Below are 117,238 nucleotides of genomic sequence, written 5' to 3' on the forward strand. Positions count from 1 at the left end.
CACTGAATCTAATAGTAAAATTGATGGTAGTTAACATTTTTTTGTACAGTGATGTGTATGGTCATTTGATTAATACCATGCATTTTTTTTTCAATCACCAATAATTCCTGTCGGGCCATCATCGAATCTCTACAAAAAGAATAAAAATAATTTTTTGTACTTTTAACACGTCAAATTATTTCAGTTGCAACACAATTCTATAAAAAAAAATGAAATGATTTCAGTTTAGTTATAATATAAAATCATAAAAATCCATTCTAAATAAAGAATTTGATTTCGAAATAAATCCATTCTTATTTCATTGTATTCCAAACACATCCTAAAAAAATATTATACTTTAAATATGCTGTCTGAATGGACAAAAGGTACTTATAAAAGGGGAGTAGTGTAGCTTAGTTTTTTCATGCAAAAGCAGGAGATAGAGTCTCTCTGATCTGTGAACCTATCTGTGACTGTGAGAGGGTGAGTGAGTGAGCGAGCAAGAACAAGCAATTCAAGAGCTGACTGAGTTCGTTTCTGATCACCAACTTGCCTTCACTACCACACACAGCTCAACGATCAAACTAAACAGAGGCAGCATCATTTAAGGTATGTTATCAAATCTTTCTCTTTGTATAGCAATGCCAATTTCTTACTCTTCCTTTTTTAAACATAATTATGCGGATCATAAAATTATTCCTCTTAAAAATTTAAGCTGATAGAAAGAGATACATAATAGTTTTATCTGTAACACATTCTTTTATACACATGTTATGTACATGAATGATTATATCTCTAATAACATGTTTGTTACATTTTCGTGGAAAAGATTGAAAAATTAATTTGTTTTGCCTTTGTTGTTCATCTTTAATTAGATCCAATCCTTGCTTGCTCAAACTGATATTTAGAATTTAGAAATTACTCTGTTTCATAAACTTTTCGTGATATTCTATTTCCTTTCAAAACTTCCTTAGTTGGGCTAAATTAATTAACACCAGAAATAAACATAAAAATCACACTCCGGAAATCACAACAACTATTTCACAAATAAAAGGTTTTGTCTTCCGATCATTTTGCAACTGTTTTTTGTATAAGATCATTTAAAGTTTTTCACTACGTCAGTTCGCACTTAATGACAATATTATTGATAACTTTTATAACATACTTTTTAAATTTTTCTATGAATAATTGCTAGATGATAGATTCTAATTATTAAAAGCGTAAGAAGTTTGGTAGGAACGAATATGCAATTCGCTCGTATACAAAGAGTAATGTTTTACCATCTTTTCCACTGATGGTACGTGCGTTCAATAACTTATACAATTATTAGTGGAAAGTATAGACTTAAAATATGAAAAGAGACTAGATTATTCAACTTCCGAAGATTTTTTCTTCTTTATTAGTCGGGTATACAAAAAGATATTTAGAAGACAGTTGAAATCAATTCAAATTAATTTAAATTTGTTTTATTTTATATTTATTAATTACTATTAAAATAAATACATAATATATATATATTAAATTATAAATATTAAATTGAATAAGATAATTTTAATTAGCGCCTTCTTAACATTACTAGAGTATAATTACCAAACTTAGTAGAAACTGATAGGTATAGCAATATATAGATGGCGAAACCTTTTATTTACTTTTACATCAATATATTGTAATAAACTTATGGTCTCATTAACCAAAAAGAAAGTACGTGCATTTTGAAAGAGAAAATAAAAAGTAAAGATAAACATTATCTATTAAAAAAGCGACACCGCACGAACCTTTTTTTTACAGTATTTTTAAATTTAAAAATTAAAAACTAATTTATCATAAATCTAAATTTTATTTAAAAATTTATTATTGACTAACAAATTTTTTTTTATATAAACAAAATTTAAATTTTTAATATTTATTTAAATAAATAAATGAATTAACTATTACACTAACTCAAAATTATTAACATAGTATGAATTTGGAAGGATAATTTACTAATTTAGTAGTGTCTAGATTCTTTGTGAGTTCAATTTACCAAGAAATGTTCCACTATCATTAAAAGCATGCAAGCATGAAAAAAAGAAATGATTTTAATTGCTCATAGTGGCGACCTAGTGGCCAACAAATGCTGTATTAATATTAGTACTCAGAACTACAATTTGTCGTTCTTTCATTTCAGTGCGTACAAACAAACTATGGACATCGGTAACTTGGTATATATTGTAATCTTATCCTTGGATTTCTTAGTAATTATCTATCAAAATGCTATTATTCATAATTACTTTTTATATTTATATACTGTATTGTGCAGTCAAAATTTTGTCTTATTTCAACTTTAGTATTATTAAAAGTTAAAACCTTCATCCATTATCACCCTTGTCAAGAAAATGAGAATCCACGTACGCACACTGTATATTATAGAGTTAAGGTTTTTTTCTTTTTTTTTTAGGAAAAAAAAAAAGCAAAAACAAAAGACAAAAGAACAAGAAACAAAAACCATTATAATTTAAAATGATTGTTAAATTAAAGAGGGGAAGCTTTTAATAAAAATCTAAATTAAAACAATGCTTATTATGGTGCTCATCCACTATATATATAATTAATGCTGAACGATGACATGTGGTTTACATAATGTTTATATATTTCTGAACGTTTAACACAAAAGGTTTTCATGAATAATGTAAAAAAAAAAATCCACATATTTGGATTTGCACTACATACATTTGTGGCTTCTTATCTTAATTTTTTTTTCTTTTTTTTTTCAATTCCACAATGTTTACATTCTTTATAATAAATACCATTTTGACGTTAATATTTTTTTGAGTAAAATGTATTTTTTTTCTCTTAAAATGTATTAAAAGTTTTAGAAATTATCTTAAATTTTATTTTATTTCAATTTTATCCCAAAAATTTTCAGTTTACATCAAATATACCCATAACGGTTAATTTTTAAAAAAATTTAAAACCAATTTAGCAATAATTTTATAGAAATAATCTTTAACAGAAGCAAATCAGACATATAGTTGTCATGCATTATTAATGGATTAGTTCTAAAATTTTAAAAAATTTAAATATCAGAGATACATTTGATATAAATAAAAAATTTTAGGAACAAAATTAAAATAAAATAAAACTTAAAAGTATTTTTAAAATTTTTATCAAATTTAAAAAAAAGACATATACGATACTTTATCTTATTTTATAATAGCTAAACATACGTTCTCTTTATTTTATAACTTAAAAATAATTTAAGTACATAATTAATTAATAATAATTATATTTTAATATCGATATGAAGAGTATTTGGTGTATGAATAATTTTTTTTCTTCTTTTAATATGACAAGGACTAAATCTATGTAGTTTTTTTAGCAAATTTATAAATATGCTAATATTTTAAAAATTTATAAATAAATTTATTAATATAATTTTTTAAATTTTATTTATGGTTTAATTAATATGAATACCTATGTGATTTTTTAGCCAGTTCATAAATATGTTTATATTTTAAAAATCTGTAATTAAATGTTTATAGTTTATTAAAATTTTTAATTATATATTTACTGATACAAAAAAAATTCAGAAGAACAAACTATTTTTAGTTATATACTTGTATAGACTAAATTTAAAAAAGAGTAAACTATTATTTCTATCTACGAAAGTTTTAAACGCTAACAAATTTATTCATGAATAAAAAATTATAATTGTACTCATGAAACATGAGTTTCGTATAACAAAATTATCCAAACAAAAAAAATTATCTAAAAATTCTAAATTACCCTTCTCTCCACCACTACTACCATCATCTCTCCTCCTCCCCCCCTCGCTCTCTCTCTCGCTCTAAATGTTTTCAGAGACCCTCAGAAGCTTTAGATTTACGATCATTACGGCGAAGAGGCTCTCAAGTTTGGTCAGTTTTCCTGCCTCCGCCGCTGTTGTCATCGTCACCACCCCCCTCCTCCGCTACCTTCCTCCCCCAAGCTGAATCCTTCATCATCACAACTTTTGTGGATAGGGCCTTCAAAGATAGTTCCTCCTCCAACTACGACATCAAATCCATCGTAGGAAAGACAATATACACTGCTATCCTTGCCACTGTCGATTCCCTATCAAGCACTTGAAATCCTTGTCCTCCAGAATGCCTCATCTTCTTCGACTTAGCCACTCGTCCTGGTTGATTCGTAGGAGAATAGGATCTGACTCATCCACACATTCATAGCATGTGCGGAGGCAGTACCACCAAAATAACCTGCCTCTTGTGGAGGCGCTCGTAAAACAGATCGGATTCTTGGTGGTGTCTTAAGTTGGAGCCATGCGCAAAGTAGCCACCTACTTTACCAAAATCCTCACTCACCGAATCTACAGTTTATACTCGAATCTTGACGTCTTGATGTTGGAGCTGAGGTCGACTGAGACCGAGGTTGTGGCGGTTCTCCAACTTGAGGATGAGGTAGAGGATGGACTCATTGGAGATTATTCAAAGAAGATGAGATAATGCGATGATGGTGGTGGTAAAGAGAAAGAAGCGGTGATGTGGTAGTGGTACTTTAGAACCGTCTGTGAGTAGTGAGTGGTGGTTGAGATTGGCGGTACCGACAAAGATGAGGGTAATGAATTAGTGGTTGATGAAAAAGGGGATAGATTGATATTGAAGATTTAGAGACAGAGATAAGGGATGATGGTAATAGTGGTAGAGAGAAGAGTAATTTAAATTTTTTAGATGATTTTTCAGTGTTTGGATAATTTTGTTATACAAAATTTATGTTTTATGGGTACAATTATAATTATTTTTTTATGGATAGATTTATCAGCATTTAAAACTTTCTTGAGTAGAAATGATAGTTTACTCTTTAAAAAATGTAAATAATTAAGTTTTTATTAATTAAAATTTAAATTATATTTTAATATATCAGTGTGTTTTTAAAATTAAAAAAAAAAACTCAAATTGTTTTATTTTTAAATAAAAAAAAGCCTAAATAATTGTTCTTACTAAAAAAATTGGAAACAGTTACTTTATATTTATGTTATACTAGAAGTATACAATAAATTAATTAATAAATTATTGAAATCTAAAAATAATACTTAATTTAATATAAAAATAAAATAAAAAAACAATTATTATCATGAAAATAATAAAATAAATTTTATATAATTATTAATGAGTGATCCAACAATTAAACTAAGGATCGACAGTATTCTAACTGGCTTAATCACGAGCTTGATTCTTCTAACCATGTTAGAAGCATAAATTGATTACTTTATATTTTCTTGTTGACCTTCGATTCTAAAACTTTTTAGAATAGGAGAGAGAAAAAATATACAGGAATAACGCTTTTTTTTTTAAATGATATATTTTTACAAAGACGTGTAAAACGTCTCTTTGTAAATATGTTATGTGTCACATTATTATTGAATGTATTAATGAATCAGTTATTTTTTAACAAATTAGAATAAAATCAATTTTTTTATAACAATAACAATAAATTTATTTTTTAAAAAATTTAATTATATTTTTAAATTTTTAGAAATTTAACTGTATGCAAAACAAAAAGTTAAAAATATATTTATCTTTTTATCAAAAAATTTAAAAATATTCGATTTAGATTGTATAATTTGATCAGATCAAATCGGGTCTAATAATTATAATACAGACAATTAAATTTATTATTGTTGCTATAATAAACTGATTTTATTTTAATTTATTAAAAAATAAATTATTAATCAACTTAATAAAAATGTCCAATAATAATATCATATATATATATATATATATATATATAAACATCTTAAAAAAAAAAGACATATTTAACGTCTTTAATAAAGTGGTCTCCTTTTTTAAATATGCTAAACCCGTGACTTCCGCCTCCCATCCCAGCAAACTATGAGCCATCACACAGAGAATCTCCTCTCTCACACTCAACAAACTCCTCCCGTCTTATTCATAACACAACGTAACGTAGCTACAAAATCTAAATATGCCAAAGTCATGGTGCCATCATAGGGCGTGCCAATATAAGACACCAATCAAAGGGCTTGATAATGATGATAATAATAATAAATTAATATTCTAAATTAATTCCTAAAAACTTTTTATTTTAGACAAATTAACTTATTTGGAAAAAAAAAATTGATAAATTAGTCTTTGATTTTTGAAATATTAGATAAATTATTTAATAGGAGAAAGAAAGATTAAGAAAATTCTATTGCAATTTTTTGTGGTCTGAACCCCCCGAAAAACATTATAAAATAGTGAACTTTTTTTAAACTCACACAGTTACACTGATATTATTTAATTTTAATATATATATATATATATATATATATATATATATATATATATATATATATTACTTAGAAAAGAAGGAAAAAACTGTTTTTTAAAGAAAACTTATAATGGTATTATTTGATTTTAACGTTTATGGAATAATGTTTTGTAAAGATGATGTATACATGAACAGAAATTGTGGAAAAAAGAAGGAGAATTAAGATTTGAATACTTGTATCATGCTGTGATGATGCACGTAAACACGCCTTTCACCTCAGCTCCTTCTCCTTTTCTATTCTACTTGCATGTATTTTGCTTTTCTTTTCTTTTTCCTTACTTTCTATGAGTGAAGTGTTATGGGCAGTACTCTCTTTCTTTCCATTCACATTTCACATTATTTTCTTTGGTTTTCTTGGGCATAGGAGTGAATAGTGATAATGAGTAAGATAAAATAAAATTCAAGTTTTGTTTAAATTTTATTTTTATGTATAAAATTTTATTTTATTATATTTATAGGTTTAAAATTTTTTATCAGAACTGTTATCTACAAAAATAACTCTTTATCTATTTTAATAATTTGTCTATTCTACCCAATTCGTTAAAAAGACCTAATAAATTTATTTTAAAATATGAACAACATGCATCTAAATTTCTAGTATTTCACAAGTATAATATTAATTAAATATTCTTTTTATATATTTAACAACATTCATGCCTGGTTTGGTGGTTCAAAACTTGAGCAAAAAAGAAACCTCAGTTTGAACCTCTTTCCTTCGCTAAGCGAGTTGAATACATGGTTGTGTGTAAGTAGTGCTGTCAAGCCTATCTTTGTAGATAGGACTATTGTTGATATATAATGTCCTAATTTTCAATTATTCCCTTTCTTGTTAATCAAGTATCCACTTTTTCTTTTATAAATGATTGTGTAGCCAAAAAAGTAATAAAAAAAAAACAAGTAACCTAACCTCCAATCCAAAATATAAAAATCATTTAGGATGTTTTGGGCAAAACCTCTTGAATTGACAAAAAAATAAAGGACTTTTTTCACCAAAATTACTATTTACATTTTTTTGAACGAAAAGAGAACCACTTGTTTTTTCATAAAACAATAGAAAAAAATTATGAGTCAATTCATTTTTTATATTAAAACGAGAGTTTAAAAAAAAACTACAAAGTATGTAGAAATAAGGGTCAATTCACTTATTCGACAAACATCCATTAAATGAATCAAACTTTAAGTTTAGAAGTTTATAAAGTGTTTATATAAGATTGGGTTCGAATATTTAATCTGCTAATTTAAACGGGTTCAAATAATAATTTATGAATAAGTGGATAGAAGAGTGATAAAATTTGAACAAGCCTAAGTTCTAGATGTGAAAAGGAAAGAAGTGTAAAGATAACATATAAATTAAAACTAGTTACAAAATTAGTTAACAGTTAACTTAGGTGTGAATATGTTATAATTAGTTATATGAGGCTGAGACACTAACATAAATTATATCACAAGATTAAGATTCTGTTTTCTTTCTCTTAATTATTACTCTGTTCACAAAATGATAGATGAATATTGATGAGTGTTGATGGTTAGTTGTGTAAATTCATCAATCAACTGACAGACAGTGTTACACGCATATCTTATATACCACGAGTTAGTTATAGGCTCATCACAACTTGCATTGCTGCATGGTATAGAACTAACTGTCTTAACTGAATTCTGGTAAATCAGTTTTAACACCAAAACAGAATTTCTAGCTTGTGTGATAAGTAACAGCTTATTTATCTGCTATGCTTAGCCTATGCTCAACTTAAAACTCCGTTAAAGACATACCTGAAACATCAATCTAACCTTTAAATTTCAAAATAAATAAAAAATTCTACTGGACACACAACAATAGATGAAGCTAAATACTCTTAAATAATAGGTGATAATATATAGGATTGTTTAGATGTGACTTCCATTATATTTTGTGATAAATTTTCTCTTCTCAAAAATTTAATATATATCAAATAAAGACACTTAAATAGTTAAAGATTTCAGCCATGAGCCATCCAACACTTGTTTTGGTGACTCGCTGAATAGCTGGTTAGAAACAAATGATCAATAGAGCAGTGACAGAGGATATGTTCCTTCCTTTTACTTAGGGGTGTCAAAAATCCCCAGCAGGTGGGGATCCCCGCGGGGACCGCCCCAAATGGGGCCCCGATGGTGGGAAATTTTCCCCGTGGGGATGGGGATGGGGAGCAAAATTCCCCCGAGACAAGCGCGGGGACCCGAGCGGGGATCCCCGCCCCATCCCCGATAATTCCCCGAATTGTTAAATTTACTTAAATACTCTTACTTTATTTCTAACATAGGGGGTATTTTAGTAATTTCACCCATTAAAAAACCTTAACCCTATATTCCCTTCTCACCTTTGTTGCTGCGCCCTCTCTAACTCTCTATTCCCATCCAAACCCCAACTCTCTAGACTCCAGTCACTCACTCACTCTCCACTTTGTTCAAACTTCAAAACCCTCACAGCTAGCCACCGGCCACTCTTGCGCCGTCACCCTAGCAGCTTCACCGCGTCGTTCTCTCTCCTCAGGCACGGCGTCCTTCTCCTCTCCACTTCTGCGTCTGCGTGTTTGCTTCCATTCTCGTCACTGTATGTTAACATATTTGTCTCTATTGTTTTAACAGAGAACATGGAGATGTTTGTTGGAAGTTTTATGCCGACAATGAAAGAATATTTGATGTTAAAGACTTTGTTTTATTGCTTTCTTTATAATGGAAGTTGCATTTTAAGATTTTATTTTATGGACTATGATTTGCTATGTTGTATTTCTGGACTTATAATCTTAGATAAGATATGTTTGTGTGTTTGTAATAATATTTTTTAGTTTGTTTTTTTGTTTTTTTGATATTTTTTACTATAATTTCCATATGAATGTTAAACACAGGGAGATGGGGAATGGGGCCCCGCGGGGAACGCGGAGAATACGGGGAACGGGGATGGGGACAATTATCCCCCCATGACGGGGAATGGGGCGGGGACGGGGATTAATTCTGGGGGCGGGGACGGGGAGTAGGGAAGCATCCCCCGCCCCCGCCCCGCCCCATTGACATCCCTACTTTTACTAATGGTTTTGAGCTCGAATTTTAAATACAAATAATGTTAGTGAGTCAATTTTTTTTCAGCTAACATCAGTAAATTATTTAAAATTATTTTATTTATCTTAAATTATAAATTCTAAATTATACATTCTTAACCTTAAATTCTAAATTATAAATTTTAAATCATATAAAAATAAAAATTTTTAAGATAAAAAAATTAACTAATATTGAGTAACTAAAAATTAAATTTTTAATATTTTTTATGTATATTCTCCAATAGAATTTCAAATACTCAAATAAAATTGCCTAAAATATGGTGATGATGATGGTAATAATAATAATATTAGAGATATAACTATTTATGTATTTTTTTTATTAATTTAAATTTTGAAAAAATAATTTTATGATATGATATCAGAATTTTTATAATAGATCTAGGTTTCAATAATCTTTATTATCTTTTAAAAGATAAAAATATATAAAAAAATAAAAAAATATCTATACAAAAAATTTAAACAAACCTAAAACAGGTTTTTATTTGAGCAAATATATTAGAAATATAATTATTTATGTATTTCTTTTATTAACTTAAATTTTTAAGAGAAGTAATTTTATGACAAATAATAATAATAATAATAATAATAATAATAATAATAATAATAATAATCCATCGGGAATGTAGTAAATTCTCTGATGATCTTTAATTAATCGCTAATCTTCATCTGAAGGCAATGAATTCGCAAGATTCAACGTAAGAAATATATATGTATATATGCGAATGAATCTCATTCTGATAAGTAGTCGATTATTCGATGAACACTAGTAAAGGTTCGTTTTCGTTAGTTTGATACATGTATACTAAATATGCACGTTAGTCTAATCTTAGTCATGGTACATCATCACTCATGCATGAATGCTAATAGAACTCTCTGATCTTATCTCGGATCTCCTTTTTTCTTGAACGATCCGAAGTCAGTGGCTTAATTAATGCGAATTATATACTAGGTTATTAAAGGTGAGGAGTTTTAATTTTGTTCATAATATCTTAAATGTATTTTAATTATGTTTTTGAATATCGATGCCGTTGGGCAAGATAATAACGTGATAATACCAAAAGTATAAAAAATTAAGGAAAAGTTCAAAAACCAACAATTTTATTAAATTTTAGTCAATATATAGTCATAAAAAAAAAATTTAGTCAGCATATAACTAATAAAATAAAAATGAATAATTTTATATCATTAAATAAAATCTCATACCATTAAAATCATTATTAATAATTATTTAATAACTACAAATCATAAAAATGGCTGCGTCTAACACTCCTCAAAAATTAATTCAATGCATCAATTCAGTGGTAAGACTAGTTTGGCTTTTCTGTGGTATCATGGGACGCTCAACTATTAGGGGGTTAAATGACTATATGGGACGCTCAACTTCTCTTTCATTGCCTTAATGTTTAAAGGTAGGTTATTCTTAGAATTTAGAAATATTAGAATATAAAATCCAAACAAACGAATTTCTCACCATTTTTATATACTTTGATGTGTAATTTATTTATATAACTTAATTAATACTTATGTCATTGTATAATAGTGTTCCATCAATATTTTGTGTATGTTTATTTCATTCTTTTCTCTTCTTTACGTAGAATATAAGTTAATTCATTAGTTTATTTAGGTCACACTAACGTATCATATTCGTATTTTGCATCTGAGTTTCTTCTTGCTGATTGCTATAATCTTGTTGTGACACGTGTTCACTTTGCAATGCAGATTTTGAGAAAATGAATGTTTAATTTAATAAAAATTGTATTTAATATATTAAAAAAAATAATGTTACATTATTATCAAAATTTATATTTTTTACTAATATTTAGCCAATAAAATACTTTATTCGTAATGTTTACTCAAAATTTTTATAATTCGATTTTTATTGACTATAAAAAAAAAATTTAGCATAAAATTAATAAAAAAATGGTATACAAAAAAAAAGTACTACTACTCCTTACTTTTTATTATTATTTATGATGTACGAAGATTAAATTTCCCCAGTGTAATATTCAAAGTAAGGACTAAGGAGCCAACTTGTTTTCCCCCAAGGTGAAAAAAAAATATCAAAGAACAAATAAGAATCATGGCCAAAATCTATCACATATAAGAACTCCTAACTAATTATTGTTATTATTTCTTCTCGTCATGTTGTGAGATGTTTCTAAGTAGCATCTCTTCTCCACGCTAATGGGGATCACATATATTTTATTATTTTTTGTTATAAGTTCCAGTCTGTTATAAATTAAATTATGATTTTTATAGTATTTATGAGTGTGACATATATATATATATATATATATATATATATATATATATATATATATATATATATATTAAAAGAGAAAGTATAGAAACTAATTTTTATTAATCAATATTAAATAATTAATTTTATAATTTAAAATTTAAATAGAATTTATAATTTAGAATTTAAAAAAGTTAATTAATGTTGAGAAAAAAAGTTGGTTACTAACTATCATTACTCTTTTCTTAAAATTAAATTTTTAGAATGAATTAATTAATCTAAGTCAGTTATAATAATATAGTTTCAGAACTTAATTAGTTGACTAGTTGAACCAACCATGCATATCGAGAAGTTAAGCCTAAAATTTGTCTTTTGATTTGTTGTCAATACATTGTTGAATACAGAAAATAAATGTACACGAAACGTACGTCGGTGATTATAATGTGTGTACTGTGTAATTAGTGAACAGTAACTGAAGGGAACGAAGTTTATTATGTGGTTTCACATATGGAAAATCAAAGAAGCTTCCTCATTTAGATGCCGGATTTCAAGAAAATCAAATAATTAATATTTATTAATTAATACTACGCCATCTTGGTTTGGCAGTAATTGAAATGGGTTTTGTGGGTAATTAGTGAAGCTATCAGGGACACACACTACTGGGGACGGTTCTTGCATCACCAATATTTGTCCCATCTTTTATGTTTGCCTACCCATCTTTTTTGACATTGTGATTGTCGTAAATTGTTCTAATATATATATATATATATATATATATATATATATATATATATATATATTTCTGAAAATTTTAATCTAATAGAAAAAATATATAAATATTTATATTTTTAGTATGTTTTTTCACGCAAAAATCTATCTTGGATTTATATGAATTTTTTTGCATATAATTTTTTTTTAATTTGCCTCGAACTACTTCTTTTCATCTTTTAAAAAATAATTAATAAGAATCGAACTCTAAATCTGTTAGCTATAAAAGCTTTAATATATATCATGTCAAAATATTATTTTTTTCAAAAATTAATTGATATGAGGAGACACATTATGATTATATCTCTAATATATATTTATATATAAAAATATTATTTTTATACTAAAATCAGCTACTAAATTAGTTATCGTGTATTTTTGTATAAATATATGTATAATTTAATTTATTTTTAATGTGTATTTTTATATTTTAATATATATTTTATACTAGTAACTAAATTTAATTGTTAATTTTAGTATACATTTAATATGGTTATTAATATTAATATGAATATAAAAAATATTATTTATACACTGAAATTAACTACTAAAATCAGTCATATATATTATATACAAACACATATTTTCAAAAGTGTTTGATAAGAAAAAAATATTAATAAAAAATGGCAAAATTTACTATTTTTTATTTTATTTAATATACTCTGCAATAAATAAATGTTAAATAAAATTGGTTTAAACTTTTTTAGCATTATCGTATATTTTTAATTTATTAAAAAAATATATTTTATATTAATAACTGATCTTAATATATATCTAATACAGTTTATATATATATATATATATATATATATATATATATATATATATATATATATATATATTCTTGTGAAAATTACATCTGTAGACCCATGTTTTATTTTTCTTGCATAAGAGACAAAGGAATTAAATAAGCTATTGAACCAACTATTATGGGATGTGTTACAAATTATTATAACATGTAGACACATCTATCTGGGGAGATATACATATCTGAGGAAGGCATTATGGTAAACAAATATAAATGAAAATGACATAATATTTTATTATTATTCTCTTTAAATATTTCTCTGTTACTTTTTGACCACTCAAAGTAATCTTCGGTACTTGACACTTCACTCAAATAGTTGCTCTATAAATAGATCCTTCATCACTGTTAAATTAGTAAAAAGCTTCTGTTTCCTGCATGGTATATGTAATATTTTATTATTAAATATCATAACATGCTTATTATTATTGTTCTCTATTTTGTTTGGTATGAAATAAATACTGAATCACCTCTAACACAAAATTTTGGCAGATAGTAGCTAGAGAGAGATCGATTTGAAGCAATCTTCTCTATTGGCAGGAATCGGAAGCATCCACTTTTCTGAATTATATCTCATTAAGATTCTAGGAACAAGAGACACATTATATGGACGATAATAATAGCAATGCCATTGTTACTTCAAACAATAAGTGGAAACTTCCTCTCTCAGTTTTCTTCAAAGATGCAAGGTATGTACTTGTATATCTTATAAGCTTTGATTTTCTTTATTACTTCACTAATTAATACATTATGATGGATCTGAATTATTGCATTGATGGGAGTGTATGTAGGCTTATTTTCAAGATGGATTCTCTTGCAAAGGAGATTCTGGGGATTGCATTTCCCTCTGCACTTGCTGTTGCTGCTGATCCCATTGCTTCTCTCATAGACACAGCATTCATTGGCCACTTAGGTATCTACCCATATATACCTTAAAATATTACAACACCTTTTGATGCAACTTTAGTTTCGATGATATCAATGCCGGTTCATGATTTGAACTTTGAACTTGTTAATGTTGCAAGTGTATGGAGTAGTGTATGAAATTAGTCTTACATCGAAGAAAATAAGAAAAAGTGAAGAATTTATAACATGAAAAACACATTAATTTATTGTCTTAAGATTTTTGAGTTAGTATCTTTTCATTTTGTATTCTCTGCACAACTTGCATTCATACTTTATTCTTTTTTGACAGAAACACAAACACACTTTATTCTCTATATACTATCATTAATCTCCCATAAAATGAATATGTGTAATTATTAAGAAAAGGTATTTCCATTGCTTATTTGTTTTTTGTAGGACCGGTGGAACTTGCTGCAGCAGGAGTTTCTATAGCTTTGTTCAACCAAGCTTCAAGGATCACCATTTTCCCTTTGGTTAGTATCACAACTTCCTTTGTGGCTGAGGAAGACACCATTGAGAAAATCAATAACAACAAAGCAGCAGCCATGGATACCATCAAGGCCAAGTCCAATGAAATCATGCCTGATGATGATGAGGATGACATAGAAAAAGGTGCCCCCAATGAGAATCCCGACGAGGTTCCAAGTGGTGATGCTGACTTGAATTCAGTTCCTAAGAACTTGGAAAATAATGGGGATGGTTGCACTTTAGAAAATGTCACAAATAATAATGGAGATGGTACTTTCTTTACTCCCCCCTTCTTTATATTTCGGAATTTCAAATTTCTATGAACATATATATATAAAAGAAGAAAGAGGTCAGAGAGAGAGAGAGCAGAGGTGTGACATTCATACACATTTCTATCACACCTATTATTGCACTATCCTCCTAACAGACTCAACAGATAAGAGAGAGAGAGAAAGAGTTATAACTGTCTAACTGCCTTAACTACTTCTAGCTGAGTCAGCTTCTTCTAGAATCTTCTCTGCAGCTTTACTGGATTCACCAACCTTATTACTTGCTATACTAAAAATTTTATAAAAATGTTATTTGTATACTATGTATTTGTATTCTTATACTTTACGGATAAAGAACGCATCTTGTCCTTAATGTTTGTGAATTTATTTAAAAATATTTTTAATTTGTTCTACAACCTATATTTTATGTATAAATAGCAGTGATAATCACTAACGTTTTGAATTTCCAGATAACAATACTGCAAATGCAAGGAAGTCTACCTCGGTTAGCGATGGTAGAAGTAAGAAAAGCAAGAGTGTTTCAAAAAGTGGAAGAACGAAAAGACACATTGCTTCAGCATCAACAGCACTACTTTTTGGAACAGTTCTTGGACTCCTTCAAGCTGCAACTCTCGTATTTGCAGCCAAACCTTTATTAGGTGCTATGGGAGTCAAATCTGTAAGTGTCTTCCATATTTTAATTACTCGATACGTGCAATTAGTCAACGCATTTGACTTGTTTTCTTGAAGCTTTTAAAAGATTTTTTTAAATAATAAATTAAATTAAAAATAATTTTTAATAAATACAATCAATAACAAATATATTTAATAAAATAATTTTTAAAATTTAAAAATACTGTAATGGATATTAATAAAAAAATTAAATTTAGAAATAAATTAATTATAATATATGAGATTATATTAGACTTTTAAATTTTGATAGATACAAGTTATTTTTAAAAAGTTTTATCTTAGGTACTTTTAAAAGTACTTTTATCTTTTAAAAACTGCAAGTATAAGCATATGATCTATTTTATCTATTAAATACAAAACAAAAAACTTATACTTTTAAAAATCACAAACACCTCTTCAACAAATTTTATCAAACCAAATCTAAATTTTAAACTACTAAGAAATTTATACTTATATTGATATTTTCAAATTCTATTAATACCACATATTTACTAATGGACAGAAACTCAGACAAAAACATTTAAAATATCTTTAAATAAAAATATTAGATCTTGTCTATTTGAATAAATTATCATATATTAAATTTTTAACATCTAACATAAATTAAAAATATTATCTTTATTAAAAAGTATTACTATATTTTTGAAATTATTGCTTTAACTTTCATACCAATCTTTTAATTTGTTTAAAATTTAAATTTTTAACAAAAATTTTATTAAAAGATTGTTTTATCTTTTTATTAATTGTTTTTCGTTTTTTATTTTATTATCATTTTAATATTTTTTATTTTGTAAATTTAATAATTTTTTAAGAGTTAAATTTTTATTTATAATTCATTTTTTTATTTTTTAAGATCTATATTTTAATCTACTAATTTTTATTGTTAATTGTTCTATTTTTAGTCTAATAATTATTATTTTATTTTTAAATTCCTTGACTAAATTTATTGTAAAATTGAGATTTTGAAAAAAAATTATTTTGTATTGATTTAAGAAATTCAGTGTCATTTAAATTAATATTAGTTAGAATTACTAATTTTTTATCTATTAATTTGGATAATTTAATTATTTTTTATATCTTTATACGATTGGTGGCCTTAATAATTTGGGTTTTGAGAATCTTTTAATTAATAAAAAAAATCTAAGTAATTATATATGAATGTAAAAGCATCTCCAATGGTCGTCGGTTTCAGTTTAATTTTATTTTGGGTCATATAAGATATTAGTTTAGTATTTATATAACTATATGTAATAAATAGTAATTTGAGATTAAATGTGAGATTTATTGTTCTAATATTTAGTTTTAATTCATTTTAAATTTTATATAAAGTGACAAAAGTTAATTGATTTTTAAAAAAATAAAATCTTTTTTCTAATGTGAGACCGATTTCTTTTCATTTATATTTTTCAACATAAAATGAAATTTGGAACCATTTCACATAATGTATACGTCAAATTTAAAACTCTAAAAATATTCCAGTGAAATTATTCAAAATATAAAATATTTCATAATATATAGCGAGTGTCTTTAAATATCATTAAGACTAACACATATTAGACACAAAATTATTTCACTTAGTTGGTGTGTATGTATTCCTAGTATGTATTTAATTAATCTCTTTATTATTTGTAATTTATGCAGGGGTCTCCTATGCTAGGCTATGCAATGAAGTACTTGAGACTGAGAGCCTTAGGTGCTCCAGCAGTGCTTCTATCTTTGGCCATGCAAGGAATCTTCAGAGGTTTCAAAGACACAACAACTCCGTTATATGTCATTCGTAGGTTCAATTGATCCATTATATTGTTTTAAGACAATAATTAATTTATTTTTCAAGATAAAATTGACTCTGCCTAATTAAACATGTTATTATATTTTACTTTTCATTTAATAATGAAATTTAATTTCACTAACATATATAAGCTTTTGTTGTTGAATTTAGTTTCGGGATATGCACTGAATATAGCGATGGATCCAGTACTAATATTTTACTGCAAATTGGGGATCAGAGGTGCAGCCATTTCACATGTCCTTTCCCAGTAAGAAGTCTAGATTTTGTAATTTGAAAAAACTTACTAGTTATTTATTTGTATAACTTTAACTTATGAAAATGATGTTGATCACCCCTTTAGGTACATAATGGCATTTGCTCTCTTGATGATATTAATGAGAAAAGTGCACCTTATGCCTCCAAGCATGAAGGATCTCCAGATTTTTAGGTTTCTCAAAAATGGTATGGGAACAAATCTCACTCTCTTTTCTCGTTTAATCTTCAAACGGTATCATATTTTAGAAAAATATCGAAACTCGTTTGTTGTTATTTTGCTGTGAAGTTAATTATTGAGAATTATTAGATAATTTGATAAATTAGATTAAATTATCATTTAATGATTCTTAATGATTAATTTTACATAAAAACAACTGCATGTGAAGGCCACATGAATAAAGCATATGATTAAATTATTGACTAAAGAGAATTGAGTTCGATTATACAGATTTAGATATTATATTATATAACCATTTTTTTGAAAAATTTAAAATAATAAAAAAATATGTAAATAATTATATCTCTAATGTCATAATAGTAATTGGATATATTTAAGTGAGGTACATATCAAACTAGAAAAATGTTATTTATTAGCTCATGTTGATTGAATTATTATAGGAGGTCTACTATTGGCAAGAGTAATAGCAGTGACATTCTGTGTGACATTGGCTGCATCATTGGCAGCAAGATTAGGGCCAATTCCAATGGCTGCATTCCAAACTTGTCTTCAGGTCTGGTTGACATCTTCCCTTCTAGCTGATGGTTTAGCTGTTGCTGTACAGGTACTGCCAATTATTTACTTATTATAGAAACTTAGAGAAAATTAAAAGGAGTATCTAATAATAAGTTTGGTTGGGGGGTGACAGGCAATTCTAGCATGTGGCTTTGCTGAGAAAAATTTCGAGAAAGTAACTGCTGCTGCAACAAGGACACTTCAAATGAGTTTTATTTTAGGAGTGGCCCTCTCTCTTGTTGTTGGCGTTGGATTGTACTTTGGAGCTGGTGTCTTCTCCAAAAGTCTTCTTGTTATCCATCTCATCAGAGTTGGCATCCCGGTACATACATACATACATATCAATGGATTTGGTAAAGCTTCGTTATATGATTTTGTGGCTAATTTCATTATATTATTACCCCAACAGTTTGTTGCTGCCACACAACCAATCAATTCATTAGCCTTTGTATTTGATGGTGTGAACTATGGTGCTTCCGATTTTGCTTATTCTGCATACTCCTTGGTAAGTTATGAGTTCACATAATGAAATGCCTTTATTTATAGGGTGTTAGATCTCTATCTAAACATAATATTCTGTGTTTTTCAGGTTTTGGTTTCACTAGCAAGTATTGCCACATTGTTCCTCCTCTCTAGGGCCAATGGTTTTGTTGGCATCTGGATTGCATTGGCAATATACATGGGTCTTCGCATGTTTGCCGGTATTTGGAGGTAACAAACTTTTTTCCTTACTAATTAATAAAAGAGTTACGCTAAGAAACCAATTTCTTTCGGCTAATATTAAAGGAGGATGCTCCCATAAAGACGCGTAAAACGTCTTTTCGTAAAGATATTTATGTGTCGTATTATTATTAAACCGCTTATTTTTAAATTTTTTAACAAATTAGAATAAAATCGAGTTTTTTTTATAATAGTAACAATAAACTCAATTGTTATCAGAATTCGGTCGAACCGATCAATTTATATAAACTAATGTGGGAAAAAGGTTTTTTTTTGTTTTTTGTTTTAACAAAAATCAGGGATATCTTTGTCTTTTTATCAAAAAGTTTTAACATGATTCGGTTTAGATTGTGTAAATCGATCGGATCAAATCGGGTCTAATAATTATAATGTGGATAATTGGGTTTATTATTGTTGCTATAATAAATTGATTTTGTTCTAGTTTATTAAAAAAAATAAATTATTAACTGGTTTAATAAAGATGTCCAATAATATCATGATACATATAAATGTTTTTAAAAAAAAAAAGACATTTTTAGTGTTTTTATCAAAATGATCTCCAGTATTAAATAATTATTTCAATTATTTTATTTATCTTAAATTTTAGATCATAAATCCTAAATTTTAAATTATACACAAATTCTATAATTAACTAATATTTACTAATTAAAAGTTTATTCTCTATACTTTCTCATTTCTATTTTAAAAACAATAATCAAACTCATTCCCAGAAAAGCCAAATTTTGCTTTAAAGATTTTATGATCCCATGTTCTCAATTTTGTTTACCAATATGTCAAATGCCTTATATGCAGGATGGGAACCGGAACAGGGCCTTGGCGTTTTCTGAGAGGCAATTACTAATAACTTGTCTAGGTAACATAGGAAATAAATTCCAAGCTGTGTTATTCAGCTCATGTTTTGTATCATTGTATCTTCATCCTTTAGGATTGAGTGTCTACTTCTTTTTTCTATTTTTAGGACATGAATCCTTCTCATTTCTCAATTCTCTTATGATTATAATCTTATATGCTTCTTGTAGTGCCCTGTTTACATGTGTTAGTTCTTTGTTTTCATTTTCATTTTGTCTCTCTTGTATTTTTGCCTTACATACTGAGATGTACCCTAGCTATAGTCTTTGTGATTTTCTGGTATGTAGGAGATTCTTAATCCTATTGCCAGTTATATGTATACTCCTGAGTGCTTATATATATATACATGTGAGAAATAATAATAATAATAATAAATGGCTTTTCAATAATTTTGAACTCAATTTCTTTCTCTATCTCTAATTATTTTATTAGTTTCTTTCTTCTGGTAAAATTTCAAGAGTGGTAAGACTTTAAATATTTTAATATAGCACAAAGTGAGATAAATTAAAGGGTTGGATGGTTAGTGGTTTTCATTTTATCACCTTAGTCAAAGTTGATGGCTTTGTAAAATCAAAGAGTTGGCACAAAAAAAAATTGGCACAAATACAACTATGTAAAACTAGTTCTACAATACAAAATTTGACCTATAAAAGGGGCTTCCTAGTGCATGAGTTAATGCCATCAAATGATATTTTGGATTTTTCACGTTAAATTGGGGATGTTATTTTATTGCTGACACACACAGTATGTATTTTATTGTTCATTATGCAGATACTATTTACTATATAATACTATTTACCTATATGATTAATATTCACCTGTACAAAATTATAATTTCTACAATTTTGTTCACTGTATTTATTGGTGATACTTTACATCAATTTTGGTGTGCTCCTGCTAACGCTTATAGGGTTTAATACATTAGGAGTGTGTCGACTCTAATTATCCGTAACAAGTGGTATCAGAACCACTTGGTTTAATCTATGTAACACTTTTACTATTAGAATGTCATGTTTTTTGCTGCACTACTCTAATAGCAAAAAATATTACGACAACTTCATATATTTAATAATAAAATAGGAGTCTTTGACTTAAAATCATATCGCTGTTTTTCTTTAATAAAAATGGAAATACTTTTTATCTGAAAATAAACAAGTATATACATACATACAAAAGTTCTTACATAAGTATCTTATGAATATAATATACTTACAAAACATATAATTTCTATTCCTCTTACAAAATATAATATTGATGGCAAGGGATAAATAAATAATAATTAAAAACAACAACATCGAATAAGCAAAACGCAATAAAATTCTTCGTGAGCCTCGTCATCCGTCTCCTGAAATGATAAAGCTGTAGGAGGTAAGAACCTAACCACACGGTCTCACCACAGAGTTTCAGAATTGTCATAAGAAGATATTTAAAGAAAAAATCTATTTTCAAACTCAGTGATTATCGATGTCTTATGAATCGTTTAAAAACCGACGGTTTAACCACTCAAAAATTCAAAGCCTTTTTTAAAAAGAAATCAGTTCAGTATCCAGAAATCGAAAACTCACTTTTCTTATAAAAGAATCTTAAAAGTTTTCTAACAGTATGAATGACCAACCTATTCCAAACATAGGTTCATTAAGCCTATGTTGAACCAACTTGATATTTCATACTTTACTAAACCTCAATCAGAAACCAATCATGCAATCAACCAACACTATCATCAATTCAGAACCAAAATTCAATCTCAAAAGTACCACAGCAGAACAAACACAGGTAAAACAGACAAGGTAAACACAAGTATAGATAGCAGTTACAGCAAGTAGCTCAGATAGCAGTTAAAGACAGTTAAGCAGTTAGACACTATCATCCGCACTCTCAAGCTTTACATTTTGTGTCTGCAAAACGCGTTCTAAAGAACTAACATATCACTTGCTATACCTAAAGGTCACACGTGACATTAAAACAAATATCGAGTTTACTCAGAAGGATACAAGACCTCAGAAAAGAAGGATAAGTGACAAAGACAGCACTCACAAGGATTTGAATAACTGTTGAGATCACAAGTAAACAAGGTTATACAAGAAATGAAGAATGTTGGGACGAAAATCAAATCACAAGTTTAAGAAAGGATCTCGAATTAAAGAAATTCAACAGGAAAAATAAGAAGAAAATAGTGCAGCAGTTTGAAACAAGATTAAGCCGGGTCAAAGAAGTATGAGATCGTAGGAGAAGAATAACTAAAGCCAATGATAATGCTCACAAAGTTTTAAAAGTATTATTAGAAACGCCTTCGAATACATTGTTCGAATGCCTGAAATGATCACATCATACTGCAGTCTTCTGCTTACTTTTGTCTCATAAAAACTCTTGTTGTTTATTTTTGAACTTACTTTTATTTTGTCTCGGATGACTATAACCTGTTTAACAACTGCCACTTTTATTTACTTCTTTAGATGTTTGGACTTTGCATTAACCATTTGTTGCAGGTTTGATATTCATTGCATTTCCTCTGTCCTATTTGATGACAAAAAGGGGAGTAGTAGTAGCTTGCTTGTTTTTGATGCACTTGTGTTATTCTATTTTTGCTATTGTTATTTCTGCTACTCTGTTCTATTCAAGTTTGTTTTGGGCTGGATATTTGGCTATTTTGGTACAATTCCTTGGTTCCGTTTCATGAGATGTTAAAATTGTTTGAAAATCTTACTTATTGCTTCATCCATGGACAATATATTGTACATAGTATATTATTGCTCTCTATAAGAATATGCAAATAGGAAAGAATAGAAGAGCACCAATCAAGGGGGAGCAATTCTTGAAAAAGAAAGGGGGAGCAACACAAAAACAAGTAACATCACTCAAAGGAAGTTCTTTAACTTTATTCAAATTCAATTCCTTTGATCGATGTTACAATTATGTTTGTCATCAAGGGAGAGATTGTTGAGTTAAGAAATTAACTAACTTAATTGATGATGACAAACATTTCTTATTGGGTTAAACACCCAATTAGTTTTGATTGTGTTTGATTAGTATTGCAGGCTAAAGAAATAATGATACAGCAGCCCAATAGGATGGAAAATCAAACCAATAACTAGGTGGGCTCTAAAACATAAAGCCCAAAGTAATTGAACAAAGAAATCACTTGGACTGAGTAGAGAGAAACCAACCCAAGCCCGAGTTGCTCACCCAAGCTGATCCCTCCAAGTTAGTACACTCCAAAGCCAACGTTCACTTTTTCTTGGTCAGACTCAGAGAAAGGAGATAAATAGCTTCATTCCTTGCTCATTTCATCAAAGAAGAAAGATAGAGAAAGATTAAGCTAAAAGGCAGAGGTCTAATAACCCAAATCAAACTATTTCAAGCTAAGTCAGAAGCTAAAGGTGATTATTTCCATTTGCATGCAATTTACTTTCTTCACTCCTTCTCCAATTCTTTGCTACGGCAATTTGGGATAAATAGAGAAAGTAATTTCTGATAATCACTTCTGTGAATCAACGGCCAAAATTGTTTCTTGGGGACAAAGCTGTAGCTCAAGGGTTCAGATCTGGGTTTACCATTGAACAACTTTTTCACTGCTTACATGAGGCCTTCGGTCTAGCAAAAAGGCTCAGATTCAAAATTTCTAATTTAGCAATTAATTAAAAATGGTGAAATGGTAAGTTGGTGAAACACACAGCTCGAGGAGTTGACTTGGAAGAGAGCAACTCAACAACATGGAAGGAGATACAAAAGAAAAATCTTCATCTTTCTGAAGACAAAGAAAGAGACCCAGAGTTTTGAGTTTTTGTTTTGAGGAACTAATCTGTGAAGAGTTCAACATGTTGGACAGTGTTTTCTAGAGAAAGAAGCATTCTGCAAATGTGAAGAACTTAATCAGTGTTAGCACAATCCGATTCATCTAATAGCAACAGAGGCTGTTGAAGCATCAATCTCCTTCATGTTTTACATATTGTAATTTCATTTTAATGTATATCTTTCTGTAATTTTTTGAATGGTAAAAGGCTGAAAGAGAGAGAGCTCAAGAAAAAGCCAAAGAGTGACAAAAGGTTGAGTGATACACTTGATTGAAAAACCTAAAGAGATTTCAGATTTCTTTTGGTTGTTTCAAATGTCTTGTCTCTTGTACCTGTGAGGTACCCCTTTCTAAGTTGGGTTAGCACTTAGGGTGGAGAGTTAGGTATTAGTATAACCAAGTCAAGTTAGGATAGAACTTGAGAGGGAAAGGATTGTGTCAATCCTGTGAAATTGATGTATGTAATACTTTAACTATAGTGAAAATTCTACCACTGTTGTGGTGGAGTCTGGATGTAGGTTGCATTGCACAAGGCAACTGAACCAGGATATATGCTGGTGTCATTCTTCTTCTCTTTCTCTGAGTTCTGTTTTCTGATATTTATGAGAAAAAACGAAATTGTCTCATAAAGTTTCCGCTGCACAGTTCAAATAGATTCAAAGTGAAACTCAGTAATTAAAGGCTTATTTCATTAAAGTAAAAGAAGGACATAGATTCAACCCTCCTTTTCTAAGCCTTTTACAACCTTTAAAGGGAGAAGGAGATCCAAGAGGGAGAGCGTCGCCGCTAGTGGAAGGAGGGAGGAGTTTCTGCCTCGCCACTACTGTCCAGCTCGCGCCGCCACTGCGCCACGCTCTGCCGCCAAGCTTGTCTCGCCGTCGTGTCTGTGCCGCCAACTTTCTCGCCCGTCGTTGTCGCGCAAGAAAGAGAGAAGGGGAAGCTGCGCCGCCTAGCCACTGCTGCCGCCGTTGGAGTCACCAGAAAGGGGAGCCCGACGCGAAAGGAGCAGCGTGCGAAGGAGAGGGAGAGAGGTCCGAGGCTAAGCTAGTCCCTATCACCGCTGTTCTGCCCAGCCGCCGTCGCCAGAGCTCCACGTTGCCTCTGCTGCCTGAGAACTTGCTGCCGTCATCGGGAAACTCTACTGGTAAGAGTTTTAAGTTTGGTTTTTGTTTTTTTGGATTTTGGAAAGATTATTGATGCTGCGTGATTGTTGCAGTTGCTGTCACCAGGGTTTTTGCTCGCCGCTGTCACTTGAGATGATTGTCGGAGCTACTGGTGGGTCGATTCGGAGTCGCGGCTGCTTCGTTTTATTATTTTAGTAAGTAATTATATTTCAAAAACCCTTGCGTTAGTATTTTGTTGTGTTTGGTTAATGAATCTGAGGTTTGGTAACGTAGGGCCGAATTCTGGTGGTTACATGTCGCTTTTACATTACTGAGGTTGCGGTTGCCGTTAATTTCAGGTTGAGAGAAAAGGTTCTGTTGGCGCGTTTGGGTTATAGTTTCAACAAATCGAGGTAGGGTTTTTCTAAAAAGCTTATTTTATATTTTGGAATTGTTATAAATGGATATCGATGTGAGAAATATACTTTTTAGTGATTGTATAAGTCTTATGTATTGTCTGGCTATTTTGGATGAATATGATTATATGTTTAATTGGATTATTGTTTGGTTTTGATAAATGGATATTTCTTTAAAGTTTTGGAAACGAGTTTGATCAATTGATAATGATTTGATTTTGAATCGGTTTCCTTGAGATATGAAAATGATATGAATGGTTGGATTTAGTTTGCTTTTGAACTGATTTTGGTTTTGGACCCATTGAAAAGGATTGCGGAATGTTGGCCGATCCCTCTCTCCCTAAGTAAGTTATGTTTCAAAGCATTTACAATTGACTAACACTAAGTAAGTTATGTTTCAAACCATTTACAAGAAGCACATCATTTATACAAGATGAAAAGTTTTTACCAACTTTCCCAACAGCCACTATTTTTCCTTTTGCATCATCTCCAAAAGTGACAAGCCCTCCATCATATTCATCAAGCTTTATGAAGAAGGTTGTCTTTCCGGTCATATGCCTAGAGCATCCGCTGTCCATGTACCACATATTTTCTTTCTTCTTGGAAGCTAGGCATACCTACAAAATAAGCTCAAGTAACCTTAGGTATCCAAATTTTCTTGGATCCTTTCACGTTAAACCATCTCTTATGTCCCAAATCATTATAATCAAAAACAACTTTGTAAACTTTATCACCTATCATTCTTTTACCAAAGAAACATTGAACTGGAAAGTGTCCATTTCGATTGCATAGTCTACAAAATCTTGGAGTTGCTGTTTTGTTAAAGTAAGTTGGGTCTTGATACCTTGTATCATTTGAAGATGAAGCAATGTTTTCAAAATGTGATTTTTCAGATTTATAAAAACCCAACCCAGCTTTATCATAGAGAGGTTTTTGACTAGCCAAAATTTGATTAAGATTTTCAGAACTGTGTGTAAACTTGGCTAAGTCTTCTTTAAGCCTTTTAATCTCTTCAAGCAACTCTTCATTTCTTTTAAAACAGTCCACATATGCAAGAACAGAATGGTCACTTTTACAGTTTCTCACTTGGGCTCTTAACTGCTTATTCTCTTCAACAAGATCACAAGCAGTTTTGGCTTCTCTTAGTTTTTCTTTAAGAAAATTATTTTCAGCCTTAAGAATGAAATTTTGTTGTTCAAGATCTTGATTATCAGTCAGAAAACATCTTATTTTTTCAGAGAGGTGATCTATCATAAGATGAAGGTCTTCAGTGTCAGGGTTTTGAAAGAATACATGATCTACCTCATTTGCCATGAGACAAGGCTGTGACTTAGTCTCAGATTCTTCATCATCATCATCTGAATCATTTTCCAAATCTTTCCATGAAGCCATCAGTCCCTTCTTCTTTTCCTTTTTCGGCTTTTCCTCATTCTTTAACTTGGGACAATCAGATTTAAAATGCCCCATTTCCTTGCAATTGTAACAGATTACTTTGCTAAGGTCTTTCTTCATCCTCTTTGAGCTGCTGCCTTTGCCTTTGAGTTTCATCATTTTCCTGAATTTTTTTGCAAACAACACAAACTCATTTTCAGAAGAATTATCACTGAATTTATCATCCAGAGGGTTAGTCACAGAAGAAAAAGCGATTCCTTTCTTTTTTGAATCTTTTTTCAAATAGGAGTTTTCAAAAGCAAGAAGATTTCATCTCAAATCATCAAGTGTCATGGAATCTAAGCTACTACTCTCAGAAATAATTAAAGCTTTTGTTTCCCACTCTTTTGTAAGACATCTCAACACTCTTCTCACTAGCATAGATTCTGAATGAGTAATTCCAAGAGCATCTAAGCCAACAATGATGGCGTTGAACCGTTCGAATAGTTCATCAATGGACTCTCCTTCCTTCATTGCAAACATTTCATATTCCCTGTTTAACATGTCTGTCCGAGTCTTCTTTACAATGGTGGTTCCTTCATGAGTGATTTGCAACTTGTCCCAGATTTTCTTTGCCGTTGTGCATCGTGATACTCGTCGGTACTCCTCAAAGCTGATAGCACAGTTGAGCAGATTTATTGCCTTGGCATTTAACTCCACCTTCTTCCTATCTTCCTCGGTCCAGCTTGCTTCTGGTTTAAGAGTGATTACTCCTTCAGCACTTGTGGTAGATGGGAATTGAGGACCTTCTAGAAAGATCTTCCATAGTCTGTAATCCGCTGCTTGTACAAATATCTTCATCCTCTCCTTCCAATAGGTATAATTTTTCCCATTGAAAAGGGGAGGTCTGTTGCTTGATTGACCTTCAGCCAGATTGTAAGACACCACATTTGCGCCATTGTTTTCTGCCATGAGGATCTTTTCTCCAAGCTGCAAAGCTTGATCTCTTTGAGACCAAGCTCTGATACCAATTGATGGTTTCAGTGGCTAAGAGAAGGGCGGTTGAATCTTAGCCCCATTTTTGCTTGATAACACTTGCTAACTTGTCAGACTAATTCTGGAAACTTTTACTCTTTTTATCTCTTCACTGCACATGAGACTTTTTGTTTTGTCTCGTCCCTAGCCACGAGACTTTTCTTTTTGTCTCGTCACTTGGCATGAGATAATTCTGGTTTTTGCTCCTGTGTAGTAGAAAACATAAATGGAGTAGAAAGGAGAAGAAGATTGCACCCAGATATATCCTGGTTCGGCTGCTAAGTGCAGTGCAGCCTACATCCAGTCTCCATCACAAACATGATGGAATTTCACTATAATCAATCTGATTACAACTTGTAAAGTGCTAACCCAACTTACAAGGAAATTCCCACAGAATCATGATACACAACATAGATGAACAAAGGACCTCTAAGACATCTATGGCTTTTTCTTTTAATTTTGCACTCTCTGCCTTTTTCCGCTCTATGGCTTTTTCATACAAACCTCACTTGTTTGCCTTTTTTCCATGAGACTCAAGACATGACAAAATTAAACAGAAAAATTACAAAACTGAGAACATTGAAGGAGAAGAGAAAACTGTTAGCTCAGGTAGCTCTGAGAACTCTGTGCCTTGCACTCTCAAATTTTCTCCTTGCTTCAAACAGTGGTTGTCCACCCTTATTATAGAAGAGGAGAGCCTCCACTTATTGAAGCCAAAACCGAACCAACTTCTTCCTCCTTCAACAAACAGAACCGGTTCGGCCACATAAAGAGAGAAGAGATAACCATGCAAAATCTAACATGCAATTACCTCTAGTCCTTCCTTGATCATCACTCTTCATCAATCCGGGATCTCCATCCTTGGCTTCCTCTCCAAGATGGATTTCTGGCCCTTGATGCTTCATGATGATGATGACTTCATCTGCTTCAATCTCTGCCTCAACCATCACTTCGCCACTCTAGCTACTCTCTGTGGTGGTTGAGCAGAATCAAAGACAAGCCATGCTTCAAGAATCTCCCTTGCTGGCCGAATCTTCATCTTCCTTTTCTGAGCATGAAGAGCTCGAGATTACCTCACCAAATCTAACCTCATTTGGTGACAATCTCAGCCACTATATACTTTTCTTTTTCTTGCCATCATTAACTTGATGGTCTTGATGCATGAAACTTCTTCTTTTTCTCTGTTGATGAGCATAGCATCCATAGCTTCCTGGACAAGGATCGAAGAAGAAGAGAAAAAGAGATGAGAGAGAATAAACAACTTTAGAAGAAAAGCAATTCAATGTGATAAACCACTTTGTTGGTAAAAGTTACTTTTACTTCCCTAGCTTAGAGTGGCGTGTAGTCATTATGGCCATCAATCAATTCAGCTGAACTTTTCTCTCTCATATTTCCCATGCATCAATTAATAATATAATAGATTTTGAAATCCATCACATGGTTAAAAGCTTGGATCCGTTGGAAGCATTTTGCTTTCATTTTATCTTGGTTTCGGACCAAGTTTGGAAGCATTCATCAACAATAAGATTTGGGCTTTGTAGCATTAAAATTAAAACTGGCCCAACTAGTTAACATTTGCTTTCCTGATGAATTTTGTTTCGGATCAAGCAAGAAACTTTCATCAAAATTAACCATGGACTTGGTTGTAACATCATTGAGCTTGGCCCATCAATTTAAAAATTCAGCCACTCAATATAAAACATGCAGCAAGGCTGATTATTGGGCTTATACCACAAACTCATTTTTCGGCCCAACATAAAATCTGCACAACAAAATTATTAATTAAGCAAATATGAATTAAGATCAAATTAATAATTTTGTAATTAAACATTTTAATAATGTTTGTTCATCATCAAAATTAAATAAGAGTTTTCCAAACTCATCAAGTTTGCTTTTGAACTGATTTTGGTTTTGGACCCATTGAAAAGGATTGCGGAATGGTTTGGTTGGGACCCGAAAAGGGTGGTAAAAACCAAGTTTTAGGGGAAGTATTGTCAAAATTTCTATAAAAATTTGAGACTTTGTTTGAAATATTATTTAGAAAGGTTTGGATTTGAGAAATTGTATTAGTTGATTTATTAAGAAAATAGTTATGTTTTCGAATTTAATTTATTTAAGAAAATTATGTGTCTTGAAATCGATTTAATTAGAAAGGAATTATTTTACGATTTTAAATCACTAAAAAAAATATTATGTTCTAATATCTATTTTAAATATAAAAAGGGCTTATGTTTTTAGTTGGACTTAAGAATTTTGTTCAGAGGAGCCTTTAGTGATTTTAAAGGAAATTGGACTTTGATTGAATAACTTCGTTTGCGACGTTTTAGAAAAAGTTAAAGAATTGGTTTTAAGAATGAAACTGAGATTGACTTTGGTTTTGATTTGATTTAGGAACTGTATTTGGTTGACTTAATGTAGGAAGCAATGATTTTTACGGATTTGTGATGAATTTAAGAAATTGAAATTTGGTGGGTTCCCCCTTAAAATCTTGAGACTTTGCCGCTTTATAACCCCTAATTTAAAATAGTTACACAACTGATTTTAAGAGTGAATGATTTTTGAGTGTTTTCAAAGAGATTTCTAATTTGGTTTGACTTTGAAGCTGCTGACATTTTCGGAGATTGTTTCTAAAAAGAATGGATTTTGATTTTAAAGAAATTTGATTTGAGAAATTGGAAACTGATTATGAGTATGAGTATGTGGTTGTGAAATGCATTGTTCACCATCATAAGGACTGTGGCAGTCTCCTGCCTACATTTGGATGTGAGGGATGTGGTAGTCTTCCTCTCACGTGACATGCAGTAATTTGGAAAGTCGCTATGAGCCTTTGGCAAGGGCTGCGGCAGTCTCCCACTTGTCGAGGTAGCGGTGCCGGCGTAGGGCCCTAGGCAGTCTCCCACCTACGTTGAGATGTGAGGGCTATGGCAGTCTCCCGCTCACATAACTTTTCTGCTACCAGAGTGAATTCAGGAACTATAACCCAAAAGAGTGTGCCAAGCACTATAACTCGTCAGGCGCAAGATAAGGAAAGAGTGAGTAGGGCACTGTATCCCTGGTCGTGGTAGAAAGGCAACATCCCGGGGATGTGTCTAGTTGGCATTTTGAACCGACAAGTGATATCACGAACCAATAGAATAAACATTCATCATATGCATCTATGTGACATTGTTTGGGTGTGCATATTGTAATTGGTTTGTCTATGTGAATAATTATGTTTAACTGCTAATTGCTATATTTGATGTAACTGCTTTGTTTGTGTTTAAATCTCTCTACTTGTGTTTGTAATTGAAATTGGTTGGATTGCGGTGAATTGGATGTTGTTTGAGTTGTTTGGGCCTGAGGCCGTGATTAATTATGTGATGGGCCGGAGTAGGGGTGCACATGGACCGGGTGAAACCGGGTTTGATGTGACCCAGACCCGACCCGAAATATACACCGGGTCCATTTATTAGACCTGAACTCAACCCTAGACCCGATGAAACCAACGCACTTTTGGGCCATAATTATACCAGGTGAAAACCGAATGAAAACCGAGCCATTAACATTACATTACGTTAATACCTTCTTGTAAGCTAACATGTAAAAATATCCAAATTTTCAAGACTCCAACCATTATTTGACATGGTAAAATTCACTTAGAAAAATATAACAAGAACTAACCCTTTTTCAAAATTAAAGCATAACCACAATTAATACTAATATTGTCTAATAACACGAAATATTTAAATCAATACAAATAACACAATATTATGCATTAGTCTAAAGTCTTATGCATTCTAAACATAAAACATTAACTTATAGTCTTATAATGACTAATAACACAAAATATTAAGGTTTACAATACTTAAATTCCACATAAGAATAACCATTATTCATCACTAATAACATAAAATATTAATTATGTATGATGACCGGGCCACCGGGTCGACTTCGGGTGACCCGAGCTATGGCCCGGACCCGACCCGAAACAATGACCGGGTCTATTTTTGAGACCCTTACCCGGCCCTACACCCAATGAAATCACATCAAATTAGCCTTTAAAGTGTTCGGAGTTGGGCCGGGTCTTCGGGTCGGGCCGGGCCATGTGCGCCCCTAGGCCGGAGGCCGTGATTGGTATGAGTTTTTGGTTTAGTAAAGTGTGAAAAATCAAACTGGTTCAGTATAAACTTAATGAACCTATACTTGGAACAGCGTGATCATTCATACTATCTAGGAAAGCTTTTAATATTTGGTACAAAATATTTTGGATTTTGAAGAATAAACAGATTTCTCTTTTAAAAAGGACTTCGAATTTTTTAATGTAAACCTTTGATTTTTGAAACGATATATAAGGCGAACAACGGTCACTGTACTCTGAAAACAAATTTATTTACGTATCTTATTATAGCAATTCTGTAACCCTATAGTAAGAACTAGTGAGAACAATGTTCTCACTCCCGTACAGGTGTTTTTTTTTTCAGGATATGGATGAAAAAGTCTCGACAAGTTTATTTTCATTTCCATTTTTATGATGTATTGTATTGTTTTAGATATTATAATTTTTCCTCACCTTTATGATGTATTATATTGTTTTATTGTATTCTTTACACACTTATCAAATATTTTCTCTTCGGTTGCATTCAGTAAAATTGAATTCGGGACCTTTGAAGTAGAGAAGGAGAGATATATCATGTGAACTACGGCTCATTGACACTACTTGACCAATTTAAGTTGGTTGAGGTGCCGATCTTGTTATTGGACAAATCCACAACTATGATCTATGAACTTCAAAGTCCAAAAATAAATTGAGTGAAAACCAAGCCTAAAAAATTAGAAGGTGGGGGAAGGAAATCTTCAATGTCACCGACGGATGTAAGTTAGACCGTTATGAAAAAATCTCAATAAAATTTTACCGTCTAGTTTAAAGACCAATTAATCCGACATACTAGCTTAAGAACTTCAATTCTTCTTTTGGAACTCTAATCAATCTATACTCACTAAAAGAATGGTTTATTTTAGTGATTAGTTACTATCTAGAATATGTGAAAACAACAAAGTTTGAAAAGAACTAATCAAGTCCTATATCCTTCAAATCCTAAGGAGCTAGCTTCTACGAGAACCCCATCAGCCCCTTTGACGGTTATATTTCGTTTCCTTCTCTTTCTTCCTATGGCTTTTTTTATGGAAATAACAAAAATAACATTTTTTTATTCAACAATACTACAAAATCAATACAATTTATTATTTTTATCAAAAAATTAATTAACAATATTTAAAAATTATTACTAAAAGTATGGTTTAGAGTACAAATATGAGACTACTGACTACAAATTTTGGTCAATTTTAGACTTCTGGTTAAAATTGCTAATCCTTAAAAAATTTTTATTATTTTTAACAAACATATTAACTTTATTTTGGCTGACTTTATACACCAGTGTAAGTCAGGAGTGGATCATTTTCAGTAAAAAAAAATTGGAATTTAATTTTTTATTATTTTTTTATATTTAATTTATTTTTTGTCTTACTTATAAAATTAATAGTGAAAAATTATATTTTATTTTCTCAAGTGTTAAAAAAATTTAAAAGATCCATTTCTGTGTAAGTCTAATACAATTATTGTAAATTTAATTTATTTTGTAAACTTCTAATGCTCATTATTAGTTGTAGCTACAACTTGCAAATTTAATATCTTAAATTTTGTGATGTGAAGCGGGTAATATATACTTCTTAAAATAACAATTTCACTTTGAATTCGACTTTTCCAGAGCCTTGGTGATCTTTCAATGCCTGAAGTGTCTGCATGCTCCTGTAATATAATATAATATAATAACAAATAAATAAAAATGCTGAATTAATCTATAACAAGTTTTGTTTTGGATTGGATTCTAATAACAAAAAATTATAAATTAATTTCTGATCTTTTAAATTATTACAAAAATTATTTTTTATTTTTTATAATTTAATAAAATTTAATATTCCAAATTTATTAATTTTTTAAAAATAACTAAGAACTAATTATTTGTCATTTTTAAAAGATAAAATATTATGACTAATTTGTCCTTATTATTAAAAATTAATTGTCTATTATGTCAAAATATTAAAAACTAGTTTATCAAATATTATAATATAGACTAATTTTTTCTGCTGATAAAATAATTATTAGATAACAATTTGAAATATTACTCTAATATCTCTATATATATATATACAGGATATATGGCTTCTGAGTTTCCGTAATCACTACAATAATCACATCAGTCTATATCTAAGTCGTTGTTATCTATGCTTTATTTATTTATTTATTTCCTTTTTTGATGGTACATCATGGTGATCTTTCAATGTTGAAGGGGGTCACATAATACTTGTATATATATATAAACCCCCCCCCCCCCCCCCTCTCTCATACCAAGATTGTTTATAATATGAACATGGAGGAGAGTGGCCGTTTGAATTCTTACAGGAGCAAATGGAAAATGCCCGTCTTTGTTTTCTTCAAAGATGCGAGGTATCTAAACTTTACGAAACATGTTTTCATGGCTTTATATTACTGTTGTGATTGCATTGTATGTTATGCAGGACTCACATAATAGAAGTATGTATAACAGTTACAATATAATTGCCATTATGATACTGATTTTGTGGCATATAACGTTGTGTATTATTTTGTCTACCTTCTATAATTAACGATGCAACACATATGTTAATGTTTATTTGACGAAATAATTCTACAACTATCCTACATATATAGATATTAAAAAAAATGTTTGTTTTGGTACGATGATAAATTTATATATACTGATACGTTTAAAATATGAACAAATAACAATAAATTATTAAAAAATTTTATTTTCTACGTTAGCATCATATTTTTTAATATATATATATATATATATATATAACTAATTTTACTAACATATCCTTATAATTTAATAAAAATAAAAATTATTTTTTATTTAATTTTTTAAAAGACTTAATAAATACCATTTTTTATATGTTAGACAAAAATTACTGTTTTAGATTAATTCAATTTTTTAATTTTACCATTTTAAAATTTAAATAATCTAAAAAACAAAAATAAAAACACATTTAACAAAATTATTTGTTTTTCTGTAAACCCTAATCAATCTTTCAAACAAACAAAAAATCTAAAAAATACTAAAAAAATCACTTTGTTCTTTGGTTTGCTGGGTTTCTCACCCAATTTTCATATCGCTTAATTCTCTTTTCTGTGTTAGTATCTCCCTCTCTTCTCTTCAATTTCGCCTCTTCTCCCCGATAAAGAAGATAAAGCTTCCTCCACGGCGCCCTGTCAAGGTCACCGCAGCTTTCGCGCGCGCCTCACCCAACCGAGAAGAACGTCGTCGCGTCAGTGAGCGTCGCCATCTTGTGCGTTTCAGAGAGCGTCGCTGTCTTCCTGGTTCTAGAGAGTGTCACCATATTTCTCGTTGTCTTTCTCGTTCTTCATCACCATCGTCAACTTTTTTCTTTTGGTAACATCCTCTCTGTAATTTCTATGATTTTAATTATTATAACATTGTGATTTTTATAATTAATATAATTTAGTTTGATTTCTGTGATTTTATATTAGTTGTTAATTTTGACAAAATAAAAAACTTAAGCATCAATTTGAGAGATTGTTGCTGGAACTTCTGAAGTTGCTACTTTGTCTGAAATTGAGACCTCATTAAAAAAAATATTAATGGATTGTGTATTGACTCCTATTCTAATTATTTCAATGGTAACTAAATATTTGAATGAGCTTATTTTACTTTTTTGAAAAGAAAAAAAAATGTTTTTAATTAACAGATGTGTTGAAAAAAAATTTTGATTTAAAAAGAAAGAAATTGATTATAGAAGTTTTTTAAATTATCTAATCCTTTTTTCTTTTTTTAATCAAAGTTTCTTTTCATCATATCTATAAATTAAAAAATATGATTTTTTTTAAGAAAGTAAAATAAACTCATCCAAATATTCAGTTACTATTAAAATTACTGAAATAAGAGCTAAGGCTCCGTTTGGTTGATGTATTTGATGAGACATAGACACAGAGACACAGACATTAAAGACATAGACATAAAATATTTGTGTCTATGTATTGTGTTTGGCAAAAATAAGAAACAAGACACATATATTAAAAAAAGACTGAATTACCCTTCATTCAACCACAAGTTTTACCACCATTACAATACACCTATTATCCCAAACAATGCATGCTATTACCATTAAATTTTTATTTCTTTTAATAATTTTTTATTTCTTCTAATACCATCTTAAATTATCATTTAAATATTAAATATATAATTGTTCTTGAAAAAAAATAGAAAATTAAAGTTCAGAATTTATCAAAGATTAATCAAAATTTAAATAAATAAAAAAATTAAATGTACAAAAATTTTTTTCAAAAAAATAGAAAAGTAAATTTAGTTGTAGAATCTAAAAGAGAAAGAGAAAAAAAAGATTTGGGAAGATAAGAGGACAAATTTTAAAAACTCAATAAGGGTAAAAGAGTAAAAAATTAGTGTCTCACAAGTTGTGTCTCAGTGTCTCACCAAATTGGAGGTACACAAATTTAGTGTCTCCGTGTCCATCCGTGTCCTCCCGTGTCCTTCGAAAATCTGTGTCTCACCAAACTAAACAGCAGACATGTGTCACCATGTACCACTATGTCTATGTCTCAGTGTCTATGTCTCAGTAACCAAACGCTACCTAATATACAATCCATTAATACTTCCCTAATGAGGCTGCCCCAATTTCAAGCAAAATAGCAATTCCAAAAACTCCAGTAACAATTCTTCAAATTGATGCTTCAGTTTTTCATTTTGTTAAAATTAACAACTAATATAAAATTATAGAAATCAAATCAAATTACATTAATTACAAAAATTATAACAATGCTATGATAATTAAAATCACAAAAATCACAAAGAAGATATTATCGGAAGGGAGAAGCTGACGACGGTGATGAAAAATAAGAAAGACAGTGACATTCTCTAAAATCAAGAAGACGGCAACGCTCTCTGAAACGCATAAGATGGTGACGCTCTCTGACGCGACGACGTTCTCTTCGGTTGGGTGAGGCATGCACGAATGCTGCAGTGACCTTGGCAGGGCGCCATGGAAAAAGTTTTGTCTTTTTTACCAGGAAAAAGAGGCGAGATTGAAGAGAAGAAAGGGAGATACAAATACAGAGAAGAGAATTCAAAGATATGAAGGTTGGGTGAGAAACCCAACAAACTAAAGAACAAAGTGATTTTTTTTAGTATTTTTTAGATTTGTTTAATTTTTTGGTATAAATGATTAATTAGGGTTTATGGAGAGACAAATAATTTTGTTAAATGTGTTTTTGTTTTTGTTTTTTAGATTATTTAAATTTTGAAATGATAAAATTAAACAATTCGATTAATCTAAAACAGTAATTTTTGTCTAACATATAAAAAAGGATATTTAAGTCTTTTAAAAAATTAAATAAAAAATAATTTTTATTTTTATTAAATTATAAGAGTATTTTAATAAAATTAGTGATATATATATATATATATATATATTTTTTAAAAGTTTGATGCTTAACATGGAAAATAAATTTCACATAGCTTATTGTTATTTATTCATATTTTAAACGTATCAATATATATGAATTTATAATGGTATCGAAACAAACACCTTAAAAAATTTAGTTACCATATAAAAATATATATTTGATGTTTAATAAAAGTATTTGATTATTCTAATGACTAATTATTTTATTAGAAAAATATATAAAAGAATATATATATATATATATATATATATATATATATATATATATATATATAATATATGCAAATACTTTAATAGTTTTAGATTTTCATGAAATATTTTTATAACTTTAATAATAATATTACTCTTAAGTCTTATATATATTATATATTTTGCATATTCTTATTTCTCCGAAACTCTTTTATGCATGTAGACTTGTTTTTAAGAATGATTCGCTGGCGAAGGAGATACTAAAGATTGCAATACCAGCTGCATTAGCTGTTGCTGCCGATCCCGTTGCCTCTCTCATAGACACGGCTTTCATTGGCCACTTAGGTATCTCACTTTCTTTATAATAACACAAATCATATTTAATTTGCACCATTTTCTTTTATTATATACTTTTGACATATGATATAAAAAAAATATTTTATCTTTTTTCATTTTTTATTAATTATTTTTAATACTAAGAATAAAAAGTGTATAAAAACAATATATACAAAGATAGTGAACATAACATTATATTCCTCTTATAATATAATAATTCCCTTAATAGTTTGATCATCGATCTTTATATGGTATAGTCAGCCAATGAATAATTGTTTCTTGACGACACCTTAACCATTTTTAGTTAAAGCCTTAGAGGTATCAGTGAGTTGAGAGAAGCTAGAGAATTAGGAAGATTATGATACAATGAATTGCGAGAGAAAATGAGATTATTATGTTATTGTTTGATTGTGATACTGAGCTAAGCACAACTTGTCTTTTAACACACGTGACAGAATTCTCTAACAAACTTTAACTAACATAACAGAATTCTAATTAACTACTTCCTGCTGAGTCAGCACTACTCTTTTACTAGCTCAACCTACTCAAGATAGTAACTCAAATTAGTTATGGTGAATTATATGGTAAAGATGTAAGTTTACAGATTTTTCTTTTAATAGAAGGAAAGAGAGATTAGTAAAAATAGGACCCACATTTTGAATAATAATAAAATAATAAAAAATAACTATAAAAAGAATTAAATTCTCACTATACCACTCTAATCTGTACAGTAGAGTGCTCCGTTAGTTATTAGTAGTCTTAAGTTTATTATTGTAGAATAGTCGATTTTTATAAGTCAAAATTTGTATTGACAAAAAATTTAGTTAGTAGTTCTTTTCTACTTTTATTTTGTATTTGATTAAAATGTAAAAATTGTTTTATCATATTAAGATAAAATATATTTTTTTTAATATTTGTAATTTTTTAAAAAATATTTTTAATATTTAATTTTATTTCTAATATTTTTTCATTTATTTCATTTTGTTCTTAACGTTTTCGAATTTTGTCAAAATTATTTTTGATATTCCCAATTTTTTTCCATTTTAAATGAAGCTATGCGTCTAAGAGTAATTTTGACATAAATAAAAAAATTAGCAACAAAGTTAAATAAAATTAAACGCTAAGGATATTTTAAAAAAAATCACAAAAAAAATATGTTTTATACCATTACATTATTATGAAATTTGATTGTGTATGAATCATATTCGATTATATGTGTGAAAAAATGATTAGGGGCGGTGGATCAAGGTGCTGCTGGAGTTGCGATTGCATTGTTCAACCTATCTTCAAAGATTACAGTGGTCCCTCTCGTGAGCATTACAACTTCCTTCGTGGCAGAGGAAGATACTATTCAGAAAACCAATCAAAATGAGTCCAAACTCACCTATGAATTAGTCACCAAAAATATGCAAGTGTGTGAACGTACACAAGATGGAACAATGAAGACTCCCATGCCAACACCGGATGGTGCTTTGACTGAAGAGACCAATAATGGAAACGGTGCATTCTGATACCTTTCTCCTTTTTCTTACAACTCAGATTGTGAGAGCTTCTTTTAATAGATTTTTAAAAACAGTCAATAGTAAAAGAAAAAGAGAAACTTACACTAAATTTGTTTTCAATCAATACTATTGTGATGAAATTACTTCTCTAAAAATTTAAATTAATAAAAAAAAATTATATCTCTAACAACTACATACATTATATTAAGGGGAGTTCTCTAGTGACTAAGGTAGTAGTGGCCAAGGATGGCCAAAGATTGACCTACAAATAAGATGTTGACATGTGAAATAGTTGATTATAATAAGAATCATCTTAAAGGTATGTTTTTGTGAATTACATTAATGTAAGAGAGCCATAATTTTCACACATTTTCAAAAAAAATTTTGTGGACCTTTGACAATGTAGACAAAAAAATGAAAACAGCTAAATTATAAGAAAAAAAGAAAAATATAAATACATAAAAAAGAGATAAACAAGAACGCTGTGCAATTAATAAAAATGAGAAATCAATTAAAAAAAATAAAAAATAAGAAACTACGACATAAATTTAAAGTTTATAAAAAATCTTATTATTTTTAGTTATTTTAAATTTTCGTAATTGAATTCCAAACCAACAAATTGAGTAAAACCTCATTTAATTGCATTATATTTTGATTTTTTTTAATTTTTTATTATATATCTATTAATAATTATTGATTCTTTCTTTAAATGAATAATATAAAAAAGAACTAAACTGAAAACTTAAAATCAAAATTTGTCGTATTATGAAATTTTAAGTTTATTTTTTTTCTATTCAAATATTTATATTGATAATTTGGTTTCTATTATATATTAGTTATATCTCTTAATTAATTTTTTATAATTAAAATTTGTAATTGAGTATATTTTATTTTTTTAATTTAATTTTTTGATTGATTATTTTTTAAATAAATGTATACGACAAAAATAATCCAAATACTTGAACAAAAATGTGGCCATTATGTGTGTATATTTGGTTTATTTATTTTTATTAACTGCAGAGCTTTTTTATTTTTTATACTTGGTTTCTCATTTTTATTAATTGCACAACTTTTTTGTTTATCACTTTTTTTTGTGTATTTATATTTTTCTTTTTTTTCTTATAATTTAGCTTTTCCCATTTTTTTTATCTATATTGTCGAAGGCCTACAAAATTTTTTTTGAAAATTTGTGAAAATTATAGTTCGCTTACATTAATGTAATTCACAAAAGTATATCTTTAAAATAATTCTTATTATAATCAACCATTCCACATGTCAACCTCTTATTTGTAGGTCAATCTTTGGCCATCCTTGGTCATTACTATCTTGGTTACCAGAAAACTCCCCTTATATTAAACGCTTACATCATTGAAATATAAATGTATTGTGGAATCTACGTTATGTATAATTACAATGACTAAAAGATTTTAACAAATCTTAAATAATGGGAGTAACAAAAGCGACTATAGCTAAACACAAATCAAAGAGTTTAAATTGTGTATAGTAAAAAAATAGAGTTTTGAGAGAAAAAGTGGTAATTTACAGCAGAAGTAATTGAACAAAAATGTTGTTGATTATCGAAAGAGTAGTAATTTACAATGCTAAGTAGCAACTATATATAAGCTTACTCTAACCAACTCTTCTAGTAAAGATTCGTCAAGAAAAGCATCTTTAACTAACTATAACTAACAAATTAAAATTCTGTTAGAACTAGCCATTACTGATAGTCATTGTCAAGCAATTTTGCTCTCCTTCCTCAATACCCCCTCAAACTAAAGTTGTTGTATAGATTTATATTTAGTAGTATTCTCAAATAGTTCAAAATCGCTCAAGTAAAGTTTAGAATCTGAGGACATAGGTGTTGGTAATGGTTTAGAGTTCTCCTTTCCATATTTCTCTAGCATATTTGGCTTGTGAAATCATCAACTCCCTATGTAGAAGATATGCTTTCTCCAATCCCAGAAAGTAACTAAATCTGCCAAGATCTTTTAGAAAAAAGTTGTTCAACTGTGATATTAAAATTTCAATGACTTTGGAATCATTTTCTGTAACTATAATATCATGTACATACAATAAGAGATAGGTAATATTAGTTTAAGTTTGTCTTACAAATAATGATACATTTGATTTAGTATTTTTAAATCCAAACTTCTATAGTGTTGTTGCCAGTGTCTTGAACCAAGCTCGAGGAACTTGTTTCAAGCCATATATGGCCTTATTTAAGTTTACAAACAAGAGTGTTATTGGAGCACTCATATCCTTGTGCTTGAAGCTTATTATAGACATTCTCTTCAAATTTTTCATTCAAAAAGGCATTGTCGAAGTCGAATTGTCTTAATGGCCAACCTAAGGGTATAGCAATTGTGAGAATCACTTTTACTGTGGTTGATCTGATCACTGTAGAGTATATTTGTTCATAGTGTACTCCCTCTTTTTGATGAAATTCCTTGCCAACTAGCCTTGCTTTATATCTCAGAATCTCACCTTGTTGATTTCTTTTGATGGCAAACACTCATTTACTCCCTATAATTGTTTCATTTACTGGTGCTTTTGTGAGAGTCCATATTCCACATCTGTTCAGTACTTGCATCTTAATATTCATTGTCTTCTTTTAGTGTGAATAGTTGAGTGCTTATTTCACATTTGATGGTATGTTGTTGATAAGGTCAGGAGTTTGAATCACTAATGCTTTTGATTTGATGTGGCTAGATTTGGCTCTTGTAATCATAGAGCGTGTGTTTAGTGGTGTGATGGGGGGAGGCATACCGCCATGCCACTTATAGGTATAGGAGTTTCTGTGTGCTGGTGATGATGAAGAGTTTCTTGTTTTGATTGTGTATTAGAAGGTGTAGTAATGGCACTCATATAAGGTCTTAAAAAAGGAAAGTGTGCACATTGAAACACTTTAAAGAGATTAAAATCTGGTTGTTGATGAAATAAACCTCATATGGAAATTTATTATCAACAATACTTGTTGGAAGTCTATTGATTATTATAAGACATCCTCCCAGAATTTCATAGGGAGAGAGACTGTTGCTAAAAGGGATAGATCCATTTCAGTAATATGTTTGTGTTTTCTTTTACACTACCTTGTTAATAGTGTGTGTAAGAGCAGGATTTTCTATGCTGAATGCCCTCTGAAGCAAGAAACGTAGAAAAAGCCGTAGAAATTCACCTCCATTATTAGTTTGTATAGCTTTAATGCATTGGCCAGATTATTTTTCCATCAACTTCTTATAATTTTGAAAGGCTAATAGTGTTTGAGACCTGTTCTGAAGTAAGAAAATTACAGTAAATTTGGAAAAACTATCAACAAAGCAAGTATAATATATAAAACCATTTCGAGAGTTAATAGGGGGCTGGACCCCAAAGATCAGCAAAAGCACATTGTAAGAGTTGAGTATAAGTAGTTTCAATTTCATCAAAGTGTAATCTATGCATCTTGACTAAGGAACAAATTTCACACATATTCTGTAAAGCAGAAGTTGGATTAGAGATAGGAATAGATGCTTTATTCATCACTGTATGTACAATTTTCATGGCACAACAGCCAAGTCTTTTATGCCATAGCATAGTGTTATTTTTCTCATTACATGTAGTATGAAAATTACTAGAAACAGGTAAACTAGAATCTTTCACATCATCAACAGATGAATTACACTTATTAGAGGCAGAATTATTGTAAACAAAAGACACATTATCAAGAAAGGTTGAATTACAACTCAAAGAAGAATTCACATACACAGACTTAGGGACTCTTAAGATCATCAAAGGAATAAATTCTATTCCTAGTTATGCCTTATGGGAGATAATCCTTGGTAGCCTGGTCACAAATGAAATAATAGTTAGGCCAGAATTCAAAATAAACTCCATTTTTAGCAGCAAACCTTGACATACTTAACAGATTTTGTGTTATTTGGGGAACATGCAGTAAATTCTTTAATATAAAAATGACACTACAATATTTATCATATAGAATAGAGGATCCAGAGTTCTTAATAGCAATACTTATACCATTACATACAAAGACTTGATCTAAATCAGTATTACTTGTCGATGAAGTAAGCGGGTTTGATGGATCTGGTGTTAGGTGATGGCTTGCACCAGAATCTGCAAGCCATGAGGCTTCACTGATGAATGAAGATGAGGAAGTTAGATAGGTAGTTGAATGATGAAAATTGGCTGGAGGTGGTGGAGGTTGAGCATTCATATATGGGGTTTGTATTGCTGAAGAATTATTACCAGAATTTAGGTTGAAAGATTAACAGTTCCACACCACATGGCCTAACCTCCCACAAAGTTGACATTGCATTCTTGAATTATTTTTGTTGTTAAATCAAAATCTTCCACCTCCTCTTATGTTTCTTCGACGTCCTCGTCTATAAGTATTGCTACGGCTGAAATCAAAATTTAGTGAAGAATTCTACATATAATGAGCTATAGGCATACCGGATTCTGACTTCTTGAAGTGCTCTAGCATTTCTTCATAAGAAAGCAAGAAAGCTTCAACCTCTACAATTCTGAAGGGTCCCTTTTTTTCTGTCACAGAAGAGATGTAAACTGCATATTCTTCTTTAAGTTCTTCAATGATGGCTTGAAGATGATCATCCTCAAATACTTCATATCCTACAGAAAATAATGAATCCACAATTTTGCGAATCTTGGACAAAAACTCAGCAGCTGAACTAGTCTTCTTGCAAGATCTTAATTGACTTTTGAGACTTTGTATACTTGCATAGGAAACAACTTGAAAATAGTCATCAATCCCTTCCCAAACTTCATGAAATCTAGAGAGGTGAATGACTTTTGTTTTTTATTCAATTGGTCTTGGAATCAACAAGCCATGTGGTGAGTGCTCGATGTCTTTGGAACTAGTTCTTGAATTCTTCTATTTCTGTAACAGTTTTTCTGGTAGCATCAGATGTGAATTGCTCAAGAATTTTTGAGAGATCTAGATGACTTTTAAGACCAAGATTTTCGATAGTGAGAATTGCAATAATGTATCTTCATGTGGAGCAGTTTTCTGCGATTGGGGAGAATGATTTCTTTATAGAATCTGAGAGGGTAATCTCCATCATGAAGAAGAAGCAGAGATGTTGGCTCTAGATACTATAAAGGAACTAACAAGAAAGACTATAGCTAAACACAAACCAAATAAAGTAGAGAAACAGAATTTTGAGAGAAAGAGTGGTAAGAAAAAGAGTGGTAACTTGCAATAGAAGTAATTGAACAAAAATTTTATTAATTATCAGAAGAATAGTACATTTACAATGCTGAGTAGCAACTACATATAAGCTTACTATAACCAACTCTTCTAGTAAAGACTCATCCAACAAAGCATCTTTAACTAACTGACAAACTAGAATTCTGTTAGAACTAGCAGTTAGTGTTAGTCTTTGCCAAATAATTTTGTTCTCCTTTCTAATATTAAAATATATTATTTATATCTTAATACTATTTTTATTTTAATTTTAAATTAAAAATTGTTGTTGAATAAAAAAATATTACTTTTATTTTAAAAAATTATATAATCACAATAACTATCATAACCATAAACACCATAATTAAATTTTAGTTTTGTATATATGTTCATCAAGCTAGCTAGTATGAGAAGTTTTCATGAGTGATAATTAAATTCCTTTGATCAGAAGAATATAGAAATATATGTGAGAAAAATATGTTGAAAAGGGTTGAAAGAAAGAAGCTACAACTTGGTTCAGCATCAACATCACTGCTGTTTGCCACAATCCTTGGCATCATTCAAGCTGCAGTTCTTATATTTGCAGACAAACCCCTATTAGGTGCAATGGGTCTCAAACATGTGAGTATTAATTATTAATTATTAATTATTAATTACTGTTTAATAATAATTCCTCGTACTTTAATATGTGTAGGGTTCTCCTATGCTAGACCCTGCCGTAAAGTACTTGAGATTGAGATCGTTAGGTGCCCCTGCAATGCTTCTCTCACTAGCCATGCAAGGAATCTTTCGAGGATTCAAGGACACAAAAACTCCTTTATATGTCATTCGTAAGTTCAAATGAAGCTTTGTAATGTTTCATTTTTAAATCAAATAATAAAAATCAATGATCAAATTAATTATTATATATTTATATTTTATTTATCTTTATTTTCATTTCATTTGGTTCAGTTTTCGGATATGCATTGAATATCAGTTTAGACCCACTACTCATTTTTCATTGCAATTTGGGTCTCACCGGTGCAGCCATTTCACATGTCGTCTCCCAGTGAGTTATATATTATTTTCGTTCTATTTAATAATTATTCATAATTTAACTAGAGAAAAAAATAAAAACAAATATTTGAAAACAATTTTACTAGTTTTTTCTTTAATTTTATTGCTTAATATTTATAAAAACTATGTGCTCCCAAAAAATTAATTATCTTAAATATATAGTAGAGGATTATTTCATTTTCTTAGACAGAGAAAAAGTTATGTGAGATCCTTATTTTAAAAATAATCCATATAAAATTAAAGAATTGATATTTATAGTATTTTTAATATATTAAGCATATAAATTAATATACAATTTCAAACAGAGAAATTGAACGATAAAAATGAATAATAGAACACATATATAGTAATATTCTAATAAAGTTCATTAAAAAAATAAAATAAAACTAATCAAGTTTATTATTGTTCGTACAATAACTTGAACTTTTCATAAATGGTGGCTGTTTTAGGTTCTTCATGGCATTGATTCTATGGATGATATTAATCAGAAAAATGGTACTTCTACCACCAGGCTTTAAGAATTTGCAGATCTTCAGGTTTCTGAAAAATGGTAGGGGTGGTGAACATACAATTACTAACCTAGTCCTAATTAATTAAGGGTGTGCTTGAAATTAAATATTTTTGCAATGTTAAATGTATGTTACTTGCAATGATGGATGGAGTAAAAATGTATGTTTAAATGATGATAGGAGGGATGTTATTGGCGAAAGTAATAGCGGCATCGTTCTGTGCGACGTTGGCATCGTCATTGGCAGCAAGATTAGGGGCAATTCCAATGGCGGCATTCCAAACTTGCCTCCAAGTCTGGCTCACTTCTTCCCTTATTGCTGACGGTTTAGCTGTTGCCGTACAGGTCATATAATTAATTATCTTTCTTTTCTTTTAATAAATGAGTATTAATTAATGACTAACTAGATAATTTAATTTCACAGGCAATTCTAGCATGTTCCTTTGCTGAGAAAGACTATGAGAAAGTAATTGCTGCTGCAGCAAGGACACTACAAATGGGGTTTGTTTTGGGAGTTGCTCTCTCTCTTCTTGTCGGCATTGGAATGTACTTTGGAGCTGGACTTTTCTCCAAAACTATCCCTGTTTTGCACATAATCAGAATAGGCCTTCCGGTAATATATATTATCAAAACTATATTTTCTTATGAAAACTATCCCATGTTATTGTGTCTAATTGCAAACAACACTACCAGTTTGTTGCTGCTACACAACCAATCAATTCATTGGCCTTTGTATTTGATGGTGTGAACTATGGTGCTTCTGATTTTGCTTATTCTGCATACTCCTTGGTAATAAGTTCACTTGCCTTTCTTTTTGTTTTACCATTTTCATACTACTTTTGATTCATGATATCTCTCACTATAGACTATAGAAAAATATTTTGGTTTAATATATTTATCATTTAAATATTTGAATAATACATTTATTATGCGTGATTAATATATGTACATCCAAACAATTATTTTGCCATTGTCTTTGTTTAGGTCATGGTGGGATTTGCAACTGTTGCTTCATTACTTATTCTCTCAAAGAGCAAAGGTTTCGTGGGAATTTGGATTGCTCTTACCATCTTCATGAGTCTTCGCATGTTTGCTGGTTTTTGGAGGTAAAATCTTCCCCATGTTAATATCGCAAGTTTGATTATTAGGGGTGTCACATGTATATATGCAACAAGATTTAGGCCACCCTACCTAAAGATAAACTCAGATGGGGTTAGACATTAGTCGTTGTCTCTCAATCGACGAATACATATATATATATATATATATATATATAGATATAACAAAAAATAAAAGACCAAAATAGTGCTTTTCTTTTTGGTGTCCAACCAAAATAGTGCTTGACACATTCTAATAGAAAGATTAGTAATCTTTCATTCAATTAACTCATTTTAGATGTGGGACAAAATAATATAGTAAAATAATAAAAAATATTAATATTTATATTTAGATATTTAAATTTTGGAGTATATTAGTTAAGTCAAGTTTTTAATAAATAAATGTAATTAACACATTTAAAAATATATTAATTTAAAAATATTTTTTTATTTTAATATTTTGATAATATTGTATGAGTAATACATTTATTATTAATATTAGTGCCTAGTCAAGCATCTAATATCTATAAAAATTACATTTTTATTGATTATTTTTTATATGATACAAAAAAGAATAATAACTCAATAACTAAAAAATCTATAAAAAGTATATCTCGAATGAACTGATTTAGAATTTTATTAATTTTTGTTTTAGTGTCTGAATTTTTGCTAAAAATATGTGAGAGGGACAAAAAATTTATAAAAAAATAATAATTCAAATCAAACAACTACAGGTATAAATAAAATAATATCTTTTTTTATTAAAAAAATATTCAAATAATTTTTTGATATTTAATTGTAAAGTTGACATTTTATAATATTATAGTAAAAGCTTTTTCGACGAAAATAATATTAAATGTATAAATAAAATAAAATTAAACAAAACAATAAAAAAAAATAAATAAATGATACATATTATAAAAAATATTAAATACTAATAATCTCATTTATATTTAAAAAGTTAAGCTTGACTTTAGATAATTAAATAATTATATTATTATTATTTATTAATATTGTTTGTTTTAAATTTATATAATACAATAATTTTTATTATTGTATTAATATTTAATAACATAAATGTTTCTTACATATTATTTTTTTGAAGTGTAGAGGCAAATAAATTATTGTATTGGGAATAATTATCTACACATATATACTTATTATCTATTTACAAATCTCATTAACAATCAAGCTCGCTCACATAAATTGAGATTGGCTCACATCTGAACTCGTTAACAATAGATGAACTAATAAAATATTGTAAAAATTATTAATACTCTTCTTGATTGCTCCAAGAAAAATTTGAAATTAAAGTTGAACTTGGAAAAGAATTTCAAATTATTAATACTTATGAGTATTTTGAAGAAAAAAATTTTATGATGCTATTTTCCAGTGTTGGTTTACAAGTGTTAAAATACATATATGCAGGATGGGAACAGGAACAGGACCTTGGCGTTTTCTTAGACTCCACTGATGTTATATGCATTGCAAATTTCATTTGGTGTATGCTCTGTATCACTGTTTCACCTTATAGGATCATTTTGGTTCTTGTTTCAAGATTTGATCACTTATTACTTTACTCAGATAATCTTAATTATGTGTGTATTTAATTTATATTGAATCATTCAAGTTAAAAATCATTTTAGGGTCATTTTATTTGATTAATAAAGAATTATCACAAAAAATATATATAATGGTGGTTTATATTTGTAAAGGGAAGTGCAGAAACAGAGAAAAGAGAGATAGCAGCAGAGCAATGACTTGTATCTCAAGAAAGCGTTAATCAGTTGTATTACGTGATAATTTGTAAATCAATACACTTGTGTTCTTGAAACCTTTAAGGTGTTTGAATGTGCATGCTATCCCTTTCTTAATCCATTTAATAAACACAAACTGGATTACAGAGCTCAAAAATTGTATCTTTTTTCTTGGATAAGGGATATAAGTGTCTCTCTTCCAATGGAAAAGTGTATTTAAGGAGGCATGTTGTTTTTTATGAAAGAAATTTTCCTTATAAATTGTTGTTTGGTGATAAGATGAATACTAACTTTTCTACCTCAACTAAGAATGATATGGTGCATATTTGAATACTTCTCCATCTCAGCTAGCTCATTCTATTCTTATCATAAGAAGAACAACTGACTCATTCATTTTTTTATTAGCCTGAGTATTACATTTTGATTAGCCTACACAGGAAAAAGGTTTAATTATTCTGTTGGTCCCTATAATTTTGCAAAATTTTTAATTAGATCTTTATACTTTTTTTTTCCTTTTAATTGGGTCCTTACACCAATTTTTTTTTAATTGGGTGCCTACACTTTTTTTTCCTTTTATTTAGGTCTTTGCACCAATTTTTTTTTTTTTTAGTTGGATCCCTATAAAATTAAGCCAATTACTGTTAAGAGGAACCTAATTGAAAAAAATATTTGGTGCAGGGACCAATTAAAAGAAAAAAAAGTATAGGAATCTAATTGAAAATTTTGCAAAACTATAGGGACCAATAGAGTAATTAAACCCAGAAAAAACATGTTACAAACCTATTAACTAAAACGGATATATTGCAGGAAAATCCTGTTCCAACACCAATGGTTTCTTCTACAAAACTACATATAAATGATGTTGAACCATTTGATGACCCTAAATTCTATAGGTCCATTGCAGGGGCATTGCAATATATTACAGGATATTGTGTGTATCTTGGATCAAATTTGGGAGCATGGAAAAGTAATAAGAAATAGGCAAAGTATAGGGCACTTGCAACAGCTCACGCAAAGTTGGTATGGATCCAAAATCTTCTCCCTCTACGCACTCCACCAACTATCTATTACGACAACCAACCAGATTGCTTACTTGCAGAAAATCCAGTTCTTCGCAGTAGGTCAGCACATTTCGAGCTGGATTTGCACTTCATAAGGAAGCATGTTAGCATGAAGAAGTTATAGAGAAAAGAGAGATAGCACATAGCAGAACAACAGTGACTTGTATCTGAAGGAAGAAGATAGTCTGTTGTATACCATTCAAGTGGTTAGAATGTAGTTAGTGAGACGTAATCTGTTAGCCAGTGAAGGTAGTAGGTAAATAGGAGAATGTATGTGATAATTTGTAATCAATACACTTGTCTTCTCATTCTTTCTCATCTCTCTTGGTGTTCAAGCTCATTATCTGCTTCTTGTGTTCTTCATTCAAGAACCACATTCATCAAACCTCCAATATCTCTTGATTCATAATCGATACTCACAAACTTCAACAATATTATATAAGCCTTTATATTTTTATTCAGACAACTATATATATATATATATATATATATATATATATATGAAATTTAATTGTGATGCACTGTTAGTATAAAGTAGTTTTATACGTGCATCTAATTATGTAACACTATGTTAGAAAAAATAATTACTTTTTTTATGTTGATAGTATGAATGATCATCCAAAAAAATAGATCTGATTGGACGATTGTGTTACACTGTCGATATATTAAAATTAATATCTATGCGTAAAAACGTAATGTTTTATACTGTCAATGTATCAAAATTAATGTGTTTAGAAACCCATGGTTCTGTTGAGCCAACTTAAAATCTTGCTCTTAACAGCTCAAGTTAGGAATCTTTAAAAATAGAAGAGACCTCATAATAATTTTTAACGATATTTATTCATTGTGATCTTAATATTTACAATATTTAAAACTGAGAATAGTCTTGTTATTTCTCTGAGGACTTCACTGGAGTGATTGAGTTCAAATCTTTTAACAATTTTGTGCACCACAAATGGTATTGAAATGACCTAAAATTTTAGTATGCAGTACAAAACACCTTATATTATAATACAGATTTTTTATGGAAGTATTTAACACGTTTGATATTTGAACTAGAAGAAAGTATTAGCAAAATAGGCAACTTACAGACCTTTTAAGTAATAAGCTAACCTTTAAAATTTAAGTCACAACATGTGATTTCTAGTTGCATGATAATGCTAATTACGATTATATGAAACAACTCAAAAAACAGAAAAAGAAAAATGGGCAAGTTTGAATTTATTTGGAAATAAATAAAAGTAAAATAGGAGTCAATTTGATCTTTTTAAAATATACACATGAACCAATTATAAATGTACACATATTACACACATTTTTACTAGGCTAAGCAACCGTAGTAACTACCAAAACTTTAAACTATACTAGATTTACATTAGAATCAACCACCAAAATATAATATATATTAAAATACAAAATATACATTAAAAATAAATTAAACTATACATATTTATACACAATACCTGATTTTTGTGTGCAAATAACATTTTTGAAATTTAAATTACGGAATTACCCCATGCAAGGCAAAAGATTACTAGAATAGTAGTTACTAAGGATCTATCCCAACAACTTTATATTGGGATGAAATCATGAAAATACGTTTGCCTATCATAATGAGCAACTGAATGTTGGTATTTTACAAGGAACAAACCAACCATGACCTAAAATATGACCCAAAAAAAAAAACCATGACCTGATCTATTAATCTTGAGATACATTTTCTATACATTTTCTATACAATTTGGCTTCTAGTAAGCTTCACATGGATTATTAAGCAAGACACGTGGTGGTGTGATCGTGATAAGTATCATCCACTTGCGTTGCTGGGACATAAACTGCATCTTTGAGGGAGCTGTGCGTTCTGCCATAGAATACATAAACAACTAGCCCTATTGCGAGCCATATTGACACACGTGCCCATGTGTCAGATCTGGAAGAAACAAACAGCGATCATGAATCAAAATAATGGACCATGACTTATTTGTTTGTCCATCTGCTACTTAGTTTTTAGTTCAGATTCAGTAGAAGCACACTTTCGTTATTAAAACAAGGAATGACAGAGCATAGTTGATGTATTGTTAAACATGAGTGCGGCAATTAAAATCCCCACTTAATAAATATTGCCACTTTTCAAATTACTAGCATGCTATAATGAAATTTTCAGCATGCAGAATAATCGAAGAATTTACATTTCTTTTTTAAGCACATAAAAGATTACCCAATAATGTAATACTAATAAAAATAATAACAAGTCAACAGCGATGACAACAGTGAGAGGTTTTTTCTTTTCAATATGCTACTCTCTAAAGTTATGCCACTATTCTAAAACTTTTTACAAAAATGACATTTTTTTCAAACTATTTATTCAGAAGCCATCATTTTGCCACAATGACACTTTGTATCTTATTTTTTTTGTGCTGACTAGGAGAAACCTAAGCGGAACGTGTCTTCCACGTAGAGAACACTAAACAGGAAGCGCATCCAATAGCAAGTGCCTTCCACGGTGGCAAAACAATTGCATCTGAGTAAATAATTTGAAAAATGTGGCCTTTTGGTAAAAAATTTTAGAAATAGTGGCATATCAGAGGAAAAAGCTGACGATTGCCACATAGACACCCCTAGTCGGATTTTTCTGCATTACCAATATGAAAACAATGTAGATTTTCTTGAAAATCTGGATTTCTAGTCATTCAAAAGCCGCTAACGGGAAATCCTATTAGAATTGACGAATACTTACCCAAGATTAACAAGTAGATAAGAATTTATGAGAATGCAAGCTATGGGAAGCAGTGGCACCAGTGGGCAGATGAAACCTGAAAATAGATTAAAAGAAGTGATCTTTTATACCCAAACCTAAAAGGAGATATGGGAGTAGGAGGACAATAAAAATTAACTTCATATAAAAAATATCGGCATAAAGCATGGTGTTATCCATACTAGAGTAACCACAGACAATCTATTCTATTCATAATTTGCAATTTTCTAATGTTATAGTAAATAGCATGAAAACTAGTCACATTCGATAAAGACACATGCTCACAATAACTGCATAACATTATTATCATAAGATTATAATGTTGAGCCATACCTCCAGTGTGTCCAAAGTTGTGTCTTGCAACATCTTGATCTATGCAGGTTAGGAAGACTAAACCAGACAAAAGAAGAGAGCCACCAACCCCACACAATCCAAAGCGAACCGAACTGGTAAAAGCAAACACAGAATGCTGAGAAGTGAGAACATCAAGAAATATGTGAGGACAAGTCCACACAATCCAAATGCATACAAACTTCAATTAGCATCAAAATTTCAGAAAATTAGCTGCTAAGCTATTTTGATTTCTAAACTTGAAATTTGAATTAAAAATCTGCCAGTAAACCAACCTGAGAAGGGTTAAGTCCGAAGCAGCATATGTGAGGACAAGTATACCTAAGCATGTCAATGTTATAACCCACCCAACAACCTTTCGTCTATTACCCTCGTGTAAATCTGCACCCAAAAAGAATAAGGGCAAAAACAACATTGATTACAAATCTTGAGCAGCAAAATTTGCATTATGTATGAGAGAGAGATTGATAATAGAGAAGAAAAGCATAACTCACAGTTGCCAATGGCAAGTTGCTTAGGAATAAGGGGATACTCAATTGATACATCCTCTTTCACAAGTAAAGGTTTTCGGTTCCCAGAAGTACCAACTGCCTCCTTATCTTTCCAACCTGTCTCCAAGCAGCTCCAAATGTATCCACCTGTCCCTGAATCAATTGGTTGTTGGAGAAAAGGGCGCAAAGGAACCTCATCTGGAGGGATATATCTTAGTATCAACACCGATATTGCCACCATGGTGAATGCAAGAAGTGTGCCCACACTAACCTGCAAGAAAACAAGCCAAATATAGTTTAGTACAACCATACAAAGAACTAATATCCCTTTACATACAATAATTAATGGTGGTATTAGACAATTCCACACAAGCAATAAAAACTGCACCAAAAAATTTTTTTTATTAAAGAAAAGAACAAATTGAAGAAAGGTTGTCTGGATTAAAATGGAAGATAATGGCTTCATTGAATGGTTTTCATTCTTCTAGTCAAATTGTGTTCAACATCAAATAATATATGGAACAAAAAAATCAATTCTGTATACCACAACAGCATAAGTTTTCAGATTGAGATGTTTTTTTTAAATCATTTCCTAGCATATGATCCAATAATGGATTATGACTGTTGTGAAAGTAGACATACCATCCCTGCCAATTGAGAGACTTCCATGGAAAATGCCAAAATTGCAGCAATAAGGCCAGTAGCAATTGTGCTTTTAACAGGAACCTGACTGTGCTTATTTATGTCCGAAAAAAATGGTGGTAGCAGCCCATCCCTTGCCATAGCCATCAAGATTCTTGGCTGAGAAGCATTAAACAAAGCATATCTAAATAATTAAATAGTTTTCCTGGAAACAAGACTATGATAAAAGCAGGGTAAAGACTGATACCTACATCTAGCAATCATCATAGAATAAAGCCGAAGCTAGCATGAAAATAAATACACCTAATATATAAATGAATTCAGTAGACTACACTACTGCATAAATTCAAGCATAGAAGACTGATGATATCAGGGTAATGGAATTACCGCCAGACTATAAGAATCCATTATAGGTTAAAGGCACCAAAGGGCATGCAGTAGGCTATTGGCTGGATTAAGAAAGGCCTCCAAATACTAGTTATGAGTTAAGGCGCACTACCTCTTGGTTGGGGCAAGCACCTTTTGACTTTATTTTTATTTTATTAAGTAGAGGTTCTTCGGGTGAGAGTCTTTTATGTTTTACAAGATTAGCTTATCAAAAAACTAGGTTTTTACAGTGGGAAAAAGTGCCACGGCACCCAAGCACCAATCAGTTACCTTCTAAAATAATAAAAAAGGGGAAAACAAAGTGACCAACAACACTCTTCATCCCGAAACAAAGAAAATGGAAGGAAAGCAAATCCATAATGCAACTCTACCACTTGAACAAATTGAGTAAATTCTTATTGAACTGAATATTTGAGATAAATGGTAGAAGTTATTAAGGCTTCCATACATCTAGTCTCAAAAACATATTGTCAATTATAGTCCTAATTTACTTCTCTTCTTAACTTTAGTTGTTTATATGAAGTTGTTAATTTAAACATTAAATTTATGCAAACAAGTTCATAACTCTTTACTAAGGTGTGCACATTTTGGTATCTCTAACCTCAAGGTGTTAAAAGTTGTCCTAGCATCTTAATGGCACTTTTTGCCTATAAATAACTTGCAAGAATCCCAAATTAACACCTACTTCATTCTAATTACAACTATCATTTAATTCTCCCTCTAAAACTCATTTCATTACAAGATAATAATGTATAATTACACAATGTATCAGTAGATGTAGAATTTCGTAACTGTTCAACACAGATTATATTGCATTCAATACTTAAGGACCAATGTAATAAATGACGTGAATGAATAATTTAATATTCACATTCAATGGTTGATATGCATCTTCAACCGCTTAGAAAATGATAAACTTTACCCGGAACATGCATCCAAGGCACGAACCCCTATAACCATGCAATATAGCAAGCGAAATTGCACAATCATTGGGGAAAGAATAAACTAAAGAATTTCAGATTCTAATGCATAAATAGAGAAATAGAGATTCCAGTAGATTTACCTGGGGCAATATCCCACCCATCAATGATGCACATAGAGCTGTAAAAGCCCCGGCATTTATAATATAACTGCAAAAACAATTATGAAAAAAGATAACCACTTCATTTATTAGGCTGCCTAAATTTTATGAGGAATCCAACACACTGTAGGTAACTTAATTATTCACTTACGCTGCCCATTGCATCCCATGGCTAGCAAATGCAGAGGATATTGGGGTATCAGGATCAATAGCATAATAAGGTACTAAACCAACGATAACAATCGAGACCATCATATACAATCCACAACATAGAAACAATGATCCACCAATACCCAGTGGCAGATCACGTTGAGGATTTTTCACCTGTTAATCAAAGCAAGACATCATTAACAAGTAATAATTTCCTCAATTATGTACAAAGTTTAGGATCGTATTCATAGGCAAGGAGAAAAAAAAAGGGGTGCATCACATCATCATCTATACCTCTTCGGCCGTGCTGGCAACTGCATCAAAACCTATATAAGCAAAAAAGACAGTTGCAGAACCAGCAAGCATTCCATCTATCCCGAATGGAAAAGATCTATTAAAGAAAGAGCAAGAGACAAGTATTCAGTAACGAGAACAGAACAAACATACAAATGACAGTGCAGAACAAAGATGTATAGTACCCTGTAGGAACTTCATATCCAGGCCATCCAGATTTGAATCCTAGGTAACCACCAGCAATTATGACAAACATCAAAGCACACATGTTCACTGATGTGACTATACTTTGAACCATTATACTCTGCATTTTTTAACCATTCAAATAAAAAGGATCTCAAAACATATTTGGACGTTTGAATGGATTTAATAAAGCACAATAATAGTCGGATTCGCACAAGGGAAACATGCAACAAGTTGCATGAACCTAAAGTTGGGAAATTTCAAAGAACATATTAGAGAAGATTCAAAAAGAAAAGTACCTCTTTAATCCCAACACACAGGAGTGCAGTAATAACAAATATCATAATTGCTGCACATGGGTCCACAACAATATCGATCCCAGCAATATGCTGACGCGATAAAAAGATGGGTAGATTGTCTTCACCTCCAAAAAGAGCAGCCTAATCAAAGAAATATTATTTTCTATCAATAATTGAGTAGCATAAGATAAATATATAATCTTACTCACATTTGAAACAAATAATCTTTTAATCTCATTACTTATTACATTACATAAGAACATGATATACAAGGAGATCATCCAATGGAATTCTGAATTTCAGAAAAGAAAATGGGACACAGAAAAATAAGATTATTTTAGAGCCAAATACCAACAAAATTGTTTTGTTCCCTGAATTACTAACAATAAAAAAATAATTTCAAATAAAATGAGCAATAAATGATTGAACAAGAAAAAACATATTGAAAAAGAAAGAGTGGAAAGATTGAAGGAGAGGTGAATCAACCCTAAGAAACGCCACCCCCTCCCCCCCAACCCTAACTTTACTCTGAACACAGAACCTAAATAGAAAAGTTTAACGAACATCATACCAAATTGGGTGTTATGCCCCGAGCAACAGCAGCTCCACCAATTGTATATTCTAATATCAAGGCCCAGCCAATCAACCAAGCAACTCTGCAAAGAATACAATATTTTCTATTCAATTATTCATCAAAGCACATCAAGTCTCAATTGAATACAACAACAACAACCAAGCCTTGTCCAATCAGGTGAGTTGGCTACATGAATCGAACAACACCATTGTGCCTTATCATGAATCATGTATTGTCTAGACTCAAGCTATTTATGCTTAAATCTCTTCTTATCAACTCCTTCAGAGTCTTCTTAAATCCCCGTCTACTCCAACTTTCTTTCAATCAAAATAAATAATCAAGTAACAGAAGCACTTCAATCTCTATTTGTAATAAGCTGAGTCAATATCATTTCATAACTAGAAGTTCCATGGAAAGCAAAGCAAGGACTAGATTAAAAAGGTTTTCAAGCTAATAACAAGAGAAATAAATATGTAGAATCAAAAGAAATGTTGTTACCCTTCCCCAACACATATGTATGTGTAGTGATAGGCACTCCCAGCAGAAGGACAACGACTAGCTAGCTCCGCGTAGCAAAAAGCCGAAAGAGCAGCCGCGAATCCAGCTACCAGGAAAGAAATTGCCAGTGACGAACCGGAAAGCTCACGAGCAACTGTTCCAACCAGAACATATACACCAGCACCAATTGTTGCACCAACACCTAAACCCAAAATAAATAAATAAAACAATGTTACAGTATACTTCAATTATAGATCCTAATGTTCAAAACCCGTAGCAACCACTATAACCATCCGTAACAAGTCCAAACCTCCTTTAACTGGCTCCAACAAACCTCCAAATTATTCTGCACGTATACCTATTGTAGTCTATAGTTTGTTACATTGTAATTACCCTAACTTCTAGTTTCATTTTGCCAAGTTTCTGAGTTTTCATTAGAGACACAAATTCAGTTCCAAGGGCTCATTTTTGTTTCTTTCAAAAATTGAAGATCAAACAAGTAGGGAACCTCACTCAAATTGGATGGGGGATGGTGGAACAACTTAAATTAAATTAAATTTTGAAAAAAATGGAAATGTTGAATTACCAATTGCCAAGAGTTGAGGAACAGATAGCTCCTTAGCAAGTTGAGGCTCAGAGGTGTTCTTGCGTGCAGAATCCACCTTCTTCTTCCTATTGAAGAACATCTTTGAACATTGACCTCCATTCCTATTACCACCCTCTTGTGAATCAATCAAATCCCCATCACTTACTCAACTCTATTTTTTTCTTTTCGGGTTTCTTTTCAAGCAGCAGAATTTTCTTTCCTTTTCTTTTTTTGGTAAAAAAGGTTTTGTTATTGTTATTTGTTGGGTGAAGCAGCCAAGCTGGTACACTGAGAACTGAAGAGAGAGATAATGTGGCGTTATAAGGAAAAGGGGAAGAACGATGTAATGAGAGAGAGGGAGAGAGAGAGAGAGAGAGAACGAGAAATTCTCCCTTCCCCCCTTCCTTCTTTAGTGGATGGTGATGGTTATGCACTTACGCGTATGCTCCTCTCTCTCTCTCTCTCTCTCTCTCTCTTCCCATCCTTAAACCCATTTGCCATGTCGTTATATAGGTCCCGGTGGACTCGTGGCCTTTCAGTTTTTTTTTTTTATATATATATATAAAATGATCCCACAGAATTTTTATAAGGATTCAAATTAATCAACAAAGATTTTTAAATTAAACATTTTCGTTCCTTAATAAACTTTTATTCATTATAAGTTTTGGAGAATTATTCCGATCAGACAGATATTTTTTAGTAACAATATTTTTTAGAACCAATTATTTTATAATAAAATTTTAAAAGTTATTTAAAGACCAATAAAATTTATTATTTTATATCAGTATTTTAAGTTATTAGTCTAATTCTTTTAATCTAACAATCTAATAGCATATTTTTAGTCGATACTTTTAAATATTGCTGACTACTGTTAGTAAAAAATAATAAATTTTATTAGTGCTCTAATTTTTTTCTAAAACTATTTAGATACATATTGGTCTAACATGCACTAAAATCTTAAGTGAAGGTGACCGAAAAACTACTCAAGAACAAAAATTTTGCCCTTGAACGGGACATTATACCTCGGCCACTCTCCCCTAAAACTCGACCATGAAGTATCAACCGCACTATACTCAATTAAAACACAAATAATGCAAAAATGGACTTATTCAAAATTAAGGTAAAGTTTAACGAATATACAGAATAGTAAGTAGCAAAATATCAGGAGCGAAATTAGGTCATGTAAATTGGACAACCAAAATTACTACAAAAAAAAGTATCATTATTCAGTTCAATATATAAGGGAAAATAGGTTAATAACAAAGGTCAAAACTAGAAAAGAGAAAAATGCTACTTTTTTTTTAAATTTACTATTCTCTTTATATTATTGTGATGCTGATTTGAACGTCAAAATATTTTTTTTATAGGTGTCTACTTTACCATATTCTGTAAAAACTGACGTATAATTCATAAAGATTATCTAAAAAACGAAATTAGAACTACAAAAGAGTATTATATCTTAGTAAATTCATCAAGAATGAAATATATTTGATATAAAATTTTTTATAAACTAATTTGGATGTTCACCTTTTTTTAAAATAAAATTTAGTTTAGTAAAATCTTTTAGAGTATTTATGTTTTAAAAATTAAAAACACTCCATTTTAAAAATTATTTACTTTTAAATTTATATTTCTTTTAATTTATCTAAATTTTGAAAATTATTTTTTTAAATATAATTATTATTATTTTATTTATTAAAATTTATTTTTAATTTAGTTATCAAATATAAGTGTTACGGTAGGTAACCGGAGATTAGTCCAATGGATGGCGTTCGGCGGCCCAAGTGTATAATAGTGGAGGACTCCAGGTAGGTTCGCAACTCGGGAGGCTCCGTCCGACTTGTGCTCGCGTGTGAATGGGGGGTGGTACCTGCAAAGACACTCCGATGCCTAAGTTAGCAAGAGCGTGAGCAGGTCTAGAGAGTATTGGACTTAGAGATACCTGAGGGGTGTCAGTGTATTTATAATGGTGAGCCAATAACCACCGTTGGTGTAGTGCCGTATCTTTAGGGTGGTAACCGTCCCTATTATCTTGGGGAGGTTAAGATATGGCTTTATGAGGCGGTTAGAGAGATTTTAGGGGCGGTTACCCATTTGAATGAGTGTATATCTGCCAGCTAATCTCACATCCGACCTCTTCAGACCAAGTCGTGGTTGATACCGACTTCTTATGTGAAGGTCGGCACTTAGCTAGGCTCTAATCCCTTAGATTAGGCCTTTTAGTTGGACCTGGGCCTTCGGTATTGGGCCAGGGTATGAACAGTGCCCCTACTTGAGCCCAAATTTTCTTTAAAGTTTGGGTTCAAGTATTCAACTCGGGTGCGTAGTCGATTTGTTTGAGAGAATACGGATCTTGGAAACCGACGTGATTTTCGCGACCTTTGATTTCTGACAGTTACGTCAATTCAAGCGTCGTGTCCGTTGAGGGATCATTTAGGGATTGAGGGCTTTGGTAACGGTGCAGTCTCATTAATGACTGCCTCGCTTTTTACCATTATGCCCCTTAGCCTTTTTTATAAATACTTTCCCTCTCTTTCCATTTTCCGTTTCTGCAATCTTTCAAACTTTCTCCTTATCTTGTTCGTACTGCATCCTTGCGTTCGAAGACTTCTGTTCTTCTCCAACCTCCATTTTCGGATAAAGGTTAGTTTTGCTTTTTCCATGCCATGCTTTATGTTTGCATGTTTTGTTTTGCGAGTAGATAGGTTGACCTGTAGATTCTAGTTTCGAATCTCTCTTCTTTAGTGGCCGTTTTTTTTTTATTTTCTTTTTCTTTTTCCTTTTTGTAGGTTTTCTGCCACTTTCTTCTTTATATAAAAAATGGCTTCTGTAGACATTCTTTCTCAGTGGGTTGATGACACGGTCCTTGGGGAGGAACCGTTGGTTGACGCTGAGTTCATCACCCACCTTCGTACTCATCATAGGCTCTGTACTTCGGACGAGGACGAGCCCAAATATGAACTGATAATCCCGGGTCCTGAAGACCGGGTCTGTTTTGGGAGAGCTAATGAGGCGGCCCCTCATTTTTTCTTCATGTATGAATGTATGATCACCCGTTTGGGTGTTTTTCTTCCTTTCTCTGATTTCGAGATATCCGTTTTGCACCACTGTAAGGTTGCCCCTACTCATCTCCACCCCAATTCATGGGGTTTTTTGAAGATTTACCAGTTTATAAGCCACGCTCTGGACTTCCCGACTTCCTTGAGAATCTTCTTTTATCTTTTCCATATGACTAAGCCCTTTAGTGGGCTAAACAACAAACAACAATGGGTATCCTTCCGAGCCATTCAAGGTCGGAGGATTTTCACCCTTTTTGACGAATCTTTCCACGACTTCAAAAATTTCTTCTTCAAGGTTCAAGCCGTAGAGGGTCACCACCCCTTTTTTCTGGACGAGCATTCCTCCCCTCGCTTTCCCCTTTATTGGCTGCCGGCCACCCCTTGTGAAAAGATTGGTCTAGATGACCTAGACGAGGTGGAGGCGGCTATTGTGGGATTTTTCCGAGAAGCATGGGGGAGGGCCCCATACTTGGATACGAGGAAAATCCTCCAGGGGACGTCGGTCTTTGTTGAATTTTGCATAGGTAGTGCATGCATTTCTTGTTTCCGAGTTGCATTTTGCCGACTTGTATTTTACCGACTTGTAACTTGGTTGTTCCTTTTGTAGATATGGCAAAGAAAAATGCTCAAGAGTCCTACCAGCGGGTGCAGGAAGCCAAGGCAAAGTCCCGGGCCAGGTCCGGGGGTTCCAAGGCAGTCGTCTCTCCTCCTCCTAGAAATGTGGGTACTCCCTCTCAACCTCTTATCATCTCTTCCTCCTCAAGTTTGGCTCGACCACTCCCTTCTGCCCCACTACTTTCCGAGCCAGAGAAGAAGAAGCGCAAGACTTCAGAGTCTGGCCCTTCTTGGGAAGGTGGGGTTAAGGCGGATGCTTTTGCATTCGTCCGAAAGAACATCTATCCTCTCATAAATATGGATGATGTTTCTGTTCGGAAACACCTTGCCACTCTGGCCGAAGAAAGTTTTAGGGCGGCGGGAGTTTGTGGCAAACTTTTGGACATGTTTGAGAAGACTCCTCTCAGCTCCTTGGGGATTTCCTCAAAGGTTGAGGAGCTAGAGGAGAGGCTTCTTTTATTTGAAAAACATCAAAAGGAGTTGAAGGAGGAGAGGGATAAGTTGAGGAAGGAGAGAGAGATGACCTCCGGGAGAAGGAGAGCCAGCTGCGAGCCCAATGTACTATGGAGGTAAATCTAAGGAAGGCAGCCCAGAGTTACCAAAGCCTATTTAAAGATATGGTGGAGGTGAAGAAGGATTTGTTGAACTCTCGGAATGCCTATGCTGACTTGGAGGACTCTATCGCCGATGCCGCCGAGGAGTCTTGGAGAATTTTCCTGGAGCAGGTCAGGGTTATAGCCCCCGACTTGGATCTTTCTCCATTACATCCTGACAAAGTGGTGATTGATGGCGCCATCGTTGATCCTCCTGCTCCCGAGGTCCTTTCCGAGTCAGACCTAAAGACTCGGGGGCAGAGGATTATAGAGTCTCCTCCTTATTCCGCAGATCCACCGAGTTCTTCAACCCTTGCTCCGACTTCCTCTTTGGCTCCTCCTCCCGGTCCTGGTGGTGTTCTTCCTGGTGGTGGTGATTCCTCTACTCCGTCCAAGAAATGACTTTTTTATTTTTGTGGCTATATGGGGGCCCGGCCTGTGGGTCCCCCCTTTTTTAAACTTCTATTTATTTGCTGGTGGTTGTGAACAATTTGCTTCTGGCCTTTCAAGGCCGTAAACAAAATATTCTGTTTGTTGCCCTTTTTTGGATAAGGGTTTTAAACAAAATAAATGCCCTTTTTGGATAAGGGTTTTCTAATCGAAGTAGGTGCCCTTTTTTGGATAAGGGTTTAAGTTACTTTGCGCGTGCACATGCTTTTCTATTTTGAAATATGTTTGATCTTTTCGAAAAAACTTTTTGCTAGCTTGTATTATTTTCTCGAGCCTTTTTCGTGGAAAGGCTTGTATGCAAGCTTTAAATTTTTCAGGTTGTCATATCTCTTTTGTTATCCTTTATACTCGACTTTGCTTTAGTGAGTTTTTATGACTTAGGTTATTTTTGCGATGCGTTTTTCTTCTACTCGGTGTTATACTCCGATCTGTGGATCAAAGTTTTCCAAGTTTCCCTACTCGGGATCACTTTCCGACTTATGAGTCGGGTTGGTTCCCGAGTTTTTTACGATCGACTTATATAACCTCTTTACACCGACTTGTACCTCGTCGTTTTATCCTGACGACCATCTAGGTCGGTTCATGGGATTTTCACGCTTTGTCGAGCTTAAGTCGGCGCGTTTCGTAGAAAGACTTAGAAAAATAAAGGAGGATATTATAAGAGATATTATGAATGAAAAAAGATCTTTATTAATCGGGAAGGTACCTTTTTGCTACTAAGGGTCTTGACAGTATATTTTCCCTTAGCCTCTATTATGATGCCTCGTTAAAAACCCTTCTCCAGAAAAAACCCTTTTGGGAAAAAATCATGAAGTTGGGAAAAGAGTACATCAGGGAGTAAAGTTCGCTTTTAACTATAGTACCTTTTTAAATTACAAGCATGCCACGACCTTGGTAACTCAGTGCCATCCAGGTCGGTTATTTTATAATAACCTTTTCCCAACACTTCCTTGATTTTGTATGGTCCTTTCCAATTTGCGGCGAGCTTTCCATCTCCTGATTTGTTGACTCCAATGTCGTTTCTGATTAGGACCAAGTCATCTAGGGCAAATGTTCTTCGAATGACTTTCTTGTTGTATCTGGTAGTCATCCTTTGCTTTAATGCTGCTTCTCTTATCTGGGCATCTTCTCGGACTTCGGGGAGCAAGTCGAGCTCCTCTTTGTGCCCCTGTATGTTTCCGACCTCATCATGGAGAATTACCCTTGGGCTTTGCTCACTGATTTCTATAGGAATCATGGCTTCTACGCCATAAACTAGTCGGAAGGGTGTTTCCCCTGTGGCGGATTGGGGGGTCGTCCTATAAGCCCACAATACTTGAGGGAGCTCTTCAGCCCAAGCTCCCTTTGCTTCCTGTAATCTCTTCTTCAATCCTGCCAGTATGACTTTGTTAGCTGCCTCGGCTTGCCCATTGGCTTGTGGGTGTTCCACCGAGGTGAATTGATGCTTGATTTTCATACTGGCTACCAGATTTCTAAAGGTGGAATCGGTGAATTGGGTTCCATTGTCTGTGGTGATGGAATAAGGTATTCCATACCTTGTGATAATATTTTTGTAGAGGAACCTGCGACTTCTTTGAGCAGTGATAGTGGCTAGTGGTTCTGCTTCTATCCATTTTGTGAAGTAATCTATTCCCACGATTAAGTATTTGACTTGTCCTGGTGCTTGGGGAAAAGGACCTAACAAATCCATTCCCCATTTTGCGAAAGGCCAGGGGGAAGTTATACTGATGAGCTCTTCTGGGGGAGCCACGTGGAAATTTGCATGCATCTGGCATGGCTGGCATTTTTTCACAAAGTCTGTTGCTTCTTTCTGCAAGGTCGGCCAATAGAATCCTGCTCGAATTACTTTCCTGGCCAGCGACCTTGCTCCGAGATGGTTTCCGCAGATCCCACTATGTACTTCCTCCAACACCTCGGTGGTTCTTGAGGTCGGTACGCACTTCAGCAATGGCGTTGATATCCCTCTTCTGTAAAGGACATTTCTCACCAAAGTATAATGTTGTGCTTCCCTTCGGATCTTTTTAGCCTCTTTCTCCTCTTTGGGGAGGATGTCGAATTTCAGGTATTCGACTAAGGGATTCATCCATCCGAGGTTTAGGCCGACTACCCCAAGTACCTCTTGTTGATCCTCTGTTTTTGAAACCGAGGGTTCTTGGAGGGTTTCTTGGATCAGGCTTCTATTGTTCCCTCCGGGTTTGGTACTTGCTAACTTGGATAGGGCGTCAGCTCTGCTATTCAGATCCCGAGTTATGTGCTTAACCTCGGTTTCCGCAAAGTGCCCAAGGTGCTCCAAAGTTTTTTCCAAGTATTTCTTCATATTGGGATCCTTCGCCTGATATTCACCACTTATTTGGGAAGTCACCACTTGTGAGTCGCTGTAGATCATCACCTTTGTAGCGCCAACTTCTTCTGCTAACTTTAATCCGGCAATCAAGGCTTCATATTCTGCCTGATTGTTTGAAGCCGGAAATTCAAATTTTAAGGAGACCTCTATCTGGGTTCCTTTTCCATCTACCAATATTATACCTGCGCCGCTTCCTGTTTTGTTGGAGGATCCGTCTACATAGAGTTCCCATGTAGCCGGTTTTTCCTCTTGTTCTCCTGCATATTCCGCAATGAAGTCGGCGAGGCATTGGGCTTTGATTGCTGTCCGAGTTTCATATCTCAGATCGAATTCGGAAAGCTCTATCGCCCATTGAACCATTCTCCCTGCAACATCCGTCTTTTGGAGGATTTGCTTCATGGGTTGGTTTGTACGGACTCTTACTGTATGAGCCTGAAAGTAAGGTCGTAGCCTTCGTGAGGCTATCACTAAGGAGTAAGCAAACTTCTCTAGTTTGTGGTACCTTAGCTCAGGACCTTGTAGAACCTTACTGGTAAAGTAGACCGGGTGTTGACCGACCTCATCTTCTCTGACCAGGGCTGATGAGACAGCCCTGTTTGCCACGGATAGGTATAGGACGAGGTCTTTCCCCGGTAGTGGTCGAGTTAATATAGGAGGTTGGCTTAAGATTTTTTTGAACTCTTGGAACGCCTCCTCGCATTCCGGAGTCCATTCAAACTGGCATCCCTTCCTTAATAAGGAGAATAATGGAAGGAATTTTAGTGCCGATCCTGCCAAAAACCTGGAGAGGGCTGCAAGTCGGCCATTAAGCTGTTGAACCTCTCTCAAACAAGTCGGACTTTTCATTTCTAGGATGGCTCTGCATTTGTCGGGATTGGCCTCAATCCCTCTTTGTGTTAGCATAAAGCCTAGAAATTTCCCTGCTTCTACTGCGAAGGCGCACTTTACGGGATTTAGTCTCATCCCATGCAACCTTATAGTGTTGAAGACTTGTGAGAGGTCGGTTAAGAGGTCGACTTCTTGCTTGGTTTTTACCAACATGTCGTCGACGTATACCTCCATTAAGCTCCCTAAATGGGGGGAAAACACTTTGTTCATCAGCCTTTGGTACGTGGCTCCTGCATTCTTCAGTCCGAATGGCATGACCACGTAGCAATAGTTGGCTTTTGGTGTGATGAACGATGTTTTCTCCTGATCGGGTTCATGCATCGGGATTTGGTTATATCCCGAGTAGGCATCCATGAATGATAGGTATTGGTACCCCGAGCTGGAGTCCACCAGGGTATCAATACTCGGTAGAGGATAAGGGTCCTTAGGACATGCCTTATTCAGGTCGGTATAGTCGACGCACATTCTCCATTTACCATTTTGTTTTTTGACTAGCACTACATTGGCTAGCCATGTTGGGTATTTGACCTCCCTAATAAAGCCGGCTTCCAGGAGCGCCTGTACTTGTTCTTCTACTATTGAGGCTCGTTCTGGGCCGAGCTTGCGTCTTCTTTGTTGTACAGGTCGGGACCCTGGGTAAACCGAGAGCCTGTGAGACATGAGCTCGGGATCAATCCCTGGCATGTCGGAAGCCTTCCAGGCGAAGAGGTCGGAATTAGCTCTTAGGAGTTCACCCAACCTTTGTTTCAGGGTTTCCCCTAGGTTGGCTCCTATGTAAGTGTTTTTTCCTTCCTCCTCACCGACTTGTATCTCCTCGGTTTTTCCACCCGGCTGGGGTCGTAGCTCTTCTCTGGTCCTTGTGCCGCCCAGCTCTATGGTGTGGACTTCTTTGCCCTTTCCTCTCAGATTTAGGCTTTCGTTATAGCACTTCCTTGCCAATTTTTGATCTCCTCTCACCGTTGCTATTCCTCCTGGAGTCGGGAATTTCATGCAGAGGTGAGGAGTTGATACCACTGCTCCGAGTCGATTAAGGGTAGTCCTGCCAATTAAGGCATTGTAGGCTGACCCTTCATCGATGACTATAAAATCTATGCTCAAAGTCCTCGATTTTTCCCCTTTTCCGAAAGTTGTGTGAAGGGGCAAAAATCCCAGTGGTCTTATTGGCGTATCCCCTAACCCATATAGGGTGTCGGGGTAAGCTCTCAACTCTTTTTCATCTAACCCTAGCTTGTCGAAGGCGAGCTTGAAAAGGATGTCCGCCGAGCTTCCTTGGTCTACTAGGGTTCTGTGGAGATGGGCGTTGGCTAGGATCATAGTTATCACCACGGGATCATCATGCCCGGGGATTATCCATTGCCCATCTTCTTTTGTGAATGAGATAGTGGGGAGGTCGGGCGTCTCATCCCCGACCTGATAGACTCTTTTGAGATGTCTTTTGTGAGAAGATTTGGTGATTCCACCTCCCGCAAATCCTCCTGAGATCATGTGGATGTGTCTCTCAGGGGTTTGTGGTGGAGGATCTCTCCTGTCCATATCGTCTCGCTTTCTCTTTCCATGGGTGTCCGACCTCTCCATGAGATATCTGTCAAGCCGACCTTCTCTAGCCAGCTTTTCTATCACATTTTTGAGGTCGTAACAGTCGTTGGTGGAGTGACCATATATTTTATGGTACTCGCAATACTCGCTGCGACTTCCCCCTTTTTTATTTTTAATAGGTCTTGGGGGTGGCAGCCTTTCGGTGTTGCAAATCTCTCTGTATACGTCCACTATAGAAGTCTTTAGAGGAGTATAAGAGTGATACTTCCTGGGCCTCTCGAGACCGAGTTCTTCCTTCTTTTTGACTTCCCTTTCTCTCTCCCTAGAGGAGGAAGTGGGTCCAGGTCGTGAACTCAGGTCTCTTAGCTTTGCATTCTCTTCCATGTTGATGTACTTTTCGGCCCTTTCTTGTACATCACTTAGAGAGACGGGGTGTCTTTTAGATATGGACTGTGAGAAGGGACCTTCTCTGAGTCCATTGACTAACCCCATTATTACTGCCTCTGTGGGCAGGTCTTGGATCTCTAAACATGCCTTATTGAACCTTTCCATGTAGGCTCGTAAAGACTCTCCGACCTCCTGCTTTATTCCCAGGAGGCTGGGTGCATGTTTTACCTTATCTTTTTGGATTGAGAACCTCATCAAGAATTTCCTTGAGAGGTCTTCAAAACTAGTGATGGATCTTGGGGGAAGGCTATCGAACCACTTCATCACTGCTTTCGATAAAGTGGTCGGGAAAGCCTTGCATCTCGTAGCGTCGGAGGCATCAGCTAGATACATCCGACTTTTGAAGTTGCTAAGGTGATGCTTTGGATCCGTAGTTCCATCATAGAGGTCCATATCAGGGCTTTTGAAGTTCCTTGGAACTTTTGCCCTCATTATGTCCTCGCTGAAGGGATCTTCTCCGCCCGGGAGTTGATCTTCGCCTTCGTCGCGGGAGTTCTTGAGGGAGGATTCTAGCTGTAAGAGTTTTCTTTCTAACTCTTTTCGCCGCTCCATCTCCTCTTTAAGGTACCTTTCGGTTTCCTTTTGTTTCTCCCGCTCTTGTTCCAATTGCTCTAGGCGGCTATGAACCAATCCTATTAGTTCAGCTACGTGAGCTGGTCCGCCTTTTTCTGATTCACGCCCATCTGAGGAATTTACCTTCGGATTCTTTACTCCGGAGGTACCCTCTCTATGTTGATCATTGTCTTGATGTTGGGCTGTGTCTTCATTGTCATTGCCCATGTCTAGATTTTCTTGCTCAGAATCCGTTTCGACATGGCCTTCTTCATGGGATCTTTCTGCCATCGAGGGATGATCTCGCGGATCCCCGGCAACGGCGCCAATGTTACGGTAGGTAACCGGAGATTAGTCCAATGGATGGCGTTCGGCGGCCCAAGTGTATAATAGTGGAGGACTCCAGGTAGGTTCGCAACTCGGGAGGCTCCGTCCGACTTGTGCTCGCGTGTGAATGGGGGGTGGTACCTGCAAAGACACTCCGATGCCTAAGTTAGCAAGAGCGTGAGCAGGTCTAGAGAGTATTGGACTTAGAGATACCTGAGGGGTGTCAGTGTATTTATAATGGTGAGCCAATAACCACCGTTGGTGTAGTGCCGTATCTTTAGGGTGGTAACCGTCCCTATTATCTTGGGGAGGTTAAGATATGGCTTTATGAGGCGGTTAGAGAGATTTTAGGGGCGGTTACCCATTTGAATGAGTGTATATCTGCCAGCTAATCTCACATCCGACCTCTTCAGACCAAGTCGTGGTTGATACCGACTTCTTATGTGAAGGTCGGCACTTAGCTAGGCTCTAATCCCTTAGATTAGGCCTTTTAGTTGGACCTGGGCCTTCGGTATTGGGCCAGGGTATGAACAATAAGTATTATAATTTTAAAATTATTTTTAGAAAACTAATTTTAATAAACTATTTTAAAAAATTAAAAAATTTTATCAAACCAACCTTCTTTAAGTCATATCTTCACGTTGTCTTCTCTTTTCTAAAGTCTTTCATTTCCTTTGGCTCATAAGTCATAACTCCCATATACACCATATACCCTAAAAATACTTGGTAAGAGATTATTTAAAAAAAAAAAGTGTTTTTACTGAACAATGAGCTTTTAATATTTTCAATCTATTAAATATGGTGGATTCTATGGTGTAGAAAGGAAATTGTTTCTACATGTGTAGAATGATAGGTGTCAATGCATTAGTAGTTTATGTTGATGGCTCTTGGATGGGGAAGAATTAATTAGAGTACACAATTATTGATTTATTGGACCCACAAAAAAAAAAGAGAGTGTGTAACATTATATATGTGTTATAGAGACAACTTATTAGGTTTTTTTTATTTTAATAAATTAAATAAATATTTTATTTATTAAAATAAATAATTTAAAAAATTATTACCGTGTAGACGAGATATATGTATTTATAAATATAAAAATATATTTTATAAAAATAATAAAAATATTAATAATTTAAATTAGACCAAACTCTTAAAAATAGAACATTTCAATTAATATGGAAGGTGGACGATCTTAACCGTACTACTTCCATCCACCGGCGTTTTTTATTAGAATTTACACTAAATCAATTCAAATAATAACAAGGCGGAATTCGAATCTCCAACACTTGCTTAAGCAAACTAGTGAGCTAACCACTAGACCAAGTTCATTAATTAGTTAGTTAAAACTGCCTATTTCTTCTATTATTTTAAAACTGCTTATCTTTCTTATTATTTGAAATATTCTATTTTTAAGAGTTTGATTTAATTTAAATTATTAATAATTTTTATTATTTTCAAAAATTATATTTTTATATTTATAAATACATATATCTCGTTTACAGTAAGGAAATATATGAAAATTGAAAAAATACACATATCTCGATACGGATAAAATTATCTCGTTTACAGTATAAACAAGATAAGAGATGCTGATGTATTTTCCTAATAATTTTTAAAATTATTTATTTCAGAAAATAAAATATTTATTTAATTTATTAAAATAAAAAATTCTCACATATTATTTGATTTATTGTTAATAAATATGTATATCACTAATTAAATTAGAATTAAGTCCATTAGATGAAAAAAATTTTGAAAAAAAAAATATCTTTTTTAATATTAACCAAAATATTTTTCATAGAATTTAAAAAAGAAAAAGATTTGGAGACTAACTTACTTTCACTCTTAAAATTATTACTATTAAAAACGAAAGAATATATAATTTAAGTAATAGGTAATTACTATTCATTTACTGTGGTTAACAAATTTAATTTGTTTTTATAATTATATGTCCTAAATATATTACTAATTATTTTTATATTTTTAATATTTTACATGTTTTAATTTATAAATTGAATTGATAATTTACTATTATTAAAGGTATCCCATTTTTTTAGAAGAAAATATTTAACTTTGAACAAAAGACTAAATTAGAACGATATAAAATGTTTTAGATAAAATAAAATATTTTAAACATTAAGAATAAAATTAGAACTTAGTTCAAATATTATGGACCAAAACAATATTTTTTCAATTGTAAATTGTTATTTATTTTTAAATATTTAATAATAGGATAAAATATACTTTTGTCCTTAATGTCCTTAATGTCCTTAATGTTTTCGATTCATTCAATTACAATTGAAAAAATATTTTATTTTTGTCTAAAATATTTTATATCTTTTTAATTTAGCCTTTTGTTCAAAGTTAAATATTTTCCTCTAAAAAAATGGGATACCTTTAATTATAGTAAATTATCAATTCAATTTATAAATTAAAACATGTAAAATATTAAAAATATAAAAATAACCAGTAATATATTTAGGACATATAATTATAAAAACAAATTAAATTTGTTAACCACGGCAAATGAATAGTAATTACCTATTACTTAAATTATACATTCTTTCGTTTTTAATAGTAATAATTTTAAGAGTGAAAGTAAGTTAGTCTCCAGATCTTTTTCTTTTTTAAATTCCATGAAAAATATTTTGGTTAATATTCAAAAATATTTTTTTTTTCAAATTTTTTTTCATCTAATGGACTTAATTCTAATTTGATTAGTGATACACATATTTATTAACAATAAATCAAATAATATGTGGAAAATTTTTATTTTAATAAATTAAATAAATGTTTTATTTTCTGAAATAAATAATTTTAAAAATTATTAGGAAAATACATCAGCATCTCTTATCTTGTTTATACTGTAAACGAGATAATTTTATCCATATCGAGATATGTGTATTTTTTTAATTTTCATATATCTCCTTACCGTAAACATGATATGTGTATTTGTAAATATAAAAATATAATTTTTGAAAATAATAAAAAATATTAATAATTTAAATTAAATCAAACTCTTAAAAATAGAATATTTCAAATAATAAGAAAGATAAGCAATTTCAAATAATAGAAAAGATGAGCAGTTTGAAAATAATAGAAGAAATAGGCAGTTTTAACTAACTAATTAATGAACTTGGTCTAGTGGTTAGCTCACTAGTTTGCTTAAGCAAGTGTTGGGGATTCGAATTCCGCTTTATTATTATTTGAATTGATTTAGTGTAAATTCTAATAAAAAACGCCGGTGGATGGAAGTAGTACGGTTAAGATCGTCCACCTTCCATATTAATTGAAATGTTCTATTTTTAAGAGTTTGGTCTAATTTAAATTATTAATATTTTTATTATTTTATAAAATATTTTTATATTTATAAATACATATATCTCGTCTATATGATAATAATTTTTTAAATTATTTATTTTAATAAATAAAATATTTATTTAATTTATTAAAATAAAAAAACCTAATAAGTTGTCTCTATGACACAGATATAATGTCACACACACTCTTTTTTTTTTGTGGGTCCAATGAATCAACAATTGTATATTCTAATTAATTCTTTCCCATCCAAGAACCATCAACATAAACTACTAATACATTGACACCTATCATTCTACACATGTAGAAACAATTTCCTTTCTACACCATAGAATCCACCATTAAATATATACAAAATTTAAAAGGAAATGAAAAGAAAATATCTAGCTTGGAACAGTTTGCAGAGGCTGCCCATAAATAATGATTAGTATAGCATATGATTCTTGGCTTGGAACGGTGGCTACGGCACTTGAATAGGATCTTTGAATTTTGTTGCAGGACAATAATATTATATATTATATATACTAACATAATGGTGATTTAACAGTTCTTGATCCGTAGAGGGGTGAAAGGAATCAAAGGATCTACAAAGTGGTGATTTACAAGAAATTAAAAAGGAGACGGTGGGACACTTGTATTCCGAATCTTGTGGTGGAGAGATTTCTAAATTCTTTATTTTCCCTATCCCGTTGGCAGTGAGAAATTGCAAGAACATGCAAAATTCCAAAAAGTGCAATTACGCACGAGATTCCACGGGACCACTTAAAAATACTGATGAAAGCATAAACGTCAATTCCAAATAATGGCACTTCACATAGCAATATAGCATGCAATAATTTAGAATTTTTTTTATTTAAATATAATATTAACGAGAATATGTAATTCGAAGTGTATTAACATATATGTAAACAATAGTGTCCTAAACCAACTTAAACACACATCTCAAATACATTATATCTTAGATATAAAAAAATGAGATAAATCTCAAAATAATTCTTGAAGTTGCATTCGAATCTTAAAATGATTCCTAAAATTAATAATTATTCAAATTTATCTCTAAAATTGTTCTCCAAGACTTATAGTAATTCTTCAAGCATTTTTCATTCATCGAAATTTTGAAACGACATCGTTTTGAAACAAAAAAAATCCCCCCAATTCAAAAAAAAAAAAAAACTTAGCATACACACCTCCCCACCCCCCAATCTGTTCCCTTCTCCATTCCCATTCCCAACCCCTTTCCCTCCCCAACCTTTCCCTTCCCCTTCTCTATCTCCAACCCGTTCCCTTTCTCTTCTTCAACCCTTTTTCTTTCCTTTATGCTTCTCCAATTTAAAGCCCTTTTTTTTTCCTTCCTCTTCTGCTTCCTCAATCAATCTGAGATCATTTTTGTTTCCCTTCTCCTTTCTAATATGATGTCTTCCCCCTTTCCAACCATACTCTCACACTCAATAGAATTCTCTCCTCAACCTTCATTATCGCCGCCTCTCGCCGACCTCTGTTTCGTTGTCGCCGCCGCTCGCCAGCCTCCATCTCCGTTCGGTCTCTCTCTTCTCTCCTCTGGCACGGTTCTCTCTTAGCCAGGCTGATTTTTTTTCTTTAATTTTTTTAGTTATTCAATCATTGTTCTTTAATGTTTTGGGTGACTGTTGTTGCTGATCCTGTTTTAATATAACAACAATGATTAATTTTAGTTATTTTCTGTTCTGTAATTATTCTTTTTTTTATTGTTGCTATTTTTTTGCTCGTTACTGTTTAGGTTGATTGATGATTGCTATTTAAGTTGATTGATCTTTTCTTATTAATATTATTTTTTTTGATATTTTGTATTGTTGGTTTTTATTTTTGTGATCTGTTGAAAAAGAAGAAGAAGAAGAACAGAGTTGAAGAAGAAGAAGAAGGAGATTGTTATTTTTTTAAAATATAAAACGACGACGTTTTCTAGGCCCTTCTTTTTTCTTTTTTCTTTTTTGTTCAAAACGACGTCGTTTCAAGGTTCTGATAAACGGAAAATGCTTCAGGGACTACTATTGTAAAACCTGGTTAATTAATATATAATTAACCCATAAATTTATATTTAATCTAGAAAATTAGAAAATGAGATTTTATGATTTAATATGATAGAAAAAATTAAAACGAGAATTTTCACACTAACTTTAAAAAATTTGACCCAAAATTCGGCCAAATAGATCAAGTCGGTTGAACCGAGTCCAAAATGGGCCCACGGTCTAACCCAACTCAGCCTAAACACATTTAAAACAGCCATCTCTCATCTCTCCTTCAGCAAAACACGCTGAAGCTCAGCTATGAAAGAGAAGAACACTCTTCCAAAAAAAACCAAGCTTGATCTTCAAATCCTTGTAACTTTTTATCCGGAGCTCTGGTCGCCACACCGTTTGCGGTCACGTGATTACGGCGTCGAATTCTACAAATCCCACAAGGTTGTATAAGAGGTAAGTCACGTTTTCTTGCTTGTCTTCCCAGCCCTTGATTTCGAAATTATTGGGTGAAAGTGTTGAGATTTTGAGTTCTTTGATGTTATAGGATCCAATTAGCTTGAAGGAAAAGCTTAGTCTTGCCTTTTTTATCCTTGAGTATGGTAAGATTCTCAACCCTAAGTTAATTACTTGAGTTGTTGTGAATAGATATTGAGTTTGTATGTATGGGTGCATATTATGTGTGTTAGGCAAGGTATATATGAATATTGGAGCTTGATTGAGATTTTGGAAAGTTTGGAAGTAGAGCTATTGCTGAAAGATATATTGGTGAGGTGTTGAGGTCTTAGGAGCTAGAGGAAAAGTGAAATTAGAAGTGTTCCGGGTTGAGCAGAGAATCGGCCAAGGTATGGTTTAGGTTTCACGAATATAATATATAATGTTTTATGAAATCTTAGGCTAGATGACTATAGGATAGGTTGGATGTATGATTCTGCTTAATGTTTAGTAAAACTTATGGAAGATGTTGAATGAGTGTGAGAAAGGAAATGATAACTATTGCTTGTGGTTGATGGTGATTTAGTGACATTATGGATATGAAATTGTTATTGTTGATTCTTTGATATCTCATGATTGCTTTGGATATGGATTGATTAGTTTTGAGTAGTGGAATGATGAATTGAATGTTGTGGAAAGAATGAGAATGTGGAGAAGGTAAATTGGGTTGTGTAATGTTGTGTAAAACCCTGGAGTTATGAATGAGAATCTTATTTTGGTAAAAATTTGAGGTTTGAGGTTTGTGAAAAATTAGTTTTTAGCCGAACTTTGGCGAGCTATAACTTGGCTTCCAGACCCACAAATGATTTTAAATTTGTTTTGTATGAAAACTAGGTCTGTGAAGTTTATGCCATTCAAAGAACGAAAGAAAAATGATTTAAAACGAAAAAGTTATGCGCGTCGGAAGTTGGGATTAAAAGTTGGGAATTCTGCAGTTTTTCAAACTAAGGTAAATTTTTGGAAAAACGTGCGCCCACGCGTATGCGTGGCCCACGCCTATGCGTGGCATGGAAATTTTGCGCACGCATACACCCCATTTGCGGACTGGCGCCACTGCCTCCTCCCCATGCGTACGCGAAAAGCATATGCATACGCGTAGTGGGCCAGGATGCATGTCCACGCGTATGTGTGGCCCACGCGTACTCGTGATATGGGGTGCTTGCGTACGCATGACATGGGGTGCTTGCGTACGCATGACATTGGGTGCTTGCGTACGCGAAACTCCCATGCGCATCTGTGCGCTTCTATTAGGCGCTCATGCATACGCGTATATAGGGGATGTGTACGCGTAATGATCCGTTTGCATGTCCACACGTATGCGTGACTCTCCTGTTTTCAGAAAAGTCATTTTGTGTTTTAAAGCTCAAATTTGAACTTCTAAACCTCTAGTTTCATTCATTTGGCCTTAGATCTTGTTAGTATGCCTAGTAATATGATGAAGTTAGGAAATGGTGGTAACTTGGAGATGAAAAAAGATTTTTAAAAGGTAGTAAGTAGTTAGAAAAGATGGTATTTAATTGATAAAGATGGTAAAAATAGTATATGAGGCAATTGATGTGTGAGCATCTTATCTATCTTTTCCTTGTGAATTTGCACTTGAATTGCTAAGTTAAATCAAAATTTAAGTATCTTTTAGCCACTATGGATACTATTTTGAGTTGCGCACAATTTTATTTATTTCAGGTAGCATCCGGAGGGATTTGACGGAGTTTTGTAGCAGAAAAGGGAGAAAGCGAATGATGCTGTCAATCCTGACCTCCTTGCACTCAAATAGAAATAACTTAAGTTACAGAGATCCAATTGATGTGATTCTAGTGGCATTGGAAAGCTAACTTCCAGGGCTTTCCAACAATATATAATAGTGTATACTTCTTCTCCAGAAACTTCGGCCTCCTCCACGTTGAACTTGACCCCTGCAAAGTTCAGCGTGGAACTTGAAAGCTCCCAGGAACGCGTACTAACCATTCTACGCTGAACTTGAGAATTTCCAAGTTCAGTGTGGATCCAAAGCTCCAAAGGAAGAATTTCACCTCATCCATGCTGAACTTGAGGATTTCCAAGTTCAGCGTGGACCTGAACGAATCCAATGATCCCTCGTACAAGGATGCGCAGAAAGTTTAATGAATTTTGATTTAATTTTATTTTATTTATAATTAGGAAAAGATATTTTTTTTTAGAAAATATATTTTACATTAATTAGGATTAAATATAAAAGGAAAAAGAATCAGCTCTTCGGGCGCTATCTCTTCTCTCCTACCTCATTCTGCACTTTACAGTTTACCTGAATCCTAATTTTCTCTCTGAACCATGAGCAACTAAACCTCCACTGTTAAGGTTAGGAGCTCTGTCTATTGTATGGATTGATACTACTATTTTTCTATTTTAATTCATGTACTAATTTATATTTCAATAATTATTTTCGTTCTTTATCTTATGAATTTGGGTGGAACGGAAGTATGACCCTATTTCTAATTGAGTTCTTGTCTAGCTTGGAAAAGCTCTTTACTTGAACAACAGCTTGAAAACATATTCTCCTAAATTTCTAATTATCTGGACTTAACGGGATACGTGACATATAATCCTCTTATATTTGGGTAATTAGGATTTGTGTGGCATATAAACTAGAATTAATCTCCACTCTCTAATTGGAATTAAGTGACCAAGAAATTGGCGGTTGATGAAAGTTAGAGTAGACTAAGAAGGTCTAAGGAATTAGGGCTTAGTCATATATAGTTTGCCATGAATTGAATCTTGCATGATTAAAATAGTTAGTAAGAAAAGTCAATCCGGAAAATAGATAACTCTGAAGCCTTAACTGTTTTCTCCATATGTTATTCATACCAATTTACTGCTTGCTTTCTACTATTTTGAATTTACTGTTAATGCCTTTGAACACTCAACCACTATTTTCTGTTAGCCTAACTAAGTAAATCACTTAACCATTGTTGCTTAGTCCATCAATCCTCGTGGGATCGACCCTCATTCACTTGAGGTACTACTTGGTACGACCCGGTGCACTTGCCGGTTAGTTTGTAGGCTGTAAATTTTGCACCAGCAATTAAGAAAGTAAAGTGACATCGAAAACAATGTATTAAGCGTAAAGCTTTGTGTGGTAGGGTGCTAAATTATGGTATTAGAGCAGTTCGTTCCTGTAGAGTCTGAGGGACAGAGTGACTATGCTTCTGTGCATTCTCTCTGTGTGTGTTAATGTGCTATTAGGATATTTGACTGATATAACTGGCATAAACGTTCATGAGCATGCATTTGGGACTTTAAAGCACTAGACTTCCGATATTGAGATTGATCAACTTGACATCAATTGTTTGGTGTCTATAGGAACCAGATGGTGCCTCGTGGACGCGGTCGAGGCCGTGGGAGAGGTCGTACTAGTACTCAAGGACCGAAAACCGACACACATAATCCGGTAAACTTTATGGTGGCGTTAGAGAATATAGTTTCTGCTATGCAAGCCATTGCTGAGGTGTTGGGGCAGCAAATGAACAACAATGGTAATGGGAGAAATGGCGAAAACGGGTCGATGATGCTGTCAGCATTCCTGAAGGTTAAACCACCGGTGTTTAAGGGAACCACCAATTCGACTAAAGCTGATACCTGGTTTCAGGCTATGAAGCGAGTACAACAAGTGCCTGGGGAGCAGTGTGTCGAGTTTGCTACCTATCAGCTCATTGGGGAAGCACTACATTGGTGGCAAGCTACACGAAGCCTTCTGCAGCAGGGTGATGACCCTATTTCCTGGGATGCTTTATAGGTGGAATTCTATAAGAAGTACTTTCCAAACTCTGTTAGAACGGCAAAGAAACTTGAGTTACTGTAGCTGAAGCATGGTGCTATGTCCGTGTCTAAGTATACCAACAAGTTCGAGAAACTATGCCGATTTTCTCGCATTTGTCAAGGAGCTCCTAAAGACTTTGAGGAGTGGAAGTGCATTAAGTTTGAAGGAGGGCTCCGGAGTGACATCTTCAGTTCAGTAGGGCCAATGGAGATCAGGACTTTATTAGAGTTGGTGAACAAGAGTCGTGTCACTGAAGAATGTGTGAGGAAGGCTGCTATGGCGGAGAATGACCGTCGAGAGTCCCACCGCATGGAGCACAACCAAGGATTCGCACCAAGGGATCAAGAGCTTAAGAGAAGAGGATACACACGACATTTTCCCCAAGGACAGAAAAACTTTGCGACGAATGAGGATTCTCAAGAAAATAGTAAAGGAAAGTAGACAGCGGCTGCTTCAGATGTTTTGAGCTGTCAGAGATGTGAAGGTTACCATCCAAATAGGCCGTGTCACTATGGTTCGGGTTTGAGTTACAATTCCGGAAAGCCAGGACATTTGGTCAGAGATTACCCACATAGGAGGGACCTGGGTACAGTCGGATCCGATCCTCAGATCTGAGGTAATAAGTAAATTGATAACTCAATTTTTAACCACTTCGAACAATACTGAAGACTGCTATTCATTCGTAACACGTGGTTGAATGAAAAATCATAATCTATTGTAGACGACCCTAAGTTACCTTAATAGGAGATTTGGTTGGCATAAACGATTAGGTAGGTCCTTATTAAAAGTGATCAGAGTGACGCAACGAAAGCGAGAAGCATGGGAGGATGCTAGGACAGCTAAGGTTAGGTAGAAAAGGGAACCACTCGCGCGAACTCTAAGAGCGAACGATATTTTAGAGGGCGAAAATTTCTGTTAGGTGGGTAGAATGTAAAACCTGGTTAATTAATATATAATTAACCCATAAATTTGGATTTAATCTAGAAAATTAGAAAATGAGATTTTATGGTTTAATATGATAGAGAAAATCAAAACGAGAATTTTGACACTAATTTTAAAGAATTTGGCCCAAGATTGGGTCAAACGGGCCAAGTCAGTTGAATCGGGCCCAAAATGGGCCCACGGCCCAACCCAACTCAGCCTAAACACACTTAAAACAGCCATCTCTCCTCTCTCCTTCAGCAAAACACGCTGAAGCTCAACCATGGAAGAGAAGAACACTCTTCCAAAAAGAAAAACCTAGCTTGATCTTTAAATCCTTGTAACTTTTTATCTGGAGCTCCGATCGCCACACTATTTGTGGCCACGTGATCGTAGCGTCGAGCTCTACAAAGCACACAAGGTTGTATAAGAGGTAAGCCACATTTTCTTGCTTGTCTTCCCAGCCCTTTATTTTGAAATTATTGGGTGAAAGTGTTGAGATTTTGAGTTCTTTGATGTTATAGGATCCAATTAGCTTGAAGAAAAAGCTTAGTCTTGCCTTTTTTATCTTTGGGTATGGCAAAATTCTCAACCTTAAGTCAAATACTAGATTTGTTGTGAATAGATATTGAGTTTGTATGTATGGGTGCATATTATGTGTGTTAGAAAAGGTATATATGAATATTGGAGCTTGATTGAGGTTTTGGAAAGTTTGGAAGTGGAGATATTGCTGGAAGATATATTGGTGAGGTGTTGAGGTCTTGAGAGCTTGAGAAAAAGTGAAATTAAAAGTGTTCCGGGTTGAGCGGGGAATCGCCAAGGTATGGTTTCGATTTTTCGTATCTAAAATGTAATGTAATGTGAAAACTTAAGCTAGAGACCCTAAGATAGGAATTGAATTGTTGATGTGGTTGATTGGTTGGTATGGATTGTATTATTATGTATGTGGTTAGTGATGTTGGAAGTTGTAGCTTGATTGTGTGATGTGATTAACTTGATATCATGTTGGGGGCTAAGTGGATGTGGTAATTGATATGAGTAATTGATAATGCTTGTTGTGTATCATTGAATTTGGAAAGATTGGGGATTGTGGATGATGTTCTTGTTGATGGAGCATGTAATTGGTGTGTGATATTGATTTGTATATATAATGGTTGATTAAGTTGTGTATTGTTGGACTTGGATTATTGAGTTGATATTGGTAAAAAATGGAAAGTTAATGTGTTGTTGATCGAATAAGGAAGTTGGAATGTAGTTAAGGCTGAATTGGTAAGGTTTTGGCTGGTTTTAAAAGGATTTGGAAATGTATGTTTGAAAATTGAGGCTTGTTGGTTTTTTGTGAAAATTGTGATTATGGCCCAACTTTGGTAGATCATAATTTAGTCTCTGAATCTCCGATTTATGTCAAACTTATTTATAAATAAAATTGGGTCTGAGATGTTTATGCCGTTCAAAGAACGGAGGAAAAATGTTTTAAAATGAAGAAGTTATGCTCGATCAAAGTTTGGTGCGTAAACTGAAAAATTAGGGCTCAGCAGTTTTTTATGTTGTTGCACTATATGCGTACGCATACATCCCATACGCGGGTAAAATCGCATGCCTACGCGTATGCGTCGCCCACGCATATGCGTGACATGGGAATTTTGCGTACGTGAAATTCTCATGCGCGACCAGTCGATTCTGCCTGGTCCGCATGCGTGCGCAAAAAAGAGCAATGCATACACGTAATGGGCCAACATGTACGCTCACACGTGACTTGGGATTTCTTTGGCGCTCACGTGTCCTATTTTCAGTAAATATGATTTTTTGTGTTTTTAAAACTGAATTTCAAACTTCTAAGCCCCCATTTTTCATCTTTTAAGTCCTAAGTCTTAATATTATGCCTAGTAGTAAAAAGAAATTAGAGAATGTGGTAACTTGTGGATGAAGTAAGGGGAAGATTAACGATGAATGATGATTAATGATGACTGTATGAGTTGCTGAGTATGATGGTAGAATTGCTGTGTGTGTTATGAGCTAGATGGCAGTGATAAACACAAAAATTATGACTGAGCATGTATATGCATATGATTAATGATTAAATGATTGTGATTGATTGAGGAAGTTTGAATATGTGGCGAGTATGTCGGGGTTACCTATATGATTAATGAATGAATGTGGTAAATGAATCATGATGGAAAGTGTTGGATGTTAGTATGTTTGTGTTTTCTCTCTGGTTGTAAGGGTGACAGGGTACCGATACCCTCTAATGGTGACAGGGCACAGATACCCTCTAATAATGACAGGGTATGGATTCCCTCTAATGGTAATCAGGCGCAATAGAGAGACTGTGCCTGGGTTAGCTACTGGAAATGTCGGATTGGCTTGATAACTGACAGATGAGACTCATCAGCTACTAGGACAGGCATACATCATATGCATTTATATGCTTGTTTGGTATGATTTGTTTTGAATGCCTAATTGACTGCATAAATACTTGTGATGAGCGGATAATTTGTACGCTTTTTGGCATTGTTTTTAGTATGTTTTTAGTAGGATTTAGTTAGTTTTTAGTATATTTCTATTAGTTTTTAATTAAAATTTACTTTTCTGGACTTTACTATGAGTTTGTGTATTTTTCTATGATTTCAGGTATTTTCTGGCTGAAATTGAGGGACCTGAGCAAAAATCTGATTCAGAGACTGAAAAGGACTGCAGATGCTGTTGGATTCTGACCTCCCTGCACTCGAAGTGGATTTTCTGGAGCTACAGAAGGCCAATTGGCGCGCTCTCAACGGCTTTGGAAAGTAGACATCTTGGGCTTTCCAGCAATATATGATAGTTCATACTTTGCCCAAGATTTGATGGCCCAAACCGGCGTTCAAAGTCACCTTCAGATTTCCCAGCGTTAAACGCCGGAACTGGCACCAAAGTGGGAGTTAAACGCCCAAACTGGCACAAAAGCCGGCGTTTAACTCCAAGAAGAGTCTCTACACGAAAATGCTTCAATGCTCAGCCCAAGCACACACCAAGTGGGCCCGAAAGTGGATTTTTATGTCATTTACTCATCTTTGTAATTCTTAAGCTACTAGTTCCCTATAAATAGGACCTTTTACTATTGTATTTGATATCGGGGTAGCTATCTTTAGTCTTATGCTATCTTAGATCATGGGGGCTGGCCTCACGGCCATGCCTGAACCTTGTTCTTATGTATTTTCAACGGTGGAGTTTCTACACACCATAGATTAAGGTGTGGAGCTCTACTGTACCTCGAGTATTAATGCAATTACTATTGTTCTTCTATTCAATTCAGCTTGTTCTTATTCCAAGATATTCATTCGCACTCAAGAACTTGATGAATGTGATGATTATGTGACGCTCATCATCATTCTCACTTATGAACGAGTGACTGACAACCACTTCTGTTCTACAAGCAAACAAGGCTCTAATGTTTATCTCTTGGGTTCTTTAACCGGAATCTTCGTGGTATAAGCTAGAATTGATGGCGGCATTCAAGAGAATCCGGAAGGTCTAAACCTTGTCTGTGGTATTCTGAGTAGGATTCAATGATTGAATGACTGTGACGAGCTTCAAACTCGCGATTGTAGGGCGTTAGTGACAGACGCAAAAGAATCACTGGATTCTATTCCGACATGATCGAGAACCGACAGCTGGATAGCCGTGCCGTGACAGGGTGCGTTGAACATTTCCACTGAGAGGACGGGACTGTAGCCATTGACAACGGTGATGCCCAACTTATAGCTTGCCATGGAAAGGAGTAAGAAGGATTGGATGAAGACAGTAGGAAAGCAGAGAGACGGAAGGGACAAAGCATCTTCATACGCTTATCTGAAGTTCTCACCAATGAATTGCATAAGTATCTCTATCTTTATCTTTATGTTTTATTCATATATCATCCATAACCATTTGAGTCTGCCTGACTAAGATTTACAAGATGACCATAGCTTGCTTCATACCAACAATCTCCGTGGGATCGACCCTTACTCGCGTAAGGTTTATTACTTGGACGACCCAGTGCACTTGCTGGTTAGTTGTGCGAAGTTGTGTTTATGCCATGGTATTGAGCACCAAGTCTTTGGGGCCATTACTAGGGATTATTTGAGTTGTGAAAAGTAGTGATCACAATTTCGTGCACCAAGTTTTTGGTGCCGTTGCCGGGGATTGTTTCGAGTATGGACAACTGACGGTTCATCTTGTTGCTTAGATTAGGTATTTATCAGAGTTCTTAAGAATGAATTCTAGTGTTTCAAGGTGATGATCTTATCATCACCAAAGCTGATTGATTCTCATCAATTTAGCTCTTGAATGTAATGTCCTGCTGAAGCTTGGCTATCCATGTCTAATTCCTTTAGACTAAAGCTTTAGACTAACATTGCATGATTCCTAGAATTCTCATTAAGAATTTTGATACCTTTATTTTCTTTTTCCACTTAATTTTCGAAAAATGCAAAAAAAAATTACAAAATCATAAAAACAAAAAATATTTTATGTTTCTTATTGAGTCTAGTGTCTCATTTTAAGTTTGGTGTCTTGCATGCATTATTTATTTGATCTTGATTCTATTTTCAAGTCAATAATACAGGGAACTGAAGATTCAGTACATGCAGCAGAGGAATTATACAGAAAAAGCTAGGCGTTCGAAACGCCCAGTGAAGAAGGAAAACTGGCGTTTAAACGCCAGCCAGGGTGCCTGGCTGGGCGTTTAACGCCCAAAAGGGTAGCATTTTGGGCGTTAAACGCCAGAATGGATACCATTCTGGGCGTTTAACGCCAGGATGGCACAAGAGGGAAGATTCTGTTTTCAAATCAAATTTTTTTTTCAGGTTTTCAAAATTTTTCAAAATCAAATCTTTTTCAAATCATATCTTTTCAATCAAATCTTTTTCAAAATAAATTTCTTTCCTTTTTCAAAGATACTTGCTAACAATTAATGATTTGATTCAACATTTCAAGTATGTTGCCTTTTCTGTTGAGAAAGGTTTAATGTTTGAATCATATCTTTCCTTGTTAGCCAAGTCATTATTTTTTAAAATCAAATCTTTTTAAAATTATTTTTCAAATCATATCTTTTCAATAATATCTTTTTAAAACCATAACTTTTCAATCATATCTTTTTAATCACATCTTTTTCAAAAAAGTTTTCAATCATATCTTCTTTAAAATCTTTTTCAAAATGATTTTAAAATCTTTCTAATTGATTTTCGAAAAACTCTTCCTCTCTTCTCACATCCTTCTATTTATGGAGTACCACTCTTCCTCAATGCACAATTCGAACTCTATCTCACTAAGTTCGAATTCTTCTACCTCTTCCTTCTATTTTTCTGTTCCTCTGACACCTCAAAGAAATCTCTATACTGTGACATAGAGGATTCCATATTTTCTTGTTCTCTTCTCTTTCATATGAGCAGGAGCAAAGACAAAGGCATTCCTATTGAAGCTGACCCTGAACCTGAAAGGACCTTGAAGCGAAAGCTAAGAGAAGCTAAGGCACAACTCTCTGTAGAGGACCTAACAGAAATCTTCAAAGAAGAAGAACCCATGGCAGCCGAAAATAACAACAATGCCAATAATGCAAGGAAGGTTGGTGCGCGAAATTGTGAACAATACTTTTTCACAACTCTCATAATCCCCGGTAGTGGCTCCAAAAACTTGGTAGCTCAATACCATGGCATTACACAACTTCGCACAACTAACCAGCAAGTGCACTGGGTCGTCCAAGTAATACCTTACGTGAGTAAGGGTCGATCCCACGGAGATTGTTAGCATTGAAGCAAGCTATGGTCATCTTGTAAATCTTAGTCAGGCAAACTCAAATGTATATGATGATGAACGAAAATAACATAAAGATAAAGATAGAGATACTTATGTATATCATTGGTGTAAGAGCTTCAGACAAGTGTATGAAGATGCCTTCCCTTCCGTCTCTCTGCTTTTCTACTGTCTTCATCCAATCCTTCTTACTCCTTTCCATGGCAAGCTCGTGTAGGGTTTCACTGTTGTCAGCAGCTACCTCCCATCCTCTCAGTGAAAGCGATTGCATATGTCCTGTCACGGCATAGCGGAATTCAGCTGTCGGTTCTCGGTCAGGCCGGAATAATATCCATTGATACTTTTGCGTCTGTCACTAACGCCCTAGCCTGCTAGGAGTTTGAAGCACGTCACAGTCATTCAGTCATTGAATCCTACTCAGAATACCACAGACAAGGTTTAGACCTTCCGGATTCTCTTGAATGCCGCCATCAGGTCCTGCCTATACCACGAAGATTCCGATTAAAGAATCCAAGAGATATTCACTAAGCCTCATATGCTTGTAGAACAAGAGTGGTTGTCAGTCACCTTGTTCATGAGTGAGAATGGTGATGGGCGTCAATCATCACCTTCATCATGTTGAAGAACAAGTGATATCTTGGATAAAGAACAAGCGGAATTGAATGGAAGAACAATAGTAATTGCATTAATACTCGAGGTACAGCAGAGCTCCACACCTTAATCTATGGTGTGTAGAAACTCCACCGTTGAAAATACATAAGAACAAGGTCTAGGCATGGCCGAATGGCCAGCCTCCCAAAGGTCTAAGATAGCATAAAACGAAGATAGCTACCAAAAGTCTCCCTAAATACAATAGTAAAAGGTCCTACTTATAGAAAACTAGTACACAGATGAGTAAATGACATAAAAATCCACTTCCGGGCCCACTTGGTATGTGCTTGGGCTGAGCAATGAAGCTTTTTCGTGTAGAGACTCTCCTTGGAGTTAAACGCCAGCTTTAGTGCCAGTTTGGGCGTTTAACTCCCAATTAGGTGCCAGTTCCGGCGTTTAACGCTGGAATTTCTTGAGGTGACTTTGAACGCCGGTTTGGGCCATCAAATCTTGGGCAAAGTATGGACTATTATATATTGCTGGAAAGCCCAGGATGTCTACTTTCCAACGCCGTTGAGAGCGCGCCAATTGGGCTTCTGTAGCTCCAGAAAATCCACTTCGAGTGCAGGGAGGTCAGAATCCAACAGCATCTGCAGTCCTTTTGAGTCTCTGGATCAGATTTTTGCTCAGGTCCCTCAATTTCAGCCAGAAAATACCTGAAATCACAGAAAAACACACAAACTCATAGTAAAGTCTAGAAAAGTGTGAATTTTAACTAAAAACTAATAAAATATACTAAAAACTAACTAAATCATACTAAAAATATACTAAAAACAATGCCAAAAAGCATACAAATTATCCGCTCATCACAACACCAAACTTAAATTGTTGCTTGTCCCCAAGCAACTGAAGATCAAATAAGATAAAAAGAAGAGAATATGCAATGAACTCCAATAACATCTATGAAGATCAGTATTAATTAGATGAGCGGGGCTTTTATCTTTTTGCCTCTGAATAGTTTTGGCATCTCACTCTATCCCTTGTAATTCAGAATGATTGGCTTCTTTAGGAACTCAGAATCCAGATAGTGTTAATGATTCTCCTAGTAAAGTATGATGATTCTTGAACATAGCTATTTCTTGAGTCTTGGCCGTGACCCAAAGCACTCTGTCTTCCAGTATTACCACCAGATACATACATGCCACAGACACATAATTGGGTGAACCTTTTCAGATTGTGACTCAGCTTTGCTAAAGTCCCCAATTAGAGGTGTCCAGGGTTCTTAAGCACACTCTTATTTGCCTTGGATCACAACTTTATTTCTTTTTTATTCTTTCTCTTTTTTTTTTCGGTTTTTCTTCTCTCTTTTTTTTTTCGTTTGCTTTTTCTCTTTTTTTTTTCTGCTTTTTCTTGCTTCAAGAATCATTTTTAATGATTTTTCAGATCCTCAGTAACATGTCTCCTTTTTCATCATTCTTTCAAGAGCCAACATTCATGAACCACAAGTTCAAAAGACATATGCACTGTTCAAGCATACATTCAGAGAACAAAAGTGTTGCCACCACATCAAAATAATTAAACTATTATAAAATTCAGAATTCATGCAATTCTTTCCTTTATCAATTAAGCACGTTTTTATTCAAGAAAGGTGATGGATTCATAGGACATTCATAACTTTAAGGCATAGACACTAAGATACTAATGATCACAAGACACAAACATGGACAAACATAAAGCATAAAAATCGAAAAATAGAAGAATAAAGAACAAGGAAATCAAGGAACGGGTCCACCTTAGTGATGGCGGCTCTTTCTTGCTCTTGAAGATCCTATGGAGTGCTTGAGCTCCTCAATGTCTCTTCCTTGTCTTTGTTGCTCATCCCTCATGATTCTTTGGTCTTCTCTAATTTCATGGAGGAGAATGGAGTGTTCTTGATGCTCCACCCTTAGTTGTCCCATGTTGGAACTCAACTCTCCTAGGGAGGTGTTTAGTTGCTCCCAATAATTTTGTGGAGGAAAGTGCATCCCTTGAGGAATCTCAGGGATCTCATGGTGAGAGGGGTCTCTTGTGTACTCCATCCTTTTCTTGGTGATGGGCTTGTCCTCATCAATGGGGGTATCTCCCTCTATGTCAACTCCAACTGAATAACAGAGGTGACAGATGAGATGAGGAAGGGCTAACCTTGCCAAAGTGGAGGTCTTGTCCGCCACCTTGTAGAGTTCTTGGGATATAACCTCATGAACTTCTATTTCTTCTCCAATCATGATGCTATGGATCATGATAGCCCGGTCTATGGTAACTTCGGACCGGTTGCTAGTGGGAATGATTGAGCGTTGTATGAACTCTAACCATCCTCTAGCCACGGGCTTGAGGTCATGCCTTCTCAATTGAACCGGCTTTCCTCTTGAATCTTGCTTCCATTGTGCACCCTCTTCACATATGGTTGTGAGGACTTGGTCCAACCTTTGATCAAAGTTGACCCTTCTAGTGTAAGGGTGCTCATCTCCTTGCATCATAGGCAAGTTGAACGCCACCCTCACACTCTCCGGACTAAAATCCAAGTATTTCCCCCGAACCATAGTGAGATAATTCTTTGGATTCGGGTTCACACTTTGGTCATGGTTCTTGGTGATCCATGCATTGGCATAGAACTCTTGAACCATCAAGATTCCGACTTGTTGAATGGGGTTGATAAGCACTTCCCAACCTCTTCTTCGGATCTCATGGCGGATCTCCAGATATTCACCCTTTTTGAGTGAAAAGGGGACTTCGGGGATCACCTTCTTCAAGGCCACAACTTCATAGAAGTGGACTTGATGCACCCTTGAGAGGAATCTATCCATCTCCCATGACTCGGAGGTGGAAGCTTTTGCCTTCCCTTTCCTCTTTCTAGAGGTTTCTCCGGCCTTGGATGCCATAAATGGTTATGAAAAAGCAACGCTTTTACCACACCAAACTTAAAATGTTTGCTCGTCCTCGAGCAAAAGAATAAAGAAGAGAGTAGAAGAAGAAGAAAAGAAGAGGAAGGTGGTGTGTTCGGCCAAGAAGGGAAAGAAGGGGTGTTTAGGTTGTGTGAAAATGAAGGGTTGAAGAAGGGTATATATAGGAGAGAGGAGGGGTAATGGTTCGGCCATGATGGGTGGGTTTGGGAGGGAAAGTGGTTTGAATTTGAAGGGTGAGGTTGGTGGGGATTTATGAAGGATGGATGTGAGTGGTAAGAGAAAGATGGGATTTGATAGGTGAAGGGTTTTTGGGGAAGAGGTATTGAGGTGATTGGTGAATGGGGGAAGAAGAGAGAGAGTGATGGTGGGGTCCTGTGGGGTCCACAGATCCTGTGGTGTCAAGGAAAAGTCATCCCTGCACCAAATGTTGCTCAAAATCACGTTTTGAGGTATTTCTGGCGTTAAACGCCAGGCTGGTGCCCATTCCTGGCGTTTAACGCCAGGTTGTTGCCCTTTACTGGCGTTTAACGCCAGTCTGGTGCCCCTTTCTGGCGTTAAACGCCCAGAATGGTGCCAGACTGGGCGTTAAACGCCCAACAGCTAGCATTACTGGCGTTTGAACGCCAGCTTCTTCTCCTCCAGGGTGTGCTGTTTTCTTCCTGTTTTTCATTCTGTTTTTGCTTTTTTCATTGTTTTTGTGACTTCTTATGATCATCAACCTACAAAAAAGATAAAATAACAAAAGAAAATAATTAGCTATAAAACATTGGGTTGCCTCCCAACAAGCGCTTTTTTAATGTCATTAGCTTGACAGAGGACTCTCATGGAGCCTCAGAAATACTCAGAACCGTGTTGGAACCTCCCAACACCAAACTTAGAGTTTGAATGTGGGGGTTCAACACCAAACTTAGAGTTTGGTTGTGGCCTCCCAACACCAAACTTAGAGTTTGACTGTGGGGGCTCTGCTTGGCTCTGTTTTGAGAGAAGCTCTTCATGCTTCCTCTCCATGATGATAGAGGGATGTCCTTGGGCCTTAAACACCAAGGATTCTTCATTCACTTGAATGATCAATTCTCCTCTATCAACATCAATCACAGCCTTTGCTGTGGCTAGGAAGGGTCTGCCAAGGATGATGGATTCATCCATGCACTTCCCAGTCTCTAGGACTATGAAATCAGTAGGGATGTAATGGTCTTCAATCTTCACCAAAACATTCTCTACAAGTCCATGAGCTTGTTTTCTTGAATTGTCTGCCATCTCTAATGAGATTCTTGCAGCTTGCACCTCAAAGATCCCTAATTTCTCCATTACAGAGAGGGGCATGAGGTTTACACTTGACCCTAAGTCACACAAGGCCTTCTTGAAGGTCATGGTGCCTATGGTACAAGGTATAGAAAACTTCCCAGGATCTTGCCTCTTTAGAGGCAGTTTCTGCCTAGACAAGTCATCCAGTTCTTTGGTGAGCAAAGGTGGTTCTTCCTCCCAAGTCTCATTTCCAAATAACTTGTCATTTAGCTTCATGATTGCTCCAAGGTATTTAGCAACTTGCTCTTCAGTGACATACTCATCCTCTTCAGAGGAAGAATACTCATCAGAGCTCATGAATGGCAGAAGTAAGTCCAATGGAATCTCTATGGTCTCAATTTGAGCCTCAGATTCCCATGGTTCCTCATTGAGGAACTCAGAGGAGATTGGTACACACCCACTGAGGTCTTCCTCAGTGGCGTCCTCCTCCTCTCTTTCCTCTCCATATTCGGCCATGTTTATGGCTTTGCACTCTCCTTTGGATTTTCTTCTGTATTGCTTGGGAGAGTGCTAGGAGGGAGTTCAGTAATTTTCTTGCTCAGCTGTCCCACTTGTCCTTCCAAATTTCTGATGGAGGACCTTGTTTCATTCATGAAACTTTGAGTGGTCTTTATTAGATCAGAGACCATTGTTGCTAAGTCAGAAGTATTCTGCTTAGAACTCTCTGTCTGTTGTTGAGAAGATGATGGAAAAGGCTTGCTATTGCTAAACCTGTTTCTTCCACCATTATTGTTATTGAAACCTTGTTGAGGTCTCTCTTGATTCTTCCATGAGAAATTTGGGTGATTTCTCCATGAAGAATTATAGGTGTTTCCATAGGGTTCTCCTAGGTAATTCACCTCTTCCATTGAAGGGTTCTCAGGATCATAAGCTTCTTCCTCAGATGAAGCATCCTTAGTACTGTTTGGTGCATTTTGCATTCCAGACAGACTTTGAGAAATCAAATTGACTTGTTGAGTCAATATCTTGTTCTGAGCCAATATGGCATTCAGAGTGTCAATCTCAAGAACTCCTTTCTTCTGACTAGTCCCATTGTTCACAGGATTCCTTTCAGAAGTGTACATGAATTGGTTATTTGCAACCATTTCAATCAATTCTTGAGCTTCTGCAGGCATCTTCTTCAGATGAAGAGATCCTCCAGCAGAGCTATCCAAAGACATCTTGGATAGTTCAGAGAGACCATCATAGAAAATACCTATGATGCTCCATTCAGAAAGCATGTCTGAAGGACATCTTCTGATTAATTGTTTGTATCTTTCCCAAGCTTCATAGAGGGATTCTCCATCCTTCTGTCTGAAGGTTTGGACTTCCACTCTAAGCTTACTCCATCTTTGTGGTGGAAAGAACTTTGCCAAGAAGGCATTGACTAGCTTTTCCCAAGAGTCCAGGCTTTCTTTAGGTTGAGAATCCAACCATATTCTAGCTCTGTCTCTTACAGCAAAAGGGAATAGCATCAGTCTGTAGACCTCAGGGTTAACCCTTAGTCTTGACTGTGTCACAGATTTGCAAGAATTCAGCTAAGAACTGATGAGGATCTTCCATTGGAAGTTCATGGAACTTGCAATTCTGTTGCATTAGAGAAACTAATTGAGGCTTAAGCTCAAAGTTGTTTGCTCCAATGGCAGGGATAGAGATGCTTCTCCCATAGAAATCAGGAGTAGGTGCAGTGAAGTCACCCAGCACCTTCCTTGCATTGTTGGCATTGTTGTTGTTTTCGGCTGCCATGTGTTCTTCTTCCTTGAAGAATTCGGTCAGGTCTTCTAAAGAGAGTTGTGCTTTAGCTTCTCTTAGCTTTCTCTTCAAGGTCCTTTCAGGTTCAGGATCAGCTTCAACAAGAATGCCTTTGTCTCTGCTCCTGCTCATATGAAAGAGGAGAGAAAAAGAAAATGTGGAATCCTCTATGTCACAGTATAGAGATTCCTTGAAGTGTCAGAGGAAAAGAGAAATAGTAAGAAGAAGAAGAAGAAGAATTCGAACTTTATTAGTTAGAGTTCGAATTGTGCATTAAGAAGGAGTAGTACTCCCTAAATAGAAGGATGTGGGAAGGAGGGAAGAGAATTTTCGAAAATTCAATTAAAAGATTTTGAAAACATTTTGAAAATTTGATTGATAATTTTCGAAAATTAAAAGTGAAAAAGAAATCAAGTGATTTTTGAAAAAGATTTTGAAATTAGAAATTAAAAAGATTTGATTGAAAACTATTAAAAAAAAGATGAGGTTAAAAAGATTTGATTGAAAAGTTATGGTTTTAAAAAGATGTGATTGAGAAGATATGGTTTGAAAACAATTTTAAAGGATATGATTTGAAAACAATTTGAAAAGATGTGATTTAAAAAAAAAATTGATGACTTTCCTAACAAGAAAAGATATGATTCAAACATAAAACCTTCCTTAATAGAAAAGGCAAAAAATGTTCAATCAAATCATTAATTGTTAGTAAGTATCTTTGAAAAAGGAAAGAAATTGATTTTGAAAACATTTGATTGAAAAGATATGATTTGAAAAAGATTTGGTTTGAAAAACTTTGAAAACTTGAAAAAAAATTGATTTGAAAAACAAAATCTTCCCCCTAGCACCATCCTGGCGTTAAACGCCCAGAATGGTATACATTCTGGCGTTTAACGCCCAAAATGCTACCTCTTTGGGCGTTAAACGCCCAACCAGGTACCCTGGCTGGCGTTTAAACGCCAGTCTGCCTTCTTCACTGGGCATTTTTGAATGCTCAGCTTTTTCTGTATAATTCCTCTGCAGTATGTTCTGAATCTTCAATTCTTTGTATTATTGACTTGAAAAGACACAAATTAAAAATATTTTTGGATTTTTAATAATCAAAATGCAACAAGAATCAAATAACAATGCATGCAAGACACCAAACTTAGCAGTTTGTGTACTACTGACACTATATGAGACACATAAATACTCAAGCCAAAAGAATTCAAAGATCAGAGCAAGAAATCATCAAGAATTACTTGAAGATCCTTAAGACACATGAATGAATGCATGTAATTGACACCAAACTTAAGATGAGACACTAGACTTAAGCAAGAAACAGCAAATATTTTTTTTTGGTTTTTATGATTTTGTAATTTTTTTTTGTGTTTTTCGAAAATTAAGTGGAAAAAGGTATCAAAATTCTTAATGAGAATTCCAGGAATCAGTGCAATGCTAGTCTAAGACTCCGGTCCAGGAATTAGACATGGCTTCACAGCCAGCCTGGTGGACGAAATTGTGATCACATCAATATAGCATTAATGTATTTATTGTAGAATTGTGGAACTTAGGATTTTTTGGTACGAGTGGGCACAATTCCGTTCAACTAACCAGCAAGTGTACTGGGTCGTCCAAGTAATACCTTACGTGAGTAAGGGTCGAATCCACAGAGATTATTGGTTTGAAGCAATCAATATTTATTTTATTTGGCTTAGTCAGGATACCAATAGGATTCTTTAGCCTCGTATTTTTGTTGCCAATTAGAGCGTAGAATAAATAGTTATTACTTTAATAATAGAGAATAAAAGCGTTACTTGTTGTGCAGTAATGGGGAATATGTTGGAGTTTTGGAGATGCTTTGTCCTCTGACTTCAACTCTTCCTTGAAATCCTCTTCTCACACGCAGGTTCCTTCCATGGCAAGCTCTATGTAGGGTGTCACCGTTGTCAATGGCTACTTCCCATCCTCGCAGTGAAAGCTATGCACGCACTCTGTCACAGTACGGCCAATCACCGGTTGGTTCCCGCTCCTACTGGAATAGAATCCCTCTTTTGCGTCTGTCACTAACGCCCAGCAGGTTAAAGTCTGAAGCACGTCACAGTCATTCAATCCCGGAATCCTACTCGGAATACCACAGACAAGGTTTAGACTTTCCGGATTCTCATGAATGCCGCCATCAATCCGGCTTATACCACGAAGATTCTGTTGGGGAATCTAAGAGATATTCATTCAATCTGATGTAGAACGGAGGTGGTTGTCAGGCACACGTTCATGGATTGAGGAAGGTGATGAGTGTCACGGATCATCACCTTCTCTACAGTTAAGCGCGAATAAACATCTTAGATAAGAACAAGCGTGTTTGAATGGAAAACAAAGGAATTGTATTAAATCATCGAGACGCTGCAGAGCTCCTCACCCCCAACAATGGAGTTTAGAGACTCATGCCGTCACAAAGTATGTAATTCAGATCTGAAAATAGCATGAGGTACAAGATAAGTCTGTAAAAGTTGTTTAAATAGTAAACTAGTGACCTAGGTTTACAGAAAATGAGTAAACTAAGATAATTGGTGCAGAAATCCACTTCTGGGGCCCACTTGGTGTGTGCTGGGGCTGAGACTAAAGCTTTCCACGTGTAAAGGCCTTTCTTGGCGTCAAACTCCAGGTTTTGACGTGTTTTGGGCGTTCAACTCCGGATCATGACGTTTTTCTGGCGTTTAACTCCAGACAGCAGCATGTACTTGGCGTTCAACGCCAAGTTACGTCGTCTATCTTCGCGCAAAGTATGGACTATTATATATTGCTGGAAAGCCCTGGATGTCTACTTTCCAACGCCGTTGAGAGCGCGCCAATTGGACTCCTGTAGCTCCAGAAAATCCATTTCGAGTGCAGGGAGGTCAGGATCCAACAGCATTAGCAGTCCTTTTTCAGCCTAAGTCAGATTTTTGCTCCGCTCCCTCAATTTCAGCCAGAAAATACCTGAAATCACAGAAAAACACACAAACTCATAGTAAAGTCCAGAAATATGATTTTTGCCTAAAAACTAATATTATTCTACTAAAAACTAACTGAAACATGCTAAAATCTACATGAAATTACCCCCAAAAAGCGTACAAAATATCCGCTCATCACAGCCAAGCTTTCAAAGAAAGCTTCGGTCCAAAACACTAGACATGACCAAAGGTCAGCCAAGCCTTAGCGGATCACTGCTCCAAAAGCAAAATTGATGAAAATCAACAAGCTCTTGTGGTGATAAGTTGAAACCTCGGTCCAATCAGATTAGACATGGCTTCTCAGCCAGCCAGATTTCAACAAATCATCATGAAACTCTAGAATTCATCTTCAAGAATTTCGAAAAAAATAAATACCTAATCTAAGCAACAAGATGAACCGTCAGTTGTCCAAACTAGAACAATCCCCGGCAACGGCGCCAAAAACTTGGTGCGCGAAATTGTGAACAATACTTTTTCACAACTCTCATAATCCCCGGTAGTGGCTCCAAAAACTTGGTAGCTCAATACCATGGCATTACACAACTTCGCACAACTAACCAGCAAGTGCACTGGGTCGTCCAAGTAATACCTTACGTGAGTAAGGGTCGATCCCACGGAGATTGTTAGCATTGAAGCAAGCTATGGTCATCTTGTAAATCTTAGTCAGGCAAACTCAAATGTATATGATGATGAACGAAAATAACATAAAGATAAAGATAGAGATACTTATGTATATCATTGGTGTAAGAGCTTCAGACAAGTGTATGAAGATGCCTTCCCTTCCGTCTCTCTGCTTTTCTACTGTCTTCATCCAATCCTTCTTACTCCTTTCCATGGCAAGCTCGTGTAGGGTTTCACTGTTGTCAGCAGCTACCTCCCATCCTCTCAGTGAAAGCGATTGCATATGTCCTGTCACGGCATAGCGGAATTCAGCTGTCGGTTCTCGGTCAGGCCGGAATAATATCCATTGATACTTTTGCGTCTGTCACTAACGCCCTAGCCTGCTAGGAGTTTGAAGCACGTCACAGTCATTCAGTCATTGAATCCTACTCAGAATACCACAGACAAGGTTTAGACCTTCCGGATTCTCTTGAATGCCGCCATCAGGTCCTGCCTATACCACGAAGATTCCGATTAAAGAATCCAAGATATTCACTAAGCCTCATATGCTTGTAGAACAAGAGTGGTTGTCAGTCACCTTGTTCATGAGTGAGAATGGTGATGGGCGTCAATCATCACCTTCATCATGTTGAAGAACAAGTGATATCTTGGATAAAGAACAAGCGGAATTGAATGGAAGAACAATAGTAATTGCATTAATACTCGAGGTACAGCAGAGCTCCACACCTTAATCTATGGTGTGTAGAAACTCCACCGTTGAAAATACATAAGAACAAGGTCTAGGCATGGCCGAATGGCCAGCCTCCCAAAGGTCTAAGATAGCATAAAACGAAGATAGCTACCAAAAGTCTCCCTAAATACAATAGTAAAAGGTCCTACTTATAGAAAACTAGTACACATATGAGTAAATGACATAAAAATCCACTTCCGGGCCCACTTGGTGTGTGCTTGGGCTGAGCAATGAAGCTTTTTCGTGTAGAGACTCTCCTTGGAGTTAAACGCCAGCTTTAGTGCCAGTTTGGGCGTTTAACTCCCAATTAGGTGCCAGTTCCGGCGTTTAACGCTGGAATTTCTTGAGGTGACTTTGAACGCCGGTTTGGGCCATCAAATCTTGGACAAAGTATGGACTATTATATATTGCTGGAAAGCCCAGGATGTCTACTTTCCAACGCCATTGAGAGCGCGCCAATTGGGCTTCTGTAGCTCCAGAAAATCCACTTCGAGTGCAGGGAGGTCAGAATCCAACAGCATCTGCAGTCCTTTTGAGTCTCTGGATCAGATTTTTGCTCAGGTCCCTCAATTTCAGCCAGAAAATACCTGAAATCACAGAAAAACACACAAACTCATAGTAAAGTCCAGAAAAGTGAATTTTAACTAAAAACTAATAAAAATATACTAAAAACTAACTAAATCATACTAAAAATATACTAAAAACAATGCCAAAAAGCATACAAATTATCCGCTCATCAAAGGTGCTGGGTGACTATACTACACCTACTCCCGACTTCTATGGGAGAAGCATCTCTATCCCTGCCATTGGAGCAAACAACTTTGAGCTTAAGCCTCAATTAGTTTCTCTAATGCAACAGAATTGCAAGTTCCATGGACTTCCACTGGAAGATCCTCATCAGTTTTTAGCTGAATTCTTGCAAATCTATGACACTGTCAAGACCAATGGGGTTAACCCTGAGGTCTACAGACTTATGCTATTCCCTTTTACTGTAAGAGACAGAGCTAGAATATGGTTGGACTCACAACCTAAAGAAAGCCTGAACTCTTGGGAAAAGCTAGTCAATGCCTTCTTGGCAAAGTTCTTTCCACCTCAAAAATTGAGTAAGCTTAGAGTGGAAGTCCAAACCTTCAGACAGAAGGAAGGTGAATCCCTCTATGAAGCTTGGGAAAGATACAAACAATTGATCAGAAAATGTCATTCTGACATGCTTTCTGAATGGAGCATCATAGGTATTTTCTATGATAGTCTCTCTGAACTATCCAAGATGTCTTTGGATAGCTCTGCTGGAGGATCTCTTCATCTGAAGAAAACGCCTACAGAAGCTCAAGAACTAATTGAAATGGTTGCAAATAACCAATTCATGTACACTTCTGAAAGGAATCTTGTGAACAATGGGACAAGTCAGAAGAAAGGAGTTCTTGAGATTGATACTCTGAATGCCATACTGGCTCAGAACAAGATATTGACTCAGCAAGTCAATTTGATTTCTCAAAGTCTGTCTGGAATGCAAAATGCACCAGGCAGTACTAAGGATGCTTCATCTGAAAAAGAAGCTTATGATCCTGAGAACCCTTCAATAGAAGAGGTGAATTACATGGGAGAACCCTATGGAAACACCTATAATTCTTCATGGAGAAATCATCCAAATCTTTCATGGAAGGATCAAGAGAGACCTCAACAAGGTTTCAATAACAATAATGGTGGAAGAAACAGGTTTAGCAATGGCAAGCCTTTTTCATCATCTTCTCAGCAACAGACAGAGAGTTCTAAGCAGAGCCACTCTGACTTAGCAACCATGGTCTCTGATCTAATCAAAACCACTCAAAGTTTCATGACTGAAACAAGGTCCTCCATTAGAAACTTGGAGGCACAAGTGGATCAGCTGAGCAAGAAAATTACTGAACTCCCTCCTAGTACTCTTCCAAGCAATACAGAAGAAAATTCAAAAGGAGAGTGCAAGGCCATCAACATGGCCGAATTTGGAGAGGAGGGAGAGGCAGTGAACGCCACTGAGGAAGACCTCAATGGACGTTCACTGGTCTCCAAAGAGTTCCCCAATGAGGAACCATGGGAATCTGAGGCTCACACTGAGACCATAGAGATTTCATTGGATTTACTTTTGCCATTCATGAGCTCTGATGAATATTCTTCCTCTGAAGAGGATGATTATGTCACTGAAGAGCAAGTTGCTAAATACCTTGGAGCAATCATGAAGCTAAATGACAAGTTATTTGGTAATGAGACTTGGGAGAACGAACCTCCTTTGCTCACCAAAGAACTGGGTGACTTGTCTAGGCAGAGATTACCTCAAAAGAGACAAGATCCTGGAAAGTTCTCAATACCTTGTACCATAGGCACCATGACCTTCAAGAAGGCTCTGTGTGACTTAGGGTCAAGTGTAAACCTCATGCCTCTCTCTGTAATGGAGAAGCTAGGGATCTTTGAGGTACAAGCTGCAAGAATCTCACTAGAGATGGCAGACAATTCAAGAAAACAAGCTTATGGACTTGTAGAGGGTGTTCTGGTAAATATTGAAGACTATTACATCCCTGCTGATTTCATAGTCCTAGAGACTGGGAAGTGCATGGATGAATCCATCATCCTTGGCAGACCCTTCCTAGCCACAGCAAAGGCTGTGATTGATGTGGACAGAGGACAATTGATCATTCAAGTGAATGAAGAATCCTTCGTGTTTAAGGCTCAAGGATATCCCTCTGTCACCATGGAGGGGAAGCATGAAGAACTTCTCTCAAAACAGAGTCAAACAGAGCCCCCACAGTCAAACTCTAAGTTTGGTGTTGGGAGGCCACAACCAAATTCTAAGTTTGGTGTTGAACCCCCACATTCAAACTCTAAGTTTGGTGTTGGGAGGTTCCAACATTGCTCTGACTATCTGTGAGGCTCCATGAGAGCCCACTGTCAAGCTACTGACATTAAAGAAGCGCTTGTTGGGAGGCAACCCAATGTTATATGTTATCTATTTTCCTTTGTCATTTTATGTTTTCTTTAGGTTGATGATCATGGGAAGTCACAAAATCAATTGAAAAAGCAAAAATAGAATGAAAACAGGAAGAAAAATAGCACACCCTGGAGGAGAACTTGCTGGCATTTAAACGCCAGTAAGGGTAGCAGTTGGGCGTTTAACGCCAGAAAGGGGCACCAGACTGGCGTTAAACGCCAGGAAAGGGCAAGAATCTGGCGTTAAACGCCAGAAATTGGCACCAGCCCGGCGTTTAACGCCAGAATTGGCACAGAGTGCATTTTTGCACGCCACTTGGTGCAGAGTTGAATTTTCCTTGACACCTCAGGATCTGTGGACCCCACAGGATCCCCACCTACCCCACCACCCTCTCTCTTCTCTTCACCCATTCACCAATCACCTCAACACCTCTTCCCCAAAAACCCCTCACCTATCAAATCCCACTATTCTCTTCACCACTCACATCCATCCTTCATAAAATCCCACCTACCTCACCATTCAAATTCAAACCACTTTCCCTCCCAAACCCACCCTTACATGACAGAACCCTACCCCTCTCTCCACCCCTATATAAACCCATCTTCACTCCCTCATTTTCACACACCCTAAACACCACTTCTTCCCCTTTGGCCGAAACCACAAAGCCATCTCCATCTCCTCTATTTCTTCTTCTTCTACTCTCTTCTTTTTTCTTTTGCTCGAGGACAAGCAAACCTTTTAAGTTTGGTGTGGTAAAAGCATTGCTTTTTGTTTTTCCATAACCATTTATGGCATGCAAGGCCTGAGAAACCTCTAGAAAGAGGAAAGGGAAGGCAAAAGCTTTCACCTCCGAGTCATGGGGAGATGGAGAGATTCATCTCAAGGGTGCATCAAGACCACTTCTATGAGGTTGTGGCCTTGAAGAAGGTGATCCCCGAGGTCCCCTTCAAACTCAAAAAGAGTGAATATCCGGAGATCCGACATGAGATTCGAAGAAGAGGTTGGGAAGTTCTTACCAACCCTATTCACCAAGTCGGAATCTTAATGGTTCAAGAGTTCTATGCCAATGCATGGATCACCAAGAACCATGATCAAAGTGTGAACCCGGACCCAAAGAATTGGCTTACTATGGTTCGGGGGAAATACTTAGATTTTAGTCCGGAAAATGTAAGGTTGACATTCAACTTGCCCATGATGCAAGGAGATGAATACCCTTACACTAGAAGGGTCAACTTTGATCAAAGGTTGGACCAAGTCCTCACAGTCATTTGTGAAGAGGGCGCCCAATGGAAGAGAGATTCAAGAGGGAAGCCGGTTCAATTGAAAAGGCATGACCTCAAGCCTGTGGCTAGGGGATGGTTGGAGTTTATCCAATTCTCAATCATTCCCACTAGCAACCGGTCCGAAGTTACTCTAGACTGGGCCATCATGATTCATAGCATCATGATTGGAGAAGAAATAGAAGTTCATGAGGTTATAGCCCAAGAACTTTATAAGGTGGCGGACAAGTCCTCTACCTTGGCAAGGTTAGCCTTTCCCCATCTCATTTGTCACCTCTGTTACTCAGTTGGAGTTGACATAGAGGGAGACATCCCCATTGATGAAGATAAGCCCATCACTAAGAAAAGGATGGAGCAAACAGATCCCACTCATCAGAAATCCCTGAGATGCCTCAAGGGATGCACTTTTCTCCACAAAACTATTGGGAGCAAATCAACACTCCCTAGGAGAATTGAGTTCCAACATGGACAACTAAGGGTGGAGCCCAAGAACATTCCATTCTCCTCCATGAAATTAGAAGATCAAAGATCATGAGAGAGGAGCAACAAAGGCAAGGAAGAGACATTGAGGAGCTCAAGCACTCCATAAGATCTTCAAGAGGAAGAACAAGCCGCCATCACTAAGGTGGACCCGTTCTTTAATCTCCTTGTTCTTTATTTTTCTGTTTTTTGAAATTTCATGCTTATGTTTATCTATGTTTGTGTCTTGTGATCATTAGTGTCTTAGTGTCTATGCCTCAAAGTTATGAATTTCCTATGAATCCATCACCTCTCTTAAATGAAAAATGTTCTTAATTGAAAAAGGGAAGAATTGCATGAATTTCAAATTTTATAACAGATTAATTATTTTGATGTGGTGGCAATACTTTTTGTTTTCTGAATGTATGCTTAAACAGTGCATATGTCTTTTGAATTTGTGGTTCATGAATGTTAAAGTTGTTGGCTCTTGAAAGAATGATGAAAAAGGAGACATGTTACTGAGGATCTGAAAAATCATAAAAATGATTCTTGAAGCAAGAAAAAGCAGTGAATACAAAAAAAAAACGAAAAAAAGAGAAAGAGGAAAAGAAAGAAAAGCAAGAAATAAGTTGTGATCCAAGGCAAAAGAGCGTGCTTAAGACCCTGGACACCTCTAATTGGGGACTCTAGCAAAGTTGAGTCACAATCTGGAAAGGTTTCACCCAATTATGTGTCCTGTGGTATCCGGTGGTAATACTGGAGACAGAGTGCTTTGGGCCACGGCCAAGACTCATAAAGTAGCTGTGTTCAAGAATCATCATACTTAACTAGGAGAATCAATAACACTATCTGGATTCTGAGTTCCTAAAGAAGCCAATCATTCTGAATTTCAAAGGATAAAGTGAGATGCCAAAACTATTCAGAGGCAAAAAGCTAAAGCCCCGCTCATCTAATTAATACTGATCTTAATAGATGTTTTTGGAGTTCATTGCATATTCTCTTCTTTTTATCTTGTTTGATTTTCAGTTGCTTGGGGACAAGCAACAATTTAAGTTTAGTGTTGTGATGAGCGGATAATTTGTACGCTTTTTGGCATTGTTTTTAGTATGTTTTTAGTAGGATTTAGTTAGTTTTTAGTATATTTCTATTAGTTTTTAATTAAAATTTACTTTTCTGGACTTTATTATGAGTTTGTGTGTTTTCTGTGATTTTCAGGTATTTTCTGGCTGAAATTGAGGGACCTGCAAAAATCTGATTCAGAGACTGAAAGGACTGCAGATGCTGTTGGATTCTGACCTCCCTGCACTCGAAGTGGATTTTCTGGAGCTACAGAAGGCCAATTGGCGCGCTCTCAACGGCGTTGGAAAGTAGACATCCTGGGCTTTCCAGCAATATATGATAGTTCATACTTTGCCCAAGATTTGATGGCCCAAACCGGCGTTCAAAGTCACCTTCAGATTTCCCAGCGTTAAACGCCGGAACTGGCACCAAAGTGGGAGTTAAACGCCCAAACTGGCACAAAAGCCGGCGTTTAACTCCAAGAAGAGTCTCTACACGAAAATGCTTCAATGCTCAGCCCAAGCACACACCAAGTGGGCCCGAAAGTGGATTTTTATGTCATTTACTCATCTTTGTAATTCTTAAGCTACTAGTTCCCTATAAATAGGACCTTTTACTATTGTATTTGATATCGGGGTAGCTATCTTTAGTCTTATACTATCTTAGATCATGGGGGCTGGCCTCACGGCCATGCCTGAACCTTGTTCTTATATATTTTCAACGGTGGAGTTTCTACACACCATAGATTAAGGTGTGGAGCTCTGCTGTACCTCGAGTATTAATGCAATTACTATTGTTCTTCTATTCAATTCAGCTTGTTCTTATTCCAAGATATTCATTCGCACTCAAGAACTTGATGAATGTGATGATTATGTGACGCTCATCATCATTCTCACTTATGAACGAGTGACTGACAACCACTTCTGTTCTACAAGCAAACAAGGCTCTAATGTTTATCTCTTGGGTTCTTTAACCGGAATCTTCGTGGTATAAGCTAGAATTGATGGCGGCATTCAAGAGAATCCAGAAGGTCTAAACCTTGTCTGTGGTATTCTGAGTAGGATTCAATGATTGAATGACTGTGACGAGCTTCAAACTCGCGATTGTGGGGCGTTAGTGACAGACGCAAAAGAATCACTGGATTCTATTCCGACATGATCGAGAACCGACAGCTGGATAGCCGTGCCGTGACAGGGTGCGTTGAACATTTCCACTGAGAGGACGGGACTGTAGCCATTGACAATGGTGATGCCCAACATACAGCTTGCCATGGAAAGGAGTAAGAAGGATTGGATGAAGACAGTAGGAAAGCAGAGAGACGGAAGGGACAAAGCATCTTCATACGCTTATCTGAAGTTCTCACCAATGAATTGCATAAGTATCTCTATCTTTATCTTTATGTTTTATTCATATATCATCCATAACCATTTGAGTCTGCCTGACTAAGATTTACAAGTTGACCATAGCTTGCTTCATACCAACAATCTCCGTGGGATCGACCCTTACTCGCGTAAGGTTTATTACTTGGACGACCTAGTGCACTTGCTGGTTAGTTGTGCGAAGTTGTGTTTATGCCATGGTATTGAGCACCAAGTCTTTGGGGCCATTACTAGGGATTATTTGAGTTGTAAAAAGTAGTGATCACAATTTCGTGCACCAACTTGCTACTTGTTTAACTGATGTATTTGCTTCCTATTTGTGATTTTCTTGCTTGACATAATTGTGTTTGCAATATCAAATTGCTGGTGACGGTTGGGAGGTTCAGAGGAGTTGGAAAGGAGAGTGTTAGTTAGACTGAAGATCCTTAGTTAGTTGCCTATTTTCATTTCTCATGGTTTAGTTATGTTTATAAGCTTTAAATTATCTGTTGGAAGTTCTAGGATTTCCTTCGGCTTTTTCAGGACATTATATGTTAGATATGTGGGCACTGTTACCATGCTGAGAACCACCGGTCCTCACCCATGCGAATTTTGTGGTTTTCAGATGTAGGACGTGAGGCTCCTCGCTGAGACATACTGAAAGCTTCTGATTTTGCGAAGATCTTCATCTTTTGGACTTTATTTTGGTTATCTGTATTTACTTAGATACTTATATTTTTCACTATTTATATATATACTGTATTAAATCCCCTTAGAGGTTACTTTTGAGAAACAGGTTTTGTAATCTTGTCTTTTAGGTTTATTTTGGGTTCTCCTTTCTATCTATGTATGTATACTTCTATGCTCAGACTGGTTATCTTCGCAAACCGAGTCTTGAGCTTTGATATCTATATTTTTGGCCTTCTTTTGTACATATACTCGTGTTAACTTATCCTTTACCTCATTTTGCTTACGTTATCACATTCGTGAGCGTTGTACTTTTCTGTTTAACGATTTCGCTTTTTACCCTTTTCTCAAAGGCTCCTAGTTATAATTGTTTTTCACACTACTATATATACTAAAATTTATTTTTTTGAGGTCGTAATACCTCACCACCTCTGCCTTATGACTTAAGCGTGTAGTAGGGTGTTACAACTATGAGTTCCGAAGTACAACTTCAGGGACGAATTTGAGTAGTTATTAACTTCAGGAATCATTTTGAGACTCGAGTGCAACTTCAGAAACTACTTTAAAACTTAACTCAGAAAAATGTGGTGAAATACAATTCGAATACTACCGAGATATGCACTAAATGAAAAAGCAGGCACAATATCAGAGATGCGTTGGAAGGCTATATAAAATGTGTTGCTGAGATTATTGTGTTCACTCTAATTTTTTTTTTTTTTTGAGTTTTGGATAATTTGAAAAGTATACATGGCTAGACGAAGAGGTTACGTCCGATCAAAAAATATTAACAGACTGAATATAACCTAGCATGTGATCGAATCACTAAACTTTGAGGTTAGTTTGTGTATCTATTATTTTTAATAGTTAATTAGTTAATATTGTTTGATTTATTTCGTTTTCAGTTAATACCACCTTATATTTTAATTAGATGTTTAGTTTTTACTTGGATGAAATTTATTGAATGAGTAGAACACTAGAATTTGTTTAGGTATATGTGAAATAATTTTTATCTATTGGGTTAGTTTATTATGAAATGGTTGTATTTTTTATTTTTTGTTCTTAATTAAATAATTTATTCTCTTATGCATTAAATTAGTTAATGAGTCATGCTTAAATTTAATTAAATTATATTCTTTAAGTAAATAATGTATTCTCTTATGTATAGTAACATTCATGTGTATTAAATTATTTAATGAGTAGATTTTCCCGTAAGAAAGAATCGAAATACAATGAGTGGAGGGAGCGGGAGCGAGGGAGAGAGAGCAGAAGAGAATCGGGTTTTCGGAGGCACAAGGACAGTGAATGGGGGAGGGGGTGGCGACAAGGAAGGTACCGGTGAGAGGGTGGGGAACCCTGTCTTGGGGATGGTGGATGAGCCAGGGAAAGAGAAGAACGTCATGAAGGCTGGGGAAGGGTCTGATCGGGATCGTGACAAGTCCTCTGCGGGAAATATTGGGCAAGCTACATCACAGAGTATGGGAGATGCAGAGAAGAAAGTAAAGGGCAAGGAACCTCTTAAAGTGTCCTTCAGAGACAAGGTTGTGGGAGAAACATCAGCTAGAGTCTCTCATGTTGCAGATGGTCTAGATGCAGATAGGATGGCGACGATCAAAGACGGGGAGATTCCGAGCGTGGAATTCACAAAGGAAGCTAGGGAGATTCTCTCTGCCCCCTATAAGGATGCTATTATCATCAAAGTTCTTGGCAAATCGTTTAGCTATACAGCTATCACACACAAGTTGAAAGGAGTCTGGAGAACCAAAGGTGGTTATGAGGTTTTGGACGTTGGTTTTGGTTATTTTCTCATCAAGTTTGACTTATAGGAGGATAGAGAGAGAGTTCTCCTGGGCGGCCCTTGGATGATAGCGGGAAACTATGTGGCAGTAAAGCCGTGGTGCCCTTCCTTCCGTCCGTGTGAGGATTCGTTTGGATCTACGTTAGTTTGGATATGAATCACCGGTCTTAATATATGGTATTATAGTGAGAAGGCTATCTTAAACATAGCGAGAGCGGTGGGAAAACCGATTAAGGTTGATTTAGCAACCAAGTCAGCTGAGCGTGGAAAATACGCAAGAGCGTGCATCCAAATCAATCTCGGTCAACCTGTGATACGCAGGATTCTGGTTGATGGCTTTGAATACGCCATAGAATATGAGAACCTGCATCTAATCTGCGGAAAATGCAACTGCTTTGGGCATGTGACCCGGGATTGTGAGAGGACAGAGGGGGAGGAAAAGCCCGCCGCATCGATTGGAAGGAAGACAAACCCATCAGCAACCACCACGGTTAATCCGGCGGAGAAAATGGTGCATCAGAATTTTGAATTTGAAAGTGCGGGCGTCAAGGCTGCGTTGAATATGGAAGCAAATCCTGTGCAGGAAACGTTGCATGAGATTTCGGGTGACATTAATGCACCTATTGATGATGAATGGATTACGGTTACTAAAAGGAAAAGCTAAGATAGGTCAAAAAAAAGGCTTTCTCCTAAGAAGGCCCAATAATGATATGAAACAAAAAGGGGTTGGTAAGGGCCCACTATTAGCTAATAGAGATGTCAACGGGCCTGCCCCATCAGACAAGGCAACAAGAACAGGGAAACCTTCCTTTCTTGGGAGCTCGTTGGGAGTGAGCAAAGGGAGCGCGGCAATTGTTTTCTCGACACCGAGCTTTAAGTCGAGCCACAAGAGAAGGAGGCCTCCCTCTCTGCAGAGCTCGCCAACCGATCATGCCGGTGAAGACAAACACGATCAGACCAAGCAGGAAGGACGCGATGTGCTGGAGGGAAATGCCAAGCAAGGAGACAGAGGACCCTCGATGTGAGAGGTGGGAGTCACCGTTCCATCATCAAGCTGGGTTTTTATGTTTAGTGATTCTCTGAACTTGATCAGTTGGAACGTGAGAGGAGCTTCAAACAAAATGGCTCGAGTTCATTGCAAAGAATTGGTAAGAAGATTTAATCCTGCTTATATTATTCTTGTAGAGACACATGTTGCATTTAGCTCTATGAAATTTTATTGGGAAGGCTTGGGTTTTTTTCCGATTGGGATAGTGGAAGCTAGTGGGCATAAAGGGGGAATATGGTTTTTGTCATCTGATGTTAAAGCTACATATAGAGTGATTGCTACCATGGCACAATGTCTTACTATAGAATTGCTAGCGGAGGTAGGTCTTGGGTTTGTAGCGTGATCTACGGTAGTCCTCAACCTGCGAACCGAGGAGAGTTGTGGAATCACCTCTTAGCTCTTGAAGCTTCTGTTCAGGGTCCGTGGCTTGTCACCGGAGATTTTAATGAAATTCTGAGTTCCCAGGAGGTGAAAGGGGGATTATATAATGCTAATCATAGCAATTACTTCTCTAATGTGCTGGATAATTGCAATCTGTTTGATCTAGCAACAGTGGGCAGAAAGTTCACATGGTTCAGGAAGGTCCAGGGTAACAGGGAAGTGGCTAAGAAATTGGACAGAGCGTGTAGTAACAGTAGTTGGAGGCTCATGTTCCCTGAAGCTTTCACAGAAGTGCTGAGTCGGTTACATTCGGATCACTGCCCTTTACTTATTCGATGCTTGGGAGCCCCAGAGAAGAAAAATGGAAGGCCCTTCAGATTCCAGGCTGCATGGGCCACTCACCCTTCATATAAAAGTGTTGTCCATCAAGCTTGGAATGGTAATTGCACTCACCTTCATGGCAAGCTTCGAAGAGTTCAACAGGCTTCGCAAGAGTTCAATGCTCGCGTTTTTGGGAACATTTTTGTCAAAAAAAGAAATCTTGAAAACAAGCTCGATGATTTGCAAAAAATATTGGAATCTAGTGACGAGGTTGCTCTTAAAGAGGAGGAATGTAGTGCAGGGAGGAATACAACTCGGTCCTTGCCCAGGAGGAAATGCTCTGGTTTCAGAAGTCCCGGGAACAATGGGTTATTCGGTGACAGAAATACGAAGTTTTTTCATATGCAGGCTATTATTAGACGGAGAGCAAACAAAATTCATGGGCTCTTTGTGAGTGATGGATCCTGGTCCTATGATTCGGAACTTCTCCAGAAGGAGGCGTTGGCATATTATAAAACTCTCTTCTGTACCACTGAACCCGTGGAGGTGGATTGTTTGGGAGATTTCCCAAAGCCCTCACTTAGCCAGGAGGCTTGTGAGAACCTCCTAAAGTCAGTTACGTTGATGGAAGTTAAAGCAGCAGTGGATAGTATGAGTCCCCTCAAAGCCCCGGGACCGGATGGGTTTCAAGCGTACTTCTTCAAAGAATATTGGGATGTTGTTGGGCAAGATGTGTGGGATCTGGTTCGAAAGGTTTTTCAGGGGGAAGCGATTAATCCAGCTATGTTGGAAACTCTTATTGTGCTTATCCCGAAGGTTGACGTTCCAAGTAGAATGAAGGATTTCGTCCAATCAGTCTTTGCAACGTTGTTTACAAGATTGTAACCAAGGTGTGCCGCCTTAGACCTTACTTAACAGACTTTATCAGTCCGAATCAGGGTGGGTTTATCCCTGGGAGGGAAACTCCTGATAATATTGTGGCAAAAGAAATTCTTCATTTCTTGAAGAAATCTAAGTCAAAGAAGGGTGCTATGGCTTTTAAGATAGATTTAGAGAAGGCTTATGACAGGGTCGATTGGAAGTTTTTAGAATTTACTTTGGAAAACTTCGGCTTTCCTAGATCTACTATAAGTCTCATCATGAGGTGTATTCAAGCATCCTCTCTCTCGATTCTGTGGAATGGAACCAGGTTAGAGGGTTTTCAACCTACAAGAGGGCTCCGGCAGGGGGATCCCATGTCGCCATACCTTTTCGTCCTTTGTATGGAGATGCTAGCATGCTTTATTTCTCACCAAGTTCAATTAGGGGTGTGGGACCCGATTGCTGTCTCGCGGAAAGGGCCGAAAATCTCACATCTTATGTTTGCTGATGATCTTCTCCTGTTCTGTAAAGCTAGTAAAACCCAAGTTCATCAAGTCATGCATTCTTTGAACTTGTTCTGCAAGGCCTCCGGTCTAAAGGTGAACTTAGATAAGTCGAAAGCTATCTGCTCCAAGAATGTGACTAATAGACGAAGGGAGATGCTGGCTGGGGTGTCGTCAATCCGTTTCGCTCACGACTTGGGTAGGTATTTGGGGGTTAATCTCAATCACCCGCGAGCCTCTAGAACAGCTTGCTTAGAGTCGGTAGAGAGAATTAGAAGCAGATTGTCTAACTGGAAAGGCCGTCTCCTGAATAGGGCTGGCAGACTTGCCTTATAAAGTCCGTGGCATCTTCCCTCCCCTCTACCAGATGCAAGTTGAGCTATTTCCCAACAAGGTTAGTTCCAAGATTGATTCCATCCTACGGAATTTCTTATAGAAAGGCAAGACGGATGAGCGGGGCTTGAATTTGGTGAATGGAGTACAGTGTAACTCCCAAAAGATATGGGGGTCTTGGTATTCGAGATACTCGTAGTGTTAATATGGCTCTTCTGGGTAAATGGTCTGGCAGATTTTTCATGAAGAAACAAGCTTTGGGTGCGCATAATGCTTGCAAAATATATGCAAGGGAATAAGTCTTTGGAGCTAGTTTGCCCTATGCATGCTTCGAAAATCTGGTGCACTATCACAAAAGTTGCAAGAAGGTTAAAAGATGGTTTTATGTGGTGTACAGGCCCTCTGACTCAGTCCTTTTGGTATCATCCCTGGAGGCCTTCGGGAGCTCTTGCTCAGGAAGTTCCCTTTGTGCATATTTCGGACACAGCTCTCTCACTTGGTGATGTTTAGTTTGGGGGTGGCTGGCACTTGGAGGGGCTTTATACGGTTCTCCCAGAATCTTTGAAATTAGATATTACCTCTCACCATCCATCTCTGCTGGAAGCGCCTGAACCCAACTGGTATTGGGGGTCGACTGACGCTATGGTTTACACGACACGAAGTGGCTATGAGTGGCTGCTGGGACAAAAGGTTCAGTGGGATACTAATGAGTCTTGGTTGTGGCTTTGGCGTATGAATATCCCGGAGAAGGTTAAGGGGCTAATTTGGCTCTGTTTGCATAATGCTATTCCCACGGCCAGCTTTCGTAGCAGCAGAAACCTGACTATCACAGATATATGTCCCAGGTGCAATGAAGCGCCAGAAACTGCAGATCATTGCCTCAGATCTTGTATCAAAGTTCAGCCTATTTGGAAACGTCTAGAGGTGGGATTGAATATAAGGGATGCCTCTTTGGAGTTCCGAGCCTGGCTTCGGATTAATCTTATAGAAATGGAAGCTATCTTTGCCGCAGGACTCTGGTGGATCTGGAGAGATAGAATAATGATATTTTCAATCCAAATGCTAGATGGAGTATGGAGAAGGTCATCATGCTTGCTAGACATGCAGCGGCTGAGTTTGGTATTGTTACGCGTGCTAAGCAGGTTTTCTCCCATCCTTCCTTGATGGATACCTGGTGCCCCCTCCCTTACATGTTGTGAAACTGAATTGTGATGCTAGCCTCGTTGAGCATCATCATCTTGCTGGTTTTGGGTGCGTCCTTAGAAATGATTCTGGTAATTGGCTGTCAGGTTGCTCGGCAAGCATACCAGCAGGATCGATCACTTGGTGTGAGCTTTATGCCATCTGGAGGGGTCTTTGTTTGGCCTGGGATTGTGGAAAGAAAGCGATTATTTGTGAAACAGATTGCTTAGAGGCTTATCTTTTGATCACCAAAGGTTTTGCGGGAATGCGAAAGGATTATAATGATCTTCTCTTGAAGATTGCTGAGATGATGCATCGGAATTGGGTAGTTCATGTCCACTTGATCCAGAGAACAGCGAATACAGCTGCTGATCTTCTAGCTAGGACAGCGGCACGTCATAGTCTTCCTTACATAGAATATCTTGTTCCTAGTCTTGTTGTTCAAGAGATAATTAGGAAGGAGATGTCCTCTCCAACTTAACTGCTCTCTGTGTTTTCTTTCTCAGTCACCAAAAAAAAAAATTATTTAATGAGTCGTGCTTAAATTTACTTAATTTGTATTTGTAATTATTTTATTATAAAGCAATATGAAACGCAATAGGCAATCAATTCCAGAAAACTAATGAATAGTCACTACAAGAAAAATGTCGAATATCATCGAATTTACCAAAAAAATTCGTCAGTAATATATTTACCATCGGATTAACCTTGCCAGTAATTATTTACTAGCGGATTTTTTTGTTAGCCGCTAATTACAGTCGAAAAATTTTTGTTAGTAATTTTATCGTCGGATTTTTCTCCCAATAAATTCAACGATAAACTTAAATTTTAAATCTTTCAAAAAAAATTGTTAATCCTCATGTATTAAAAAATAAAAAATATAAAAAATCTGATAACAAAAAAATAATTTCACAAATAATGAAATAAACTCCAAATAAACTAAATTACCCATTTTGATTATTAGGAGCCAGAGGAAGAGGTTTTTAGAAAAGGTTCACTTGATGCTATTTCTATTTAAAAAAGGAATAATAATAAAAATTCAACAATTGAATTTAATGCGATAGCAAAATTTTAACATTGCAATTAAAGAAAAAAAATTCAAAATAACAAAAATTTAAGTTATTACTATTAACATATTAATCGTATTTTAATATTTATTATTTATATATTTAAAAATTATATTTGAGAATTATTTATTAATTACTTTGTACTTATTATACCATATATTTAATAATTTATTAAAAAAAGAATATTAATATAATGAATAAAAAAATAATTTGAAAAAGATATGTTTAAAGAATAAGGATAAATTAATTCTAAACTAATTTAAATTAGAGACAATTAAGCTTTTATCCATTTCTAAACCTGATATGTCAGCATTTTTTATTTAGAGTTGACGGAAAAACACCCATAAAGACAGTTTTGTATTACAAAAATAGAAGACAAAGAACAAAATGAATCTTTTTTATGTTGAGAGATCGTGTTGTATGAATTTAAAAAAATGATATTACATCATAATTCTCATAGAACCAAACATAAGGTCAAAAACCAAACATACAAAAGTTTCCTAACCCGTTTATTTTTAATCTCTACCACTCTCTTATTTCTCCTAGTTGATTTCTTTTTCATCCATACTAAAATGTGAATTTTTTACACAAATAAAATAACCACGAAAGATATCGTCCTTGTCATCATCTTCTATTAGTGTTCTTTTTCTATATTTTGGGATTAGACTCATTAGAATTTACTGAGACTGTTCTTATAATAAATTGTGTTTTAAACAATGGTTTTCATTATGTTCACTTGTTCATAAATTGTGAATTAGAAGTTAGAACCGAGATTTATGGAGATTTATTGTTTAATCATTAACGGTGGTTTAAAACTACAATTTATATGTACTTTTGTTTATTCATAATTCGTGGTTTAAAATTAATATTTATGACAATATTTTGTTTCGTCATAACTCATAAATGTATATGATTTTTTTATTTGTGGTTTTAATTGTTCTGAAAATCAAGTCGGATTGACCAGTTAAACTGATTTAATCGTGAATCGATGACCAATCCGATTGTTAGAACTGTCCAAATCAATAACCCAAAATCGATGAACCGCTGCCCCAAAAATCATCCGGTCTGACAGTTTGTGAGAAAAAAATGTGAATCAACAGTTTAGCATTACTAGTGCCTAGTACCCCAGCAACTAGCAAGGCTGCAACATGGTATTTTTTGTCGAAAAAATAAACATTCTCACACAAGCATTCAATTAATTCAAACTTGTTTAGTATTGAATTGGGATAGAGATAAAAAAAGTTCTTCCATAGAAGAATTTCGTGTTTCTTTTGTTGAAGTAAATATAAATGGTCTGAAAAGTTTCCAAAGCATTGCTGGCCAAGGTCCTCAATTTTCTTCACCATTCAGTTGGCAATTTGTCGTCTATGAAACTGCATCTGTTTAGTACTTAGTAGTGTCTCTCCCTAAACCCTATATTTTTCCTAAAGCAAATGAGTGAATGACCAAGTAAAGAGTGGCCGGTTGATGGGCTTTTGCTCCATGACTTCTTGGGCTTTTGCTCCATGACTTCTTGGGCCTTTGCCCATTTATCAATATTATTTTTCTTTCACTTTTAAAATAACTACAGAAATAATCAATACCAGAAAAAAAAAAAAACCTACAGAATCCCAACTAGAAACAATCCTATAATTATAAACTATAGATAAGGGTATGTGTTGACTGTGTGTATAAAAACTGTTCATACCCTGGCCCAATGTTAAGGGCCCAGGTCCAATCGAAAGGCCTGATCCAATAGATTAAGCCTAGCAAAGCACCCACCACCACTCAAGAAGTCGGTGTCAACCACGACTTAGTACGAAGAGGTCGGTTATGAGATTAGCTGGCAGATAAATACTCATTTAAATGAGTAACCGCCCCTGAAATCTCTCTAACCACTTCATAAAGCCATATCTTAACCTCCCTAAGATAATGGGACGGTTATTATCCTAAAGATACGGCACTACTCCAACGGTGGTTATTGGCTCACCACTATAAGTACACTGACACGCCTCAGGTATTCCTAAGTCCAATACTCTCTAAGACCTGCTTACACCCTTGCTAACTTAGGCATCGGAGTGTCCTTGCAGGTACCACCCCCCATTCACGCGCGAGCACAAGTCGGACGGAGCCTCCCGAGTTGCGGACCTACCTGGAGTCCTCCTCTATTATACACTTGGGCCGCCGAACGCCATCCATTGGACTAATCTCCGGTTACCTACCGTAACATTGGCGCCGTTGCCGGGGACCCGCGAGATCATCCCTCAATGGCAGAAAGATCCCATGAAGAAGGCCATGTCGAAACGGATTCTGAGCAAGAGAATCTAGACATGGGCAATGACAATGAAGACACAGCCCAACATCAAGACAATGATCAACACAGAGAGGGTACCTCCGGAGTAAAAAATCCGAAGGTAAATTCCTCAGATGGGCGTGAATCAGAAAAAGGCGGACCAGCTCACGTAGCTGAACTAATGGGATTGGTTCATAGCCGCCTGGAGCAATTGGAACAAGAGCGGGAGAGGCAAAGGGAAACCGAAAGGTACCTTAAAGAAGAGATGGAACGGCGAAAAGAGTTAGAAAGAAAACTCTTGCAGCTAGAATCCTCTCTCAAGAACTCCCGCGATGAAGGAGAAGATCAACTCCCAGGCGGAGAAGATCCTTTCAGCGAGGACATAATGAGGGCAAAAGTTCCAAGGAACTTCAAAAGCCCTGATATGGACCTCTACGATGGAACTACGGATCCAAAGCATCATCTTAGCAACTTCAAAAGTCGGATGTATCTAGCTGACGCCTCCGACGCTACGAGATGCAAGGCTTTCCCGACCACTTTATCGAAAGCAGCGATGAAGTGGTTCGATAGCCTTCCCCCAAGATCCATCACTAGTTTTGAAGACCTCTCAAGGAAATTCTTGATGAGGTTCTCAATCCAAAAAGATAAGGTAAAACATGCACCGAGCCTCCTGGGAATAAAACAGGAGGCCGGAGAGTCTTTACGAGCCTATATGGAAAGGTTCAACAAGGCATGTTTAGAGATCCAAGACCTGCCCACAGAGGCAGTAATAATGGGGTTAGTCAATGGACTCAGAGAAGGTCCCTTCTCACAGTCCATATCTAAAAGACACCCCGTCTCTCTAAGTGATGTACAAGAGAGGGCCGAGAAGTACATCAACATGGAAGAGAATGCAAAGCTAAGAGACCTGAGTTCACGACCTGGACCCACTTCCTCCTCTAGGGAGAGAGAAAGGGAAGTCAAGAAGAAGGAAGAGCTCGGTCTCGAGAGGCCCAGGAAGTACCACTCTTATACTCCTCTAAAGATCTCTATAGTGGACGTATACAGAGAGATATGCAACACTGAAAGGCTGCCACCCCCAAGACCTATTAAAAATAAAAAAGGGGAAGTCGCAGCGAGTATTGTGAGTACCATAAAATATATGGTCACTCCACCAACGACTGTTACGACCTCAAAAATGTGATAGAAAAGCTGGCTAGAGAAGGCCGGCTTGACAGATATCTCATGGAGAGGTCGGACACCCATGGAAAGAGAAAGCGGGATGATATGGACAGGAGATCCGCCACCACAGACCCCAGAGGCATATCCATGATCTCGGGAGGATTTGCGGGAGGCGGGATCACCAAATCTTCTCGCAAAAGACATCTCAAAAGAGTCTACCAAGTCGAGGAAGAGACACCCGACTTCCCCACCATCTCATTCACGAAAGAAGATGGGCAAGGGATAATCCCCGGGCATGATGATCCCGTGGTGATAACTATGATCCTAGCCAACGCCCATCTCCACAGAACCCTAGTAGACCAAGGAAGCTCGGCGGACATCCTTTTCAAGTCGGCCTTCGACAAGCTAGGGTTAGATGAAAAAGAGTTAGAGCTTACCCCGACACCCTATACGGGTTAGGGGATACGCCAATAAAGCCACTGGGATTTTTACCCCTTCACACCACTTTTGGAAAAGGGAAAATCAAGGACTCTGAGCATAGACTTTATAGTCATCGAGGAAGGGTCAGCCTACAATGCCTTAATCGGCAGAACTACCCTTAATCGCCTTGGAGCAGTGGTATCAACTCCTCACCTCTGCATGAAATTCCCAACTCCCGGAGGAATAGCAACGGTGAGGGGAGATCAGAAATTGGCAAGGAAGTGCTATAACGAAAGCCTAAACCTGAGAAGAAAGGGCAAAGAAGTCCACACCATAGAGTTGGGTGGAGCAAGAACCAGAGAAGAATTACGGCCCCAACCGGGAGAAAAAACCGAGGAGATACAAGTCGTGAAGGAAGGAAAAAAAACACTTACATAGGAGCCAACCTAGGGGAAACCCTAAAACAAAGGTTGGGAGAACTCCTAAGAACTAATTCCGACCTCTTCGCATGGAAGGCTTCCGACATGCCCGGATTGATCCCGAGCTCATGTCCCACAAGCTCTCGGTTTTCCCAGGGTCCCGACCTGTACAGCAAAGAGACGCAAGCTCGGCCCAGAACGAGCCTCAATAGTAGAAGAACAAGTACAGGCGCTCCTGGAAGCCGGCTTTATTAGAGAGGTCAAATACCCAACATGGCTAGCCAATGTAGTGCTAGTCAAAAAACAAAATGGTAAATGGAGAATGTGCGTCGACTATACCGACCTGAATAAGGCATGTCCTAAGGACCCTTATCCTCTACCGAGTATTGATACCCTGGTGGACTCCAGCTCGGGGTACCAATACCTGTCATTCATGGATGCCTACTCGGGATATAACCAAATCCTGATGCATGAACCCGATCAGGAGAAAACATCGTTCATCACACCAAAAGCCAACTATTGAAACGTGGTCATGCCATTCGGACTAAAGAATGCAGGAGCCACGTATCAAAGGCTGATGAACAAAGTGTTTTCCCCCCATATAGGGAACCTAATGGAGGTATACGTTGACGACATGTTAGTAAAAACCAAGCAAGAAAACGACCTCTTAACCGACCTCTCACGAGTCTTCAATACTATAAGGTCGCATGGGATGAGACTAAATCCCGCAAAATGCGCCTTCGCAGTAGAAGCAGGGAAATTTCTAGGCTTCATGCTAACACAAAGAGGGATTGAGGCCAATCCTGACAAATGCAGAGCCATCCTAGAAATGAAAAGTCCGACTTGTTTGAGAGAGGTTCAACAGCTTAATGGCCGACTTGCAGCCCTCTCCAGGTTTTTGGCAGGATCGGCACTAAAATCCCTTCCATTATTTTCCCTATTAAGGAAGGGATGCCGGTTTGAATGGACTCCGGAATGTGAGGAGGCGTTCCAAGAGTTCAAAAAATTCTTAAGCCAACCTCCCATATTAATTCGACCAATACCGGGGAAAGACCTCGTCCTATACCTATCCGTCACAAACAGGGCTGTCTCATCAGCCCTAATCAGAGAAGACGAGGTCGGGCAACACCCGATCTATTTCACCAGTAAGGTTCTACAAGGTCCTGAGCTAAGGTACCACAAACTAGAGAAGTTTGCTTACTCCTTAGTGATAGCCTCACGAAGGCTACGACCTTACTTCCAGGCTCACACAATAAGAGTCCGTACGAACCAACCCATGAAGCAAATCCTCCAAAAGACGGATGTTGCAGGGAGAATGGTTCAATGGGCAATAGAGCTCTCCGAGTTTGATTTGAGATACGAAACTCGGACGGCAATTAAAGCCCAATGCCTCGCCGACTTCCTTGCAGAATATGCAGGAGAACAAGAGGAAAAACCGACTACATGGGAACTCTATGTAGACGGATCCTCCAACAAAACAGGGAGCGGCGCAGGTATAATATTGGTAGATGGAAAAGGAACCCAGATAGAGGTCTCCTTAAAATTTGAATTTTC

At 35.1% G+C, this 117,238-nt stretch overlaps 4 protein-coding genes, 1 long non-coding RNA gene and 2 other non-coding genes across 8 annotated transcripts; 5 read left to right on the forward strand and 2 right to left on the reverse strand.

Annotated features, from left to right (window-relative positions):
* The first annotated feature begins 393 nt into the window (after window positions 1–393).
* Window positions 394–20,070, forward strand: LOC130944678 (protein DETOXIFICATION 43-like). Its single transcript, XM_057873123.1, has 13 exons — window positions 394–588; window positions 13,685–13,881; window positions 13,984–14,105; window positions 14,495–14,836; window positions 15,306–15,514; window positions 17,170–17,305; window positions 17,468–17,564; window positions 17,658–17,758; window positions 18,191–18,354; window positions 18,439–18,627; window positions 18,715–18,810; window positions 18,895–19,016; window positions 19,839–20,070. The coding sequence occupies exons 2-13, from the start codon at window positions 13,799–13,801 to the stop codon at window positions 19,885–19,887; spliced, it is 1,710 nt and encodes a 569-aa protein (XP_057729106.1). The 5' UTR covers window positions 394–588; window positions 13,685–13,798; the 3' UTR covers window positions 19,888–20,070.
* A 13,937-nt stretch (window positions 20,071–34,007) lies between these two features.
* On the forward strand, window positions 34,008–48,901 carry LOC130943316 (protein DETOXIFICATION 43-like). 2 transcript variants are annotated; one of them, XM_057871142.1, is made up of 12 exons: window positions 34,008–34,094; window positions 37,539–37,660; window positions 38,885–39,151; window positions 44,805–44,974; window positions 45,048–45,183; window positions 45,305–45,401; window positions 45,859–45,959; window positions 46,099–46,262; window positions 46,342–46,530; window positions 46,611–46,706; window positions 46,902–47,023; window positions 48,443–48,901. In XM_057871142.1, exons 1-12 carry the CDS (start codon window positions 34,012–34,014, stop codon window positions 48,486–48,488), a joined length of 1,593 nt encoding a protein of 530 aa, XP_057727125.1. In that variant the 5' UTR covers window positions 34,008–34,011; the 3' UTR covers window positions 48,489–48,901. The 2 variants fall into 2 exon arrangements, with proteins under 2 accessions (XP_057727125.1, XP_057727124.1); XM_057871141.1 differs by having other exon boundaries at window positions 44,802–44,974; window positions 48,443–48,900.
* Window positions 48,902–51,233: 2,332 nt separating this feature from the next.
* Window positions 51,234–58,604, reverse strand: LOC130944583 (cationic amino acid transporter 2, vacuolar-like). Its single transcript, XM_057872955.1, has 14 exons — window positions 58,124–58,604; window positions 57,538–57,739; window positions 57,037–57,121; window positions 56,466–56,606; window positions 56,169–56,287; window positions 55,984–56,080; window positions 55,691–55,863; window positions 55,522–55,588; window positions 54,072–54,230; window positions 53,433–53,700; window positions 53,214–53,319; window positions 52,921–53,033; window positions 52,570–52,645; window positions 51,234–51,762 (listed from the first exon to the last, which is right to left on the reverse strand). Exons 1-14 carry the CDS (start codon window positions 58,221–58,223, stop codon window positions 51,603–51,605), a joined length of 1,866 nt encoding a protein of 621 aa, XP_057728938.1. The 5' UTR covers window positions 58,224–58,604; the 3' UTR covers window positions 51,234–51,602.
* A 14,888-nt stretch (window positions 58,605–73,492) lies between these two features.
* LOC130946988 (uncharacterized) lies at window positions 73,493–77,064 on the forward strand. Its single transcript, XR_009072403.1, has 4 exons — window positions 73,493–74,705; window positions 74,797–74,851; window positions 74,939–75,094; window positions 76,428–77,064. It is a non-coding gene; the product is annotated as an uncharacterized LOC130946988 (long non-coding RNA).
* Window positions 77,065–91,279: 14,215 nt separating this feature from the next.
* LOC130947091 (small nucleolar RNA R71) lies at window positions 91,280–91,387 on the forward strand. Its single transcript, XR_009072502.1, has one exon. It is a non-coding gene; the product is annotated as a small nucleolar RNA R71 (small nucleolar RNA).
* A 5,834-nt stretch (window positions 91,388–97,221) lies between these two features.
* Window positions 97,222–97,325, reverse strand: LOC130947060 (small nucleolar RNA R71). Its single transcript, XR_009072472.1, has one exon. It is a non-coding gene; the product is annotated as a small nucleolar RNA R71 (small nucleolar RNA).
* A 7,825-nt stretch (window positions 97,326–105,150) lies between these two features.
* On the forward strand, window positions 105,151–106,380 carry LOC130946015 (uncharacterized). The gene is made up of 2 exons (XM_057874698.1): window positions 105,151–105,731; window positions 105,903–106,380. Exons 1-2 carry the CDS (start codon window positions 105,151–105,153, stop codon window positions 106,378–106,380), a joined length of 1,059 nt encoding a protein of 352 aa, XP_057730681.1.
* The last annotated feature ends 10,858 nt before the right edge of the window (window positions 106,381–117,238 follow it).

Source organism: Arachis stenosperma, chromosome 8 (assembly GCF_014773155.1).
Source record: "Arachis stenosperma cultivar V10309 chromosome 8, arast.V10309.gnm1.PFL2, whole genome shotgun sequence".
NCBI classification, from domain to species: domain Eukaryota; kingdom Viridiplantae; phylum Streptophyta; class Magnoliopsida; order Fabales; family Fabaceae; genus Arachis; species Arachis stenosperma.

Coding starts and splice junctions, on each gene's coding strand:
- LOC130944678 (XM_057873123.1), top strand. CDS start 13,799: ATGGACGATAATAATAGCAATGCCATTGTTACTTCAAACAATAAGTGG. Junction 17,306..17,467: donor AACTCCGTTATATGTCATTC/GTAGGTTCAATT, acceptor TGTTGAATTTAG/TTTCGGGATATGCACTGAAT. Junction 18,628..18,714: donor TCATCAGAGTTGGCATCCCG/GTACATACATAC, acceptor TTACCCCAACAG/TTTGTTGCTGCCACACAACC.
- LOC130943316 (XM_057871141.1), top strand. CDS start 34,012: ATGAACATGGAGGAGAGTGGCCGTTTGAATTCTTACAGGAGCAAATGG. Junction 39,152..44,801: donor AGAGACCAATAATGGAAACG/GTGCATTCTGAT, acceptor TCCTTTGATCAG/AAGAATATAGAAATATATGT. Junction 45,184..45,304: donor AACTCCTTTATATGTCATTC/GTAAGTTCAAAT, acceptor CATTTGGTTCAG/TTTTCGGATATGCATTGAAT.
- LOC130944583 (XM_057872955.1), bottom strand. CDS start 58,223: ATGTTCTTCAATAGGAAGAAGAAGGTGGATTCTGCACGCAAGAACACC. Junction 56,081..56,168: donor GGATATGAAGTTCCTACAGG/GTACTATACATC, acceptor TTTCTTTAATAG/ATCTTTTCCATTCGGGATAG. Junction 52,646..52,920: donor CAACTTTGGACACACTGGAG/GTATGGCTCAAC, acceptor ATCTATTTTCAG/GTTTCATCTGCCCACTGGTG.
- LOC130946015 (XM_057874698.1), top strand. CDS start 105,151: ATGAGTGGAGGGAGCGGGAGCGAGGGAGAGAGAGCAGAAGAGAATCGG. Junction 105,732..105,902: donor TTTGGTTATTTTCTCATCAA/GTTTGACTTATA, acceptor ATGGTATTATAG/TGAGAAGGCTATCTTAAACA.